Source organism: Choloepus didactylus, chromosome 5 (genome assembly GCF_015220235.1).
Source record: "Choloepus didactylus isolate mChoDid1 chromosome 5, mChoDid1.pri, whole genome shotgun sequence".
Taxonomy (NCBI): Eukaryota; Metazoa; Chordata; class Mammalia; order Pilosa; family Megalonychidae; genus Choloepus; species Choloepus didactylus.
This window is the reverse complement of record NC_051311.1, coordinates 39,573,417-39,700,966: the sequence shown is the minus strand read 5'-3', so window position 1 is coordinate 39,700,966 and position 127,550 is coordinate 39,573,417. Positions and strand designations below refer to the sequence as shown.

Below are 127,550 nucleotides of genomic sequence, written 5' to 3'. Positions count from 1 at the left end.
AATACACTAAAAACTATAAAAGGATATCTATATAATGCATAAGAATAACCTCCAGAATGACCTCTTGACTCCATTTGAAATCTCTTAGCCACTGAAACTTTGTTTCATTTATCTTCCTTCTTTTGGTCAAGAAGGCTTTCTTGATCTCATGATGCTCAGTTCAGGCTCATCACTGGGAGTCATGTCCAGCATTATCAGGGAGATTTACACCCCTGGGAGTCATATTCCATGTAGGGGATAGAGCAGTGAGTTTACCTGCTGAGTTGGCTTATAGAGAGAGGCCACATCTGAGCAACAAAAGTTGTCTGGGCATGACTCTTAGGCACAATTATAAGTAGGCTTAGCCTCTCCTTTGCAGTAACAAGCTTCATGAGGGCAATCCCCAAGATGGAGGGCTTGGCCTTCTAAATTGTTAGTCCCCAATGCTTATGAGAATATCAGGAATTCACAAGGTAGGGAAGTTTAATATGAAATGATTGTTTTTGACAATTTTTTCTAGCTTTATTTGTGAACTTCCTCACTCCATCATGGTGAAAGTAAATCTTATTTTTAAGATTCTCACTCCAACCAAAGGAATTTAATCAAAATGAATTTAGAGAGGCCTTGTAAACTTTTTAAAATTCCCTGTTTCCATTCAAAGCCATCAAATGTCAGAGTTTCACATATCACCTGTGTTTATTAATTACTTTTAGTAACTGATACGTTTTTTTAAAATATTCCTTATATATTTTTTCACATTTATTTGAAAGCAAATACTTAGTTATCTTATTCCAGCTAGTTTTGAACTTATTTCTCAATGTAAGTATATAATATTTTAATAAAATATGTTGGAATAAGGACATAACCTTTTAGTTGAAAAATATAATACCCTGTAATACACATGAAAATTTGGATAATTGATATATTTGAAATTAGGATTTTATCTCTATACCAATTCTCTCCCTTCCCTATTCTTTCAGTCAGGAATATATTTTCCTTCCTTTTACAACAGAACCATGTAAGTGCTATGTTGCTTTCTAAACTAAGTCTGTCTTGCATCAGCATGGTAACAGAGCGGATGTTGCAAAGCTGCCAGAGGAGGAGTGGGTGGGAGGGTGCTTCTTTCTTATGTAAAATCAGCTGGGAGAGCTCAATGTGAATCTCCTACAGTTTTAGAAGCAGGTGTGTGACTCATCCCAGGATACCTGGAGCCTGAGAGGAGGACTGGTAAGCTGCTTTGGCTGAGAAAGGGAAAAGAATGGCTGCTATGCTGGGACCAGTCTGCATTGAGCATTTGTTTTGTATGGAGTGCTTGAATCTTTACAGAGGACCAGATGTTGATTGAGCATCAAGCAGAGAGAGTGAACCACCGGGGAGGGGGGGTTATTTTTAGATTCCATACAGAAGAGCCTCCTAGAGGTGTGAACAGACCACAGAAAAGGATACTTCAAAGTGGATTTCTCAATTCCTTAGTTAAGAAGAAAGACCATCAGAATGGAGAGCCTTTACTCCAGTCAAGGGAACTGCAGGTGGAATAGCTGTGGGCATAGAAGAACCCTGAAAGAGTGAGCTTTAAAATACCTGCTAGGTCCAGATTGTTCAGTACAGTAGTGTCAACCAGGTAAGTATTCAAGCACTCCCTACAGTTCTGATCCTGGCATGGTGAAAATCCATGATTAGCCAGCCGTTGGAGGAGGGGTGAAATTAGAGGCTGGGAAGCCAAAAAGGGCCTTGCCCACCTCCTTCCCTTACCATAAGTGTCTGGCCTGCATCATGCCCTAGCTGATTTAACTCGGACTTTTGGTGTTTTTATAATCATATGGACTGGACAGTCTGTTTCAGTGCTTTGTGAGTTAAACCTACTCCAGGACTTACTCTTTCAGAGTCATATTTTTCACTCTGGGCAGAACAACATTATCTTCTGATAAAGGGATAGTGGGAGATGAAGGTGTGTTCCAATTATATTAATAAGTTTTTGTTTGAATACTTTTTTGGTGATATAATGTCATTGATTATTTTCAAAATCTAAAATATTTGTGTAATATCCATCATAATCTTTATATATATTTATGTGAATATATGTTACCTTAATTTTATAAAACTTATATTGACTTGACATTTTTGTTTTTTATATGAATTTGTACCATATAGCTAGTCTTTCCCATTAAAATTCCTATGCAATTTTGTCATGATAATCTAGTTATGTTCTTTTTTCAATAATCATCAAAATACTGTTAATACTGAAAAAGTTAATTTCAAGGACTTAACATTTTTGCATATTAATCAGCTTATTATACTTTTATTACATGACTCAAAGAATGGTTGCTTTATAGTTTAGGTCAGTATTAGGAAAAGCCAGTATTTTGTTTCCAGTTGATTTAATGTTTATTAGGAACTTTTTACTTTGCCAAATAAACCCAGTTTCTGTCTTCACTCCATTCATTTATACATACACATGCATGCAGAGTTTTATGTTAAGTACAGAGAAGAGTTATAGGATTCTAAGAGTGGCATAACGACAGACATACTGGAATTAGAATCAGAGGACTTGGTTTCAAAAAACATTTCTCATTGGCTGTTTTACAGTATGTATTCCTATGTTATCTTTAATTATAAAGACATGTTGATATTATTTTTCATCAACAAAAATGAATTTTTTCTTTAATTTCCTCTAAATCATCAATGTTAGTATACAAGAGCTGGAAGTTACCAAAGAGATAGCCTAATTCAATAGTCTTATTAATCTGGGTCTATAAAATTGTATGAAAAAAATATGTCTTCACTTTCATTAACTATCAGCATTTCAAAACATCAAGTATGAATTGGAGGCAGCAAATCACAGTAATATTAGTGTGATGGTTAGGTGCATGTGTCAGCTTGGCCAGGTGATGGTACCCAGGTGTCTGGTCAGGCGAGCACTGGCCTAACCATTACTGCAAGGACATCTGTGGCTGCTTAATAAACCAGAAGGCTGGTTTATTAAATCATCAGTTAACTTATTGCAGCTGTGACTGATGATGTCAATGAAGGGTGTGTCTTCCACAATGAGAGAATGCAGTCAGCTGGATTTAATCCAATCAGTTGAAGACTTTTAAGCAAGACAGATAGAGGAACTTCACTTCTTTGGCTGACCAGCACAGCATTTCCTGAGGAGTTCGTGGAAGTTACCAGTTCATTGCCTGAGGAGTTTGTCGAACACGTTCATCAGAGTTGCCAGTTTGCTGCCTGAGGAGTTCATCAAACATCTTCATTGGAGTTGTCAGTCTGCTGTCTGCCCTACAGAATTTGGACTCATGCATACCCATAGTTGCATGAGACACTTTTATAAATCTTATATTTATAGATATCTCTTGTTGATTCTATTTCCCTACAGAACCCTAACTAATACAATCAGCATTACCTGTGACAGCATCTCATTGGGGTGAGTCCAGATTCTTGATAAAAAGTAGGTAGAAAGGAAATTTGAGGATGAATAATTAATTTGCAATTATGATGTTAATATATAAATATATCAGACTAATATTAGTAAGTTTGTTGAGAAAGGAAGAGTTTGCCAGAACAGTTTGTACAGCAAAAAATGAATAACACTGAGGAACACAGATGGTGGTGTAAATAGCAGTACAAAGAAAAAGAAAAAGGAATGAAGTTGGAATAAAAACAAATAAATTTGGATTTTATTTTCCTCCTTCCATGTATCCATTCTTTTAATTACTATATGAGCAGAGGTGTGTTTAGTCTTTTCAGAGTAATAACTCCAAATAACACAAGGTTAAGACAATTTATCGAGAGGATTTTGTTTTTCACTATAATATAAATTTCTCTGTGGTCATTAATAATTGTTAATAAAGTTGGATATATTTTACCCTTGATCTCAAAGTGCCATCATTTTAGCCTATGTGTTTAGGCACTTTCTTGCCTGCTGTGACACATTTTCCAGATTTTTTATCTTGAGATCAGTAAAATGGGTCTCCCTGGGAGTGGAATCAGCTGGGAGGCAATTTCTGGTGGTCTAATCAAAGCATGGTTCAATATTTTTAGACATTTGGAAATCTTCCACTAACTAGTCATTTGATGATTGGTAAGTTATGTATCTTCTCTGGGTTTCAATTTCTAAGTTATGGAAATTTAATACATGTTTTAAAAATTGCTTTGGAAAGGTACATGTCCTTATTTTAACCCTACATGGATCTGAATCTACAACATACTTTTGGCAAACCAGAGGCCACTGAAAAACAAACTACTGGGGTGTACAAGTGCATTTAATATGTGACCAAAGTAATTGCCTCCAAATCTCTGCTGCTTTTGCATTTCACATAAAGCTGGACAGCTGTACATCTGAATGCAAATTAAGGGAGGACTAACACGATGGCAGCCGAGCTTGCTGCATGCCTCAAGAAAGCCTTTACTCCCTGACCCTATGCCTTGAGGCTCCAGATTTGATGCCTGGACCTTGGGTGCTCTTTAGCTATGCTCTGGCAGCTCATCCAGAATGATCAGGAACAGTCTTTGAAGATGGATTCACAGCACGAGATTCTCTGGTGGAGGGAACTACGTTTGTCTGTGATGATAACTCAGGCTGCCTGACAAGAGTTCTGGTGCAGCCTCCACCACCTTGCAGTGTGGGTCTGGGCAAAGCCCTTTAAATTTATCCTCAGTTTTCAATTCTGTAAAATGAGAATTTTGGATTTTGTTATCTTCAAATTCTCTAGGTTTTCTCATATTCTCAGTTTTCAGAAATCAACTTGGGCATCTTAATTAAAGGAGATGATAGGTGGAAAGAGAATCATAAAAAATGAAGTAATCTCAGTATATTTTTGCTTGAATTCAAAGTCAGCACTCTCTTCCTTTAGAAAGCACTTTAAAAAACATTACAAGCATAATAACTGATTGTAAAAATTTAAACAGAAGCATATAAAAAGCAAATAACTGACTTTCAATCTCAAATTAACCAATGTCAAGTGTTCCCACGTCATACCTTCGTCCATGATCATAAAAACAGTTATATACACATACATTCATTTTGGAGCATGAATCTGTCCTGGTACGCAATAGATGAGTGTCTGGTTGTCTTCAGTAAGTCACAGGTTACAATGTGCCCTTTTCCTGTGAAGCCCATTCTTCCCAGCTGTTCAAACACATTTTTCTGAATTTCCCACTAGGAAATCTATTTTGGATTTCCCTCCTCTGATAAACACATAACATCAAGTTGGTACTGCCTAGATGAGGCAATTTAGAATATATGTTTTATATTTTGACTTTAGATGTAGTTCAGGCATAAACTCTAGGCCACGTAATAAAATTAAGTAAACATTTTACTTTAAGCATTAACCATAAAACAGTCATGAAAAGAAATCATGCTTCATTTTCCTTCTAACAGAATTTGCTCTAAAATGTAATTCATTAAAATATGGACAATTATTAAAACCCATTCACTAGAGTTTAGTTATTCTTAGTCCTGGAAGGACCTTATGAAATGGTCTGTCCTATAAAGTTGGGCTTCCACAGAGGTTCTTCAGACAGTGCTGTAATATATTATTTAATCACTCTTAAAAGTAGTTGATTCTTACCTTTTGAAAATTACTCCTCTCTTTGGAAGAGATATAAGTTTTTGGATACACCTTACAGTTCCCCTATACATCAAGAGGAAGATACCTTCTCTGAAGACAGGCTGCTGGCATCCAGGGTTCCTCTGTCAGATGAAGGCACACGGCCAGCGTCTGTTGGTCCTTTGCTCTCGGGTTTCACTGCCTTCAGCTTCTCGTTCCAGTGGCCTGAGCCACTGGGCTTCTATGGGTCCTCTCAGCTTCTCCGGGACTTTTCTCTCTAATTTCTCTCTCATTTTTTTTCTATCTTTTACCCCCTCAAAAAGGACTCCATTAAAAGGATTAAGACCCACCTTGAATAGGGTGGGCCACATCTCAACTGAAATAATTTAATCAGAAGGTCCCACTCAAAATGGGTCTGCACCCACAGAAATTGATTAAAAGAACACTGGCCTTTTCTGAGGTACATAACAGCTTCACACCAGCACACACACACCCATATTTTGCTCTACATAAGCTTTTTATTGGACTTCAAATACCTCTTCTTAGCTGGCAAAATATCAATTCATAATTCAAGAAACAAAAAATTTAACATGTGGTAGGAAATAAGACCCTGAATCATACAGGAAGAGTTTTCAAAGGTTGTTTCTTCACTATGGGACTCTTCCAGTCCCAGACTTAGAGCTTGATTATTCAGAATTGTATAACAACCTAAATGTTAATATTTAGAGGGTATCCTAAGACTAAGTCACCCCCAATCCTTTACCTTTTCTATCCTTACCATGCTTAAAATATCCACCATTAGAATCACTTATCAGGGTCTAAAACCATAGAGAAACTGCACACATAAATAAAAGCAAAAGACTAACATACATAAACAACAAATTTGCTTGGAGTAAGATAAGGCATGAAAAGAAATTTTCAAAATTACATTTAGAATTTTAGAGAGGTCTAGAAGATGTATCCACAATAATTTAACAACAGTCATAACATGCAAATAAAGTAAATCAGTGACTCTTAAGTTTGTGTGATAAAAAACAAAATCCAACTATGGGCTATTTACAAGAACTATCCTTAAAATGATCAAGAAGTTTAAAATGATGAATAAAAAATACAGAACACAGTTGCCAGCAATATAATTATAGCAGATAAGTACATACATACAAAACTCTAGATCAATTTCAGTCATGTAAATAGATACAAAATCCTACCTAAAAATTAGCAAATTGACTACCGGAGTTCTAAAAAAAAACATGTCATAGACAAGTAGAATTTTATTTCAGAATACAAAGATTTTTCATTATTAAGAAAGCTAGTAGTGAAATTGATTCATTAAGTCAGTCACCTCAATTACAAAGTATTTGGTAAATTTTAAATTATTGCTGTTTTTTTTTTCCAACTTAAAGGGCAGAGTTTATTTTCAGAAAGAACTCTTTTACCAGCTTGGGTCTGGGATCTAATGGGCTCTTTTTTATTTTTTTTCTTTATTAGAGAAGATGTGAGTTTATAGAACAGTCACGCATAAAATACAGGATTCCCATACATCACCCCACCACCAACACCTTGCACTGGTGTGGAACATTTGTGACAATTGATAGCATATTTTATATTATTCTAGTAATTAAAGCCCATGGGAAAACTTAAGGTTCACTGTGTATGTAGATTCATGGATTTTTAAAAAATTTTTAATTCTATTACCACATATACAATGTAACATTTCTTTCAATTATATTCAGTTATATATTTCAGTGCTGTTAAGTGCATTCACAATGTTGTGCTAACATTACCATCATCCATTACCAAATCATTTTCATCATTCCTAATAGGAACCCAATGCATTTTAAGCCTTAACTTCCCATCCCCTATCCCCATCCCATCCCCTGGTAATAAAGTTTTCCCTGTTTGCAGATGACATGATCCTATACATACAAAAATACCCCAAAAAAAGCCACAGCAAAGCTATTAGAGTTAATAAATTTAGCAAAGTGACATGGTACAAGCTCAACACACAAAAATCAGTCTATCTATACACTAGTAATGAACAATCTAAATAAGAATCAAGAAAAATATTCCATTTACAATAGCAACTAAATGAATCAAATATCTAGGAATAAATTTATCTGAGAATGTAAAGACTTGTACACAGGAAACTACAAAACATTGCAGAAGAAATTAGAGAAAACCTAAATAAATTGAAGGACATTCCATGTTTATGGATTGAAAGACTAAAAATACTTAACATGTCATTTCCACCCAAAGTGATATACACATTCAATGTAATCCTAATCAAAATTCCAATATCCCTCCTTGCAGAAATGAAAAAGCTAGTTATCAAATTTATATGGCATGGTAAGAGGCCCTGAACAGCCAAAACCACCGTGAAAAAGAACGAAATTGGATGAGTCACACTCCCCTATTTTAAAACTTATTCATAGCTATGGTAATAAAAACAGTGTGTAACTCACACAAGGACAGACATATAGACAATGGAATAGATTTGAGAGTTCAGAAACACACACTCATATCTATGACCAATTGATTTTTGACATGGGTCCTGAGTCCACCTAATACAGAAAGAAATTTCTTTAACAAATGGTGCTGAGGAAACTGGATGTCCACAATAAACAAATATCAACTCATAATAGATCAAAGACCTAAATGTAAGAACTGAAACTGTAAAATTCCTAGAAGAAAGCATAGCAGAATATCCTCAGGACCTTGTATCAGGCAAAGGATTCTTAGACTTTACACCAAAAACACAAGAAACAAACAAACAAAAAACGAGACGTCATAAAAATTAACAAATTTTGTGCATCAAAGGGCATTATAAAACTGAAAACACAACCTACAGATTGGGAGAAAACATTTGGAAGCTACATATCTAGTGTTTACTATCTGTAATAAATAAAGACCTCCTACAACAACAACAAAAAGTCTAACAACCAAGTAAAAAACAGAGAAAGGATTTGAATAGACATTTCTCCAAAGCAATTATACAAATACCCAAGAAGCACATGAAAAGATGCTCGATATGATTAGCCATTAGGGAAATGCAAGTCAAAACCACAATGAGATACCATTTCACACCCACCAGAAAAACAGAAATAGAAAATAACAAGTGTTGGAGAGGATGTGGAGAAACAGGAACCCTTGTGCATTGTTGGTGCAAATGTAAAATGGTGCAGCCACAGTAAAAAACTGTGGCAGCTCCTTAGAAAGTTAAACATGGAATTACCATACGACCCAGCAATCCCACTTCTAGGTACATACCCAAAAGAATTGAAGTCGGGGACTCGAATATACATTTGCACACCAATGTTCAAAGCAGCATTATTCATAATTGCCTAAAATGGAAGCAATGCATGTGTCCATCAGAACAGATAAACAAAATGTAGTACACACACACAAAAGGGAGATCATAAATATTTGTCCTTTTGTGTCTGCCTTATTTCACTCACCATGATGTCTTCAAGTTTCATCTATATTGTAGCATTTATCAGAATGTCATTCTGTTTTATGGCTGTATAACATTCACTTGTTTATCTATACCTGTATTAAACTGACAATTGGTTAAAGAACCAACTATAGCTAAGCATTCTGCAAATAACACAGGTTTTAAATCAATAAATGGAGTAGAAACAAAAAGCAGAGCTGAAAAGAGACAGGGATTTATTTGGCTCCTTGGATTTATACAGCACTAAGGAACACACATGTATTTTATCCCTACTCCGCAGAGGAAAATGATACTGTTTAGGGAACACATTTCTAAGCTTGGCATTAAGCCCAAAGAAGAGTCCTCTCCCCACCTAGAACTGGGCAGTCAGTGCCTCTCGCTTAGGCTTTTCTCTCCTTTGGATTCTACAGCCTCGCAGGTCCCTGGCGCTCCTATTAGATGCTGTCAGGCCTTTTCAGTCCCTTTTATAGGCCCTTCTTCTTTGCTATCCTTTCTTGTTGACAAACTCTGAGGATATGTCCTTGGTTCTTTTAGCTTCTTTCTGCATTTCTCTATCATCTGTAGGGTGATGACTTCTTAGTCCCTCTGGCCCTTTTCTACTCTTTCCACCTCTAACTGCTTCTCTGTTTTCCTAGCACGTGTAGGTTTATCCGTCTGTAATATGCTGCTCCCTAATTTGTCGCTCCAATGTCTGCCTTCTCCTCCCCTGTGATGAGTTCCAGGAAGCTTACCTTGAACACCTTTGCATTTCTGGGACTAACTGAAATGCTGTACGGAGAGGCACCTAATGCATCTTCAACAAATGAAAGAATACTAGGGATTCAGTAGGTTAATTATCCTCGTTCCCTCACCGTCAGGCAGAGCCCTGGAAGAGATGGACCTGATTTTAGGTGGAGAGCTAAATAACACTACAGAAAACAGGGAGTATTAAGTGACTTTTTCATCGCTGGAAATATTGTAGAGGGTAAAACAGTAAAGCAGACATTCTTTAACAGCCTGACGAAGGTCCACCAGATTGCACCCGCCCGGACTTTGCGCAGGCGCACTGGGCATCCGCGGGAATCTCGCGTGCAGGGATGCCCGCCGCGGAGGCGAGCATGCGCTTTTTTGTTTCCCGGCGTTGCTTGGCTACGGCTATTATGGGCCTAGAGTTTCCGGAATCGCGAAGTTCCCTGTTGGGATATCTGAGGATAGTGGGTGTGGACCCGTCTAGCGCTGGTTCTTGGCTCGCGGGATGGCGAAAAGCCGAGGGACAGGTTAGATGTCTCTGGAAGCCATGCCTCAGCTATGAAGAGACTTTTCTGCTTCGGGAGGAGGAGGAGCGATCCGTCGCCGAGCGCCGGCAGCCCGCGCGGGGACGGCGCGGGTCGCAGTACCTCCTTAGGGACCGAGACCTGGGCAAGATCCACAGGGCCGCCAGCCGCGGCAAAGTGGCCAAAGTACAGCACATCCTGTTGCTGGGGAAAAACGGGGTGAATGATAAAGACAAGGTGATGAGGGCCGCGCGGCGGGCGAGTATGGGACGGTGGCAGGGGGCGGGGGGAGCCGGGGTGCAGCCTGGACTCTTCTGTCCCGCGATGGCCGGTCCCCTGAGAGGTTGTCTCCTGAGGAGCTGTCCCCCGAGAGGCCATCTCCTGTCACCCGAGGGGCGTCCCCTGACAGTTTATCTTCCCAGGGGCTACCCCCAAGAGGCCATCAAACCTAGAGGCTGAGCTCCTTCCCTCTGAAGACCCAACATGCCTGGAACTGGGGAACTTCACTTGGGGTCTGGCCCCGGCATAATCAGTGGCTCTCAATATACTCACCGAGTGGTCGTGCTTTCATCACTAATCATATTAGATCATTTTCATTGCTCCAAAAAGAAAAAAACCCATATCCTTTATACCTCCCTATTATTGACAATTAGTGTGTGTTGTAGTTTTGTTACAGCTGATGGGAGTTAATAAAATATTACTGGTAACTATTCTCCATAGCTTGCATTAGGTGCATTGTTTTCTGATATACTGCCCTATTATCAACACCTTGTAGTAGTAACATATATATTTGTTCTAGTTCATGGAAGAATACCTTAAATTTGTGCTATTAACCACCTTCATCATCCACAACAGATGTTCACTATGTTAAACACTTCCATGTTTTATACTCTAGCTTGCTTTCTAGTGATATACACGACCCTAAACATCTTTCAACCACAGTCACATATATGATTCAGCACTGTTAATTATACTCACAATAATGTGCTACCATCACCTCTATCCATTCCCAAACATTTTCAATCAACCTTATTAAAAATTCTGCACAAATTAAGCAACAACTCCCCATTCTCTACCCTCACTGTTGCCTTATAACCTGTATTCTAGATATTAACACCATGAATTTGCTCATTATATTTAGGTCATATTAGTGAAATCATACAATATTTATCCTTTTGTGTCTGGCTTATTTTGCACAGCACAGTATCCTCAGGGGTCATCCATGTTATCATATGTGTCAGGACTTCATTCCTTCTTACTGCTGAATTGTATTTCATCGTAGATATATACCACCCTTTGTTTATCCATGCATCAGTTGATGGACACTTGAATTGTTTCCATCTTTTGGCAATTGTGAATAATGCACTATGAACATCATTATGCAAATGTCTGTCTGTGTCCCTGCTTTCAGTTCTTCTGAGTATATATCTAGTAGTGGGATTGGAGGATCATATGGTAGTTCTATACTTAGCTTGCTGAGGAACCACTAAAGTGACTTCCACAGTGGGTTTACCATTTTACATTCCAACCAGCAGTGAATAAATGTTCCTTTTTCTCTATATCCTCTCCATCATTTGTAGTTTTCTTTTTGTTTAATAGCAGACATTCTAGTAGATTTGAAGTGGTATCTCATTGTGGTTTTCATTTGCATTTTCCTCATAGCCAGTGATGTTTAGCATTTTTTTATGTGCTGTTTAGCCATTTTCTCTTTGGAAAAATGTCCATTCAAGTCTTTTGCCCATTTTTAAATTGGGTCGTTTGTCTTTTTATTGTTGACTTGTACAATATCTTCATATATTCTGGATATTAAACGCTTATCAGATGTGTGGTTTCCAAATATTTTCTCCCACTGAGTAGGCTGCCTTTTCACATTTTTATCACAGTCTTTTGAAGCACAAAAATCTTCCATTTTGATGTGGTCCCATTTATCTTATTTCTTCTTTCATTGCTTGTGCTTTGGGTGTAAAATCTAAGAAACCACCACTTACCACAAGATTTTGAAGATGTTTTCCTACATTTTCTTATAGAAGTTTTATGATCCTGACTCTCATATTTAGGATGCTGATCCATTTTCAGTTAACTTTTGTATAAGGTGTGAGAATGGGGTGTTCTTTTTGTTGGTGCATTTGTTAAAGAGACTGTTCTGTCCCAGTTGAGGAGACTTGGCAGTCTTGTCAAAAATCAATTGGCCATAAATGTGTGGGTCCAATTCTGAACTCTCAATTTGATTCCATTGATATTAATATGTCTGTCTTTTTGCCAGTACCATGCTGTTTTGACCATTGTAGCTTTGTAATATGCCTTAAAGTCAGGAAGAGTGATTCTTCCAACTCCATTTTTCTTTTTCAAGATGTTTTTGGCTACTCCTGGCCCTTTACCCTTACAAATAAATTTGATAATTGACCTATCCATTTCTTCAAAGTAGGCTGTTGTAGTTTTGATTGGGATTGTGTTGACTCTTTAAATCAATTTGGGTGGAAGTGACATCTTAATGATACTTAGTTTTCCAATCCATGAATGTGGAATGTCCTTCCATTTATTTAGGACTTTGATTTCTTTTAGCCATAGTTGTAATTTTTTGAATACAGGTCATTTACATCCTTATTTGAATTTATTCCTAGATATTTGAGTCTTTTAGTTACTGTTTTAAATACTGTTTTTTTTTTTAATAAATGCATCTCCTCCTCAGAGTACTCATTACTAGTGTAAAGAAACACTACAGATTTTTGTGTGTTGATCTTGTATCCTGCTGGTTTGCTTGTTTATTAGCTCTAGTAGCTTTGTTGTGCATTTTTGGGGGACTTCCTAAATATAGGATTATGTTATCTGCAAATAGAGAAAGTGTTACTTTTTCCTTTCCAATTTGGATGCCTTTTGTTTCTTCTATTAAGAACTAAACTTTATTTAAATGCCAACCAAATGGCTAAAACTTCAGTAATCCTGTTGTATGTACCACATTTCTCTTCATGTAAGACACTGAGAATTGTGTGATGTCCCATTGAAGATGCCCCATTGTTTTATGTATCAATAAAATTTTTGAAAATGTGGCTAACTATGGTTGTGAGACATTGTTCTAGTTTGCTAATGCTGCTGGAATGCAAAACACCAGAAATGGTTTGCCTTTTATAAAAGGGGGTTTATTTGGTTACACAGTTACCATCTTGAGGCCATAAAGTATCCAAGGTAACACATCAACAATCAGGTACCTTCACTGGAGGATGGCCAATGTTGTCCAGAAAACCTGTGTTAGCTGGGAAGGCATGTGCCTGGTGTCTGCTCCCGAGTTCTGGTTTCAAAATGGCTTTCTCCCAGGACGTTCCTCTCTAGGCTGCAGTTCCTCAAAAATGTCACCCTTAGTTGCACTTGGGATATTTGTCCCCTCTCAGCTTCTCCAGAGCAAGAGTCTGCTTTCAATGGCCATTTTCAAACTGTCTCTCGTCTGCAGCTCCTGTGCTTTCTTCAAAGTGTCCGTCTTGGCTGTGGCTCCTCTTCAAAATGTCACTCACAGCTGCACTGAGTTCCTTCTGTTTGCCAGCTCATTTATATAGCTCCATTGATCAAGCCCCACCCTGAATGGGTGGGGCCACGCCTCCATGGAAATATCTCATCAGAGTTATCACCTACAGTTGGGTGGGGCACATCTTCATGGAAACATCAAAGAATTCCAATCTAATCAGTACTGATAACATCTGCCCACACAAGATTACATCAAAGATAATGGCATTTGGGGGACACAGTATATTCAAACTGGCACATTCCACCCCTGGACCCCAAAAGACATTATCTTTCCATATACAAAATACATTCATCCCACAACAATATCACAGAAACTTAAATCACTTCAGTAACAATGGTTAAGTACAAGATTCCATCAAAATCAATTATAGGTGTGGTCAGTCCTAGGGCATAATTCCCCTTTAGCTGTGGATCTGTGAACTGAGAACAAGTTATGTGCTTCCAATATACAGAGGAGGGACATTCATGGGATAAACATTCCTATTGCCATAAGGAGAAAGAGTAAGGAAAACAGGGTTAACAGGACCAAAACAGTTCCTAAAACCCACAGGACAAACTCCATTAGATTTCAAAGTCCGAGAGTCATTAACAGAATGAGGTTGCATCCTTGGGGCTTGAGAGAGTGGGAGTCTAACCCTTCCTAAGGGCCTTTTCAGCAGCCCTTTCCTCTCCAAACACTTAGGTGAGTGCTCCAACATATCCACACATCGGGGAGACCACCTTCTCAGCCCCATGCTCCTCAAACATTGGGGCAGCTCCTGGATTCCCTTCCATCTCCAGGGCACACGCTCAACCCCTTCAGAACAGTGTGGTGGCAGCCAGGCTCTCCCCAGTTTCCTGGGAATGTGCTACACCCTCTTTGGGACCTGGGGTGGCAAAACTCTTCCAGAGCATCAAAGTGGAATGCCCACCCTCGACCTCCAGGGCAAACTCACCCTTTCCATGCGTGTGGGCCACTCTGCTCTCCCAGCCCAAGGCTCTTGACTCCAGACCTCAACCTCCATGACTCTGTCTTTGAAGAAATTTTTCCTTCAGTTTGTTCCTTGTCATTCTTCTCCAGTCCAGACTGGCAATGTCTCTGTCTATAAAGATCTCGCAAAAATTCTGTTGGCTTTGCATTAAGCACACAGGGGTCAAAGCCGTCAGACAATAGGACTTTCCACAAATCCTTTCTGCTTAACTCCTTTTCCAATCTTGGCTTGTACTGAAATGGTGGCTGGGTTCTGTGTTTGGTTACATCCTCATGTTGGTCTGTAGCTCCTGGGGATCCACGCCCTGGAAGCCTGGAATTTTCCAAACCATCAGCTTCTGGTTTCTTTGAACCCAAAAGTTCAGTTCTAAGTTTATCTCTTTCTGCTCGCATTTTACTATAAGCTGGAAGGAGAAGCCAGGGTACATCCTCCACACGTAGTCTGGAGATCTCCTCAGTTAAGTATTCCAGGTTGTCGCTTTCAAATTCTTCCTTCCGTCTGACACCAGGACTCAATTTTGCCAAATTCTCTGCCACTTTAAAACAAGGATCACCTTTCTTCCAGTTTGCGACAACACATTCATCATTTCTGTTCAAGGCCTCATCAGAAGTACCTTTAGAGTTCATATTTCCACAAACAGTCTCTTCAAAGCAGTTTAGGCCTTTTCTATCAAGTTCCTCACAATTCTTCCAGAATCTTCCCCTTATCCAGTTAAAAAGCTGTTCCAACATGTTTGGTATTTGCAAACTCAGCAGCAAGAGCACCCCACTTCTCTGGTACCAAAATCTGTTCTAGTTTGCTAATGCTGCTGGAATGCAAAACACCAGAAATGGTTTGCCTTTTATAAAAGGGGGTTTATTTGGTTACACAGTTGCAGTCTTGAGGCCATAAAGTGTCCAAGGTAACACATCAGCAATCGGGTACCTTCACTGGAGGATGGCCAATGTTGTTCAGAAAACCTCTGTTAGCTGGGAAGGCACATGGCTGGCATCTGCTCCCGAGTTCTGGTTTCAAAATGGCTTTCTCCCAGGACGTTCCTCTCTAGGCTGCAGTTCCTCAAAAATGTCACTCACAGCTGCACTGAGTTCCTTCATTTATATGGCTCCACTGATCAAGGCCCACCCTGAATGGGTGGGGCCACACCTCCATGGAAATATCTCATCAGAGTTATCACCTACATTTGGGTGGGGCACATCTCCATGGAAACACTCAAAGAATTCCAATCTAATCAGCACTGATAACATCTGCCCACACAAGATTACATCAAAGATAATGGCGTTTGGGGGACACAGTATATTCAAACTGGCACAGACATCAATTTTAAGTTGCATTCCAATATCAGAGATATTAAAATGTGAGGAAATGAGCATCTTTGAATCATGGAAATTCAGTTTTTCTCTAATGCTTAAGACATATCTTCAAAATAAGTATAATGGTATCATTTTACTTAGTTGAAATGTTGTCATTTTAGTAGTAATAATAATTTTAGCTAACATTTATTGAGCTGTTTTTTCTGCCAGGACCTGTTTGGACTTTGTATGGATTATGATTTAAGCATCACAGTGGTGTCCTATGAGGATAGCTACTGTTTTTCTCCCCATTTTACTGATAAGGAAATGGAGACACAGAAAAGCTGATAGCTAAAAGTCACAGAGTTAAAATAGAATTCAAATCCAAGTTGAGCTGAATCTAAAGGCCATGCTCTTTCATTGATGTAGTAAGTAATATGTGTTAATAAATATTAAACTTCAAAGAAAATAAGTCTTTGAAGGCCTAGGAGTAACATGGTCTTTAATGTTTAATTACACTAATAATTGTACATCTTGAGATAGTGACTATAAGTTCCTAAAAAGTCCTCTCACATTTATAGGACTGCTCTGCATCTGGCCTGTGCCAATGGCCATGCAGAAGTGGTAACTCTCCTGGCAGAGCGAAAGTGCCACCTGAACCTCTGTGATGGTGAAAATAGGACAACTCTGATGAAGGTATGTATTGGCCAACTGTTTCAGCATGAGATGGATTTGACTTAAATACTTAAGATAAAAACAAATTCATATAACTAATTGGTGAAATATTTGGACTGTTTACTCTTAATTCCTAGAATTTGAGGTCTATTTCTCCTTCTAATACTGACAGGCCATCCAATGCCAGGAAGAGGAATGTGCAACCATCCTGCTACACCATGGTGCTGACCCAGATATTGCAGACGCCAGTGGCAACACCGCTCTCCACTATGCTGTCTGTGGTCAGCACATACTGATAGCAGCCAAACTGTTTCCCACAAGGCAAACATTGAGGCAAGAAACAAGGTATAGATCTGCCAGCTTCATTTACAAAATATTTGAAATAAATTTCTTTTAATAATGACGTAAATAGGGTCTATTTAACATATTTGGTTTGGAAACAGGTTTTATTAAAATAAACTAGGCAAAAGCTTTTACAATAGAATTGTTGCTGCTGTTGAGAGTCCCTGCTTTATAATCAATGTTTATATAAAAGTGATTTATCTCTCAGTGACCAAGTCTTAAAAGAGAAAAAAAAGAAAAGGGAGAGAACAAGCAGAAATATTCAGGTCAATTTGGAAATTTAGTAATTGAGGGAAAATTTCAAGAGATTTTTTTTCAGTTTATTTGTTTAGGCAACATGCTCTTCAATTCTGTGGACGATAATTCTTAGTTTGGGAAAGGGTGAGTTGTAAACTTGTCTGGAGGTCAATTTTAGGAGGTCTATGAGGAAATCAAATTGAGTGAAATGGGCAATGATTCAGAAAAACAATTAACTGGCATCCTATTCTGGCAGAAATAGCCACTTAGATAAGAGTCTAAACTCGGCTCTCAATCTATAACATCTTGGTGGGAACATGGGAGGAAAGGATTTTATGCACAATGAAATTAAGATGCAGTTTGAGTTTACTAGACTCTGTTCCACCACTACCCAGGAAAATCCAATCCAGTTTTCAGTATGTATCGTATTTCTTACTCTTTCCTTTTTCGGCCAAATCTCCAAATGATAATGGGCATTGGCCATAAGAGTGTGAGATGAAACTGAAGTGATCTTTTTTTTTTCCACGTAATATGTTATTGTGAACATTCAAATTTTTCCACCACAGTATCATTAAGGGCTGTGTTATGTTCACTTGTGTTGATATAGTACATAGAAATGGCTATAAAGATTTGGAAAGGATATCTGCCAAATGTGGCTCTCAGGCTGGGATGGATTTGAATCCTGATCCTGAGGACTGTTTGGCAATGTAGCAACTGCCTGACTAACTTCCAGAGAGTTGGCTGATGGTTAAAGTTGGCCAGAAATTAAGTTTGTGTGATAATGATCATTCTTGTCCCCCGGCCACCATTTTCCTGAGGATGATTTGAATGAAGCTCGTTTGCTGTTGGGCAAGGAGGATGGCTTAGCTTTAGCATCCCTATAAGGAAAGTAATTAGCCTCCCCTTCAGGTGTTCCAGAAGCATCTTTGCCACTCAGGTCAGGGTGGCCCCTGCGATGCACTTGCTTCTCCTCATAAAGGCAAATGCAAGCATGCCAAATTGCTTTGCTTTGGCTTTACTTTAGTCCATAATGAATCCATAAATGCTACAAAAGGAAAGCTTATAAACATATGCCACCCAGAACTCAGAAAATGTCCTGGCTACTTAATCCTTTTCCTACTTCAGGGAAAGAAAGCCTGTTTACACTTGAGATGAGAACAAAGGGATCAGAAAAATGGAAATTGGGTGCCATGCTAGAATCCACCAGTTGTGTTTTCTCATTTCTTTAGAGCAATGCGTGGATTTTTCAATAGAGCTGTGTCAGTGGGGTAATATGCTGATCTTTCTTGAGTTCTTAGATTCACTCCTAATTATGTGACTATGTCTAAAAGCCTTTTTTAAAAAATTCTATTTTATTGAGATATGTTCACATACCATTCAATCATCCGAAGTGTACAATCAGTTGTTCACAGTATCATCACAGTGCATTCATCACCCCAATCTATTTTTTTTTTTTAATCATCATTTTATTGAGATATATTCACATACCACGCAGTCATACAAAACAAATTGTACTTTCGATTGTTTACAGTACCATTACATAGTTGTACATTCATCACCTAAATCAATCCCTGACACCTTCATTAGCACACACACAAAAATAACAAGAATAATAATTAGAGTGAAAAAGAGCAATTGAAGTAAAAAAGAACACTAGGTACCTTTGTCTGTTTGTTTGCTTCCCCTACTTTTCTACACATCCATCCATAAACTAGACAAAGTGGAGTTTGGTCCTTATGGCATTCCCAATCCCACTGTCACCCCTCATAAGCTACATTTTTATACAACTGTCTTCGAGATTCATGGGTTCTGGGTTGTAGTTTAATAGTTTCAGGTATCCACCACCAGCTACCCCAATTCTTTAGAACCTAAAAAAGGTTGTCTAAAGTGTGTGTAAGAGTGCCCACCAGAGTGATCTCTCGGCTCGTTTTGGAATCTCTCTGCCACTGAAGCTTATTTCATTTCCTTTCACATCCCCCTTTTGGTCAAGAAGATGTTCTCCATCCCACGATGCCGGGTCTACATTCCTCCCCGGGAGTCATATTCCACGTTGCCAGGGAGATTCACTTCCCTGGGTGTCTGATCCCACGTAGGGGGGAGGGCAGTGATTTCACCTTTCAAGTTGGCTTAGCCAGAGAGAGAGGGCCACATCTGAGCAACAAAGAGGCATTCAGGAGGAGACTCTTAGGCACAAATACAGGGAGGCCTAGCCTCTCCTTTGCAGCAACCGTCTTCCCAAGGGTAAAACTTATGGTAGAGGGCTCAACCCATCAAACCACCAGTCCCCTATGTCTGTGGTCATGTTAGCAACCATGGAGGTGGGGTAGGCGAATACCCCTGCATTCTCCACAGGCTCCTCAAGGGGGCACTACATCGTTTTTTTTTTTTTTTTTTTTTTTACTTGTTTGTATTTTTTCTTTTTTTTTTTTTTTTTAACTTTCCCTTCTTTTTTCAAATCAACTGTATGAAAAAAAAAGTTAAAAAGAAAACAAACATACAATAAAAGAACATTTCAAAGAGACCATAGCAAGGGAGTAAGAAAAAGACAACTAACCTAAGATAACTGCTTAACTTCCAACATGTTCCTACTTTACCCCAAGAAAGTTACATACTATAGCAACATTTCAGTGAACTTGTTCCTACTACATCCATCAGAAATTAACAGACCATAGTCATTTCTGGGCATCCCCAGAACGTTAAATAGCTTATCTGTTCTTCTTGGATTATTGTTCCCCCTTCCTTAATTGCTCTCTACTGCTAGTTCCCCTACATTCTACATTATAAACCATTTGTTTTACATTTTTCAAAGTTCACATTAGTGGTAGCATATAATATTTCTCTTTTTGTGCCTGGCTTATTTCGCTCAGCATTATGTCTTCAAGGTTCATCCATGTTGTCATATGTTTCACCAGATCATTCCTTCTTACTGCCGCGTAGTATTCCATCGTGTGTATATACCACATTTTATTTATCCACTCATCTGTTGATGGACATTTGGGTTGTTTCCATCTCTTGGCAATTGTGAATAATGCTGCTATGAACATTGGCGTGCAGATATCTGTTCGTGTCACTGCTTTCCGATCTTCCGGGTATATCCCGAGAAGTGCAATCGCTGGATCGAATGGTAGCTCTATCTCTAGTTTTCTAAGGAACTGCCAGACTGACTTCCAGAGTGGCTGAACCATTATACAGTCCCACCAACAATGAATAAGAGTTCCAATTTCTCCACATCCCCTCCAGCATTTGTAGTTTCCTGTTTGTTTAATGGCAGCCATTCTAACCGGTGTTAGATGGTATCTCATTGTGGTCTTAATTTGCATCTCTCTAATAGCTAGTGAAGCTGAACATTTTTTCATGTGTTTCTTGGCCATTTGTATTTCCTCTTCAGAGAACTGTCTTTTCATATCTTTTGCCCATTTTATAATTGGGCTGACTGTACTATTGTCATTGAGTTGTAGGATTTCTTTGTATATGCAAGATATCAGTCTTTTGTCAGATACATGGTTTCCAAAAATTTTTTCCCATTGAGTTGGCTGCCTCTTTACCTTTTTGAGAAATTCCTTTGAGGTGCAGAAACTTCTAAGCTTGAGGAGTTCCCATTTATCTATTTTCTCTTTTGTTGCTTGTGCTTTGGGTGTAAAGTCTAGGAAGTGGCCTCCTAATACAAGGTCTTGAAGATGTTTTCCTACATTATCTTCTAGGAGTTTAATGGTACTTTCTTTTATATTGAGATCTTTGGTCCATTTTGAGTTAATTTTTGTGTAGGGGGTGAGGTAGGGGTCCTCTTTCATTCTTTTGGATATGGATATCCAACTCTCCCAGCCCCATTTGTTGAAAAGACCATTATGGCTCAGTTCGGTGACTTTGGGGGCCTTATCAAAGATCAGTCGGCCATAGATCTGAGGGTCTATCTCTGAATTCTCAATTCGATTCCATTGATCTATATGTCTATCTTTGTGCCAGTACCATGCTGTTTTGGAAACTGTGGCTTTATAATAAGCTTCAAAGTCAGGGAGTGTAAGTCCTCCCACTTCGTTTTTCTTTTTTAGAGTGTCTTTAGCAATTCGAGGCGTCTTCCCTTTCCAAATAAATTTGATAACTAGCTTTTCCAAGTCTGCAAAGTAGGTTGTTGGAATTTTGATTGGGATTGCATTGAATCTGTAGATGAGTTTGGGTAGAATTGACATCTTAATGACATTTAGCCTTCCTATCCATGAACATGGAATATTTTTCCATCTTTTAAGGTCCCCTTCTATTTCTTTTAGTAGAGTTATGTAGTTTTCTTTGTATAGGTCTTTTACATCTTTGGTTAAGTTTATTCCTAGGTACTTGATTTTTTTAGTTGCTATTGAAAATGGTATCTTTTTCTTGAGTGTCTCTTCAGTTTGTTCATTTCTAGCATATAGAAACATTACTGACTTATGTGCATTAATCTTGTATCCCGCTACTTTGCTAAATTTGTTTATTAGCTCTAGTAGGTGTATCGTTGATTTCTCAGGGTTTTCTAGATATAAGATCATATCATCTGCAAACAATGACAGTTTTACTTCTTCTTTTCCAATTTGGATGCCTTTTATTTCTTTGTCTTGCCGGATTGCCCTGGCTAGCACTTCCAGCACAATGTTGAATAACAGTGGTGACAGGGGGCATCCTTGTCTTGTTCCTGATCTTAGAGGGAAGGCTTTCAGTCTCTCACCATTGAGTACTATGCTGGCTGTGGGTTTTTCATATATGCTCTTTATCATGTTGAGGAAGTTTCCTTCAATTCCTACCTTTTGAAGTGTTTTTATCAAAAACGGATGTTGGATTTTGTCAAATGCTTTTTCAGCATCTATTGAGATGATCAATTGATTTTTCCCTTTCGAGTTTTTAATGTGTTGTAATACATTGATTGTTTTTCTTATGTTGAACCATCCTTGCATGCCTGGAATGAACCCCACTTGGTCATGGTGTATGATTTTTTTAATGTGTCTTTGGATTCGATTTGCAAGTATTTTGTTGAGGATTTTTGCATCTATATTCATTAGGGAGATTGGCCGGTAGTTTTCCTTTTTTGTAGCATCTTTGCCTGGTTTTGGTATTAGATTGATGTTAGCTTCATAAAATGAATTAGGTAGTGTTCCATTTTTTTCAATGTTTTGAAAGAGTTTGAGTAAGATTGGTGTCAGTTCTTTCTGGAAAGTTTGGTAGAATTCCCCTGTGCAGCCATCTGGCCCTGGGCATTTATTTGTGGGAAGATTTTTGATGACTGATTGGATCTCTTTGCTTGTGATGGGTTGGTTGAGGTCTTCTATTTCTTCTCTGGTCAGTCTAGGTTGTTCATATGTTTCCAGGAAATTGTCCATTTCTTCTACATTATCCAGTTTGTTGCCATACAGTTGTTCATAATATCCTCTTATAATTTTTTTAATTTCTTCAGGATCTGCAGTTATGTCACCTTTTTCATTCATTATTTTGTTTATATGGGTCTTCTCTCTTTTTGATTTTGTCAGTCTAGCTAGGGGCTTGTCAATCTTGTTGATCTTCTCAAAGAACCAACTTTTGGTGATATTTATCCTTTCTATTGTTTTTTTGTTCTCTATGTCATTTATTTCTGCTTTAATCCTTGTTATTTCTTTTCTTCTACTTGGTTTAGGATTGGTTTGCTGTTCATTTTCTAGCTTCTTCAGTTGATCCATTAGTTCTTTGATTTTGGCTCTTTCTTCCTTTTTAATATATGCGTTTAGTGCTATAAATTTCCCCCTTAGCACTGCTTTTGCTGCATCCCATAGGTTTTGGTATGTTGTGTTCTCATTTTCATTCGTCTCTATATATTTAGCAATTTCTCTTGCTATTTCTTCTTTAACCCACTGATTGTTTAGGAGTGTGTTGTTTAACCTCCAGGTATTTGTGAATTTTCTAAGTCTCTGATGGTTATTGACTTCTAATTGTATTCCATTGTGGTCAGAGAATGTGCTTTGAATAATTTCAATCTTTTTAAATTTATTGAGGCTTGTTTTATGTCCCAGCATATGATCTATTCTGGAGAAAGTTCCGTGAGCACTAGAAAAGTATGTGTATCCTGGTGATTTGGGATGTAATGTCCTGTAGATGTCTGTTAAATCTAATTCATTTATCAGATTGTTTAGGTTTTCAATTTCCTTATTGGTCTTCTGTCTGGTTGATCTATCTATAGGAGAGAGTGATGTGTTGAAGTCTCCCACAATTATTGTGGAAACATCAATTGCTTCCTTTAGTTTTGCCAATGTTTCTCTCATGTATTTTGTGGGACCTTGATTGGGTGCATAGACATTTACGATTGTTATTTCTTCTTGCTGAATTGCCCCTTTTATTAGTATGTAGTGGCCTTCTTTGTCTCTCAAAACATCCCTGCATTTGAAGTCTATTTATCTGAGATTAATATTGCTACACCTGCTTTCTTTTGGCTGTAGCTTGCATGAAATATTTTTTTCCATCCTTTCACTTTCAGTTTCTTTGTGTCCCTGTGTCTAAGATGAGTCTCTTGTATGCAACATATTGATGGTTCATTTTTTTTGATCCATTCTGCGAATCTGTATCTTTTAATTGGGGAGTTTAATCCATTTACATTCAACGTTAAAACCGTGAAGGCATTTCTTGAATCGGCCATCTTATCCTTTGGATTATGTTTGCCATATTTTTCCCTCTCTCTATTAATATCCTTTATTGTACCCATACCGAATCTCTTTAGTACTGAACCTTTCTCCAAGTCTCTCTGTCCTGTCTTTGTTTCTCTGTCTGTAGGGCTCCCTTTAGTATCTCCAGTAGGGCAGGTCTCTTGTTAGCAAATTCTCTCAGCATTTGTTTGTCTGTGAAAAATTTAAGCTCTCCCTCAAATTTGAAGGAGAGCTTTGCTGGATAAAGTATTCTTGGCTGGAAATTCCTCTCACTCAGAATTTTAAATATATCGTGCCACTGCCTTCTCGCCTCCATGGTGGCTGCTGAGTAGTCACTACTTAGTCTTATGCTGTTTCCTTTGTATGTGGTGAATTGCTTTTCTCTTGCTGCTTTCAGAACTTGCTCCTTCTCTTCTATGTTTGACAGTGTGATCAGTATATGTCTCGGAGTGGGTTTTTTTGGATTTATTCTATTTGGAGTTCGCTGAGCATTTATGATTTGTGTATTTATGTTGTTTAGAAGATTTGGGAAGTTTTCCCCAACAATTTCTTTGAATACTCTTCCTAGACCTTTACCCTTTTCTTCCCCTTCTGGGACACCAATGAGTCTTATATTCGGACGTTTCATATTATCTATCATATCCCTGAGGTCCATTTCGAGTTTTTCAATTTTTTTCCCCATTCTTTCTTTTATGTTTTCATTTTCCATTCTGTCATCTTCCAGGTCACTGATTCGTTGTTCAACTTCCTCTAGTCTTGTACTATGAGTGTCCAGAATCTTTTTAATTTGGTCAACAGTTTCTTTAATTTCCATAAGATCATCCATTTTTTTATTTAGTCTTGCAATGTCTTCTTTATGCTCTTCTAGGGTCTTCTTGATTTCCTTCATATCCCGTACTAGGGTCTCATTGTTCATCTTTAGTTCTTTGAGTAGCTGCTCTAGGTGTGTCTCTTCTGGTCTTTTGATTTGGGTGCTTGGGCTTGGGTTATCCATATCGTCTGGTTTTTTCATATGCTTTATAATTTTCTGTTGTTTTTGGCCTCGTGGCATTTGCTGACCTTGATAGGGTTCTTTTAGGGTTTGTAGACCAGTTGAAGTCCTTATCTCTAATTTATCAGATCTACAGCTTCGTGGAGTACACTTTCTCTAACTAACCAGCAGGTGGCGTCCACGAGCCACCTGTTCTCCACAAGCCAGATCTCCCCTGCTTAGCCTTTTTGGTGAGTGGGGGAGTGAGTCTTGTGGGGCCCAATTGGTGTCCCAAGCTTGCGTGTGTAGTTGGTGTTGCCTGCCCTGTATGTGGGGCGTGTTTCTGGGCAGTCGGGGAGGGGGGGTGGCCCTAACAATCAAATCTCCCTGATGATCCTAGAGTTTTAAAGCTACTGCAATAGTCTAATCCTTCAGTTCAGTCCTGCCACAGTTTGTCTCTGCCACTGACCCACAAGTCTTTGGTATTGGCGTATGGCTCCTGAGACTTGCAAGTGGGCCCCTCTTCCAGGCTGTGCACCCCGGGTCCTCTGTTGAGGGATGACTGTGCTATGTCGCAGGTGAGTACCATCCCCCCAGGGCAGTTCTGGGCTGCTGGGCTGTGTTGGGAGGCTCCCAGTCTGCTCAAATGATGGCTGAATGGGGCTCTGTTAATTCACACTGCTCCCCCTTCCCAGCTCTGGGACATTCAGCTGAGGTTGCAGGGAAGGCTAATGTCCACGCCCAGTTTTGTGGTGTGTGCCTGTTATTTGAAGCACTTCCGTCACACTGGGTTGTCTGGGGCAGCTCTGGGCTATGGGGCTGGCGATGGGCAGGAGTGTTTCCTGTCCACCAGGATGGTGGCTGTGAGCGGACACCCCCCTTTTCTTGGGAAGTTGTGTTGTTTGGTGAATTTTCTCAGCCACTGGATTATTGCCTTTTGTCTCAGAGCTCTCTTAGTTCTGCTCTTGACTTGACGTGCCCAAATTTCAATTCTTTGAAGCTTTCTGTATTGAGCTTCTTAGAGTAATTGTTTTAGAAAAAGCAAAAAGGATTTAAAAAAAAAAAAAAAAAAAAAAAAAAAAAAACAAAAAAAAACGGCCCTCCTCAGAGATCTAATGGGTTATTGAAATGCTAATAGACAAAGCAACCAGGGCCATTAAGGAAAAGTGCCCAGGGCAGAGAGATCAGCCTTGCTTCGGGATTTGCATATGCGCCTCAAGGCCTGATCTCCGCCCTTCCCCTTTCTGTGTTCACCAGAACTCCAAAAATCCTCTGCTTTTATTTTGGAGTTTTTCGTGTTGTTTTTTTTCTATGCCTGTCTCCTCTCTGCTGGGCTGGCTGCTCTCAGAGTCTCTGGTGTCTGGCCTCAGTCTATCTATGGTTGGAGTTTGAATCAGTAGAATGAGTTTCCGGTAAGAGCAGCCACTGCAATTCTCCCTTCTCCTTCCTGGAGCTGACAGCCCCTCCTCCCCCGGGACTGAGCCTGGAAGGGAGGGGCGCGGGTCCCCTGGCCGCAAAAACTTACAGATTTCGCTGATCTCAGCAGTTCCACGTTTTCATGAGTGTTGTATGAAGTATGCCCAAAGACAGATTGCTCTGTGGTGTCCAGTCCACGCAGTTCCTGGCTTTTTACCTACTTTCCTGGAGGAGTAACTAAAACATACAGCTCACCAGTCTGCCATCTTGCCCCGCCTCACCCCAATCTATTTTTGAACATTTTCCTTGTACCAGAAAAAGTGAAAATAGAATAAAAAATAAAAGTAAAAAAGAACACCCAAATCATTCCCCCTCCCACCCTATTTTTCATTTGTTTTTTTTGCCCCATTTTACTACTCATCCATCCATACACTGGATAAAGGGAGTGCAATCCACAAGGCTTTCATAATCACACTGTCACCCTTGTAAGCTGCATTGCTGTACAATCGTCTTCAAAAGTCAAGGCTACTGGGTTGCAGTTTGATAGTTTTAGGTATTTATTTCTAGCTATTCCAATGCATTAAAACCTGAAAAGCTTTATCTATGTAGTGCATAAGAATGCCCACCAGTGACCTCTCAACTCCATTTGGAATCTCTGAGCCACTGAAACTTTTTTTGTTTCATTTTGCATCCCCTTTTTGGTCAAGAAGATGTTCTCAATCCCACGATGTCAGGTCCAGATTCATGCCCCAGAGTCATATCCCATGTTGCCAGGGTGGTTTACACCCCTGGGAGTCAGTGTAGGGGGGAGGACAGTGAGTTCACCCACTGATTTTGTTTAGCCTGAGAGAGAGGCCACTTCTAAGCAACAAAGAGGTGCTCAGGGAGACTCAGGCACCATTATAAGCAGGTTTAGTATCTCCTTTGCAGTAAGGAGCTTCATAAGGGCAAGTCCAGTGATAGAGGGCTTGGCACATCAAACCGCCAGTCCTCAATGTCTGTGAGAACATCAGCAATAATCCAGGGGAAGAAGCCCAACACCTCTGCATTTTCTCCCAGCTCCTCAGGGGGGCCTGCATATATATTTTTATTCTCTGTCCAAATTACTTTGGGATGTGTTGTATTTCACACTAACCTATGAAAACTTACCGGGTCCATGTGACACCTGAAACTCAGAGCTAGAACTTGGCAGATATGAATGTCACTATTAGAATATATAGCAACTGTTAAAAAAGCTGAAAAAGAGTCCACACTTCAACTAGAGATATGAATGAAGCAGATGTGGTTAGAACTGCAGCAGATCGGGCCAGAGGGTAAACGACAATACTGACTGCATTTTAAACCTCAAATTCCATTTGAGATCAAGGGAAGAGAAGTTTAGAAGTTGTAAGATCTGTATTTCCTAAACAATTTAACTGGTACAGTTTGTTTAAATACCACAATTACAAGGAACTTTTGATAGGAAGGGAAGTGATCTTTTTTAAGATTCTAAGTTCACTTGAGAAATAGGTAATTTGGTAAATTATAAACTGTTATTACTAATTTTCAGGATGACCTCACACCACTTCTGCTTGCCATAAGAGAAAAGAAAGAGCAAATGGTAGAATTTTTAATAAAGAAGCAAATATACATGTGGTTGATAAGGCAAAAAGGTACAGTAGTTTTCTTTTTTTAAACCTCAGTGGTGTTCTAGAGTGGTAACAACCACTTGTGTCAGAGAGACTAATTAATAAGAAAAGGATTAACTTATGATTATTTTTATATGGTAAAAAATATCCACACAAATCATCAGATAAGAGCAAATAGTTTTTCTGATAGGGCAACACGAAAACCAGGATATAGCAGGATTCATATTCTTTTATGATATTGGTTGATGTTTGTGATTTTTAATCTGATTTTTTGTCATATGATCTCATGTTAATGATTTTGTAAAGTGCAGAATCTAGTTTTTATTTTACTTTATGATGCAATACTGAATTTTTTAAATATTTTTTATCATATATACAGAAAGGTGATAACTTTCAAAATACAATTTAGCAATTAGGTATAGAGCAAATTTCAAAGAATGTTATTTATTACTATTCCACAATTTCAGTTATTTTCTTATTGTGAAAAACAATATATATACAGAAATGTGATGACTTTCAAAGTATAATTTAACAAATTGCTATAGAGCAATGTTCGAAGCATCTTATATGCTACAGTTCCACCATGTCATTTATTTCCTTCTAGCTATTCTAGTACCCTAGAAACAAACAAACAAAAAAAACTGTATAAATATTCAGTGTTTGTAATCCTTTGTTAAATCCTATCTTGTCAGTTGCTACCCCTCTTTCTTGTTTGATCACTGTCTCAATCTTCAGTGATATCTGGGCAGTCACCAGTCTAACTTGTTTATATTAAAAAGCAGTGTAGACATTATGGGGAAGGGGCATGCATCTGGTTGATGTTTTTGGGGAGGCTGTTGCCTCTTGGTTTTTGGACTTATTTGGCATAGGAATACTCTGGGGATTATTTAAGTTTCTGAAAAGTAAACTTATTGAAACTTTTTATAGTCTCAGATAGGGACCTAGGTATTCATTAGTATTTTCGGTACTACTATTGGTTAGGGCTTGGCATACTGTGGGCATTTGGAATATCTACCTGAAACTTGCATAAGAGTGACCTCCAGGATAGCCTCTTGACTCTATTTTAAATCTCTTAGCGACTGAAACCTTATTTTTTTCCTGTTTTACCCGCTTTTCAAAAAAGCATTCTCAAATCCTCGATGCCAGGGCCTGGTTCATTCCTAGGACTTATGTCCCATTTTGCCAGAGAGATTCACTCCCCCAGGAGTCATGTTCTAGAAAGGGAGTAGGTTAATGAATTTATTCGCAGAATTGGGCTTAGAGAGAGAAAGGCCACATCTGAACAGCAAAGAGGTTCTCTGGACATGACTCCTAGGTGTTATTATAGGTGGGCTTAGCTTCCTCTTTACAGCCAGTAGTTTCACTGAGTAAGCCTCAAGATCAAGAGCTTGACTTATTAAGCATGGGGTTCCTAATTTCATGTAACATATATTCTGTCCAAGATAAGCAATCAGTGTCCTACATTATCTTTACTTAGTTGTACACTCATCACTGTCAAATTTTAAAGAATTATCATAACCCAAATTATCCCAAAGCGCTCATCAGTCCCTAGTTATTTAACCCTGGTATCAGTGTGGTACTGGTAAGGTATTCCTATTAAATACAGTCTATAATATTCATATGTAGTCAATAATATACAATATGTAGTTTTTCCCATATACTATTCTGTTGTTGATTCTTTGTACCAGTGTCATGCCTTAGAAGTAGATCATGCAAGCACTTGTGGGATACATATCTTTAAACAAACCCTTTCAATCATGTTTGCCTTCAATGTGGCACTGAATACTTACAGTCTCAATAATGAACAGTCATCACCCCTGTCCATTCCCATACATTTAAGTTCACTGTCATTAAAAATGTCTGTACGTACTAGGTTATCATTCCCCCTTCACTAGTTTCTGTCTATCTCTAGGTGCCCTATATTCTACATTATAAGGCACTGATTTTACATTGTTCAGGGAGTTCATAGTAGTGGTAACATACAATATCTCTCCTTTTCTGTCTGACTTATTTTACTCAGCATTATGTCTTCAAGGTTCATCCATGTTTTCACATGTTTCAGGAACTTGTTCCTTCTTACTGCTGTATAGTATTCCATCATATGTATATACCACATTTTATTTATTCACTTGTCTGTTGAAGGACACTTGGGTTGTTTCCACCTTGGGTAATTGTGAACAGTGCCGCTACGAGCATAGGTGTACAGATATCTTTTCATGTCACTGCTTTCAGATCTTCTGGGTATATACTGAGAAGTGAAATTGCTGAATTGTAAGGTAACTCGATATCTAGTTTTCTGAGGAACTCTGCCAAACTGTCTTTCACATCAGCTGTACCATGATACATTCCCACCAGCAATGAATAAGAATTCCAATTTCTTCACCTCCTCTCCAGCATTTTTAGTTTCCTGGTTCTTTAATGGCAGCCATTCTTATTGGTATGAAATGGTATCTCGTAGTTTTAATTTACATTTCCCTAGAAGCTGGTGAATATGAACATTTTTTTCATGTGTTTTTTAGCTACTTGTATTTCCTCTTCAGAGAAATGTCTTTTCATATCTTTTGCCCATTTTATAATTGGGCTGTTTATACTATTGTCATTGAGTTGTAGGATTTCTTTATATATGCTGGGTATCGGTCTCTTATCAGATATATGGTTTCCAAGTATTTTCTCCCATTGCATTGGCTGCCTCTTTAATGTTTTGACAAATTCCTTTGAGGTACAGAAGCTTTTGATTCTGAGGAGTTCCCATTTATCTATTTTTTCTTTTGTTGCTTATACTTTGGGTATAAGATCTAAGAAGTGACCTCCCAATACTAGGTCTTGAAGATAGTTCCCTACATTATCTCTGAAGAATTTTGTGGTACAGTCTGTTATACTAAGATCTTTATTCCACTTTGAGTTAATTTTTGAATAGGGTGTGAGGCATGGGTCCTCTTTCATTCTTTTGGATATGGCTATCCAGTTCTCCCAGCTGATTTGTTGAAAAGACTGTTCTATATAAGTTCAGTGGATTTTGGTGCTGTAACCAAAAATCAGTCAACCATAGATCTGGGGGTCTATTTCTGAACTCTTGATTTCATTCCATTGAATAATATGTTGATCTTTCTGCCAATACCATGCTGTTTTGACCCTTGTGGCTTTATAATAGTCTTTAAAGTCTGGAAGTGTAAATCCTCCTATTTCATTCTTCTTTTTTAGAATGTTTTTAGCAATTTGAGGCCACTTTCCCTTCCAAATAAATTTGAATACTAGGTTTTCCAAGTCTGCAAATAGGTTTTTGAAATTTTGGTTGGAATTGCTTTGAATCTGGAGATCAGTTTGGGTAGAATTGACATCTTGATGTTTATTTAGTCTTTCTATCCATGAACATGGAAATTTTCCACCTATTTAGGTCCTTTTTTATTTCTTTTAGTAAAGTTATGTAATCTTCTGCATAGAGGTCTTTTACAACCTTGGTTAACTTTATTCCTAGGTACTTGATTTTTTAAATTGCTATTATGAGTTGAATTTTTCTTTAGTGTCTCTTCACTAGGTTATTTCTAGTATATAGGAACCTTACTGACTTATGCACAATAATCTTCTATTGTGCCAATTTGCTGAATTTGTTGAAGCTCAACCACCTTCGTCCTCAATTTCTCAGGATTTTCCAAGTATACGATCATATCATTTACCAATAATGACAGTTTAACTCCTTCCTTTCCAATTTGGATGCCTTTTATTTCTTTGTCTTGCCAGGTTGCTCTGGCTAGAACTTCTAGCACAATATTGAATAATAGTTGTGACAGTAGCCATCCTTGTCTCATTCCTGATCTTAGGGGAAAAGCTTTCTGTCTCTCATCATTGAGTACTGTGCTAGCTGTGGTTTTCTCATATATGCCCTTTATCGTATTGAGGAAGTTTCCTTCAATTCCTATCTTTTGAAGTGATTTCATCAAAAAAGGATGCTGAATATTGTCAAATGCTGTCCGGCGCTTTCTCCGCCTCGCCTCGAGTCCTCGGTCAGCCGGCGATGGGGACCAGAGAGACAGGGGGAGAGAGGGTGCGGACAATGTCTTACCCGACGCACTCGTGATCACTCTGGACTCGCAGCAGTGAAGCATGTAGGCTTTTAATGGAACTAGGCAATCATCCTCTTTACAGGTTCCGCCCGGGGCAAGACGCCTCGGGGGAGAACAACCTCGATGCGGCCGTCAGGCGCGGCTCCTTGTGGGCTGTCTCCCCGAGCTCTGCCCGGGAACTTTCTTATAAACCTTACGTATATCCAATGGGCAAACGCCACGCATACAAGCATGATTGGTGAATACAGAGGGTTGTCACATACATCACAAAGCGGAAGCAGGATGTGGGCGCCATCTTTGCACCACTCGATGGGCGGGGGGAACTCAAGGGCAGGCTGCAGCTTGTCTACTAGGCCTAATCCGGAATGTGGCTGCTCACAAAATGCTTTTTCAGCATCTATTGAGATGATCATTTGATTTTTCCCTTTCAATTTGTTAATGTATTTATTATTAACATAATAATTATTATGTATTATTACATAATATTGCAGAAGGAAAATAAGGGGACTAGAGGTCAGAACAATTGCATGTGAATGCATAAGAAGAAGGAATGGTGAAAAAAATCAAACAATTTAAATGCATCTCATGGAAATGATAGACCACATGAAGTGCTCAAATATAAGAATTATCATGTCCCAGAAAGAGAAGAGAAGAGTAAACAGATAGGAAGAGTAATTGATGACATGGCTGAGGAAAACTTCCCAACCCTTCTAAATGACATCAATATGCACATTCAGGATACCCAATGAACTCCTAATAGAGTAAATCCAAATAAACACACTCCAAGACATATACTAATTGTCCGGCGCCGCCCCGCTCGACCCCTGTTCCCCGGCCGGCGAGGGGAGAAACAAGGGATGAGAGAGAGAGAGATGCAGACCACGCAAACTGACCTGGCTGGAAGTCACGACTCGAGCCACACGGCGGTTGCGAGAGCAAGTCTTTTACTGAAGCTAGATAAGCATTCTCTGTTACAGGTTTCCACGCGGGGCAGAGTGCCTCGCGGGAGAGCAGCCTCGATGTGGCCGTCAGGTACGGCTCCTAGTGGGCTGTCTCCCCGAGGTTCGCTTGGGCAAACTCTTAAGTACTCTACTCATAACCAATGATCTAGCGCCGCGCATATGCACTCAATTGGCAGATAGGAATAGTGAGTGTGCACGTCATAAGCGGAAGCAGGATATGGGCGCCATCTTGGCTCATTCGATGGGCGGGGGGACTTTGGAGCAGGTTTACAGCGCATGCGCTATGCCCGTCCCGGGAGACGGCTCTCCACAACTAATAAGGTTGTCAGATGAAGAGAAGGGGAAAGTCCTGAATGCAGCAAGAGAAAAGTGATTCACCACTTACAAGGGAAATCTCGTAAGTACTGACTATTCAGCTGGCACTACAGAGGTGAGAAAGCAGTGGTACGACATATTTAAGATGCTGAAAGACAACAATTTCCAGGCAAGAATTCTTTATCTAGCAAAGCTCTCCTTCAGAATTGAGAGAGAGTTTAACATTTTCACAGACAAACCAATGCTGAGAGAATTTGTTAACAAGAGACTTGCCCTGCAAAAAATATTAAGGTGAGTCCTCCTGGCTGAGAAAAAGAAAGGAGAGAGAGGTCTGGAGAAGGGCACAGAACTGGAGAGTATTAGTAAGGGTAACTGAAAGGAAAAAAAAAGAAGCGGAAAAATATATCTGACAACCAAAAACCAAAGGATAAGATGGTTGATTCAAGAACTGCCTTCACAGTAATAACACTGAATGTGAATGGTTTAAATTCCCCAATTAAAGGATACCAATTGGAAGAATGGATTAAAAAGTATGATCCATTTATATGCTGTTTACAAGAGACCCATCTTAGACCCAGCAATACAAAGAGATTGAAAGTGAAAGGATGGAAAAAATATTCATGCAAGTAGGAGACAAAAGAGAGCAGGGATAGTAGTAGTAATATCAGAAAGGATAGACTTTAAATGCAAAGATGTCATAAATGACAAAGAAGGACACTATATATTAATAAAAGGGGCAATTCACCAAGAAGAAATAGCAATCATAAATGTTTATCCACCCAGTCAAGGTGTTCCCAAAGTATATAAGACAAACATTGCCAAAACTGAAGGGAGCAGTAGATGTTTCTACAATAATTGTGGGAGACTTCAATACACCACTCTCTTGTATGAATAGACTAACCAAAGAGCCAATAAGAAAATTGAGAATCCAAACAATGTGATAAATGAATTAGACTTAACTGACATTTTTAGAGTGTTACATCCCAAAGTACCAGGTTATACATTCTTCTCTAGTGCTCATGGAACATTCTACAGGATAGATCATATGCTGGGGTACAACAAACCTCAATAAACTTAAAAAGATTGAAATTATCCAAAGCACATTCTGTGACTATGATAGAATGGAACTAGAAATCAATAACCATGCAGGGGTACAACAAAAGAGAGTACTGAATTTCTGAAGCTTCACATAGTATTAACCTCTGCTTCTTATATTCTTATTCTTAAAAGATGCTGTATAAAACATAAATAGTTGAAAGTCATTTTTTCTTTTGTTTGACTGTGCTTTAACTTGCTTACTTTGAATAATACTGACATTTAGATTATTGCTACTTGAGTATGACTCTTTCCAGATATTATGGCCTCATGAATTTTTTTTTTTTGATTTCTAGTATCTTAAAGATGTTTTTATTTTTAATTGGTATGGGCAGAGAGCAGGAAAATAGCTTTAATTAAATAATCTTCCTTCAGTGAAACAAGTTGTATGTGGGTGTGCTGGTTTGAATATGTTGTGTCCCCCAAACACCATTATCTTTGATGTAATCTTGTGTAGGCAGATGTTATCAGTGTTGATTAGATTGTAATTCTTTGAGTGTTTCTTTGGAATGTGCCCCACGCAGTGGTGGGTGATGACTCTGATTGGATAGTTTCCATGGCGGTATTGCTCCGTCCATTTGGGGTGGGTCTAAGTTGATCAGTGGAGCCATTTAAATGAGCTGACATAACAGAAGGAACTCAGTGCAGCTGTGAGTGATGTTTTGAAGAGGAGCTACAGCCAAGAGGGACACTTTGAAGAAAGCACAGGAGCTGCAGATGAGAGACAGTTTGAAGACAGCCGTTGAAACAGACTCTTGCTCCAGAGAAGCTGAGGGAGGATAAATATCCCAAGTGCAACTAAGAGTGACATTTTTGAGGAACTGCGGCCTAGATAGAAACGTCCCGGGAGAAAGCCATTTTGAAACCAGAACTTTGAAGCAGACACCAGCCACATGCCTTCCCAGCTAACAGAGGTTTTCTGGACACCAGTGGCCATCCTCCAGTGAAGGTACCCGATTGTTGATGTGTTACCTTGGACATTTTATGGCCTTAAGACTGCAACTGTGTAACCAAATAAACCCCCTTTTATAAAAGCCAATCCATTTCTGGTGTTTTGCATTCTGGCAGTATTAGCAAACTAGAACAGTGGGTGATAAAGAGAAAAGAAATGGGCATTAGATGCACTGAAGACTGAGTTTAATTCCTGGTTTTCCTACTTGTTAGGGTTGTGACCTTGGGAACATTACTTACCATCACCAAATATGTTTCCTTATATGAAGGGGAGGATACTAATACATGCTTTAGTTGTGGTTGTAAGTTAGAATACACACACACACACACACACACACACACACATACACACATTTATATATATGGCATTTACTTCAATGCCTACCACATGCTCATCAGCATGATTAATGTTACTACTATGACTGTTATTATTACCATTATTATTAATATTATTTTAAGCCTGTATAGCTTTCACTTATCTCACCCCTAGTTGAATTTGAATTACAATATGTTAACTGTATCAGAATAAGGAAGAAATGAAGAATTCTTCCTTTTAATCTTCACCTACTTCAGATAAGTGACCTCAATATATTTTCTTGTCCATCAAGGGACTTTAAATTATCTACTACTAACACCACAGTAGGACAAGAGAATTCCTTTTGCTTTTCCCTTCCTCATAGCCTTGGAGGTAATTTACGATGATAGCTACATGAGCAACCAAGGCGTTTATGTCTGTTACTGTCGGTAACTAGTCACTGCTCTACAGACAGGGAAGATGTTAAGATTTAAAGTATATATTAAATTAGCTTTTTAAGTAGTTTAATTAAAGTTCTTGGGGGTGAAGTTATCTTTCTGTTATTTTAGAACAGCTCTCATGTTTGCTGTGAATTTTGAATCAACAAATATAGTCAGTCTTCTTCTTCAGAAAGGTATTGATGTCTCTTTTTGAGATTCCCATGGATGGGCTGCAGAAGAATATGCTCTTCTTAGTGGCTTTAATATGTAAGTGTTTACATTATATATTAGTTATCACTAATCGGTGAGGCTTAAGATAATCGTAACTGTTACCAATAAAACTGGTGAGGCAGATTTTATAGTTTGGTCGAGGATGTCTTAGAGTGGCTGTGAGTTAGTTCATGTCAGCATCCAGAAACTACATTAAAGGGAAAGTGCATTCTAAGGCTAGACAAGTTAGAAGGAGCAGTGAATGCTACATTCTTGATGGGAAGAGGGAAGGCTCAGGATTTTTAAGACCTTTGCTCTTAGTGCTCCTAACCTTTTCAGTTTCATTCCAAATATAACATTTATGCATGGGGTACAAATAGGGTCACATCTTAGATTTTTCTACTTAATTATTTGAGTTTTGAAATGTCCAGGTTTGCAGAAAATCCCCTATTTCCCCTTGGGACTATCTCCTATTCCCACCCCATTGAATTTTCCAGGAACCCAGTGGGATTTACTAAGTCCAAAAAAGACAATCTTCTTTCACAAGTTAGGTGGAGGAAAAAAAGGGCTTTCTAGTGTTTCCATTGCTTCTGTTGCTGCAGTGTTGCTTTTAAAGTCTGGTCCTACAGTCAGGTCATAATTGACCTTTCCTAGAAGGATACCTTTGCTGATCCAGACCCCTCCCAGGCTTCGGTGGTGACCTACACTTAGTCTTCAGAGTTACAGCTTTTTTTCAGTTCACATGTGTTGATATGCTCAGCCATTGTTTTCCAAGCACCAGCACCCTGCCCTGGCTGCTGGACCTTCCAGCTTTAGCTGTACACTTAGTAAGCAAACTGATATTCCCCTTCCTCTCCCCTCAGTGTATTGTGTGGAGCCCAGATCATCATGGTGAATTACCCTTTGAGGCCCTAGTTTGCCTTTTCTGCCAGCAGATATTAGTGGGAACACTTCTGATTGCCAGAGAGGTTCACATAATCCTGCAGGAAGAGATCAGAGTTTTCTTTCATCTTTGCTACTAAATCTGCACCCCAAGGCTCCTTTAGTCCGGTGGAGCACCTTTACTTAGGCTGTCAAAAGTTCCATATCATCCTTTCCCAGAGTAGTAATGGGTTCCAACTTCCCTTAGATTCCATAATTACGGTCAGCCCCTCAAATGATCTGTTTCCCATAATAATGAAAATCTCTCAAGGACTTGCATCTTCACCTCAACTTTTCAAAGCTGGCATAATTTTCAAATTCAGCCTTACAAGGTGGTCACTTGGCCAAATTCTCTGACTCTGTGGTAGGTTAGTTGGGCTTAGGAGAGCTAAGCCTCCTTCATTACACATCAGTATCCATGTATTAAAGAATGGTTACATATTCCAAGACAATTGGAGATGAACATGGAAATTAAGCATTGTTGTGACAAAGATCAGCATTTGGTTTGTTTAAGAATGAATAGGAGTCCAAGCCAGGTCTTGACATCTATTAGATTTCTGACCTTGGTGTGACTTAACTACAGTAGTAGGGGCCAATTATGTTAACTAATTTAATGAGGTAGTATATTTATAATATAAGTACATTTAGTTACAAGTCATATAGTAGAGAAGATACTTTGAAATTACAAACCACAAAGAATATAGCAGCTAATATCCAAAATTAAGTCTTAATAACATTTTCTGAAAATGTCATTATTTGTATGTTTAAACTTATGAGAAATCCACACTGGGTTTTAGTTGACATTCCAAAATATTTTCAGCAATAAAGTTCAAGACAAAGTATTCCATTCCTTCACTATTTCTGTGTGCAGTGTTTTGTGTATTAGCCCATTAAATCCTCATAATACTTGGTGAAGCAGCACAGTAAGATCCCTGTTTTGTAGAGGAAGACATTGAGCCTCAGAGCCAGGACTTGTCTAAGAACAAATAGTTTGTGTTGCAGAGCTAGGACTGCTGCTGAGTGTTGGAACATTCCACTGTGTCCCACAAACTGCTAATTTACTGCCCGCATTTCAGGACCACTTCACTTTATTTTTATTTTTTACTTCTTCAATTAAATGCTTAATGAAAAGTTTGCAGAGCTTGAATTTTGAAGTATATGGTATAATTAAAGTTCTGAATTCTTAGCTCTGACATTATCTGAATCTTTTGAGAATCATTTAATGTATATGATAAATGTTCTTTATATCATCATTAAAGTAGTAATATTATCCAATTTTTAAATACACAGCATTCACCAATTGATTTCTGAGCATAAAGAAGAAAAGCTACCTATGGATTCCTCTCAAAATAATAATTCAGGTAAGACTTCTGACAGTGGAATTACTCTCCATGTTTCTACTATAGAAAAAGAAAATCCAAACAAGAAAGTTTTGATACAATGAAAGAGCAATTTTAAAAATCAATGTGTAGGGCTCGAAGGTGGTGGCATTAAGAGGAGTAGAAGCTAGTTAGCCCCCTGGAATAACTAATAAACAACCAGGAACTAGTGAATAATCTGGAATAACTGCAAGGGGACAAATGTGATGGTCCTCTCATCATACACCAGCCTGAATTGGGAGGAATGCCTGAGATCGCAGCATAAAATTTGTAAGTAAAAACTGTGGATACAAGCCAGGGACCCCTCCCCCCATGGCCCCACCTGCAAAGCTTCATGGTGCCAGAAAGCAGCTCTCTCTGAGCTAGTGAATACAACTCAGCTGAGCTCCAACTGTGGTTTTAATTAGCAAACATAGACTGCTCAATAAAAGATATGAATTCTGAACAAGCAGGTACAGAGGCTTTTGGTGACAACAGACCTTGGAGAGCTGGAAGGTGGCTGTGGACTGCCCCTGAAGAGGGTTTCTGTCCGTGTTTCAGCTCAGTGAAGAAAGTCTCAGCCATTTTCAGTTCCCAGCACTCTGACCTAGACAAGGGAGGACATAGCACAGGCAGAGGGAGTCTATTCAAATGCTAATATCCTCTCCATAGGGGGTCTATCTTCCCTAAGGGAAAAGGGTTGAGGCCCAGCTATACTACCCACCATCCATTCAGAAGCAGACCCCAGAGCCTGGGGGAAAACAGCCATGAGCTGCACCTCCTTACACCAGTCTGGAGTTACAGGCTGACAGGCACCACCTGCTGGTCAGAAAAGCATGGGGACTTGAGGCCTCACAGGGGGTTCCAATTCTCTAAGACACATCCTCAGGGAAATCAGATAGTGAATGTTTCTCTTCCTTCTGGGACCTGAGCCCATTTGGGTCTGGGAAAATCTGATTGTGGTAACCAAGGAAACCATGCCTAGACAACAGGAAATTGCAACCTACACTAAGAAAAATGAAGTTATGGCCCAGTCAAAGGAACAAACTGACACTTCAACTGAGACACAGGAATTGAAACAACTAACACTAAATTAATTTAAAAAGTTTAGGGAAGATATGGCAAAAGAGATGAACCATATAATGAAAACACTGGGCGTACATGAGGTAGAAATGGAGAGCTTGAAAACCCAATTGGCAGAATCTATGGAAATGAAAGGCACAACACAAAAGATGAAAGACACAATGGAAACATACAACAGCAGATCTCAAGAGGCAGAAGAAAACACTCAGGAACTGGAGAACAAGGCAACTGAAAGCCTACACACAAAAGAACAGACAGAGAAAAGAATGGAAAAATATGAGCAATGTTTGCAGGAACTTAAGGACAAAACATAAAGCAGTAATGTATGTGTCACTGGTGTTCCAGAAGGAGAAGAGAAGCAATAATAGAGGAACTAATCAATGAAAATTTCCCATCTCTTATGAAAGACATAAAATTATGGATCGAAGAAACGCACATACCCGCAACAGAATAGCCCTGAATAGTCCTATACCAAGGCACTTAATCATCAGATCATCAAACATCAAATATAAAGAGAGAATCCTAAAAGCAGCAAGAGAAAAGTGATCCATCACATACAAAGGAAGCTTGATGAAGCTATTTGCAAATTTCTCAATACAAATCATGGAGGCAAGAAGGAAGTGGGGTGATATATTTAAGATACTGAAAGATGAAAACCACCAACCAAGAATCCTATATCTGACAAAACTGTGCTCCACATATGAGGGAGAGCTTAAAATATTCTCTGACAAACAGACAATGACAGAGTTTGTGAACAAGATATCTGTTTTACAGGAAACACTAAAGGAAGCACTGCAGACAGAAAGGGAAAGACGAGTGAGAGGTTTGGCATTTTTGGCAGATAACAGCACAGCAATTAAGTACTCTGAACAAAGATGACTGTGAGCATTGTTGAAAGAGGAAGGTTAGGGCCATGTGGAACACTGGAACAAAGGACAAAAGATAAAGACTGGGACTGTATAACTCAGGGAAACCTAGGGTGGTCAACGATTGTAATAAAACGTACAAATATGTTTTTACATGAAGTAGAACAAATGAATGTCAACATTGCAAGATGTTAAAAATAGGGTGGGATTGGGGGGAAAATACAATCAATGCAAACTAGAGACTATTAAAAAATCAATGTGTAATTTCATGTGTTTTTTTCTTGCTTAACTGTCTAGAGTTCAGAGTTTTTTAAGAAGTTATTTGTAGGCAATTTATATTCTGTAGCAGTATATTATCTGTAAAGAAATTTACTTATTTAATCATGGCCCCTGAAATCCCATATATCTCTCTTTAAATAAGAGAAAAGAATTTTAAGTTAGAATGTTGTGTTTCCTCTATAATCACAACACAACAAATTGGATGCATTATAAAAATGGGTATTTTATTTTATTTTCACAAAAAATGGATTACATTTAATAAATGAATATTCCTTATTGCATAGTGATTTGTGTCACTAAAAAAAATAACTGTCTTTAAAATAGGAACTCAGCACTACCTTTCTGGTAAAATGACCTATCAGTAAGAACTGAAAAACTTACTGTGTGCTAACACCAGTACATTTTTTTTAAAGATACCTACTGGTACTACAGAAGTCAGAAGAGCAAGTCCTTTTTGAGACACAGCTTATTTTACATTTTGTCATAGCAACAAGACCTCATTATTATTGGCTTCATTGTTCATGTAAATTAAAACACAGTGAGATATATTGACCTCATTAGAACAAGACACTTTCTCCTAACTTTTGGATAATTGTCATGATTTAGTAATTTTGTAAATTTGTTAGAAAAAGTTGTTTTATTGCCTTTAACCAAAAGATTAGCATAATGAATATCCAATATCCCAACTGTGGATTCTACAAATTATAATAAAATGACAAAAGTGTTTCTCAATAACAGAACGCTATGGTGAAAACTGCGCCTGATGTGGCACCTAGTGTAGTGTGTAACCTGAACTGCATGAAGACCCCTTTAATTTAGTGGACAGTTGACAAAGAACTTCTGTAATTCGGGTTTTGCAAGTTGCAGTAGACACAAAGATGAAATAGAGAATTTTGATCTTCAAGGTGCTCATAATAGAATAGAACTGTTCTGTGGTTTTTTAACAGAATTAAAAAAAACACTTTCATTCATTTATTCACTTTCATTCATTTATTCACTTACATATCTATGACATGTCTTTTAGGTACTATGCATTACTCTAATGTTGAAGAGTAGAAACATTTTAAAAACACAGGCCCTGTCCTAGAACTGCTTGTTATTTTTGCAATGTACTATACTTTATTCAGTGCTTACCATGTGCTCCCTTCAGAAGCATAGAATTATCATTATTATTTATTAGAATGTTTGATGTTTCATATGTGCCAGACACTTAAGTCTATGGTGAGGAATTAGAACTTTAAAAAAGTGGGTAGGATTTAAGATTAGCAGAGTGAGTAGAAATTTGCCAGGTAAGAGGCAGGAGGATGAGGTTTTACAGAAGAAAACAACTATGTAGATTACATGTTTGGCAGAAGGAGCAGTGAGAACAAAGGCTAAGATGCATGAGAGAACTTTGTAGGATTTATGAGCAGTTCAGTTTTGTTGGTGCATAAAATGTGATGTGGGAATGGTTGGGAATGAGTGTATACATCACTATGGCAAGCTTATAAAAGAATACCGTCAAATACCGTCAAATGGTGTAGACTTACCCTGTAAACCATAGGTAGTTAGCCAGAATGCTATTGGCTGCAAATAAGAGATGACCTAACTGTGTCTAAACCAACACCAGGGGTGTTTTGGTGGCTCAGTGATGTCATCAAGAACCCAGGGTTTTTCCCCCTTTCAGCTGTGCTTTTGTCAGTGTTTTGTTTTTGTCTCCTTTAATGTTGGCTGCTTAGCAACAGCTCCAAGCGTCATGTTGTCACTTGACAATATCAAAGGCTACAAAGGCTGCTTTTCTTCATGTTTCTTTTAAATAGGGAGAAAACCCACAGCTTGTAGTGGGCTTTGCCTAATATTTTCTTGGCTGGATTGCATCACTTGCCCATCCTTAAGCCAGTCAGTGGTAAAGGAAATGTGATCATTGTGATTACTTTTTGGAGCTGGGGATGGGCCACCTTCTTTGGGCAATTGGGATGATAGATATCCAAACAGAATTATAGGTCTCTAGCAAGAAAGAAGAGTAAGGAAGGAATATTGAGTAGGGAACCAGCAGTGTTTGCTGCAGGGATTCACTGAAGCATTTTGATCAAGGGACTAAAAGGATTGGATTTGTGTGCCATAGCACTCTGGTTATGGTATAAAGCAGGGATCAGCTAGCTCTTCTTGTAAAGGAAAGACAGTAAATGTTTTAAGCTTTGTGGGCTTTAAAGTGCTTGTCCCATCCACTCAACTCTGCTGTTGTCATGCAGAGTTAGTCAGAGACGATACTCAAATGCATGGGCATGGCTGTGTTCCAATAAAATTTCATTTACAAAATCACATGGCAGGCTGGATATGACCTGCAGTGCTAGTTTGCTGACCACTATATAGAGGTTAGATGGAAGGAAACCAAGTCCAGAGCCTGATAGAAAAAGGAGGCTTTGCAGTCTCCAAGGCATAGCTTCCTCATCACCAGTCCTTGGACCTGTAACAGTCCATTTCGAACTGTTCATCCATTCTTCTGAAATTGGTAAGTTAGGAAGATAAATTTTTTCAATGTAAAATACTGATCCTTTTCTTAGCATTATGTCTTTTTCATTGTTTGCTTAAAAATATTTTCATTAAGTAAATCACAATAGTGGTTAGTGTTTCTTTTTCCTGTGAAAGTCATCAGTTAAGGATCCATGTTTAACTGTGGAAGTGGCAGTGGAAATATAAAGCAGAGACAGAGGAACAAGGTGCAGTCACTGTGATGTATTGCTTATTGAATAGAAATCTAAGGTGGTTTATAGGTTTCCAGTTTGTGCATGAGCGTTTAAATTGGACATAAGGACAAGTAGGAATTAGTTGGCTGAATAGGGAACAGCAAGATCACAGGGAAGACAAGCTTTTTTCTAGATGTGTTGAGAAATATCTAGAAGTGTTCTTTTTTCTAGAAGTGTTGATGGAATATCTAGGTAGAGATTTTGAGTAGGTAATTGTATAATAGAAGTTTATATCTGGAGGCAGAGCCCTTAGGTTGAAGATACAGATTTGGAATAATCCGATTATAATTATTAGGCAGAGTCATAGGCCTGAATGAGGTCATCCGTGATGGGGAACATGGAGAATGAGAAGAACAGTGACAAAACCCTGGGGAATATCAACATTTAAGAGGTAGACAGAGGAAAAGGACTTAATAAAAAAAATTGAGGACTGGCCAAAGAGAAGTAGGAGGGAATCAGAGGAAATGATGTTGCAAAATTTAAAAAAAATGTATTTCCAAGAGGAAGTATCAACTGTGTCAAGTAACATTACTGAAAAGTAAGTTGCATTTTTCTTTTAAAAGTTCTTTGTTGATAACCTTTTGAAAAGAACAATTTGAGAGTCATTGTAAGTTCTCTCATTTATGTGATTGGTCCCTCTGATGCCCAAATATGGAAAAATAAATCACATCACATCTAACTAGGTCTTGCCTAACTTTTTTGTAAATCAACACATAGGTATTTGGACATAAATTCATGTGGCAGTATTAGGTAATTATAATCTGTCCTTTTTATGTGATTAATCTTAACGTACAATTTTGGGATAAATAGGCCCATGCACATTAATCTCTGATTTAAAATTAGAAGAAAAATGGTCTTTTATTTTAATTATAGGGATGTTGCAATATTGATTTATATTATGCTGAATTCTTATTTATAAAACATGATAAGCTAGTCAGTCATTTTTATCAGTTTTGATCTTGCCTAAGTATGCAATTACAATTACTTGCTTTATGTATTTTCATACACTTAAATTTTGTCAGTAATGTACATAATTAAAGATAATGCCTTGATCTTTAATTGTCTTTAATTTTCAAGGTAACTAAGTCTTGCTAATTTATTATTACATTATATGGTAATAGCAAGTTCTGTGGCTACCTTTTTGAAATTTAAAAAATTATGAACGTTCCAAGATAATTAAATGTCATCATTTAAGATGTTCTTTGTCCTCTCTTTTCCATTTTTTTTTTTTTCCCATTACATTGGATCTGATGACATATGCCTTACAATTGGGAAAAGCATGATTTCTGTGGACATTTGCCACATAATGGGGAGGGTTGAGAAAAATGCTATGGTGCAATACTACACAGCACTCAGTGTTTGGACCATCCTGCTCTATGAGGTGGGTCCAGATAGACGTCCTGGCACTGCAAGGAGGCAGTCTCAAGAGGCTGTACTTTATCAAATGGAATCACAGAGTCTTGTGTTCTCATCTGGCAATTGGAAATAAGGCCAGGGCATGACTGCTGTGGGTGTTGCATCAATAGGCTCCTCAGTGATCCTCTCCCTGTGGGGGATGAGTCTGCAAACAGCCTGTGCTCTCCAACATGGCTTGTGTTCTACAGCTGCCTTCATAGTCATGGAGATTGTCATTAGAAAATCCCACTGTTTTGCTTGACACACAATGAAAAAGAATGATTTTCTTCTTTCAAGGAGAGGGACAATTGATGGCACATCCTGGTTGCTTGAGTGAGTTGATAGGAGTTGGGTTTTCTTTGGCATTTCTGGTAATAGCCCCTGGCAACTTGCCACAACCTCTTCTTAACCCTCTCTCTGTGCTAATGAGGTATGGTTCAGGGTGGATCTTAGGAGACCTTTAAAGGAGGGTTCTCTCCAGTACTTCTTATTGTGGGAGGCAAAATACCAGCTGAATTTAATCCTTGTTGCTTCACATAGAGAGGAAATGGCAAGAACTAAATGAACTCTTCAGTGTCTTCCAGAAGAAGGTTAGAGAGAGTAAGTGCATTGATCTCCCCTGAGCTCTAGGTCACTGGAAACTGGAAAGTCTTTGCTGCAAGTACAGTGCTCATCGGCCTCACTCCCTTATGGTGTGTTATTTCACCCTGAGTGGAACAGACTCAACTGAAGAGCTTCAGTCCTGTGTTGTTTCACAAAAATATACATTTGCTCTCTTCTAAGTGCCCTTAATGGCAGAAGTCCAGAAAAATCATGCTATTTAAATTTGACACTGTCAGCTTATACTGATTCTGCTAATGATACCATTTTCTGTCAGTCTGATAGGGTTAGGTTAGAATCATGGTAATTGTAAACAATTTACTCGTAGGTGTGAGATGTTGATAAATTACAGTCTTCTTTCCTTGCATTTAATAAATGCAAAGGAGGGAAAGTAGTAGATCTTAAAGCATCTTTGACTACCAAGAGTATAATTAATATTCACTCTAATGTCATCTTCAGGTGTAGTCTCCAAGGCCTGCTTTGTAACAAACAATCAGGGTCTCATGCTTTTAATATTCACTGTATTTCTATTGTTGATTTAAACTGTAATTTTTCTTTAGGAGAGGAAGAGAGTTCTACAGAAGACCCTCTAAGCAGGTGGGATTTTACTGATTTTTAAATTATGTATTAGCCCAGGGGATACAGAGAAAAGAAACTAACATTTGCTGAGTATTTTATTCTGGGATAGACAACATATTATGTGCTTAACATTTGTTATCTCAAATCATCATCACAACAGCTCTGCCAGGTAGCTGTGCTGTTATTATCTTGTTTTTACTGATTGAACGACTGTGGTCCAGAGAGGTTGGTGAATTGACTCAAAATCCCACAGTTAACAAGTGGCTGAACCATGATTTACTGTCAGCCTCCCTGGCCCCCAGTCCATTCTCTGGTGTCTCAGCATAGATTCACACTTGTCAATCATGGGAATCATGATACAGGGACAGATAAGATTGGCTCCAAAAGTCACATATAGTTATGCATAAACTGTAAGTTAGAGACTTCCTAAGAAACTTCTTTAGTTCTAGAGTTGGACCCAGTATACTTGACATTTGGAGTGGTAACCAGGACATTGTTTTGATTTCAAAGGGTTTTAGGTCAGGTCTCAGTTAGCTATGGTCACAGGATGATGGGTTTTATATAAGCAAGACCTTCTTAAGCAATCTTCTTAGGTGAACTGGTATCTGCTCCCCTAGAGATCAATTACTTTACTGTATGATGGAAAGTAACTACATATAGACCATTTTGTGTTACTATAATTCATTCTCTACTTAGGGTCTTACTGACTTCACAGTGTGGTTTTGCCTTCAGGCTAGTTCCCTGACCTAGTTCTGTGAAGTTTATTCTTTTTCCTCGAGTCTGTTTCTTTCATGAATTTAAAAATAATCTTTTCTTGATTTTTTTCCATTCTTTTTTGGCTTTCTTGGTGTTTCTTTGTTCTATTATTTTTTTTCCATTACTGCCATCTAGGTAGTTCCATTTTTCCATAGACAGAATCATAAAAGTGTAGAATTTCAGGGTATTAAGGAATGATAGAGATTAATTAATATTAACTCCCTCTAGTACTTCAACCTCCATTCATAGTTCTTACCAAGTGGTTGTTCATATTGAGAACGTGAAACACAGAGCTTAAGGTGACTTATCTGGATCCTACATATAGTAAGTGTCAGAAATCAGATGTGAATTCAGGTTTCTTTAATTTGACCTCAATGGTCTTTCTTCTTCAGCATCCTGTAGGTGAGCATTTTGGTTTGCTAAAGCTGCTAGAAATGCAGTATACCAGAAATGGATTGGCTTTTACAGTGGGAGTTCATTGGTTAAAAAGTTTACAGTTCTAAGGCCATGAAAATGTCCAAATAAGGCATCAAGAGGTAAATACCTTCTCTAAGGAAAGGCTGATGGTGTCCGGAACACCTCTGTCAGCTGGGAGGGCACATGGCTGGTATCTGCTTGTCATTTACTCCTGGGTTGGTTTGCCTTCAGCTTCTGATTCCAGTGGCTTTCTCCTGAAGGGTCTGCGTATTCTCACTTAGCTTCTCTGGGTCACATGGGGTTTCATCTCTTACCTTAGCATCTTCAAACGTCTGGGTCTCTCTTGGTTCTCTGAGCTCTCTTCAAAATGTCTCTACCTTTTATCCTCTCATAGAGGACTCCAGTAAATGAAGTATGACCCACCTTGAATGGGTGGGTCACATCTCCATGGAAATAATGTAATCAGAAGATCCCACACACAGTAGGTTTGCACCCACAAGAGTGGATTAAAAGATCATAGTCTCTTCATGGGGTACATAACAGATTTAAACCAGCACAGTGAGTGTGTTAATAATAGAAAGGTGGGGGTGGGTTTCATTACAATGGAGGAGGATAAGCATGGAATTAGCAGGGGAGGCAAGTTTGAAAGGAACAACACTGGGTCGGATAGGAATAAGGGTTTTAGAAAAGAGATATCAGAATATCAGGGTTTATGACACATTTGATAAAAGGTAAATTATAGGGATGAAGGACATAGGATGTTGGAAGTTTTCTAGAAAGGTGTGGGGGTTTCCAGGGGATACTGAACAGGTTGCTCTTTTTAAATTTGTTTTTTTATTTGGAGGAACTAACAAACTTCAAGGTTAGTTCTTTTGCAAAATGTTAAAATAACTTGAGCATCTGGGAAGAGTCTCTTCAGAGCAGATAGGATGTGGTATCATCTACCTCCACCCCAGTTTACAGAAGGTGGCTCAGACCCCCCCTAGCATACAAGGGACTGGAGGTTGCTGGACTATCCAGGTCTGTGGCCCAGTGTGGTTGTCCCTTAACTGTCACCCCTTTGCCCTGTTCACTGATGTCCTTCCCTTGTACATGTAGGGAAGGGTGGGGCACCGGTGGTTGTTAGATTAGTCTGAGCTTCACTTGAGTAGTTGGTAATATGCCTGTGTTGGGGGTCAGTTACTGAGACTCCATTTACTGTGTTTCCCAACAGCAGGGAAATAGAGAGCATCTACCCTTGGCCATTTGAGTCCATCCTTTTTCCAGAAATCTGTCTTCATAGACTGAAGATTTAAATATTGGGACTGCCCCTGAGCCCTGCAGAAGGAGGGATCCAGGAATGAATGAAGGTCCATAGGAAGGAAGATACCTTGACGGCACCTAGGGAGAGAGAGTTACAACTACCAGGAGCCTGTTTTACAGCAGTCTCTCTCCTGGGGTATCTTAGTGCCTGGTCAGGTTTTTATGGTCTTGCTAGTTTATGTGGGCCTGAAAATACAGGACCTGTATAGGAAAAAAATTGGATTTTGTAATGTTTACTGTTTTAATCTCTCTGGGAATAATTGTCCCACTAACAACATATAAATTTGTGCTTTGGCTTTTGTACGTTTTGTTTTCAAACATTTCAGGGACTCCCTGTGCTGTCTTAGAGTAAAGGGAGGGAAGGGGAGCAGTGCTTTCACCCTCTTGAGATGCTGCTAAAGAACCATGACTACATTTTTGACAGAGATTGCTCTTTAACTATGGAGAAGGGACAGTGTATCCTTCTACCTTGTTTGAGGTTATCAGATTAGTTCCACTTCAGGTAAAAAAAGTTACATCTGTTGTGAGTTTCAGTTCAACCTCCAGGACTTTGGCGATGCAAAGTATTCTCAGGCTTTGCCAGTATCCTGGCTGGCTGGCACTTGTTATGGGGACTAAGAGTGAGTCTTTTTTTTTTTTTTTTTTTTTTTTAATCATCATTTTATTGAGATATATTCACATACCACGCAGTCATACAAAACAAATTGTACTTTCGATTGTTTACAGTACCATTACATAGTTGTACATTCATCACCTAAATCAATCCCTGACACCTTCATTAGCACACACACAAAAATAACAAGAATAATAATTAGAGTGAAAAAAAGCAATTGAAGTAAAAAAGAACACTGGGTACCTTTGTCTGTTTGTTTCCTTCCCCTACTTTTCTACACATCCATCCATAAACTAGACAAAGTGGAGTTTGGTCCTTATGGCATTCCCAATCCCACTGTCACCCCTCATAAGCTACATTTTTATACAACTGTCTTCGAGATTCATGGGTTCTGGGTTGTAGTTTAATAGTTTCAGGTATCCACCACCAGCTACCCCAATTCTTTAGAACCTAAAAAAGGTTGTCTAAAGTGTGCGTAAGAGTGCCCACCAGAGTGATCTCTCGGCTCGTTTTGGAATCTCTCTGCCACTGAAGCTTATTTCATTTCCTTTCACATCCCCCTTTTGGTCAAGAAGATGTTCTCCATCCCACGATGCCGGGTCTGCATTCCTCCCCGGGAGTCATATTCCACGTTGCCAGGGAGATTCACTTCCCTGGGTGTCTGATCCCACGTAGGGGGGAGGGCAGTGATTTCACCTTTCAAGTTGGCTTAGCCAGAGAGTGAGGGCCACATCTGAGCAACAAAGAGGCATTCAGGAGGAGACTCTTAGGCACAAATACAGGGAGGCCTAGCCTCTCCTTTGCAGCAACCGTCTTCCCAAGGGTAAAACTTATGGTAGAGGGCTCAACCCATCAAACCACCAGTCCCCTATGTCTGTGGTCATGTTAGCAACCATGGAGGTGGGGTAGGCGAATACCCCTGCATTCTCCACAGGCTCCTCAAGGGGGCACTACATCTTTTTTTTTTTTTTTTAACTTTCCCTTCTTTTTTAAATCAACTGTATGAAAAAAAAAGTTAAAAAGAAAACAAACATACAATAAAAGAACATTTCAAAGAGACCATAACAAGGGAGTAAGAAAAAGACAACTAACCTAAGATAACTGCTTAACTTCCAACATGTTCCTACTTTACCCCAAGAAAGTTACATAATATAGCAACATTTCAGTGAACTTGTTCCTACTACATCCATCAGAAATTAACAGACCATAGTCATTTCTGGGCATCCCCAGAACGTTAAATAGCTTATCTGTTCTTCTTGGATTATTGTTTCCCCTTCCTTAATTGCTCTCTACTGCTAGTTCCCCTACATTCTACATTATAAACCATTTGTTTTACATTTTTCAAAGTTCACATTAGTGGTAGCATATAATATTTCTCTTTTTGTGCCTGGCTTATTTCGCTCAGCATTATGTCTTCAAGGTTCATCCATGTTGTCATATGTTTCACCAGATCGTTCCTTCTTACTGCCGCGTAGTATTCCATCGTGTGTATATACCACATTTTATTTATCCACTCATCTGTTGAAGGACATTTGGGTTGTTTCCATCTCTTGGCAATTGTGAATAATGCTGCTATGAACATTGGCGTGCAGATATCTGTTCGTGTCACTGCTTTCCGATCTTCCGGGTATATACCGAGAAGTGCAATCGCTGGATCGAATGGTGGCTCTATATCTAGTTTTCTAAGGAACCGCCAGACTGACTTCCAGAGTGGCTGAACCATTATACAGTCCCACCAACAATGAATAAGAGTCCCAGTTTCTCCACATCCCCTCCAGCATTTGTAGTTTCCTGTTTGTTTAATGGCAGCCATTCTAACTGGTGTTAGATGGTATCTCATTGTGGTCTTAATTTGCATCTCTCTAATAGCTAGTGAAGCTGAACATTTTTTCATGTGTTTCTTGGCCATTTGTATTTCCTCTTCAGAGAACTGTCTTTTCATATCTTTTGCCCATTTTATAATTGGGCTGTCTGTACTATTGTCATTGAGTTGTAGGATTTCTTTGTATATGCAAGATATCAGTCTTTTGTCAGATACATGGTTTCCAAAAATTTTTTCCCATTGAGTTGGCTGCCTCTTTACCTTTTTGAGAAATTCCTTTGAGGTGCAGAAACTTCTAAGCTTGAGGAGTTCCCATTTATCTATTTTCTCTTTTGTTGCTTGTGCTTTGGGTGTAAAGTCTAGGAAGTGGCCTCCTAATACAAGGTCTTGAAGATGTTTTCCTACATTATCTTCTAGGAGTTTTATGGTACTTTCTTTTATATTGAGATCTTTGGTCCATTTTGAGTTAATTTTTGTGTAGGGGGTGAGGTAGGGGTCCTCTTTCATTCTTTTGGATATGGATATCCAACTCTCCCAGCCCCATTTGTTGAAAAGACCATTATGGCTCAGTTCGGTGACTTTGGGGGCCTTATCAAAGATCAGTCGGCCATAGATCTGAGGGTCTATCTCTGAATTCTCAATTCGATTCCATTGATCTATATGTCTATCTTTGTGCCAGTACCATGCTGTTTTGGCAACTGTGGCTTTATAATAAGCTTCAAAGTCAGGGAGTGTGAGTCCTCCCACTTCGTTTTTCTTTTTTAGAGTGTCTTTAGCAATTCGAGGCGTCTTCCCTTTCCAAATAAATTTGATAACTAGCTTTTCCAAGTCTGCAAAGTAGGTTGTTGGAATTTTGATTGGGATTGCATTGAATCTGTAGATGAGTTTGGGTAGAATTGACATCTTAATGACATTTAGCCTTCCTATCCATGAACATGGAATATTTTTCCATCTTTTAAGGTCCCCTTCTATTTCTTTTAGTAGAGTTATGTAGTTTTCTTTGTATAGGTCTTTTACATCTTTGGTTAAGTTTATTCCTAGGTACTTGATTTTTTTAGTTGCTATTGAAAATGGTATCTTTTTCTTGAGTGTCTCATCAGTTTGTTCATTTCTAGCATATAGAAACATTACTGACTTATGTGCATTAATCTTGTATCCCGCTACTTTGCTAAATTTGTTTATTAGCTCTAGTAGGTGTATCGTTGATTTCTCAGGGTTTTCTAGATATAAGATCATATCATCTGCAAACAATGACAGTTTTACTTCTTCTTTTCCAATTTGGATGCCTTTTATTTCTTTGTCTTGCCGGATTGCCCTGGCTAGCACTTCCAGCACAATGTTGAATAACAGTGGTGACAGCGGGCATCCTTGTCTTGTTCCTGATCTTAGAGGGAAGGCTTTCAGTCTCTCACCATTGAGTACTATGCTGGCTGTGGGTTTTTCATATATGCTCTTTATCATGTTGAGGAAGTTTCCTTCAATTCCTACCTTTTGAAGTGTTTTTATCAAAAAGGGATGTTGGATTTTGTCAAATGCTTTTTCAGCATCTATTGAGATGATCAATTGATTTTTCCCTTTCGAGTTTTTAATGTGTTGTAATACATTGATTGTTTTTCTTATGTTGAACCATCCTTGCATGCCTGGAATGAACCCCACTTGGTCATGGTGTATGATTTTCTTAATGTGTCTTTGGATTCGATTTGCAAGTATTTTGTTGAGGATTTTTGCATCTATATTCATTAGGGAGATTGGCCGGTAGTTTTCCTTTTTTGTAGCATCTTTGCCTGGTTTTGGTATTAGATTGATGTTAGCTTCATAAAATGAGTTAGGTAGTGTTCCATTTTCTTCAATGTTTTGAAAGAGTTTGAGTAAGATTGGTGTCAGTTCTTTCTGGAAAGTTTGGTAGAATTCCCCTGTGAAGCCATCTGGCCCTGGGCATTTATTTGTGGGAAGATTTTTGATGACTGATTGGATCTCTTTGCTTGTGATGGGTTGGTTGAGGTCTTCTATTTCTTCTCTGGTCAGTCTAGGTTGTTCATATGTTTCCAGGAAATTGTCCATTTCTTCTACATTATCCAGTTTGTTGCCATACAGTTGTTCATAATATCCTCTTATAGTTTTTTTAATTTCTTCAGGATCTGCAGTTATGTCACCTTTTTCATTCATTATTTTGTTTATATGGGTCTTCTCTCTTTTTGATTTTGTCAGTCTAGCTAGGGGCTTGTCAATCTTGTTGATCTTCTCAAAGAACCAACTTTTGGTGATATTTATCCTCTCTATTGTTTTTTTGTTCTCTATGTCATTTATTTCTGCTTTAATCCTTGTTATTTCTTTTCTTCTACTTGTTTTAGGATTGGTTTGCTGTTCATTTTCTAGCTTCTTCAGTTGATCCATTAGTTCTTTGATTTTGGCTCTTTCTTCCTTTTTAATATATGCGTTTAGTGCTATAAATTTCCCCCTTAGCACTGCTTTTGCTGCATCCCATAGGTTTTGGTATGTTGTGTTCTCATTTTCATTCGTCTCTATATATTTAGCAATTTCTCTTGCTATTTCTTCTTTAACCCACTGATTGTTTAGGAGTGTGTTGTTTAACCTCCAGGTATTTGTGAATTTTCTAAGTCTCTGATGGTTATTGACTTCTAATTGTATTCCATTGTGGTCAGAGAATGTGCTTTGAATAATTTCAATCTTTCTAAATTTATTGAGGCTTGTTTTATGTCCCAGCATATGATCTATTCTGGAGAAAGTTCCGTGAGCACTAGAAAAGTATGTGTATCCTGGTGATTTGGGATGTAATGTCCTGTAGATGTCTGTTAAATCTAATTCATTTATCAGATTGTTTAGGTTTTCAATTTCCTTATTGGTCTTCTGTCTGGTTGATCTATCTATAGGAGAGAGTGATGTGTTGAAGTCTCCCACAATTATTGTGGAAACATCAATTGCTTCCTTTAGTTTTGCCAGTGTTTCTCTCATGTATTTTGTGGCACCTTGATTGGGTGCATAGACATTTACGATTGTTATTTCTTCTTGCTGAATTGCCCCTTTTATTAGTATGTAGTGGCCTTCTTTGTCTCTCAAAACATCCCTGCATTTGAAGTCTATTTTATCTGAGATTAATATTGCTACACCTGCTTTCTTTTGGCTGTAGCTTGCATGAAATATTTTTTTCCATCCTTTCACTTTCAGTTTCTTTGTGTCCCTGTGTCTAAGATGAGTCTCTTGTATGCAACATATTGATGGTTCATTTTTTTTGATCCATTCTGTGAATCTGTATCTTTTAATTGGGGAGTTTAATCCATTTACATTCAACGTTAAAACCGTGAAGGCATTTCTTGAATCGGCCATCTTATCCTTTGGATTATGTTTGCCATATTTTTCCCTCTCTCTATTAATATCCTTTATTGTACCCATACCGAATCTCTTTAGTACTGAACCTTTCTCCAAGTCTCTCTGTCCTTTCTTTGTTTCTCTGTCTGTAGGGCTCCCTTGAGTATCTCCAGTAGGGCAGGTCTCTTGTTAGCAAATTCTCTCAGCATTTCTTTGTCTGTGAAAAATTTAAGCTCTCCCTCAAATTTGAAGGAGAGCTTTGCTGGATAAAGTATTCTTGGCTGGAAATTCCTCTCACTCAGAATTTTAAATATAACGTGCCATTGCCTTCTTGCCTCCATGGTGGCTGCTGAGTAGTCACTACTTAGTCTTATGCTGTTTCCTTTGTATGTGGTGAATTGCTTTTCTCTTGCTGCTTTCAGAACTTGCTCCTTCTCTTCTATGTTTGACAGTGTGATCAGTATATGTCTCGGAGTGGGTTTTTTTGGATTTATTCTATTTGGAGTTCGCTGAGCATTTATGATTTGTGTATTTATGTTGTTTAGAAGATTTGGGAAGTTTTCCCCAACAATTTCTTTGAATACTCTTCCTAGACCTTTACCCTTTTCTTCCCCTTCTGGGACACCAATGAGTCTTATATTCGGACGTTTCATATTATCTATCATATCCCTGAGGTCCATTTCGAGTTTTTCAATTTTTTTTCCCCATTCTTTCTTTTATGCTTTCATTTTCCATTCTGTCATCTTCCAGGTCACTGATTCGTTGTTCAACTTCCTCTAGTCTTGTACTATGAGTGTCCAGAATCTTTTTAATTTGGTCAACAGTTTCTTTAATTTCCATAAGATCATCCATTTTTTTATTTAGTCTTGCAATGTCTTCTTTATGCTCTTCTAGGGTCTTCTTGATTTCCTTCATATCCCGTACTATGGTCTCATTGTTCATCTTTAGTTCTTTGAGTAGCTGCTCTAGGTGCTGTGTCTCTTCTGGTCTTTTGATTTGGGTGCTTGGGCTTGGGTTATCCATATCGTCTGGTTTTTTCATATGCTTTATAATTTTCTGTTGTTTTTGGCCTCGTGGCATTTGCTGAACTTGATAGGGTTCTTTTAGGGTTTGTAGACCTATTGAAGTCCTTATCTCTAATTTATCAGATCTACAGGTTCGTGGAGTACACTTTCTCTAACTAACCAGCAGGTGGCGTCCACGAGCCACCTGTTCTCCACAGGCCAGATCTCCCCTGCTTAGCCTTTTTGGTGAGTGGGGGAGTGAGTCTTGTGGGGCCCAATTGGTGTACCAAGCTTGCGTGTGTAGTTGGTGTTGCCTGCCCTGTATGTGGGGCGTGTTTCTGGGCAGTCGGGGAGGGGGGGGTGGCCCTAACAATCAAATCTCCCTGATGATCCTAGAGTTTTAAAGCTGCTGCAATAGTCTAATCCTTCAGTTCAGTCCTGCCACAGTTTGTCTCTGCCACTGACCCACAAGTCTTTGGTATTGGCGTATGGCTCCTGAGACTTGCAAGTGGGCCCCTCTTCCAGGCCGTGCACCCCGGGTCCTCTGTTGAGGGATTACTGTGCTATGTCACAGGTGAGTGCCGTCCCCCCAGGGCAGTTCTGGACTGCTGGGCTGTGTAGGGAGGCTCCCAGTCTGCTCAAATGATGGCTGAATGGGGCTTTGTTAATTCACACTGCTCCACCTTCCCAGCTCTGGGACATTCAGCTGAGGTTGCAGGGAAGGCTAATGTCCACGCCCAGTTTTGTGGTGTGTGCCTGTTATTTGAAGCACTTCCGTCACACTGGGTTGTCTGGGGCAGCTCTGGGCTATGGGGCTGGCGATGGGCAGGAGTGTTTCCTGTCCACCAGGATGGTGGCTGTGAGCGGACACCCCCCTTTTCTTGGGAAGTTGTGTTGTTTAGTGAATTTTCTCAGCCACTGGATTATTGCCTTTTGTCTCAGAGCTCTCTTAGTTCTGCTCTTGACTTGACGTGCCCAAATTGCAATTCTTTGAAGCTTTCTGTATTGAGCTTCTTAGAGTAATTGTTTTAGAAAAAGCAAAAAGGATTTAAAAAAAAAAAAAAAAAAACGGCCCTCCTCAGAGATCTAATGGGTTATTGAAATGCTAATAGACAAAGCAACCAGGGCCATTAAGGAAAGGTGCACAGGGCAGAGAGATCAGCTTTGCTTCGGGATTTGCATATGCGCCTCAAGGCCTGAGCTCCGCCCTTCCCCTTTCTGTGTTCACCAGAACTCCAAAAATCCTCTGCTTTCATTTTGGAGTTTTTCGTGTTGTTTTTTTTCTATGCCTGTCTCCTCTCTGCTGGGCTGGCTGCTCTCAGAGTCTCTGGTGTCTGGTCTCAGTCTATCTATGGTTGGAGTTTGAATCAGTAGAATGAGTTTTCGATAAGAGCAGCCACTGCAGTTCTCCCTTCTCCTTCCCGGAGCTGACAGCCCCTCCTCCCCCGGGACTGAGCCTGGCAGGGAGGGGCGCAGGTCCCCTGGCCGCAAAAACTTACAGATTTCGCTGATCTCAGCAGTTCCACGTTTTCATGAGTGTTGTATGAAGTATGCCCAAAGACAGATTGCTCTGTGGTGTCCAGTCCACGCAGTTCCTGGCTTTTTACCTACTTTCCTGGAGGAGTAACTAAAACTTACAGCTCACCAGTCTGCCATCTTGCCCCGCCTCCAAGAGTGAGTCTTCATGGAGTATTTCATAGTTTGGAGAAGTGGAATGAGCATTAAATAACTTAATGCTTTTTAATAGGCCAAATTTTAATTACGTCAAGAAACATTGTTTAATATTTAGATAGCCAACTTTTCCCAGGTTTTTCGAAAAGAAATGAACTTACTTGTATTGTTGTATATTTTTGTTCTAAAGGCTATCTAACTCACCTGGTGGTGATGATTCGTGGCCTACATCAGATGATGAAGAGTTAGATTTTGATACCAAGGTGAAGTGCTCACTCATGAAATTAATTTTCCTGCTCTGATTTTAGTTTTATATAGTATTTACTCTTAATATTTAGCAGTGGTCTGTGTATCACTTTTTTATATTTATAATGGAGGGTTGGTCAATGAAAACCATTTTATAGAAACATGAGTATTTGAATTTTATTTCATTTTATTTTTTTGTTTGGTAAAAACTAATGATTGGGGAGTGGAAGCTGAAAAAAAGAACAGGCGGGAAAATGCATTGTGACAATAAAATTATTTTGAGAAAAGCTTTCCCATAATGGTAGAAATATGAAACATAGTTTGGATAAGGATTCATACTGTGACTTTTAAGTCATACTAATAAGACTTTTATAATTTTCATGGCTAAATGAAATTTTCATTGGATCCACTTATTTTAATAATCGTGGGCTCTCTCTGGTGCCTTACGGTTCCAAAACTATATAGCATATACCACATAGTTTTTTTTTTTTTTTCCTTTGCATCTATTTTTATATCCTGTGGTTTTTAGGAGAGAAATTTTCTCTGTTTCCATCCTTGGTTCTTCGTTCACATTAAAACAATATTGGAAATAGTGGGAATTTAGAAATTTAAATTCTCTTTTCCAAAATCTCTATTATGAAGAGATACCACTGGGTTTTCTAAATCAGTTCTATGAAGAGTATACCTGAAACTCTTCCTCTAATTGCAGAATACATGTTTTCCCTAGAATATAGCCAGCTCTAGAAGCAGAGACTCTCGATGACCATATGTTAAAATTTCTAATTTCAGAATTTTTTTTTTGTATTTCATGTATTATGATGCTTTTAAAATATCCATTCAAATCCCTTGTATAACATTCAAAAAATCCAATTTTTAGAAGTTTTTGTTTGGTAGTCATTTAAGAAGTATTTTAAGGCCCCTTTATCTTTATAGGCTACTGGGAAATATGATATATTTTTGCCCATACCTGGAGAACCATTTTAATATTTTTGAATCTGACTGAATGAACAGACATGGATTTCTCAATACAGAGCATATATAAAAGTAATATGCATTATGTATCTATTTGAAATTCCAAAACTATGGCTTAATTTATTATTCCCTTTAATATTTAGAATGTATAAGTTCATCTGAGTTATATTGAGGAAATATGTTATAAATAAGAAAGAAGTTTATAGTATGTTTTCTGGTGTCCTCCAGTAGTGAGCGTAGATTAGGGTGTACATAAAAATTTATCAACCTCTTCAGCCCCATACCATGTTCTCTTACATGTAGGCTTTGAAGCCAAACATTATTCTTTAGAAATTTGTTTTACCTATTCTTTCTCTAAGTAGTAAGTTGATGTGTTAAGAACATTTCCTTTTCCCTTTTTCTCTCTCTAGTAATAATTTAGAGCTTTTGTATAGTGGTATAAGACTGTGTTCAACTAATTGAATGACTTATACAGACAATCATAGAGTAATACAAATCATTTTTTTAGGGAGATACTATGACCAAAAGTCTTTGTAATTATCTGTGAGATACAAAACACACACACATTTCTCCACATACCTTTTTGTAATTCTCTTTTTTCTTGTTGTGTCTTGGCTAAGCTTCTATTTGATTGACTGGTCATGTCTCATTCCCCCGAAGCCTGTTTTTTCTTTGCTTTCCTTTTTATTTACCCCAAGCTTAATTTTTCCTTCACAGTAAACATTTCTTCATTGTCTGTTTTCTTGGTCCTTTTTCTGTATGCATTGTAGTGTATTTATTTGCAGCTTTCTACTTCATAGCTGTGTGTGTGTGTCTCTGTGTGTGTGCTCACTTTCATTCATCAGTCATTGCCCCACAAGGATTTTTCTCTTTTTTCCTTCTCTTTCTTGGAAGGGAATGAATTTATTCAATCATTTGTCTTTAGCTTTTTGACAAAAGAAGCAAGTTATACTGTTGTCAATTCTAACCCATCTAAGTAAGCTACTACTAAGAACTATCACATTTTCCTCCCACATGAGATAAATTGAGTGACCATATAAATCATGCAAACATGATGCTAAACCCACTTGAAACTATAACAAATATTTTAATTTCTCAATGCTAGTATTTTTCAATAATACTCCAAACTACCCAGGGATAACTTTTTGTTCTAGATTATTTTGGTTAAGAATATACTGTAATGGATAGCGTATTTTTTTTTGTATCATATCAGTTACAGGTAACTGGAGTAACATTTTGGGGATTACCTATGTAATTTCTCATATTCCTTACCCCAGGTTTCTTAGTAAATGGCAGAACTGGGATTTGAATCCACATCTGAATGACAGTGACCCCAAAGCTGTGCTCTTTGTATTAGAGCATAAAGTAATAGTTAATATTATAATTATATTTATTTTATAAATTAATAGTTAATAGTATAATTGTACATACTTGTCAAATTTTTTATTTATTATTCTTAAATTTATTATTTTTTCCCAGAATCTCCCAAAACCAAGCCTAACAAAACTAATGACTGCTTTTCAGGAATCCAGGAAAAATAGTAAGCTATTTAAAGAATGCCCAATCTTGTTTTATTCACTGATTTGAAATTACAGATATTTTCATGTACTCTTTACTTTGTTTTTACTGCAGTAGAAGAAAATCATAGCATTGTGAGACCAAAAAATAAAACCTTGTTAGAGGACAATAGTTCTGATAGTGAACATAAAGATGTGGTTGAAACCCTCCCAGAGTTGCCAGTCCAAGTCCAGGGCATCTCTCCTGCTGCCTTTCCATCACCTGACCCTCTTCTAAAACCTCCCCTCGAGTCTTCAGCAGTCCATGGTGCTACCAAGGTAAAAGTGCATTTGGTTTTTTTTTTTTAATTTTTCCATTTTTTTTTTTTACATTCTATACCCCCTATTCTCTTAATTGTGTATCACCTTCAAGATGACAAAGATTCTAGAAAAAACTAGAGCTCCCCAAGATCATAATAGAAAACAGATATAAGAGCTAGCAGGATAGATGAACAGGGTTGAGATTTATGAAGAGTTGCTGGGACTGTACAATTCTTTGGTATGATATTATGGAAGGAAAGAATTAGAAAGCCACTAAAAAGAACTGCTAGACAGATATGAAGATGGGAATGGGGATGAGGGAGAAGAATTCATTCACAAAGGGTAAGAGGAATATAGAGGGTGAAGAGAGTCAATTTGAGAGAAATTATTATGAAAACACAAAAAGAAATAATGGGGTTAAATGAGAGCAGGAACACTATTATAGAACATGATAGAAATTTTTCAAATGCAGATTAAGAAAAGGAAGCCAGGTAATGAAAGAAAATACTCAGACTTCTGAATGACTTATTGCTGATTTTCTTTGAAGAACTGAAAGAAAATTTAATCCCCACTTCTTTTAGTAATTTCTTTTATTTTATTTAGGAAACCCTGTTTTTGTAGGGTCATCTGTTCGTAGTGAAATCTGTTTTTAAAAAGCGTTATCAGATTTACTATGAATTATGATAATTGGCCCTATTATTTCTTGTGATATCTAACTTAATTGTCCTACTCTTTGTTATACTCCATAGCTGTTTTAGATTTCTTAAGAAAAAAGAGAGCAATAAGTAAATAAACATTTAATCTTTTCACTCATTACTGTTTAAAAATAAGATTTAAATTTCTGATTCTATAAATGAGGCTCTAAATCTGCCTCCATTTAATGAGAAAATAAATTTTAAGCTGAAACACTCTAAAAAGAAAAGATGTAGACTCTCTTTTCTGTAGAGATTCTGATTTATATTTACCTAAGAACTATCTGTATATAATGGACACATGCATGCACATATCAAATGGATGAAATCACAATTTATGATTTTTTATTCTAAAACAAATTATTTGTTACCCATAAGGAAGAAAAGGCTTCCAACAGAGCATACACAATTATCTCTGGCAGATGATTTTTTTACCTTTTAAAATAACTCCAGCAGTGAGTACATTTCTTTATTTTCAGGAAATGTTATTAACTTCAGTATTCATAGTTAAACCTTGCACATAAATCTTATCTAAAACTCAGGAATCTGTTCACTTGATTTTTTTTAGTTCCTTCTTGGTAATCATAGGCCTATTTTAAGATTTTAATATCTTCCATTTGGATAATCAGACTCATTTTTTAATGCTATGTCCTTTCTCCAGGCTTTAACAACCATCCTGTGTGGTATATGATAAAAAATTCTTGCATGCTTTTCATAGGGAAATAAACCTTCTGAATTTGAAATGGGATTTTACATCTTATATCATAATGGTACTTAAAATGCCATATAATTCTATAATGATTTAATCATTTATCTTATGTAGTTTAAAACTTCTCTTTTAAGATTAATTTTTTAAAATGAGCCTTTTTGTAAGATTCTGAATTGGTGTTTTAGAATTAACTCTTTTCATTAAATGTAAAAATGTGTATTACCATAATATCTCAGAAATAAATATTTGCATATATTAATAAAAGAATATTTTTAATCTTTGAACCAGATGTTGAAAATGTGATTGGAAAATTGAATTCTGTGGTTTTATTTCCTGCTCTTGTTTTCATTTTCAAGATTTCAGAGTTCAGTGTAGGTCTGCATTATTTAATAACGCCAGTTCAGCATATTTTACAAATATTTATCTTTTTTTACCATATGCTTTTTCTGAGTAAGGTCATCTACTACTCCAAATGTATCCAAATCTTTCTTCTTGGTCCTCTGGATGTCTCCAGTTTGCTACATCCCAAAGTCAAGACCTTGTCACTGACCCTTCCTGACTCTCTATAATGAACTCTGTCATCCATTTTCCCCATTTTAGTGAAAAGCACTATTGGAAACAAGTAAATGGGAAACATCCTGGACTCCAGCCCCCCCAGTCAAGGCATCCACTCAGTCACCAAGTTGAGGATTTTCTACCTTCTTATCAGCTTTTCATATGTCCTTTCACTTCTCTCCCTACTGCACTACCCTAATACATCCATCCAGTCATGGAGTTGAGGATTCTCTACCATCTTACCAGCTTTTCCTGTGTTCTTTCACTTCTCTCCCTACTCTCAGTACCCTAATTCACTTTCTCACCTGTAATTTTGAAATACTATTTCTGGTCTTGCTCCCCTTTTCTTCATCTTTACATTGCTCTCAGTGTGACCTTCCTAAAATATGTTTGTGATGGTATAGCTCCTCTGCTTACAAGCTTACAATGGATTCCCATTACCTAAGGGGGAAAGTTCACATTCTACCATGACACCTCTGTGATCTGGCCCTAATTCTCCAGTTTTATCCCTCCATCCCATTCCTAATAACTGTGTTCCATTTTAACCACACTACTTTTGTACTCTCTTTTAACAGTTTGTTTTATGCCACATCCTTTTGCTCTAGCCATCCCATCTACAATGCTCTCTATACCCTCCTCTGCACCTTTCTGTCTTTCAATATATAGCCCTATCTTGGCAGCGTTTTTGGAGCTCCCCAGATAGAATAGGCTATTCCCTCTTAAGTGCCCTTACTGTTCTTTACCCACTTCAGTTATATAAGTGGTGCATGACAACTTTTCTGTCCTTATTTGTTTTTATGTATCTCTACCCCTTCTAGAACATAGAACAGAAATGCTCACTTATTTATATTTATAGCTACTCCCAGGATAGTACCTACAATTTTGATAGACACATTAAATGTTTGCTTCCTTATTGCTGATGTACTGAATGAATGAGTGAGCAAATGAATATGTTTTCTGCAGTTGGTATTTTTTTTTTCCTTTCAATGATAGGAAGGAACAACAAAGCCAGCAATTGTAAAAAAGGAAACTGGCACTGGTATTACTGAAAGTGCTCTAAGAGAACTAACGAATAATGAAAATATGGCTCTTGTTGTTGGAGTACACAAAAATGATAGAAGTGGTAAGTATGAAATTTTTCTTTGCTTAAATATGATTATAAACAACCTAATTGAAAATATGTTAATCTAAATATGATATTGTTTGTTTTAACTATTTTTCTTTTGCTGTCTTTATAAGTATTCAAATTACTACTAACTTCTTTGTGAAACTACTTCAACCTTCTGAAGTTCTTTTCTGCTTTAACTTTTGTTTCCTTGAAATATTCATGAATGCAGATAGACATACATGTATTTAATATTCACAGTAATGAATGTTCTCATGAATGTTTCTGTGACTACATTTTATAGATATGATGTCAGCTTTAGGATTGGGTGAAGATGAAGATATAGAATCACCTTGGGATTCTGAGGCACAGTCTATTATTTTTTAAAGGATAAGCATTGAGTGATGTTAACGAGTAAAAGAGGATACTTTGACTTTACCTTCTCATCTCTGTACATGCCCACAGGGAATTCTTTTTTTATATTTTTCGACCTATAATTATTCAAGTAATTATCTACTAAGTACAAAACTCCTGCATGGTATAATTCAGTAATTTGCAGGATGCACTTAATGAAGCCAGTGTATGTAAGCAAACAGCAGGGCTTGGAAGTCATAAGCATTTGGGTTCTGAAGTTAAGTTTTTGTAGAGATATTTCCAGTTGACCAAGAAGGCATCATAACTTGCTCCAAGGTGCCATTTCCCCATGGAATCTTTGAACAACTTGCAAAGTCAGGCAGAGCCATCTTCCTGAAAAGTCTGGAAATAGTTAAAGGGTTGAATAATTGGTCAAGTGCTGAATGCAAAACAAAGGGCAAGAAAAAACCAATAGGAGAAGTCTGTGGTGCACTTGCTGGCCTACCTCTACCCCCTCCCCAGTGCTGGGTGGGGGGTGCTCCCATTGTGAGAACCTGGCCCTTTTCTGAAGAAAGCAGAACAACCCCTATGTGTTTACTGGGGTGCCTGTGTGCGGGTGCCAACCTACTGCATGAAAGCCTGAAAGACTGAACCAGGGCACTGGACTTCAGCTCACCCTCCCAGAATTTGCCTCATGGGAAGAGGCAGCTTGCAGAAAGCTAAAGCAGTGTGAGAAACAAGTCAATTAAGCAACGTAGAAGAAGTTAAGCAGCATAAGAAATAATGTGTCCTGAGGCAAAGGATTACAGGTTTTAAGACATACCATAGAGCAACCTGGAGGGGGACTGAGTCTGTTTCCTAGGGAGTAGAGGGGACATTCTCATTTCTGTAAAAGGGGGAATTCCTAAGGCCATGAGTAGGCAAGACAGAAACTTAGAAAAGACAGAGAACATGTCCTTTAGTTTTGCCTTGGGCTGATCTTTTTGATAGGAGAGCTGAATTCTGAAGCACAGTGTCAGCCAGTGCAGAGCCAAACTGCAAAGACTGTCAAAGGTGTTTTTCTTTTTTTTTTTTTTTTTTTTTTTTTTTGCTTTGTGTGTTTGTTTTGTTAGTGTCTAGCATTGGAGGAAATTTCTTCATATCGCTAGCTGGATACAAACTTAAGAAACCACTTAGGGACCAAATCCTAGAGTTAACAATTAAAAATACTAAAAATGGAGAGTGTGCAACTAAAGATTATAAGACAGTCAAAGGCCATCAAATTAGACCAGAATTTGGATATACTGGAAAAAGACTTTAAAAAATCTTTGATATGCTCAAGGAGATGTAGGAAAATACAGAGAAAGAACTAAAGGATATCAGGAAAATGATAGATGAACAATATGAGAATCTCAATGAAGACAGAAATTTGCAAAGGAATGAAATGGAAGTACTGGAGTTGAAGACCACAATAACTGAAAGGAAAAATTCCTTAGAGGGTTTCAACAGCAGATTGGAACTGGCAGAAGAAGGAATCAGTGAACCTAAAAATAAGACAATTGAAATGAATCTGACTGAGGAGCAGAACGAAAAAAAGAATTTTAGAAAGTGAAATAGCTAAGAGACCTGTGGGACACCATCAAGCATACCAATATAGGATAAACTCAAAGAGAACCATGTCCAGATTCAGGGTAGTCAACATGTTGAATGCCAAGGACAAGGAAAAACTTCGGAAAGCTGCAAGACAAAGGCAACATGTTTCGTACAAGAGAGCCCCAATAAGATTAAGTGCTGGTTTCTCATCACAATCCCTGGGGGCAAGAAGGCAGTGGGGTGAAATATTAAATGTACTGAAAGAAAACAGTTGCCAACCAAGAAATTTATACCTGTAGCGACTGTCTTTCAAAAGTACAAATGATTTCACTAATATGAAATTATTAGAATAAGCCTATGTATAGAGTCAGAAACTAGGATGCAGGTTACCAGGTTCTGGGGTAAAGGTAGGGAATAGGGAGTTAATGATCAATTGGCACTGAGTTTCTGTTTAGGTGTTGGTACTACATGGTGGTGATGGTAGCACAACATTGTGAATGTAATTAACACCACTCAATTATATTTGACCATGGTTAAAGGGAAATTTTAGACATTAAAAATACTACTAGAATAAAACTTAAAAGAATAAAACCATAGGAGTCTACAACACAAACAGTGAACCCTGATGTGAAAGATGGATTATAGTTCATAGTGTAAATATAATACTATTGTTTCATCAGTTGTAACACTGGACCACACTAATTCTCAGTGTTAATAATCAGGGAACACTGTATGTGTGAGGGGGACTATATGGGAACTTTATATTTTCTGCATGGCTTTTTGGAAAGTTACAACTTCTCTAATAAAAATAAGTTTAAAAATCTTGAGAATTATTCTGGGTCAACATATGGCTAAAGGTATGATTCCAAGTATAAAAGGCCTAATGAGGTTCACAGAGAAAAATTTTGCACTATAGTGGATTTTAACAACTTGCAACTTGAAAAAAGTTAATGCCTGGGGCTTGAAAGTATTATTATATTTGGATGGTCATGTATATTTGCAAGATATATTTCAGGTGAAGGATAAACATGGGGGATGGTAAAAATATGTGAGTTACAATAAAGACAGTTGCGTTGAGTGGTGTCTTAATAAGTAACAACTATTTTGGATTGTTAAAATATAATGCATGAAACCATTTCTGGTAGCCATGCTTGTAGTAATGTAAGAATAAAGTTAACAGCAAGCTGTACTAAGGTGACTGTTGCAGAAGAAGGTAGGAAGGGCCTGGCAGCTTCTGCAATGAGGTACAAGCACTGTATTCGAAGTTTAAAGTCAGGTTTTTGTACCTGGTTTTGTCACTTACTAGCCATGGGATCTTGGAAAAAAATCTTTAACCCATTTGAATCTCAGTTACCTCATTCATAAAAAACCTACCTCTTGGGTATGTGTGATTTGGTAGCAAATGTGAAAACTATAATGGGTGTTATACAAATGTAAGATAAAATGATCACCGTGGTATTTAGTGATTTCCTAAATATTGATTGACACTTCTTTAAAGCTGAAGGAAAATAAAATGGCAGAAGTGTCAATAAAAGAACTGGGTAGTTAGAATGGATGTGTGGATTTATAATTTGGGGGTTGTTAGGTTTTAGTAGACTACTACTGGAAATCTCTTATAGTTATATAGTGATTTTGCACCTGAGGCCTTCATGATGAGATTTTAGACATTTTGACCTTCACTGCATTTCTGTTGAATTCCAACTATGTGCCAAGCAGTTAGACACCGTATATAAAATGAGGGCTTATGTGTAGTGGTAGGGACAGAAAAACCAGTCACTGTAAGTGCTTCATATGAAGGAAACTGAGAACGTTAGCTTAGAGATTCTTGGATGAGTTTCTAGTTGGGCTGGGTTGGGGTATTGGGTTTAGGTAGTCAGAGAAGTTCTCTCTGAGCATGACCTTTGAGCTGCAAACTGAAAGATGACAAGGAGCCAGTCATTTGAAAGTAGGAGAAGAACATTCTGGACAGAGAGAACAGTGAACCATAACTGTGTGTGTATCTTATTCATCCTTTTAATCTAACATGTTGCAATGAGCAGCAAGTAAGAAGGGGGATAGCTGTTATCATAATCATTCTTTTTCTTACTATATGTAGAAAAGAAAATCTTCATAATAAGTGCTTGGCATATTTTAGATTCTTAATAAATGTTTTTATTCTTCCCTTGTTATTAAAGCTTGCTATACTTTCTTGAAATAACTGTAAATGTGCAAAGAGTTGTATACTATGTCTCATTTTTGTTTGCTATTACTTAAAGAAAACCTAAAGAAAAATTTTTCTTACAACTTTGCCATTTTATTCAATTATTTTTCCTATAGTAAATATGAAAAAAAATTGGTCCTGAAGCATTAGCTCTCATTTGTTAGAGAAAATAATTAAGTTCCTCCAAGTCCTTGTTTACCTGCACAAAACAACCTCTAAGGATGTTTGGTTTATACCCAGTATGATGTACTCCCAAGTTCCTAGTGCCAAGCATCTTATTTTACTGCTGCCTTATAACAAATGTACTATTGAAGAGTTTGTTTAAATACATTATTTTTAAAATGTCCTGTTATTTTTGGTGGGAAATGCAAATTAGAGTTAGGTGTTTTGAAGTTAGTTTCTTTTTGGAATGTAAATCATTGTTTTGTGTGTGAATGTGTTTGCTCTGGCCTTCCTTGTTCAGTTTACAGAGTCCACAGCCAAGTGCAGATGAGACTTGGACACGGACTAGAGACTCTGTATGAGGTTCTCCATGTAAATGCTTTTATTTTTAATACATGCTCTTATTTTTAAGTCTCATTGCTTTTGAACTAGGAAATTCAGTAATTTTCTCAGAAAGTGATTAGGAAATCTTTGTGCAATTCATTATTTTAACAGAGCATCTCTGAGAGTGTTCCAGAGAAGTCTTTTGCTTATTTATCTGAAGTCACAGATCAGAAAGGAAAAAATATATTAAATGGACAGATAGCAGGTAAAACTGCATTTTATAAAAATTTGTTTGACAGTGTTTATTTGACAAATGAGCACTGGTGTTTTCTAACAGAAATCACCTATTAAATTCATAGTGTGGAAAAAGAGAAGTAAAATGGAGAAAAGTTGTATGTGATTAGAGAAGATGCCAGCAACAGATTAAAAATTATGAGTGTTACCAAAGGAGTGAAATTAGGGACAGTCAGAAAATAAGGTAGAGGAAAGGCATAAAGAGAAGAATGACTGAGAAAGGCAGAGAGTACAGGGAGTACAATGAAGAAAAAAGAATGAGGTGTGCATAGTGGAATGTGTCAAAGTGAATGTTTAGAAAAAGGAACAGACTGTTAGAAACACAGGAAGAATATAAAGTGAGATGCCTATAGCAAGCGTGTCAGAGCAGTAGAGTGCTAATTTCCCACTCTGACTCTCTTCCCCATTGTTTGGAAGGCATTAAAGAAGGAGGCTCCTGAATAATGCATACAAGGAGACACTAGATGCCATCAGAGTCAAGAAATATATCATAAAGATTCATTCATGAATTCATCCACCCAACATAAATGAAAAGAACCAAAAACAAAAATTGAAAAATACGTAGAAACATATAAAGTCACACTGTCCTCTGTTCTCAACTTCATGATAGTACTTTTTTTAACAACATTTAAAATTTCAACCATGTTGTTCGTGGTTTTGAAATTTACATTACCTTTACACCTCTAGCAGGGTACACTTATTTCCTATATATCTGAAATGTTTCTATCCTTTAATCTGAAATCCTATAGTTTGTCTCAAATTTTATTCATCTTCTAAGACCCAGCCTGTTATGTGAAGTCTTCCTGGATAAGTATGAGAATTTCTTAAAGAAGTGTATGTTCAGCTAAAGATTAACCTTATTTTACATTTTCAATTGGTTAAATGTTTTTTTATTATTATAAAGATTATGTCTTTCGTCTAACTCTTCTAAGTCATTCATTTTAACTAAATATGTAGATTTGTCAACAGAACTAGACTTAAAACTGAAATCAGAGGAAGAACAAGAAAGGCTTGATGGAAGTGAAAACAACCAACAACAGGTGTGTAAAAGTTTAAATTTCAGGTATAATTTGGTTTTGGTGCTTTAATAACTAGCATAGCCCAAAGGAAATTACATTTGGACTAGACTATAAAAGATCTATAGATTATAATGTAATATTTAATTTTTAAAACACTTGAATACCTGTAAAATTTAAAATATTCCTAGAATCTTTAGCAACTTATAGCCAAACTTTATCTTTGGAAGAAAAAGAGAACCACACCTTCCAGAATGAGGCTCTTGGTGTGAGAGTACAAATAATGACTCTCCAATTTCTTCCCCTTAATGTCTTCCACGTATTTTATTTTAGGGTAGAAAATGAGTAAATATTATTAAAAATTTTTAACCTTCCCCCCCATTAGTGGACATTAGAATGAATTAGATCTGGACAGAAGAAGATAATCTATCTAGGTACATAATGGTATCATAGTATATAATTTGAATTAAAATTTAGGAATTTGCTTTTCTTCCTGATTGACGTTAATGGCCATGGTTCCTAATCATTTCCAGTTTACTAACTCTCCAGTTACTAACCTGTAAAAACAATCCTTAATTTCACTGTAGGGGCTCTGTATGTCAGGCATGGTCAGGTTAAATGGTTTTCAAGTGAGGAAACCTTTGTCGTATTAGAAATGTTCTCCTAACTCAACTCTGCTAGATTTAATATATAATGAATTAAGCTTAGTCCAAAAAAACAGTGACAAAATTGGGTTTGCATCTTCATGTTTTTCTCATGTTTTAGGCTAAGACAAGTTACTTGTTACTTGTAGTTATGATTCATTTTTTTAGAAATAGCTAAACATAGATTAAGAGTAAAATTTTAATTATTTTCTAATTTTTCTTTGTCCATACTTGATGACTGTGATGGTTGGGTTCATGTGTCAACTTGGCTAGGTGACCCAGCTGTCTGGTCAAGCAGGCACTGGCCTGACGATTGCTGTGAGTATATTTGAGGCTGGTTAATAAACCAACGGGCTGGTTTGTTGGATCTTCAGTCAATTGACTGCAGCTGACTGATGACTCATCAAGGGGCGTGCCTTCCACAATGAGAGAATGCAATTGGCTGGATTTGGTCCAGGTGATCAGTTGAAGGCTTATAAGTGGGAGGGTTAGAGAACCTTCACTTCTTCTTCGGCTGCCCAGTGAAGTATTTCTTGGGGAGCTCGTCAAAGTTGCCGGTTCATTTCCTGAGGAGTTCATTGAGCACGTTCGTCGAAAATCCCAGTTCATTTCCTGAGGAGTTCGTCGAAGTTGTTGGTTCATTTCCTGAGGAGTTCATCGGACATCTTCCTTGGAGTTGACAGTTTGTTACATCTGTCATTGATTCTGTCCCCCTAGAGAACCCTAACTAATACAATGACTAACAGATAAAATAATTTTTAAAATGCACCCAACAGAAAAGACAGCTGAAAATCAAACTGAGCTAATTAATCTTCCATTTTCAATGCAAAGTCCAGGTGATAAAGGCAGAAAGGACATATTTTGTGCTTTTGTCTTTTTATTTTTCTGTCTCTGCTAGTCAATTGGGGATAAAAATTTTAGTGACAGGTGTATGTAAATAAGAGCATAGAATTAAGAAAAGCCTTTATGGGATTTTCAGAAATTCTGGTTCTTTTGCTTACGCAGAAGTGAAGAGTTTACAAAACTTCAGTGAAATGTAATGAATAAAATTAAAGTAGGCAACAAAATTTTATTTATTAACATCACAGAATGAAACTTGAGTCAAATGATAAGATTAATGAAAACAAGAGTTCTTTTTATTGAATGAAGTAATGACAATTCTCCTGAGTATCAAATTTTTGTTAAAGGTTGAAGAAAGGAAGAAGTCCAAAAGAAATGACATGGAAGTATCAGAAAACTTGTATGCTGCTTCTGCTGAGGTTAATGATGGTGGATTAATTCAACAAAGAATGAGTGAACAACCTGATAATCAGCAATTTCCTCTTAAGGATAATGATTCTAATAGGTAAACTGAATTTTTGACAGTTGGCATTATTGTTTTGCTATAAAATGAATTCTCATTTGGGCTAATAATCAAGATTAATAAATTTTATAGTTTTATGAGGGATATTCAACTTTGGGAATCAGAAAAATGCAAATTAACACAGAAATGAGATACCATTTTTTGCAATCATATCGAGAAATAGTATATTCAAAAATAACCAAGGTTGGAGAATTTGAGGAAAAAGACATTCTCATACCCTGTTGGTAGATAAAATTGGTAAATTCTTTTGGAAGGGTAAGTTTACAGTATGTATCAGAAATGTCATTCCTGTAATCCAACAACTGTACTTCTGGTACTTGATCCTGCAGAAAAACATGCGCTTGTCCAAACACGCAGACAGACACACATGTTAAGTCTATTACATGTTTTAGAGTAATATATATATATGTTGTATGTGTTAAAGATCTATCATATCCATTTATGTACCTTGGGGATATTTATATAAATATGTTACATATATACATTCATTGAGGTGAAGGATAATTATGATATCATTGTCATATCAAAAAGCTGGAGACAGTGTTAACTACCCATCAATAAGGAAATAACTTGTCATATCCATAAAATAATGTAATGCCTTAGAAACTTTTAGTCTTTTAAAAATGTGGTAGCTCTATGGTATATTGATTTTTTTCCCCAATTAAAATATATTTAAGCATTTGGTTTTGTAGATGTCTTGAGCAAACATTTGTTAGAACATTTGAAATATCTCCTCAGTTTCAAAAGGAAGCAGCGCATTACACTGGTCCTACCTTGAAGCAACAAAATTGCTAGTTAGATTTTTGTTTTTGTTTCCCGTGCCTTGGCACTCTATGGTTGAACCCTCAAATTAATCTAAATATCGCTGAGGGATCGCAAATGGCAACTCATTCCATCTTCCATGTAACACTCAGTATATTGCATAAAAATCCTAGTAGAGTCAATATTTAAATATGACTGATGATTTTGCATATTTGACTTGTGTAAAATTTCCTATAATTAGATGATTGTCATCAAGCAGGACATACTGCCCTTGAAACTTTTAGTCTTTCTGTGGTCTTATAAATAGAAGCAAAATGATAACCAGGTTATATTATCATTATATATCTAGGACATTTTCAAGGGTGCCTTTTAGCACTAGAATTTTATGAATGTATTATTTAGTGCCCTGGTCTGGCATTTATTTTCAGCCATTTAGTGCCACATATACTCAAGTAAGAAAAAAACTTAAAATTGCTATTAAAGTAGTATGTAAACATTATGCAAGGGTCTAAAAGTACAGGTAAACAAAAGGAAGAAAATTTGGTCATCTGTTGTCGTGTTAAGATGTCTTTGAAAGAACTGTCTGTACTTGCTAACTCAATAATTTCCCTTCCATTCAGTTTTTTTTTAATTTTATTGAGATTGTTCACATATCATAGAATTATCCAAAGATCCAAAGTGTATGATCATTTGGCCCCAGTACCCTCATACAGCTGTACATCCATCACCACAATTGATGTTTGTTCAATTTTTAGAACACTTTCATTACTCCAGACAAGAAATAAAGACAAAGAAGAGAGAAAAAAAAAGAAAACGAAACTCAAATCCTCCCATATCCCTAACCACTCCCCTCTATTGTTGACTCATAGTATTTTTAGTACAGTTGTTACTGTTTATCAAAAAATGTTAAAATACTACTAACTGTAATATATAGTTTACAATAGGTATATATTTTCTCTCTATATGCCCCTTTATTATTAACTTCTAGTTGTAGTGTTGTACATTTGTTCTAGTTCATGAGAGAGATTTCTAATAATTGTACAGTTAATCTCAGACATTGCCCACCACAGGATTCAGTTTTATAGATTCTCATCTTTTGACCTCCAACTTTCCTTCTGGTGATATACAACTCTGAGCTTCCCCTTTCTACCACATTTACCCACAATTCAACACTGTCAGTTATTCTGCCTACGTGCTACCGTCACCTCTGTTCATTTCCAAACATTTAAGTTCATCATAGTTGAACATTCTGCTCATGCTAAGCAACTGCTCCCCATTCTTCAGCCTCATTCTATATCTTGGTAGCTTATATTTCATGTCTGCAAGTTTACGTATTATAATTTATCCCTATCTGTGAGACCCTGCAATATTTGTCCTTATGTGTCTGGCTTATTTCACTCAGTATATTGCCCTCAAGTTTTCATCATCAACCCATTTTTTTTTAAGATGGTTTTGTTCACATGCCATACATTCCATCCTAAGTAAACAATCGATGGTTCCCTGTATAGTCACATATTTATGTGTTCACTACCCTCACCACTATCTATATAAGGACATCTATATTTCTTCCACAAAGGAGGAGGAAGAGTCAAAGTAGGTAGAGAGACAAAAGAAAAAGAAAAAGAAAAAAACAATAAAAAAAAAAAAAAAAACACAGAGAAAACCAAACATGACAGCTAGGAAGCAGGAAAAAAAAAAGATAACCTTAAATCAAAGTAGAATAGAGTCAGACACCACCACCAGTGCCAAGTGTCTCACATCCCTCCCCTGTGCTCCCCTCTTATCTGCATTTACCTTGGTATATTGCCTTTGTTCCATTAAAGGAAGCATAATACAATGAGTCTGTTAATTATAGTCTCTAGTTTACATTGATTGGATTTTTCCCCCAATGCCTCCCTATTTTTAACACCTTGCAAGGTTGACATTCGTTTGTTCTCCCTCCTGAAAAAACATATTTATACATTTTACCACAATTGTTGAACGCTCTAGGTTTCACTGAATTATATAGTCCCAGTCTTTATCTTTCCTCTTTTCTTCTGGTGTCCCACATGCTCCTAACCTTCCTCTTTGAACCATATTCATAGTTATCTTTGCTGAGTGTACTTACATTGCTGTGCTACAAGTACCCAAAATTGTGTTCCAGGCCTCTCACTTTTGTCTTCTCCTATCAGTCTGTAGTGCTCCCTTTAGTATTTCCTGTAGGGCAGGTGTCTTGTTCACAAAGTCTCTCATTGTCTCTTTGTCAGAGAATATTTTGAACTCTTCCTCATATTTGAAGGACAGGTTTTCTTGATACAGGATTCCTGGTTAGCGGTTTTTCTTTTTCAATATCTTAAATATATCATCCCACTTCCTTCTTGTCTCCATGGTTTCTGCTGAGAAATCCGTACATAGTCTTATTAAGCTTCCCTTTGTATGTGATGGATCACTTTTCTCTTGTTGCTTTCGGGATTCTCTTTCTCTTTGATGTTTGATAATCTGATTATTAAGTATCTTGGCATAGGCCCATTCAGATCTATTCTGTTTGGAGTACGCTGTGCTTCTTGGATCTGTAATTTTACATCTTTCATAACAGATAGGAAATTTTCATTGACTATTTCCTCTATTATTGCTTCTGTCCCTTTTCCCTTCTCTTCTCCTTCTGGGACACCATTGATACATACATTCTTGTATTTCACTTCATCCTTAAGTTCCTGGAGATGTTGCTCGTATTTTTCCATTCTTATCTCTATCTATTCTTTTGTGTGTAGGCTTTCAGGTGTTTTGTTCTCCAGTTCCTGAGTGTTTCCTTCTGCCTCTTGAGATCTGCTATTGTATGTTTCCATTGTGTCTTTCATCTCTTGTGTTGTGCCTTTCATTTCCATAGATTCTGCCAATTGTTTTTTTGAACTTTCGATTTCTGCCTCATGTATGCCCAAGTGTTTTCTTTATGGCCTTTATCTCTTTTGCCATATCTTCTCTAAACTTTTTGAATTGATTTAGCATTAGTTGTTTAAATTCCTGTGTCTCAGTTGAAGTATAAGTTTGTTCCTTCAACTGGTCCATAACTTCATTTTTCTTAGTGTAGGTTGTAGTTTTCTGTTGTCTAGGTATCTGACCTCCCAGGCCACCCCAATCAGGTTTTCCCAGATGAGAACAGGCTCAGGTCACAGAAGGAGGAAATATTCAGTATCCAGTTTCCCTGATGTGTGTCTTAGAGGATTGACACACCCTGTGCTTTTCTGCCCAGCAGGTGGCACCTGTCAGCCTGTCACTCCAGGCTGGTATAAGCAGGTGTGGCCGGTGGCTCTCCTCTCCAGGCTCTGGGGTCTGGTTCTGAATGTAAGGCAAGTAGTAGAGCTGGGCCCCACACTTTCTTCTTGCGAAGCTATGCGCCCTACAGAGAGGTCATCTGCATATAGATTCTTTGTTTCTCTGACTCTGCTATCTCCACCCTTGTCTGGGTCAGAGTGCTGTGAGTTTAAAATGGCTGAGGCTTTCTCTACAGCAGAGCACTGTGAGCTGAAAACGGCTGAGGCTTTTTCCACTGAGCGTCCTGGGTTGAGAGAAAAAGGGACAGAAAGCCCCCGGATTCACAATCAGCCAGAGATAGCACCCAATCTTTTGTCTCCCCGTCTTAAGACAGATACGTTCCCTGACTCTCCCAAGGTCAGTCATCACCAAAAGCCTCAGTGTGCTTGTTGGGTATTTGCTGTCTGTATTGAGCAGTTAACATTAAAACCCAAGTTGGAGCTGGGCTGAGTGAGGTAAATTTGCTTCTTCAGAGAGTGCTGCTCTGTAGCACCGTGAGGCTTCCACAAAGGAGAGGATCTCCACTCAGATCTGCAGATTTTACTTACAGATTTTATGCTGCGATCTCAGGCATTCCTCCCAATTCAGGTTGGTGTATGATGAGTGGATAGTCACATTTCTCTCCCCACAGTTATTCCAGGTTATTTACGAATTTTTCTGTTGTTTATGAATTGTTCCAGGGGGACTAACGAGCTTCAGCAACTCTCTATGCCACCACCTTAGCACCTCCCCCATTCAGTTTTTTTTTTTAATTAGAGAAGTTGTCAGTCTACAGAACAATCGTGCATAAATACAGGATTCCCATATAGCATGCACTTTTAACACCCTGCATTGGTGTGGTACACCCATTACAAATGATGAAAGCACATTTTTATAATTGCATTATAAAATGCATGGTTTACCTTTGCTAGTGTTGTGCAGTTCCATGGATTTTTTTAAAAAATTTACTCTATTATCATACATAAAACCTGACATTTCCCCCTTTAACCACAGTTGGACATAACGTTTCTGTGCTGTCAGTTATGTTCACAGTGGATTGGTTTTCACTGTGGGGTTTATTAGTTAACAAATGTTCAGTTCCAAGGCCATGAAAATGTCCAAATTAAGGCATCAAGAAGTAGATACCTTCTCTGAGGAAAGGCCAGTGGCATCTGGAGCACGTCTGTCAGCTGGGAAGGTACGTGGTTGGCCTCTCCTGGTCCTTTGCTCCCAGGTTGGGTTGCTTTCAGCTTCTCATTCCAGTGGCTTTCTGCTTAAGTGTCTGTGGGTTCTCACTTAGCTTCTCTGGGACACACTCTGGGTTTCATCACTTAGCTTAGCATCTTCAAATGTCTGGGTCTGTGTTGGTTCTCTGAGCTCTCTTCAAAAGGTCTCTGCCTTTCATCCTCTCATAGAAGACTCCAGTAAACTATTGAAGACCAAACTTGAATAGAAGGGTTCACAACTCCATGGAAATAATCTAATCAAAAGGTCCTGCCCACAGTTACATTGTCACATCACCATGGAAATATGCTAATCAGAAGATCCCACCCACCATAGGTCTGCACCCACAAGAGTGGGTTAAAACAACATAGTCTTTTTATGGGGCACATAACAGATTCAAACCAGCACAGTGAGTATGTTAATAATAGAAAGGTGGGGAGTGGGTTTAGTTACCACAACAGACAAGGATAAGCATGGAATTAGCAGGGGAGGCAAGTTTGAAAGGAACAACACTGGGTTGGATACAAATAAGGGTTTTAGAAAAGAGATATCAGAATATCAGAGTTTATGGCTGATGTGATAAAAGATAAACTATAAGGATGAAAGACATAGGATGTTGGAAGTTTTTAAGAAAGGCCTGGGGGTTTCAAGGGGATTCTGAGGAGATGCCGCTTTTTTTAAAATTTGTTTTTGCGTTTAGAGGAACTAACAAACTTCAAGGTTACTTCTATTGCAAGAGGTTAAAATAACTTGAGCCTCTGGGAAGAGTCTCTTCAGAGCAGATAGGAATGTGGTATCATCTACCTCCACCCCAATTTACAGAGGGTGGCTCAGACCCCCTAGCATACAAGGGGGCTGGAGGTTGCTGGACTATCCAGGTCTGTGGCCCAGCATGGTTGTCCTTTAACCATCACTCCTTTGCCCTGTTCACTGATGTCCTTCCATTGTACATGTAGGGGAAGGGTGGGGTGGCAGAGGTTGTCAGTCAGGTCAGTCAGTGAGCTTCACTTTGGTAGTTGGTAATATGCCTGTGTTTGTGGGAAACTGAGTCTTCCATGTTGCCTGAGGCATATCTAGGGTGGTGGCTTAGAACGCTGAGCCGCAGGCCTGCATAGAATGCCATGCAGGCCCGCCCTGTAAAGATGTGTGTCTTGTGACTCTGATGATGACGATATACACCTGACATAAGTCTTGTGACTATGATGTAAACATCTGATGTAGACAAAGGTCTGGTGGGCTCTCCCGAGCCCGAGGACCTCAAGCATGTGCACCTGAGGCTCTGTAATAAATAGCTGGAGCAACTCGGCATTGTCGTCCATTCACCCTAGAGGCAAGTGGGCCCCCTGCTCCCTTAAGTCCTAGCTTTGTGTCCATGTCTCATTCCTGCGTTGCCCTGTCAGCAATATGTGTTTGGAGTCAGTAACTGAGAGTCCATTTAGTTTGTTTCCCAGCAGCAGGGAAATAGAGAACATCTACCCTTGGCCATTTGAGCCCATCCTTGTTCCAGAAATCTGTCTTCATAGACTGAAGACGTAATTTTGGACTGTCCCTGAGCCCTGCAGAAGGAGGGATCCAGGAGTGAGAGTGCATAGGAAGGAAGACCCCTAGACAGCACCTAGGGAGAGAGAGGAACAACTACCAGGAACCTGTTTTGCAGCAGCCTCTCTCCTGGGGTATCTGAGTGCCTGGTTGGGTTTTTATGGTCTTGCTAGTTTATGTGGGCCTGAATAAGGCAGGACCTGTACAGGAAAAAAATTAGATTTTGTAATGTTTACTGTTTTAATCTCTGGAAATAATGGTCCCATTAAGAACATATAAATTTGTTCTTTGGCTTTTGACCATTTTGTTCGTAAACGTTTCAAGGACTCCCTGTGCCATGTTGGAGTAAAGGGAGGTAAGGGGAGCAGTCCTTTCACCTTCTTGAGAAGGTGCTGAAGAACCAAGACTACATTATTAACAGAGATTAGACTTTAAACCAGGGGCAGACCATGGAGAAGGGGCATTGTATCTTTCTACCTTGTTATAGGTTATCAGGTTTGGTCTACTTCAGGTAACAAAACTTACATCCATTAAGAGTTTCAGTTCAGTGCCCCAGGACTTTGGTGATGAGAAGCATTCTCAGGCTTTGCCAGTATCCTGGCTGGCACTTTTTGTTATGGGGCTAACAGTGAGTCTTCATTGAGTATTTCATAGTTTAGGACAGAAGTGGAATCAGAATTAAATAACCTAATGCTTCCTAATAAAGTAAATTTTAATTATGCCAAGAAACATTTTTTAATATATACATAGCCAGCTTTTCACCAGATTTTTAAAAAAGAAATGAATTTATTCATATTGTTGTATATTTTTGTTCTAAAGGCTTTCCAACAAACCAATCATTGATGATTCATCGCCTACATCAGACAATGAAGACTTAGATTTTGATAGTAAGGTAAAGTGCTCTCTCATGAAATTAATTTTCCTGCTCTGAATTTAGTTTTATATAGTATTTACTCTTAATATTTAGCAGTGGTCTGCCTGTTATTGTTTTATGTTTATAATGGAGATTCGGTCAAAGAAAACCGTTTTATTCAAACATGAGTATTTGAATTTTATGTTATTTTATTTTATTTTTGTTTTGGTAAAAACTGAAGACTGGGGAGTGGAGGCTGAAAAAAAAGGATGGGCAGGAAAATACATAGTGACAATAAAATTGTGAGCAAAGCTTTCCCACAATGGAGGAAATAGGAAACATGGTTAAGGATAAGGAGTCTTACTGTGGCTTTTAAGTCATACTAATATGTCTTTTATAATTCTCATGGCTAAATGAAAATTTTAATGGATCCAATCACTTATTTTCATAATCCTGGGATGTCTCTGTTGCCTTACAGTTCCAAAACTATACAGCATACACCATATAGTTTTTGTGGTTTTTTTCTTGGCCTCTTTTTAGTTTTGTATCCTGTAGTTTTTAGGAGAGAACTTTTTCTCTATTTCCGTCCTTGGTTCTTTATTTACATTAAAACAATGTCAGAAATAGTGGGAATTTAGAAACTTAAATTCTCCCAAAATCTCTATTATGAAGATTCCACTGTGTTTTCTAAATCATTCTCTGAAGAGTATATTTGAAACTCTTCATATAATTGCAGAATACATGTTTTGTCTAGAAGAATAACCAGCTCTAGAAGCAGAGGCTCTTGATGGCCATATGTTAAAATTTCTAATTTCAGAAATGTTTTTGTATTATGATTTTTAATAAGATCCATTCAGATCCCTTGTATAACCTTCCAAAAATCCAAATTTCAGAAATAATTTATTTGAAGGCCTCTGCATCTTTATAAGCTACTGGAAGAGAGGAAATATTTTTGCATATATCCTGGAGCACCTAGAATGAGGTCTTGCTTGTAAGACGCATTTTGATATTTTGGAATCTGACTGAACAGGCATGGATTTCTCTATAACAGAATATTAGAAGTAATATAATCATTATATATCTATTTCAATTTCTGAAACTATGGCTTAAATTTAATATCACCTTTTAATATTTAGTTTGTGTAAGTTCATTTAGTTTCTATTGAGGGAATATGTCATAAATAAGAAAGAAGTTCCTGGTATATTTTCAGGTGTCCTCCAATAATGAGCTTAGATTAGGGTATAGATAAAAACTTATCGACCTTTTTAGGCCCAACCCATGTTTTCTTATATCTCTGTTTTCACGCCAAACATTACTCCTTAGAAGTTCTGATTCCCTATTCTTTAAGTAGTGAGTTGATGTGTTAGGAATGTTTCCTTTTAGATTTTTCTTTCTTTCTAGGGATCATTTAGAACTTGCATGTAGGGGTAGAAGACTGTCTTCAACTATTTGAATGACTTATTTTATAATGATAAAATTAAAACTCTGTTACATAGCATTTATAAACAAGCAACCATAGAGTAAGATGAAACAGTTTTTTTAGGGACTTTCCTGTGAACAAAAGTCTTTGTAATTATCTGTGAGATACATACATACACACACACACACTCATTTCTCCACATACCTTTTTGTAATTCTTTTTTTTCTTATTGTATCTTGGCTAAGCTTGTATTTGATTGGTCATATTTCATGCCCCCCCACCCTGTTTTTTCTTTTCTTTTTTATTTACCCCAAGCCTAATTTTTCCTTCACAGTAAACATTTCTTCATTGTCTGTTTTCTTGGTCATTTGCCTGTATCCATTGTAGCATATTTATTTGCAGCTTTATATGTAATAGCTGTGTATGTGTATCTGTGTGTGTGTGCTCACTTGCATTCATCAGTCATGGCCCCACAAGGATACTTTTTTCCCCCCTTCTTGAAGAGGATGAATTTGTACAATCATTTTTCTTTAGCTTTTTGACAAAAGAAGCAACCTATACTGTTTGCAATTCTAACCCATCTAGGTAAGATACTACCAAGAACTGAACTATCACGTTTTCCCCCCACATGAGAAAAATCATGTGTTCCAGTTTGCTAATGCTGTTATTTGCAAAATACCAGAAACGGATTGGCTTTTATAAAGGGGGTTCATTTGGTTACAAATTTATAGTCCTAAGGCAATAAAAGTGTCCAAACAAAGGCATCAGCAATAGGATAGCCTCGCTGAAGGATGGCCAGTGATGTCTGGAAAACGTCTATTAGATCCAAAGGCACATAGCTGGCATCTGCTTGCTCCAGGATTCTGGTTTCAAAGTGGCTTTCTCCCAGGACATTTTTCTCTAGGCTTCTGGGGGTGTTCTTTTAGTTTGTCCCAGGCAAACTCTGGGCTAGCAGGAGTCTGCATTCAACAGCCAACTCCAAAAGAGTCCCTGCTGGCTGCAGCCCTGAGCTCCTTCTGTCCGAGCTCTTACAGGGCTCAGGTAAACTAATCAAGACCCCTGCTGTATGGGCAGGGCCACACCTCCATGGACATAATCAAATCAAAGTTATTACTCACAGATGGGTGGGTGACATCTCCATGGCAACCACCTAATCCAAAGATTCCAACCATGGCTGTTATCATAATCATTCTTTTTCTTATGATATGTAGAAAAGAAAATGTTCATAATAAGTGCTTGGCAGATTTTAGATGCTTAATAAATGTTCTTCTTCCCTTGTTATTAAAGCTTACTATACTTTGTTGAAATAATTCTTAATGTGCAAAGAGTTGCATGCTATATTTCACTTTTGTTAGCTATTACTTAAAACCTAAAGAAAAGTTTTTCTTACAACTTTGTCATTCTATTCAATTATTTTTCCTGTATTAAAAATAAAAAAAAAAAAAAAACATTTGCCATGCAGCATTAGCTCTCATTTGTTATAGAAAATAATTAGGTTCCTCCAAGTCCTTGTTTATCTACACAAAGCAACTTCTAAGGATGTTTATACTCAGTATCATGTACTCCAAAGTTCCGTATGCCAAGCATCTTATTTTACTGCTGCATTAGAACAAATGTAATATTAAAGAATTTGTTTATATATGCTATTTTTAAAATCTCTTATTTTTGGTGGGAAGTGCAAATTAGAGTTAGGTGTTTTGAAGTTACTTTCTTGTTAGAATGTAAATCAGTGTTTTATGTGTGAATATGTTTGCTCTGGCCTTCCTTTCTCAGTTTACAGAGTCCACAGCCAAGTGCAGATGTCACTTGGACATGGACTAGAGGCTCTATATGAGGTTCTCCATGTAAATGCTTTCATTTTTAATACATGCTCTTATTTTTAAGTCTAATTGCTTTTAAAATAGGAAATTCAGTAATTTTCTCAGAAAGTGCTTAGGAAATCTTTGTGCAATTCATTATTTTAACAGAGCATTTCTGAAAGTGTTCCAGAGAAGTCTTTTGCTTCCTTATGTGAAGCCACAGATCAGAAAGGAAAAAATATATTAAATGGACAAATGGAAGGTAAAATTGCATTTTGTAAAAATTTGTTTGACAATGTTTATTTGACACATGAGCACTGGTGTTTTCTAGTAGAAAATTAATCTATTAAATTCATAGTGTGGGAAAAGAGAAGTAAAATGGAGAAAAGTTGTATATGATTAGAGAAGATGCCAGCAACGGATTAAAAATTATGAGTATTACCAAAGGAATGAAATTAAGGACATTCAGGAAGTAAGGAAGAGGAAAGGCATAGAGAATGAATGAGAAAGGCAGAGAGTACAGGGGTTACTATGAAGGAAAAACAATGAGGTGTGCAGAGTGGAATGTGGTCAAATAAAATGAATCTTTAGTAAAAGGAACAGATTGTTAGAAATGCAGGAAGAATATAAAGTGAGATTCCTATATCAAGCGTGTCAGAGCAGTAGAGTGCTAATTTCCCACTCTGACTCTCTTCCCCATTGTTTGGAAGGCATTAATGAAGGAGGCTCCTGAATAATGCATATGAAGAGACTCTAGATGCCATCAGGTCCAAGGAATACAAACATAAAGATTCATTCACAAATTCATCCACCCAACATGAATGAGCAAAACAACAAGAAACCAAAATTGAGAAATATGTAGAAACATGTAACAGCACACTGTCCACTATTCTCAATTTCCTGATAGTACATTTTTTAACAACATTCAGAACTTCAACTACATTGTTTGTGGTTTCCAAAATTACATTACTCCTATACCTCTGGCAATGTACACCTGTTTCTTATATATCTGAAATGTTTGTATCCTTGTATCTGAAATCCTATACTGTTTATTCTGTCCCAAATTTGGTTCCTCTTTTAAGACCCAGCCTGTTATGTGAAGTCTTCCTGGGTAATTATGAATAGTTCTTAAAGAAGTGAATATTCAGCTAAAAATTAGCCTTATTTTACATTTTCAATTGGTTAAATATTATTTTGTTTATTATTATAAAGATCATGTCTTTTATCTGACTGTTCTAAGTCTTTCATTTTAAATAATATGTAGATGTGTCAGGAGAACTAGACTTAAAAATGAAATCAGAGGAAGAACAAGAGAGGCTTGATGGAAGTGAAAACAACCAATCACAGGTATGTGAAAGTTTAAATTTCTGGTATAATTTTGTTTTGGTGCTTTAATAACTAGTGTAGCCCAAATGAAATTACATGTGGACTTGAATGTAAAATATCTGTAGATTGTAATATATTTAATTTTTAAAATATTTTAACTACATAAAATTTAAAATACTCCTAGAATCTTTAGCAACTTATAGCCAAACTTTATCTTTGGAAGAAAAAGAGAACCACACCTTCCAGAATGAGGCTCTTGGTGTGAGAGTACAAATAATGACTCTACAATTTCTTCCCCTTAGCATCTTCCACATATTTTATTTTAGGGTAGAACATTGGTAAATATTATTAAAAATTTTTAAAACCCCTCCCCCCATTAGTGGACATTAGAATGTATTAGATCTGGACAGAAGGAGATTATCTAGGTACATAATGGTATCATAGTATATAATTTGAATTAAAATTTAGGAATTTGCTTTACTTCCTGACTGATGTTAAGGGCCATGGCTCCTAATCATTTAAAGTTTACCTACTCTCCAATTGCTAATGTGTAAAAACAATCCTTAATTGCACTGTAGAGGCTCTCTATGTCAGGCATGGTCAGGTGAAATGTTTTTAAAGTGATGAAACCTTTGTCATATTAAAAATGATATCCTAACTCAACTCTGCTGGATTTAATATATAATGAATGAAGCTTAGTCCAAAGAAACAGTGACAAAATTGGGTTTGCATCTTCATGTTTTTCTAGTTAGCATGAAGTAACAAGTAACAAGACAAGACTTGTTAACAAGTAACAAGACAAGGAACTTGTAACAAGTAATAAGACAAGTTACTTGATACTTAACAAGCACCAATACAAGTTACTTGTTACTTCTTAGTTACACTTCAGTTATTTGTGAACAGCTAAACATAGATTTAAATTTTAATTATTTTCTAATTTTTCTTTGTCAGTACTTGATGACTTAAGGATAAAGTTATTGTTGAAACATGCACCCCGACAGAAAACACATCTGAAAATCAAACCAAGCCAATTAATCTTCCACTTTTGCATCTGCAAAAAATGTCTCAAGAACCTGAAATGAATGAGGAATGTGATAGAAAGGATATATCTGTCTATTCAGGGCTTCCTTTTCTTCAAAAGCATGAGGAAATGTTGATGAAACAAGGCAAGTTAGAATTGAAAAATAATTTAAAACATCGCAAATGAGTTAAAGCAGAAGTTTGCTGAAATTAGTGAAAAATTTAAAATTACTGCTTATCCTGAGGAAGAGCCACTACTTGACAACTCTAAAGGAGCAAACTTAAAGGAACTATCCTCTAATTTGACAAATAATATACTTGATGGTGAGGAGAATGATGCATCTGGAGTATCTGTATCTGTTGTATTCCAGGCAGTTCCTCAACAAAGAGAACCAAGTCTCAAAAATGTCTTTCCATCTCGTTTATACTCTGGGTCCCAGGAATATACTTGCCTGTTACCTTCTAAACTTGACTTAAATCATAAATTAGACTATGAAAATGATTATAAACCTGACGCTGAATGTGTTTTTCACAAAAATAAGGAGGGTTTTTATAATGATGCAGAAATTAAAACGATGAGGAACCCAGATGCACTTAAAGTTGAAATGAAAGAAGACTGAGGGTTTGATGTGTGAAAGACAAAGAATCCAAACCAAAATACCATGGATTGGAAATTAGACATTGGACATCCCTGGCAGTCTAGCGATTCCCAAAGCCTTGTTGATTTGTGGCTTACCCAGTGCAGTGAAATGAGGCATATGATTCAAACAAAAAAGCCCACTCTGTTTGCTGTTAAAAACACTTATGAGAAAACAAAACCAAAGCAAGACTTGTTCCAGAAGCCATTACATGATAACTACAGTGCTGATAACTGTAAAGCAAGAGATGGGTGGTGTCATTTACAGGAACAAATGAAATTTGATGTGTCTAACCTAACATATAACACTGAGATTCTTTCTCAACAACTTTCTAAAGCTGAAAGTAAATTCAATAGTGTAAAAATTGAGCTCCATCACACAAGAGGTGCTCTGAGAGAAAAGAATTTGATTTTAGAACGTGTACAAAGAGACCTACGCCAAACACAGTGCCAGATGAAGGAGGTTGAACACATGTATCAAAGTGAACAAGGTAAAGTGAGTAAATACATTGGAAAATTGGAATCCTTAGAGGATAGGTTATCCCAGCTGCAAAGTGAAAATGTTATTTCAACAACAACAAAGCTGACAGTAAAGAAAAGACAGTAATTGACATCCAAGACCAATTTCAGGATATCACAAAAAATCTTAAAGCTGAAAGTGAAAAACAAAGCCTTCTGGAAGAAGGAAATAAGGAATTAATCAATGAATGTAACCATTTAAAAGAACGAATATATCAGTATGAAAATGAGAAAGTAGAGAAGTAAGTATCAAGAAATATAAACATTTTTTAACTTCCTGAAAGAAAAATCAAAGAAATATTTGGTTGTGTCTAAAATGTTGAGTCTAGTTGAATATGCAAATATATAGAGTATTTATGTGTTTGCTACATCAGCACAGAAACATACCTTGTATGCAGCAAACAAAAATTAAACTTGAGAAGTGCTTTACTTTGAGTAAAGACATTTTGTCACATATGAAATTGTAAAAGTTTAAGTTATAAATTCTTAATAGATGTATACTAGTGTTATTAAGTCTTGTGCTGCAGAAATAATCATTTCAGTGTCTTTGTCACCATTTTTTAAGACCATCTAAGATTGTGATGAAGCAGATAAAATGGAAATGTTCATACCTAAAATGAGTGTTTTGACATTCAGATTCAATTAATTGGGTTACATTTGTTGACAGTCAATTCCTGTTTTCCCAGGTAAACTGAAGTGTAGATGCTGTATCTCATCATAATTTTCCTACAATAGCTTTTATACATTTTTAATTCATGTAATTTTTTTCATGTCAGTTTGAATTAAATCCGAAATCTTTCAGTCCCAAATTATGTGTTCTCATGACCTCTCAACTTGTTCAAGGTACCTGCTTTTCATTTCATTATAAATTGGGATAAATGTGGTGAATTTTAGCAATACCATATTTGATTTAATATACCCACAGCTATTTGTAATTTATTTGAATATTTTTACAAATAACTTGCTTATAATTACTTTTCCTTTAAAGGCTCAATCATGTTCATTTGGTCATAAGTTTGCCCAACATAGAGATAACTGTAACTGTCTGTGATTTGTCATGTTGGCATTGGAGTCCTCTTTTCAGACACATGTTGGGTGTCAGGATTCCTGGTGTAGCAGGAATGGAGTGGGTAGGGGGAGAATCTCAGTAGTTGAGGTCAGGGAGGGAGGTGGAGGCCAGGTTACCCAGTAAGGCCTGGAGGGCCTTGTAAAGGCTTTGCTCTTATTCTGAGATAGGAATCTATTGGAAGTATTTGAATGGAGGATTGAATATGGGAGGGAGTCTAAAGTTCATTTGAACCGCTAATAAAAAGAGGGAATAAGTGTAGAATTTCCCACCCCCAGCCCTACCCACATATCCATTTCTTTTTGAGATCAGTAGGTTTGTTAAATTTTGCACATTCATCAGGTGAAGTGGGAGGGAGAAGAGCAGACAGTGGGGCTGAATCAGTTGTCTCATAAACATCATACTGATTAGAGAGAGGGATAACACTTTCCTCATCCTTCACCAAATTCGGCAATAGCCAGGAATGTATACATATGAGGAAAAGAAGGTAAATTGATGTACGTGGTGATATTTTTCAAAGACTAACTCTTAGAATTATATATTATGAACATAGTTTAATAATGAAGTGATTTGTAAAACCAGTAACAGAAATATCTTATCAGGTAGTTGTGAGACAACTTCAACAAGAACTGGCTGATAACCTAAAAAAAACAACCCATGTCAGAAGCTTCACTGGAGGTGAAATCACATTATCACATTAATTTAGATGAGACACAGGATGTAAAGAAGAAATTAAGTCAAATCATATGTAAGGTATGTATTAAATTTAACATGTCAACAGTTAATCTATAGCTGATTAAAAATATAAAGTGCTTTGGGATACTAATTTCATTGGCAGTTTTCTTTTGTATTTTCATTATGATTAATTTATTTCAATTTTATTATCTTTGTAATGCACTTATTTCTACAACTCTGATTTCCATTTTATTTGTATTATGTTATAATATTTATCCCTACAAAAGTTGAGAATTATGTGGCAATCCTCACAGAAGTTGACTTTTTTTCCTTCTAAACAATATTTTTTAGTCATATCTCATTTGCTAAGATAAGGAAAGACAGATTAAATCAGCAGATAGTATTCAGTGGAATGTTCAAGAAGTTACACAATATATATTTATTTATTGGATTTCAGCATAATTTGCTCCAGGAAGGCCATTAAACTGTTCTGCAAAAATGCACATTTTAGGTTGTTTTACAAATCAGTTGAAAAGTTAGACACTTTGTTTTCCTTTCATTTTGGATATATTGTAAAGAATATAAATATTCATGTGTATAATATATATACTCAAAATATAGAATTAAGAGTGTTATCTAGATCTCAATCATGATTGGATTCCTTTAAACAACTTCATTGAGCTATAATTCACATACCATACAATTCAGTAGCTTTTATTTACAGAGTTCTGCAACCATCACCACAGGCAATTTTAGAACATTTTCATCACCTCACAGAAAATCCACATCTTTTAGCCATCATGCCTTGGCTCCACTCCTACCTTCTTTCCCCCCATCCCTCCTCCCCCCAGTCCTAGGCAAACTCTAACTTATTTTCTATCTCAATGAATTTGCCTATTCTGTGCATTTCATATAAATGGAATCATATAATATGTGGTCTTTTGTCTGGCTTCTTTTGCTTAGCATAAGTTTTTGAGTTTCGTCTGTGTTGTAACGTGTCTCAATATTTCATTCCTTTTTAATTGCCAAATGATCGTCCATTGTATGGATACATCAGTGGAACTGATGTTGTTTATCCATTTATCTGATGGACATTTAGACCATTTCCACTTTCTGGCCATTACAAATAATGCTGCCAGGAGCATTCATGTAGAGGTTTTTGCGTGGACACATGTTGTCATCTCCCTGCCGTTGGGTTTTATCACCTGCGTGAACCGGGCTGATTCACCGTCTCGGTGCCTTTGCTCTGGCCTTTCTGTCTGTTCAGTTTCTGTTCCTCCAGCCAAATCCCACATCGATTCAGACCCGGCTCACAGTCCCCTTCTCCAGGAAGCTCCTCCGACTGTCCTCTCGCTGACCTCACTTCTCCTCAGCACTTGTCATCTACTCTGTGCAGAACTTTTTTTAATTTTTAATTTTGCAATAATTTCAAACTTACAGGACAGTTTCAAAAATAAAACAAACTACTCAGAGAACTCCAACATTACCCTCCCCGAGATTCCCAGACCACCATTTTTTTCCTTCTACTTTAGTTAAGTTTTATTTCATAATTCCGAGACAAATTTTAAAGATAGGTTTCATATGAGGTAATTTGTAAAAGTGCTTCCAAGTCTATTAAGGATTCTAAATATTCTAAAACTCTGTGGGATTGCTGTTTGAATCAGTTGAAGAAAGTAGTATATGAATACTGTATGATACATATGAATTTTAATTACAGAAATGATCACAAATCTTTATCTTTTGCTAAATTCACAGAACAAAATTGTTTCCATGAGATACATTAAAATATAGAAACAGATGTTGCAGTGATTACTTCCTACTGTCAATAAATGAAGTAGCCTAGTTATCATATATTAACATTTTAAACTAGAAACCAATTAGGGTTAAGAATGTTTATTCTTGTAGGAAATTACACTTGAATTGAAAATTAAAAAGTTTTTTTCTGTACTAATTAGTCAGTGAGAGTATTATCACAGTGCTTTGGTAGTCAAGAGTTACAGTTTGTTGAAATGTTTTAAATTAAATTCCCTCTACCTGTTTACAATTTTTTTTTCTTTTTTTCTTTTACTGTGATTTTTTCTTATTAAATTCAGTTTTGTTGAGATATATTCACATACCATACAGTCATCCATGATGTACAGTCAGCTGTTCACAGTATCATCATATAATTGTGCCTTCATCACCCCAGACTATTTTTGAATATTTTCCTTACCCCAGAAAGAATAAAATAAAAATAAAAAATTAAAGTAAAAAAAAAACACCTAAATCATCCCCCACATCCCAACCTATTTTTCATTTAGTTTTTGTCCCCATTTTTGTACTCATCCATCCATACACTGGATAAAGGGAGTGCGATCCACAAGATTTTCACAATCACACTGTCACCCCTTGTAAACTGCATTGTTATAAAATCACCTTCAAGAGTCAAGACTACTGGGTTGGACTTTGATAGTTTCAGGTATTTACTTCTGGGTATTCCAATACATTAAAATCTAAAAAGGGTTATCTCTATAGTGCATAAGAATGTCCATCAGAGTGACCTCTCAACCTCCATTTGGAATCTCTCAGCCACTGAGACTTTATTTCGTTTCATTTCACATCCCCCTTTTGGTGAAGAAGATGGTCTCTATCCCCCTATGCTGGGTCCTGATTCATCCCCAGGAATCATATCCAGCATTGCCAGGGAGATTTACATCCCTGGGAGTCCTGTCCCATGTATAGGGGAGGGCAGTGAGTTCACCTGCCAAGTTGGCTTAGCTAGAGAGAAGGGGCCACATCTGAGCAACAAAGAGGCACACGGGGAGACTGTTAGGCACAATGATAAGGTGGTTTAGCCTCTCCTTTTGAGCTTCATAAGGGAAGCCCCAAGATAGAGGGCTCAGCATACCAAACTGTCAGTCCTCAGTGTTTCTGAGAATGAACATCAGCAACAATCCAGTATCACGTACTGCTTTTCATTGTCCTTATCTCTTAGTCTCTCTTTTTTTAATTGCAGCAACATATATACAACACAGATCTTCCCTCCCAATTGCTCCGAAGCATACCATTTGGTGGGATTAATCACATTCTCAGAGTTGTACTACTCTCACCACCATCCTTACTAGAACTTTCCCTTCACCCCAAACAAACCCTATGTTAATTTTGCATTTTCTCACCACTGCTCCTGGCCCCCACCTCTCATAATCTGTGCTCTACTTTCTGTCTCTATGAGTTTGCATGTTCTCTGTTATTTTCTTTGTGGTTACTATGGATCTTAAATTTAGCATCCTAAATATATAAAAATCTTGTTTACTTTGATATCAACTTAACAATTTCAATAGCATAACATAATCTGTATTCTTATACACCCTCTTTCCCCCACCTTCAGGTAGTTTTTGTCACAAATTGTATATTTATACATTTGAGTCCAAAACCATTGATTTGTCATTATATTTTATGTATTTGCCTTTTAGGTTTCTGTAGGGTGTCTTTGAGATATTGGTATCATAAACATTTTTTTTTCTTTTTTTTCTTTTTTTTTTTGGTATCATAAACTTTTTATTCTCTTTATTCTAAGCAATAATTTAACCAATTAAACATAAAACTGGAAACGTTTAATCCAATAGAAGAGAATTGTTCAACCAAATGCATATCTTTTTTTTTTGTCACTATGAAAAAAATTCCAAATTTGACTTCCTTCATTATGTAGTCAGAACTGGGATTTACTTTATAACACTGTAGCAACTGTAAGCTCTGGGAACTGGCTTTTCTTACATGACATAGTATATAACCTCAATCTGCCCAGCTGAGTATTTGCTAAAGCAGCCCAACATTTACAGTTGCTGGTACTGAATTGATTGGAAACCTTGATTTAGCAATTCTAGTCACTTGCTTGAGCCTGCCACTAAAGGTCATGTCGGTTATACACTAACTGCTCAACTCCAGGAGGTGCTATTTGCATTGTAACCCATGACCATTGCCGACTTCATTAGTATAGAGAGAATATAACTTACAAATTATTATAAGAGGAAGAAGGTACTGTTGGCTAGTGGGATTTGTGAAAATTTTATGAAGCACTGGGGCCTTTTTCTGGGCCTCATTCTCCCCATTTGATGCCACTTTTCAATGGTATAATGAAAAGTGATTAATTGTAACATGTATAGGAGAATGCTTCCATTGGCAGACCACCTGCCTAATATACCAAATGTTATTAGAACAGAAAATATATTAACCATAACAGTACTACTAGCAAATACTGATATACAGCTTACTCTCCATCAGGCACTCTTCTAAGTACTTTACATATATTCCCTAATTTAATCTTCCCAGCATCCCAATGAGGTAGATACTATTCTTACCTCCATTTTACAGATGAAGAAACTGAGATACTCGGATTTTAAGTAATTTGCTGAAGATCACATAGCTGGTAACTAGTGGAGCTTGGATTCAGACCCAGGCAATCTGGGTTGTGTTTACACCCTAGCAGTCTGACTTCTGCCTCTCAAACTATTCTGTGAAACATCTGGTTGTTACCTAAAGTAGCATGTTATCTTTTATAATCACTGCCATGGTCTTTCACATATGTGAATATTTAAAATTATAAGTGATATGGTGGTACTTGAAATAAAAAACCCAAATGCTTAATAATGTAACTTACTATCTTTCCCCATTCTACTACTCTGTGAATTTGAGTATATAGCTGATGAAATGTATCTTAAGAACAGAATAATATTGCCTTTTAGTACTGGAGCTAGGATTGTGAAACTTTCCTGTAAAGGGCCAGATAGTAAATATTTTCAGCTTTGTGGGTCATAAGGTCTCAGTCTCAACTATAGTATTTATCTCTGTCATTGCATGAAAGTACCCAGAAATAATATTCAAATTAACAGGCACAGCTGTGGTCCAATAAAAATTTTAGTTACCAAAACAGGTGGTAGCTGGATTTGTGCTAGAATTTCAGTAAATTATTTTCTTTTATTTTTTGTTTCAGTTGCAAGAAGCACAGGCTTGGCATACAAAGACAGTACGAAGTGCTGAGAGGACCCAAGATCACATGCAAAAATATGATTTGAAGCAGCACAGAAAATAACTTGATACAATAAGCATAATAGTATCAGAATTATATTGATTATAATAATAAACATGTCTGTATGAAACCAAGGAAAAATTTCAGATTTGAACTCTTTTGAAATGCATAATTTTTGTACATTGTCCCTATTATGCAAATCCCATGTAGAAATATGGCATAATTGCTAGACCATCTACTATTCAAATTTTTAAGAATTTATGTAATTTAACTTTTAGGTGTTTCTTCAGAAATTATGTAGTATTTTTTAATGTGTATAAGAATGATTATCTTAAAATATATATTTTAGCTTTGAAATTGAAAACACAAAGTTAAAAGTTACAATCAAAAAGCAAACAGGGTTATTGAGAGAGGAGAGGCAGAAGATGGTGGCATAGAGAGGAGTGGAAGTTAGTCCCCCCAGAGCAACTGTAAACAACCAGGATCAAAGTTACTAGTAAAAGATCTGGAATAACTGCTAGGAGATGACTGTGACTGTCCACACAATGTGCAACAATCTGGATTGGGAGAAATGCCTGAGATCACAGCATAAAATCTGTAAGTAAAAACTGCAGACCTGAGCCAAGAGCACCTCCCTCACAGCAGCCTGAACTTCAAAGACTCGCTGTGATAGAGAGCAGCACTCCCTGAACAAGTGAACATACCTTAGCCGAGCTCCAACTAGGGTTTTAATGTTAACTGCCCAATACAAACTATGAATCCCCAACAAGCAGACAGAGGCTTTTGGTGATGACTGACCTTGGAGAGCCAGAGGATGTATCTGTGTCGGAATGGGGAGCTGAAAATTTTGGGTGCTATCTCTGGCTAACAGGTGAATCTGGGGGCCATAGACTGACCCCGAAAGAGGGCTGTCCCTTTCTCTCTCTTTCTCAACCTGGGCAGCTCAGTGGAGAAAGCCTCAGCCATTTTCATCTCACAGTGCTCTGCAGTAGAGAAAGTCTCAGCCATTTGAAACTCGCAGCACTCTGACCCAGACAAGGGTGGAGATAGCAGAGTCAGAGAAACAAAGAATCTATTTATATGTGTGCCGGTTTGAATGTATTATGTCCCCCAAAATGCCATTATCTTTGATGTAATCTTGTGTGGGCAGACAGATCAGTGTTGATTAGATTATAATTCTTTGAGTGTTTCCATGGAGATGTGCCCCACCCAACTGTGGGTGATGACTCTGATTGGATAATTTCCATGGAGGTGTTACCCTGCCCATTCAGGGTGGGTCTAAATTAAATCACTGGAGCCACATAAATGAGCTGACAAATAGAAGGAACTCAGTGCAGCTGAGAGCGACAATTTGAAGAGGAGCTACAGCCAAGAGGGACACTTTGAAGAATGCACGGAAGCTGAAAGAGTAGCTGCAGATGAGAGATAGTTTGAAGACTGCTGTTGAAAGCAGACTCTTGCTCCAGAGAAGCTAAGAGAGGACAAATGCCCCAAGAGCAACTGAGAGTGACACTTTGAAGAGGAGCTGTGGCTTAGAGAGGAATGTCCTGGGAGAAAGCCATTTTAAAACCAGACTTGGAGCAGATGCAAACCACATGCCTTCCCAACTAACAGAGTTTTCTGGATGCCATTGGCCATGTTCCAGTGAAGGTACCCAATTGTTGATGTTACCTTGGACACTTCATGGCCTTAAGACTGTAACTGTGTAACCAAATAAACCCCCTTTTATAAAAGCCAATCCATTTCTGCTGTTTTGAGAAAAGGCAGCATTAGTAAACTAGAGCAATATGCAAATGATCTTTATCTAGGGGGCATGTCTTCCCTAAGAGGAAGAAGGTGGTGCAAAGCTCTACTACCCGCCTTCCATTCAGAACCAGACCCCAGAGCCTGAGGGAAAATGACCATGGGCCACACCTCCTTACACCCCTCTAGAGTGACAGGCTGACAGGTGACCCCTGCTGGGCAGAAAAGCACAGTGTGTTTCAATCCTCTAAGACACAGCATTAGGAAAACCAGATGCTGAATATTTCTTCCTTCTGGGACCTGAGCCTGTTCTGGTCTAGGAAAACTTGATTGAGGTAAACAAGGAAACCAGTTGCCTAGACAATAGAAAACTACAACCTACACTAAGAAAAAGTTATGGCCCAAAGGAACAAAGTTACACTTCACCTGAGATACAGGAATTTAAACAACTAATGCTAAATCAATTAAAAATGTTTAGGGAAGATATGGCAAAAGAGATAAAGGCTATAAAGAAAACGTTGGCCATACAATAAGGCAGAAATCTAAAGTTCAAAGAAACAACTGGTAGAATCTATGAAAATGAAAGGCACAAAACAAGAGATGAAAGACAATGGAGACATACAACAGCAGATCTGAAGAGGCAGAAGAAAACACTCAGGAACTGGAGAACAAGAAACCTGAAAGCCTACACACAAAAGAACAGATAGAGAAAAGAATGGAAAATATGAGCAACATCTCTGGGAATTGAATGACAAAACAAAATGCAGGAATGTAGGTGTCATGGGTGTCCCAGAGGGAGAAGAGAAGGGAAGAAGGGCAGAAGTAATAATAGAGGAAATAATCAGTGAAAATTTCCCATCTCTTATGAAAGACATAAAATTATGGATCCAAGAAGCACAGTGTATCCCAAACAGAATGGACCTGAATAGGCCTATGCCAATATACTTCATAATCGTATTATCAAATGTCAAAGACAGAGAGAATCCTGAGAGCAGCAAAAGTGATCCATCACATAAAACAGAAGCTTAATAAGACTATTTGCAGATTTCTCAGCAGAAACCATGGAGGCTAGAAGGAAGTAGTATATTTAAGATACCTAAAGAGAAATACCACCAACCAAGAATCCTATATCTGGCAAAACTGTCCTTCAAATATGAGAGTTTCAAAATATTCTCTGACAAACACACAGTGACAGAGTTTGTGAACCAGATACCTGCTCTGCAGGAAATACTAAAGGGAGCACTACAGACAGATAGGAAAAGACAGGAGTGAGAGGTTTGGAACACAATTTTGGGGGATGTTAGCACAGCAATGTAAGTACACTGAACAAAGATAACTATGAATATGGTTGAAAGAGGAAGGTTAGGAGTATGTGGGACACCAGAAGAAAAAGAGAAAAGATAAAGACTGGGATTGTATAATTCAGTGAAACCTAGAGTATTCAACAATTGTGATAAAATGTAGAAATATGTTTTTCCTTGAGGGAGAACAAATGAATGTCAACCTTGCAAGGTGTTAAAAATAGGGACATATTGGGGGGAAATACAATCAACATAAACTAGAGACTATAACAGAAACATTGTATTATGCTTCCTTTAATGTAACAAAGGAATATACCAAGGCTAAGTGCATGTAAGAGGGGGGCATAAGGGAGGGGTATGGTACTCTTGGCATTGGTGATGTTGTCTGACTTTATTTTATTTTAGTTTAAGGTTATCTTTCCTTTTGCTGCTTCCTTGCTGTCATATTTGTTCTCTTTTTTCTTTTTCTTTTGCCTTACTACCTTCTTTGATTATTCCTCCTGCTTTGTGGAAGAAATGGAGATGTCCTTATATAGATAGTGATGAGGGTGGTGAACACATAAATATGTGTCTATACAGGGTACCATTGATTGTCTACTTAGGATGGAAAAATATGGGGCATGAACAAAACTGTCTTTAAAAAAATGGGTTGATGAAGAAACCTTGAGGGCAATATATTGAGTGAAATAAGCCAGACACATAAGGACAAATATTGCAGGGTCTCACTGATATGAACTAATTATAATATGTAAACTCACAGAGATGAGATATAAGTTATCAGGATATAGAATGAGGCTAAAGAATGGGGAGCAGTTGCTTATTAGCAGAATGTTCAACTACGGTGAAGTTAAACATTTGGAAATGGACAGAGGTGAGGGTAGGATGTTGTGAGAATAACTAACAGTGCTGAATGCTGTGTGAATGTGGTGGAAAGGGTAAGCTCAGAGTCATGTGTGTCACCAGAAGGAAAGTTGGAAGTTAAAAGATGGGAATGTGTAAAACAGTGAATCTTGTCGTGGGCAATGTCCATGATTAATTGTACAAGTATTAGAAATCTCTCTCATGAACTAGAACAAATGTATGACACTATAACTGGAAGTTAATAATAGAGGGGCATATAGAAAAAAATATACATATATACTTGTTGCAAACTATATACTACAGTAGTATTTTAACATTCTTTCATCAACAGTAATAAATGTACTATACCAAAACTATGAATCAATAATGGAGGGGGTGTTTAGGGGTATGGGAGGATTTGAGTTTTCTTTTTTTGTCTATTTCCTTTCTGGAGCAATGAACATTTAGAAAATGTTCTAAAAATTGAAAAAACATTAATTTTGGTGATGGATGCACAGCTGTATGATGGTACCATGGGCAACTGATTGTACACTTTGGACCTTTGGATAGTTGTATGGTATGTGAGCAATCGCAATTAAAAAAAAATTGCATGCCAAGGAAAGACTGTTAGGAATCATTAAGATAACATTAGCTTTGGGATGTTCCAGTTCACACTGGAAGTCTGTGCTGTTTCCATATAATACTTTGCTACTTCTTTATGGGCTTCACTAAGTTAACCATAAATGCCACCTTTATCATTTTAGACAAAGGTTGCTATTTGGCTCTTAAAACGGATATTCTTCTAAACTTCTATGTCTTAAGTGATAACTTGGAGATGTTTAATGCTTATCATTTGTTTAACTATTAAGGTTAGTTATTTCAAAATTTGTGTCTTATAGTCCAGTATCTGAAGTATGGTGGGGGTCTTTGTTGGTTGAATATTGTTTCTGTTGGTTCTCTCTGTTGGTGCATTGTTAACTTTTTATTTGGTTAGCTCTGACTGTGTGCTACTTATTGTCCTTGAAAATTATCTGTGTTGATACTCAAATCCTGGAATGATAGTGCCTTCCTTTAGAAAGGATTTGCCTTTACTTCTGCAATGTGCCTTAAACCAATTCCAAAGCTTGAGGTTCTATGGACAACACTCCCTCCCCAACTGCATACCACCACCAAAGAAGAAAAGCAAAAAACAAACCAACCACTCTCCTCACCCCTGGCCCAGGCTGCAAATCAGAGGGAGAACTGATCTTTGTTTTTTTCTCCCCCTTTCCCTTTTTCTTCTGCTTAACTCAGTGCCTAGGATACTTTCTCTTAGTACTCTGGGGTGGTTGGAGTGGGGTGCAGAAGGAGGCTTTGCTTTGATTAACCTTTCCTTTGAGGATGTAGCCCTTTGATGTTCCAGTCTGATATGGGCAGCGATCTTCCCTATGACTTTATACCTTGATTGGGCCCAGGTGGACTTAGGTCCTCCTTATTATACAAGCCTTCAGAACCAAAGCTCAGGTTTGTTAAGGGTCAACAAGTGCCCTCAGAGACAAGGCACCTTTGATGTGCTTGTATTCCCCTCATCTCTCTGGGTTTTGACTTTCCCCTGGAATTTTGATTGGCAACTCCCCAGGTTTTGTTGCCTTTATGGTGATAGTATATTTTCACTCAGCACTTTTAACTATATTCAGGGAAGCACTCATCCTAATCTAGGAAATAGATGTCCTGGATTTATTTCATTCTATTGCCTTTAAGAACTTTCTTATCCTAAGTGTTGTTGCCACTTATTTTATTTTTATACTATGTTCTGGTTTGCTAATGCTGCTGTTATGCAAAACACCAGAAATGGATTGGCTTTTATAAAGGGGGTTTATTTGGTTACAAATTTACAGTCTGAAGGCCATGACAATGTCCAAATTAAGGCATCAACCATGAGTGTACCTTCACCCAAGGAAGGCCAATGGCATCTGGAAAACCTCTGTTAGCTGGAAAGGCACGTGGCTGGTGTCTGCTGATCCCAGATTGTGTTCCAGCTCCCTCTCAGCTCCTGTGCATTCTTCAAAATGTTGCTCTTGGGGTGTTTGTCCTCTCTTAGCTTCTCCAGAGGAAACTCTGGGCTAGCATCTCCAAAGTTTCAGCAAAAGTCTGTTTTCAGCAGCTGTCTCCAAAATGTCTCCTCACCTGCTCTCCAAAATGTCATTCTCAGCTGCTCTGAGGTCCTTCTGTTTGTGAGCTCTTTTATAGGACTCCAGTGATTAAATCAAGACCCCACCCTCAATGGGTGGGGTCTATATCTTCATGGAAATAATCCAATCAAATGTCTCATTCACAGTTGATTGCATCACTTCTCCATGGAAACAATTAAAAGATTCCAAATTATTCAACACATCTGTGCCAACAAGATTACACTAAAGAACATAGCATTTGGGGGGACATAATACATCCAAACTGATGCATACTACATGGAATCTAGTTTGTGAGTAAGTAGTTGAACCATGTCTAGGAAAAAAAGTCTTCCCCATGATAGTATTGAACTTGACCTGAATCCTGTGTTCCTGGAAATCACCTACAGTTTAAGAAGTCTCTCAACATTTTTGGCTTCTTACAGCAAAAAACACACCCTTTCCCATATGACTTAAGTAAGACTCATTAATATAAGAGAGAGACTTATATAAGAATTGTTTTCTCATGGTTCTATAAGACTCACAGATGGCCTGTTCCTTGTGACAAGATCAGACACAGGCCTTTCCTCCTGGAATCTACTGACAAGGCCAGGTCCAGACTCCAACTCCCTACTCTTTCTTTTGGAGTATTTGCTGAACTCTTGTCCCCCTAAAATCGGCTGGAAACAAAGGTAAACATTTCCTGCTCAGCTGACTGAGACATCTCCTGAATTTAAAAGAATCCCAATTGTACTTCACCTCCCCTATAACTCGTCTGTTCCATTATAAACCTATGGCACAATCACCCTGCCGAGACACTCTGATCTTGGGATCTGGGTACTCTCCTTATCACAGTAGCCAGAATAAAGCCAACTTCCTTCCTTGTTTAGTTTATGTCATTGACACCCACCACTAAAGCTGTTGATTAGAGGCACACGTTCTTTAGTATCAGGATTTTCTAGCAGTATTTCAGATAAAATCTTTGCATTGTTGACTGTGTAGAAACAAATATTGAGATCATAGCCTAAATTAAAAAAATGTAGATGTCAACAGGTATCATGCTCCCCAAATGTGGAAAACATGGGGAAATTTTTATATGTAAACAACATGGAGTTGCATTTTCAATAATATAGTTTTCTGTCAATTTCCAGTTTGAAAGTAGTAGAATGTAAAGGTATGAAACTTTTGATTGCTTTATAAAAAAAATGGTAAAATATTTGTTTCCAGACTTTTTGGATACGCTGTATGTCCTGTACTATATCCTTACCTGAATATGCCTTTCACCTTTTCTCTTAACTGAAATTGGACTTGAGCCTTAAAGACCCCATTTCCTCCTGGAGCCCTAACACATGGGGGCTGTTTTCCCACAGCCAGAGGCAATTCAGGGCCCAGAGGGAGTGTCTGCATTGTCCTTGTCTTCTTCCTTCATTTCATCCTCATCCTACTAGATTCCAAGGTCTAAGATTTTGTGTCTCTTGCTTACACCCTCTATTCCCTTTTCTTTCTGTCCTTTCAGTGTGTTTACCTGGCATAACCCCAGTTATCTATGAGACCAATAACCTGTCTTCCCCTTGCCTTTGCCAGGTGCCCAGGTGCAGCCAAGGAGCAGCACCCAGCACTTCTACTGCCTTTTGCCTTTCTTTAATTTGCATCCCCTTTCTTTCCTGTGGTAATTTCAAATCTCTCCTCTCTGTAAGACTCTCCACCCCCCATTTCTTCACACTCCCTTACATCAGATGATCAAATTTCCTACAACAAATTTCTTGACACACTCACCTGTTTTCCTTATTGCCTCAGGATGCCTTCTCCCACTGCTGCCTGCTCTAGGTCACACCAGTGACACATCAGCCTTCCGTGTTGCTAAATCAAAGTGATGCTTTATAGCCCACATCTGACTTCATTTCTCATTCTTCTCGGCAGTCAATGCAATTGACTGCCTTCTCAAGATGCTCTCTCCTTTTGTCGTCTACTGGGCTTTTAATATTCATCTTTATGACTTTTATCCTGAGTGCTCATACAAGGTGTTCTGATCAGAGACAGATTACTTACTAAATATGGCACAGTAAATGAGGGATGTGCCAGCCCCCCTTGTCCTGTCTAACCCCTGGACAAAGAGATGAGAGCCTGGTCAGTTGTCCTATATGAGCAGGTGAGGGATGAGGAAAAGGAGTCTTTTTGCTGCTTACAAAGGGGCAGGAGGAAGCTTGTCCTGCTCCCCTCTCCCTGCTCCTGCCAATTCAGTCCCAATGGTTCAGCTCCGTTTAATCCTCGCTCCCAGAGGTGCAGCCTGCTGGCCCACAGCCGCCAGTTATCTGCCTCCTGCCACATGCTGGGTGGGAAGCGCTAAGAAGAGGATGGTCTGCTCCACAGTCCAACTGGAATTCAAAGCTATAAGTAACCGATACCTCATGAAATACGAAAAATCATGCCCATCATAATATTAAGGCCATTTTCTTACATACATTCTGTGACTAAGCATGTAGTCAATCTGCATGTGCTTAATAATTAGATCACCTCTAATTGGAGCATCTGGAGCCATTGTGCTCTTTATCCTAAAACCTGCCCATCTTTTAATACTCTAAAACTATCAGAATTACTGAAGTTCATGGAGACAGAATTTGGGGCTGATGGGCCACCTGCTCTCCTGCACACTGGCAAAGAACTCACTGCCTTTTCCTGGTAACATTCCTCTCCCACCCAGCCCTTTCCTCCAGAAGGGCAGGGTGCAAGCAAAGTGAAAGTCTTCTCATAGAAGAACATTTACTTACAACCTGAACAGAGGTCTGTGCACAGCCTGTAAGGCCCCTTTCAGCCAGCTGAGCTGGGCTTATTGTCAGGAGAAAGACACCTCAGGCCCAGAAACTGTCAGGGTGAAATCTTGAGTTTTCAGGAAGTGTCCTGATCATGCCCCTTTTGTCCCAATCATGATCTAATGAGAAGCCTGGAGGGTGATGGGCCCTCTCTGGGGCAGCTGCCTGTAATAATCCAACTCCCTTACTTAGGGGAGTGTCCCAGGAAAAAGGTGAGGGACCAAGTCTGGGGAGCAGCTCCTGGCTGAGTAACTTCCATCATAAAAGGCACAGATGCTCAGCCCACAGGGCACAGAAGGCCACATGGGGGCACTTTCCCCCAGGGGTGGTTAGTCCCATATGGCTCCCGGCTCTCTCTGGGGGAATCACGTTCCAGGCGTGTGGCTGCCTCCTGCAGACCCCACCAGTCGTGACCCAGTCAGGCCCTACAGCAATCATGTGCTCCCTCATCCCATCCTGTGCCACTCAGCAGGGCATCTGCACCTGTGCCCCATGCTGTAGAGCTGCAAAGCCCCCGCAGGCTGTGCCCCGAGCCAGGCCCAGGTGACTCAGGGGTCCCCCAAGTGCCCACAGCGTTGCCTTCCTGGGGTTGGCAGCAAGGGCCACCTGCTTCCCTGGCAGAGCCGAGACTGCTGGGCTGGCAGGCTGCCTTCCGTGCCCACAACAATGCCCCCAAAAGCCGGTGCCCCTGTTTTACACAAAAGCTGTTAAGCACATTTGAAAACTCTTCAAAAGGCCTCTGGCAGCCACACCCCAAATTCCTAAAGTGTCCCTCAATCTGGAGTCTGTGTTCCCTTAAGCAAAAATCCTAGAAGACACGTAGGAGGGTCTTGTCTGCTTTAGACCCTCACATGGCGCTGGGGGCAGCTCATTGTGGCTTTATTTACAGTCCTCCAGCCCGAGTGGCATTGAGAGTCTCTGCCTGGCTTCACTTGTCTTTTGCTTTTCACCTTTGGGGAACTCTCTTCTTATTGTTTTTCATCTGGGTTGTCTGTTTTCTTATTGAGTTTTGAGAATTTGTTTGTCTTAGTTTGCCAGGCTGCTAGGATGGACACCACTCATGGCTGGCTTGACAGGAATTCATTAATTTCTTGTCTTCCAGCCTCAGAGACTGGAAGGCATCAGCCAAGCCCTGCCTTTTCCTGGGCTGCAGCCTCTGGTGCCAGCCAGCTGCCATCCTGGGGGACTCTTGTCTGGCATCCCTGCTTCCCATCACCTGGCCATGTCCTCGGTTTCCTCCTGTGGCTTTCTCTGACAGCATCTGAGCCTCTTCTACTTAAAAAGGATTCACATTGAGGCTGACCCTGATTCAGTTGGGCCACATCTAAATAGGATCTTAGAAGATCCTATTCAGGGGGTTCCAGAAGATGGCAGATTAGGAGAGACAAGGCAAAAAAACTCCATGAAAAATACTAGATAAAAGACAGAAAGTGACCCAGAACATCAGTTCCAGCAATACACCAGCTGGACAAGGTCTGCTAGAGCTGCAGGGACTGTGCACTTGGTGAAACCTGGAGTCTACATTCTGAAAGGAGTGAGCTAGCCTGCTGGAGAACCAGTGGCCATGTTGCAGTCTGGGGAAACCGGGGGTTGGCATTTGGAGTTGGATTAGTTTTAAAAACCCAAAAGCAGCTGCAGATCTGGCAGTGAGAGCCACACAATGAAGCATGGCAGGAGCTGCTTCCCCACAACTTGTGGGCATGCCTCAGTATCTGGCATGGACAATGGCCTTTTGCACACCTGCAGCTAACTGTCTTGGAGCTAGGATGGCAGAGGTCAGTGAAAAGAGGGAAAATAACCATGCCCCATATGGCCATCTTCCCCAAGGTCTGGGAATGCTCCTGCCCAATGCTGGGCACCACAGTCCAGAGCTGTGCCACACAACCCTGCATGGTGGGAAGTATTTCCAGCAACACACACACATGCCTCAATAGCTGATGTGGATGATAGCCTTTTGCACACCTGTAGCTAATTGTCCCTGAGCTAGAAAGGCTGAGGTGTGTGAAAAGGGGGAAATTAACAATCCCCATACAGCCATCCTTTCAGTAGGCTGGGAATACCCCTACACAGCCCTACAACCCAGAACTTCCCTTGGGGGACTGTGCTCACTTGTGACATAGCACAGTCTTCCCTCAACAGAGGCTCTATGAGGGCATGGCTTGGAAGAGGGACCCACTGGGAAGTCCTAGGGACCATACACCAATACTCAGTGGCAGAGACAAACTGTGACAAGTGTGAACTGAAGGTTTAGACTCTTCCAACAGCTTAAAATCTCAAGGAACACCTGGGAGATTTGATTCTTAAAGTCACCCTTCCTTCCTAACTGCTCAGACACACCCCCTGCATTCAGGGTGGGTGACACCAATTATACCTGGAAACTTAGTGCACCAATTGGATCCCCACAAGATTCAGTCCCCCACTCACCACAAAGACAAAGTTGGGGAGAACTTGCTTGAGGGGAATAGGTGGCTCATGGATGTTACCTGCAGGTTAAAGTGTACTCCACCAAGCCGTAGATTGACAAATTAGAGATAATTGTTCTAAAAAGCCTATATATCCTAAAAGAACCCTATCAAGTTAAGCAAATGCCAATAGGCCAAAAAACTACAGAAAATTTTAAAGCATATGAAGAAACCAGATGCTATGGATAACCCAAATCCAAACACCCAAATCAAATGATCAGAGGAGACACAGTACTTGGAGTAATTAATCAAAGAACTAAAGAGCATGGCACAGGATATAAAGGACATGAAGAAGACCCTAGAAGAGCATAAAGAAGAAATTGCAAGAGTAAATGAAAAAATAGATGATCTTATGGAAATAAAAGAAACTGTTGACCAAATTAAAAAGATTCTGGATGCTCACAGTGCTAGATTAGAGGAAGCTTAACAGCAAATCAGTGACCTCAAAGAGGACAGAATGGAAAGAGAAAGAGCAAAATAAAGAATGGGGAAAAATAAAAAAAAAAATTGAAATGGACCTCAGGGATACGATGGACAATATAAAATGTCCAAATATGAGTCACTGGTATTCCAGAAGGGCGAGAGAAGGCTAAAGGTCTAGGAAGAGTATTCAAAGAAATTGTAGGGGAAAACTTCTCAAACCTCCTAAACAACATAAATACACAAATTATAAATACCCAGTGAATGCCAAACAGAATAAATCCAAATAAACCCACTCTGAGACATTCTGATCAGATTGTCAAATGCTGAAGAGAAGGAGCAAGTTCTGAAGCAGCAAGAGAAAAGCAATTCACCATTTACAAAGGAAACAGCATAAGACTAAGTAGTGACTACTCAGCGGCCACCATGGAAGTGAAAAGGCAGTGGCATGACATATTTAAAATTCTGAAAGAGAAAAACTGCCAACCAAGGATTCTTTATCCAGCAAAGCTCTCCTTCAAATTTCAGGGAGAGCTTAAAATTTTCACTGACAAACAAATGCTGAGAGAATTTGCTAACAAGAAACCTGCCATACTTGAGATACCAAAGGGAGCCCTAGCAATGGAGAAACAAAGAAAGGAGTGGCAGATATGGAGAAAGGTCCAGTACTAAAGAGATTCAGTATGGGCATGTTGAAGGACATTAAGAGAGACAGGGAAAAAATATCTGACAAACATATACCAAAGGATAGTATGGCTGATTCAAGAAATACCTTCACAGTAACAACATTGAATTTAAACAGATTAAACTCCCAAATTAAAATATATAGATTGGCAGGATGGATCAAAAATTATGAACCATCAATATGTTGCATACAAGAGACTCATCTTACACATAAGGACACAAAGAAATTGAAAGTGAAAGGATGGGAAAAAAATATTTCATGCAAGCTACAGCCAAGAGAAAGCAGGATTAGCAATATTAACTTTAGACAAAATAGACTTTAAATGCAAGGATGTTAAGAGAGCAAAGAAGGCCACTACATACTAATAAAAGGGACAATTCAACAAGAAGAAATAACAATCATAAAGGTTTCTGCACCCAATCAAGGTACCCCTATATATATATGAGACAAACATTGGCAAAACTAAAGGAAGCAATTGATGTTTCCACAATAATTGTGGGAGACTTCAACACCTCACTCTCTCCTATAGATAGATCAACCAGACAGAAGACCAATAAGGAAACTGAAGACCTAAACAATCTGATAAATGAATTTGAGTTAACAGATATATATATATAGAACATTACATCCCAAATCACCAGGATACATATTCTTCTCTAGTGCTCATGGAACTTTCTCCAGAATAGATCATATGCTGCAGCATAAAACAAGCCTCAATAAATTTAAAAAAAATTGGAAGTACTCAAAGCACATTCTCTGATCACAATGGAATAAAATTAGAAGTCAATAACCATCAGAGACTTAGGACATTCAAAAATACCTGGAGGTTAAACAACACACTCCTAAACAATCAGTAGGTTAAAGAAGAAATAGCAAGAGAAATTGCTAAATATATGGAGATGAATGAAAATGAGAACACAACATATCAAAACCTATGGGATGCAGCAAAAGTGGTACTGAGGGGGAAATTTGTAGCACAAAATGCATACATTAAAAAGGAAGAAAGCTAAGATCAAAGAACTAATGGAGAAACTGAAGAAGCTAGAAAATGAACAGCAAATTAATCCAAAACCAAATAGAAGAAAAGAAATAACAAGGATTAAAGCAGAAATAAATGACATAGAGAACAAAAAAACAAGAGAGAGAATAAATAACACCAAAAGTTGGTTCTTTGAGAAGATCAACAAGATTGACAAGCCCCTAGCTAGACTGACAAAATCAAAAAGAGAGAAGACCCAAATAAACAAAATAATGAATGAGAGAGGTGACATTACTGTGGATCTCAAAGACATTTAAAAAATTATAAGAGGATACTATGAACAACTGTATGCCAACAAGCTAGATAATGTAGATGAAATGGATAACTTCCTGGAAACATATGAGCAACCTAGACTGACCAGAGAAGAAATAGAAGACCTCAACCAACCAATCACAAGCAAAGAGATCCAATCGGTCTCAAAAGCTTCCCACAAATAAATGCCCAGGGCCAGTTGGCTTCACAGGGGCATTCTACAAAACTTTCCAAAAAGAACTGACACCAATCTTACTTAAACTCTTTCAAAACATTGAAGAAAAAGGAACACTACCTAAACATTTTACGAAGGTAACATCAATCTAATACCAAAAACTAGGCAAAGATGCTACAAGAAGGGAAAACTACAGGCCAATCATCCTAATCAACATAGATGCAAAATTTCTCAACAAAATACTTGCAAATCGAATCCAAAGACACATTAAAAAAAATCATGCACCATGACCAAGTGGGGTTCACTCCAGGCATGCAAGGATGGTTCAAAATGAGAAAATCAATCAGTGTATTGCAACACAACAAATCAAAAGGGAAAAATCAAATGATCATCTCAATAGATGCTGAAAAAGCATTTGACAAAATCCAACATCCCTTCTTGATAAAAACACTTCAAAAGGTAGGAATTGAAGGAAACTTCCCCAATAGGATAAAGAGCATATATGAAAAACCCACAGCCAGCACAGTACTCAATGGCCAGAGACTGAAAACCTTCCCTCTAAGATCAGGAACAAGACAAGGATGCCCACTCTCACCTCTATTGTTCAACACTGTGCTAGAAATTCTAGCTAAAGCAATCTGGCAGGACAAAGAAATAAAAGGCATCCAGATTGGGAAGGAAGAAGTAAAACTGTCATTATTCACAGAAGATATGAGCTTATATCTGGAAAACTCTGAGAAGTCATTGACACAGCTACTTGAGCTAATAAACAAATTCAGCAAAGTGGTGGGATACAAGATTAATGCACAGAGGCAACAATCTCTTTAAGATCAACTATCAGATGTGGCCCCATTCCCCATACTGTTGACACCCGCTTTAATATAAGCAAGTTATGGTGCTCACTGCCTAGACACCCCTGAAGATGGAGAAAGAGTTTAAGTGAAAGGAAGGGGTAGCAACAAACAAGATAAGATTTAACAAACTTTATATAATTATATACATATTTTTGGATTCTGTGGTGTTGGAATGGCCAGAAGGAGGTAAATGACATGGTGGAACTGAAGCCTATAGCATCCCTTGGGGTTTGTTCTACACCTGTTTGTTGAATTGTGCCTTGAAGATCTTCACCTTTCTGTATATACCTTGTATTGCATAATGGGGAAGGCACTGAGACTGTGGAACTGTAACCCATAACAATTTTTGAAATTACCTATATAACTGCTTGTTGAGCTGTACATTGAGAGTTCACACCTTTCTATATGTATGTTATATTTTATAATAATGAAAATGACTGAAGTTGTAGAACTGTGACACATGACATTCTTTGAAATTTCCTCTTTAGCAATCTGTGAAATCATACTTTGAAAGTTATCACTGTACTGTATATATGTTAAGGTTCACAATAAAAAAAAAGTGGGGGCCAAGACCAAAAAAAAAATGAAATGAAAGAATTTTATCATCATGTGTCTACATAAATTTACAAAGAGACTGAATTTTCTCACTAGAAATTATCATTTGAGGAACTGAGCATGAGACCCCAAAAATACAAAAAAAAAAAAAAGTAACAATTTTATGAAAAGTTTTGTAGATAAGTCTTTTAGTTAAGACTAAGCATCTGAAAAAAGAGATCCTCCTCAGAGCTGAACAATTTCTCTTGAGTCAAACTTCAAAAATAAGTCTACACATTCAGAATTTGAAATATTTTTTCATTTTGAACACAGTTGATGGAAGAAGAGTTTTAACCAGAAAACATCTGGTCATGAGAATAAAAACTGTCACCTCAAATTTAGGACGTTAACTTCAGTAGCAGTGGTAACAAGCAGCTGCCAGAACTGGTTTTAAATCCTTTTAATCAATTCAGTGACCTCTGGCTTCACTCACCTACCAATCAATGTCAGCCACTTGCTTCTGAAAGACAGCCAACCAGGGACAAACTCACTCCAACAGACATGCCTTGGAGTCCACCAACCAAGAGTCTCACATGCAGGACCACACTGCTACAGGTGACATTGACCTGCTCAGACGTGTGAAAAGTGCCAATCCTTTATTCTCCCGAAACCCCACATGAGATCAGCAGCTGGTTCTGTTAGAAGAGACTCCAGGCAAGCAGAGCTCTCTCTTAATTACCAAGAAGAGCATTAAATTCCAATTTGTCCTTTTATTTCAGATATTGAGGACTAATTATCCTTTAGGAAGAGTTTTTTAAAGTTCTATAATAATTTACCACTCTTATTTTATGTTTCTTCATAAAATACAAATGAAGTTTGCCATTCCTCTGATCCACTTTACCATAAGTAAAACTATGATAAATACTAGTAAAAGAATAAATAATGAGTAACACAATATTGGCCTTTTCTCTCCAAATGGAAAAACAACGGAGAGAATGTCACATATTACAAGGAGCAAAAAGAATTCTTATTAAAGTATATAATGGCCAGTTAAAACAGTCAGACTTGAACAATATCAAACTTGTTTTTTGTTTAAGTGAGAATTAATCTAACATTCAAAAAAATTCACACAGGTGAACACTGTAAATTCTATTCACTCATTCAGTAAATATTGAATGTGTAGGCCCTTGTCTAAAAACCGAGGCTATGGCAGTGAACAGACAGAAATTATATCCATGAGAGTGAGGTAAACACACAGTAACAATAAGCAAGATAAATAAGCAAAATACATAGCATGTCAGAGAAGAAAGCCTTAAACAGAGAAGGGAATATCTGATGCATTGTAGGGGGACTGGTGGTTGAAATATTAGTCAAGATGACCAGAGAAGAACTAAGAAAGTAGCTTTTAAGTAAAGAAAGGAATGGAGGGAGCAAGCAATGAGGATATCTGGGAGAAAGGCATCCCCAAAAAAGGCAATACCAAGCACAGAGGTCCAGAGGCAGGAATATGCCTGGAGTGTTTAAGGAATAGTGAGAAGTTAAACATGGCTGAGAAGAGTGAAACGGAGAAAAAAAAATAGAAGATTAAGTCAAAGAGATAACAAGGGCCAGATTATATAAGGCCTTGTAAGTGTGAGTAAGGGATTCAGCATGTATCCTGGGTGAAATGGAAATCAATTTCAAAGTTTTTCACAGAGGGATAACATAGTTTAACCAATGTATTGAGAATTGATGGAAATAGGGTTTTTTTTTAAAAAAAAGCAAGAAAACCAATTAGTCTATTACACAAATCAAAACAGCAGATGATGGTGACTTGATCCACATGGTACAATGGGCATGGAGAGATGTGACTGGCTTCTGCATGTATTCTGAAGGCAGACCTGACAAGATTTGCTGACAGATTAGAGTGGGGTGTAAACGAAGGACAGGAGACAAAGATGACACCAAGAATGTGGGCAGAGCAACAGGAGGGATGGAACTGCCATTGCTGATGTAAGAAAGACTACACGGGGTGGAGGCATGAGGGAAAATGTCAGGAGCTCAGTTTTAGACATGCCAAGTTTGACATATTCAAAAACAATCCAAAGAGAGATGTCAAGTAGGCAGTTTGACAGGTCTGGAGTTAAGGCACAGCAATCTGGGCCAGACAGGTAAATCTGAGAATAGTTGGCATATACAAGTTAGTAAATAAGTCATGAGGAAGAAGCTAGAGGACTAAGCCCTGCAAAACAGGAGGGAGCAGCAAAACAGACCAAGATGGAGTGACTAAAAGGAAGGAGGAAAACCACGTGAATAAGAGATATCATGGAAGCCAAGTGAAGAAAGTGTTTTCCAGGTGGAGAGAGCTTTCTGAAGAGTCAGATATTGCTGACAGATGAAGTAAAATTACATCTAAGAAATTATATATCGATTTTTAGAAAAGTGGAAATCCGTGGTGACCATAAGAAAAACAATTCTGATGGAGTGGTGAGAGTGAAAATCCTACTGTGGTGAGTTCAAGACTACTAAAATTCACCCTTGAAAATGTCCTAGATATATAATGATAATATAACCTAGTGTTGGTTGTGCTTTTAGAAAGACAAAAATTTTCAAAGGCAGTATTTCCTGCTTGATGGAAATCATCTAAGTATAGGAAATTTTATACAAGTCAAATACACAAAATCTTCAATCGTATTTAAAAATTGACTCTACAAGGATTTTTACCCAATGTACTGAATGTTATATGGAAGATGGAATGAGTTGCCATGTGCAATCCCTCAGCAATATTCATGTTAATTTGAGGGTTCAAACCTTAAGAGTGCCAATGCAGGGGAAAACAGAAAACAAAAATCTAACTAGCAGTTCTGTTGTTTCAAGGAAGGACCAGTGTAGCGTGCTTCTTCCTTTTGAAACTGAGAAAATATTACACATATTCTAACAAATGTTTGCTTAAGATGAGCCACAAAACCAAATGCATAACTATATTTTAACTGTGGAAAAAATCAATACACTATAGATCTACTGCATTTTTAAAAGACTAAAAGTTTCAAGGGCAGTACATTATTTTATAGATATGACAGTTTCCTTATTGATGGGTAGTTACACTATCTCCAGCTTTTTGATATGACAATGATATCATAATTATCCTTCACCTAAATGGATGTATATATGTAACATTTATATAAATATCCACAAGATACATAAATGGATATGATAGATCCTTAACACATACAACACATATTATATATTACTCTATAACATATAATAGACTTAATGTGTGTGTGTGCATTAGTGTGTTTGCACAAGTGCATGCTTTTCTCTAGGATCAAATCCCAGAAGTAAAGTTGTTGGATTACAGGGATGACGTTTCTGATACATACTGTAAACTTACCATTCCAAAAGAATTTACCAATTTTATCTACCCACCGGGTATGAGAAGGTCCTTTTCCTCACATTCTCCAACCTTGGTTATTTTTTAATATACTATTTCTCGATATGATTGCAAAAAAACAGTATCTCATTTTTGTGTTAATTTGCATTTTTCTGACTCCCAAAGTTGAATATCCCTCGTAAAACTATAAAATTTATTAATCTTGATTATTAGCCCAAATGAAAATTAGTTTTATAGCAAAACAATAATACCAACTGTTAAGAATTCAGGTTTACCTATTAGAATCATTATTCTTAAGATGAAATTGCTGACTATCAGGTTGTTCACTCATTCTTTGTTGAATTAATCCACCATCATTATCCTCAGCAGAAGCAGCATACAAGTTTTCTGATACTTCCATGTCACTTCTTTTGGGCTTCTTTGTTTCTTCTTCAACCTTTAACAAAAATTTGATACTCAGGAGAACTGTCATTACTTCATTCAGTAAAAGGAACTCTTTTGTTTCCATTAACCTTATCATTTGACTCAAGTTTCATTGTTGTGATGTTAATCAAAATTTTGTTGCCTACTTTAATTTTATTCATTACATGTCATCAAAGTTTTGTAAACTCTTCTTCATTTCTGTGTAAGTGAAAGAAGCAGAATTTCCCAAAATCCCAAAAAGGCTTTTCTTAATTCTGTGCTGTTATTTACGTACACCTGTCCCTAACATTTTTATCCCCATTTGACTAACAGAGACAGAAAAATAAAAAGACCAAAGCATAAAAATCTGCCCTTTTCTGCCTTTATCACCTGGACTTTATCCTGAACAGCCAGATCTAGAGGAAATGACACTGTAGGCTTCAGCCAGTGAAAGGAGCTTTCCCCTTTCCATACTAAGCTCTTCTTTCTCCCACTGTCATTTACAATCCTTTCATTTGGATAGCAGAGATATCAAAAAAGTGAAGTTGCTCACTGAAATATGTGAAGCAAAGTTTCCCACAGAACAAGAAGCAGAGCAAAGCTGGTGAACTGTTAAGGGTGGGATTCTGAAAAATGAGCAATGTCCCCAAGTTTTAAATTCAGTAACCACAAAGCTTTACGGGTGAAGGGTATATAAGTATTTATCAACGTTATCCTCATTATCCATTGATAATAGGAGTAAAACCCAGAAAGGTTAAATGATTCACCCAAAGCTCCTAAAGCATCACTACCTAGCATTTTATATGTCACCAAAACAGATGATACAATTCTATAATGCTGAGTCATGTAATGTCATCAGATAAATCACCGATAAATTCTCATTAATCAGATAAATTAAAAGTCAGACTTTGGCAAAGTAATTCAAATTAATGTCTCCTAAAGAAGGACATTAGACAACTTCTTTTCCTTTCAAAGGAGAATACATCTACATTTTTGCCTAGTTTTAAAACTCAATGTACCTCAGAACTCAGCTTTCTAATTTTAAGTAATAAGATATCTTGCTAAGACTTTATGCTACCTTTATGATAAAATAATACACGTCAAAATCTCTTCTGGACTTTATTAAACAACTTAATGTAAAGACTTGACTCAGAAACATTTGAAAGTAGTGTTAAAAAATATGTAGAAGCATATATATTTTTATGAAAAATATCTCAAAATGGTCATGTTGGAATTATAAATTCCAAGGGATGGAGTAAAGCATATAAAGGTGCACAAACAAATGCACAATAAACAGATCAGTTTAGCTGGAATATTTGTTACAATTCTCAAGTTTAGATAAATTTTTTTTTATTTATTTATTTTTTTTTATCATCATTTTATTGAGATATATTCACATACCACGCAGTCATACAAAACAAATTGTACTTTCGATTGTTTACAGTACCATTACATAGTTGTACATTCATCACCTAAATCAATCCCTGACACCTTCATTAGCACACACACAAAAATAACAAGAATAATAATTAGAGTGAAAAAGAGCAATTGAAATAAAAAAGAACACTGGGTACCTTTGTCTGTTTGTTTCCTTCCCCTACTTTTCTACACATCCATCCATAAACTAGACAAAGTGGAGTTTGGTCCTTATGGCTTTCCCAATCCCATTGTCACCCCTCATAAGCTACATTTTTATACAACTGTCTTCGAGATTCATGGGTTCTGGGTTGTAGTTTAATAGTTTCAGGTATCCACCACCAGCTACCCCAATTCTTTAGAACCTAAAAAAGGTTGTCTAAAGTGTGCGTAAGAGTGCCCACCAGAGTGATCTCTCGGCTCGTTTTGGAATCTCTCTGCCACTGAACCTTATTCCATTTCCTTTCACATCCCCCTTTTGGTCAAGAAGATGTTCTCCATCCCACGATGCCGGGTCTACATTCCTCCCCGGGAGTCATATTCCACGTTGCCAGGGAGATTCACTTCCCTGGGTGTCTGATCCCACGTAGGGGGGAGGGCAGTGATTTCACCTTTCAAGTTGGCTTAGCCAGAGAGAGAGGGCCACATCTGAGCAACAAAGAGGCATTCAGGAGGAGACTCTTAGACACAAATACAGGGAGGCCTAGCCTCTCCTTTGCAGCAACCGTCTTCCCAAGGGTAAAACCTATGGTAGAGGGCTCAACCCATCAAACCACCAGTCCTCTATGTCTGTGGTCATGTTAGCAACCATGGAGGTGGGGTAGGCGAATACCCCTGCATTCTCCACAGGCTCCTCAAGGGGGCACTACATCTTTTTTTTTTTTTTTCCTTGTTTGTCTTTTTTCTTTCTTTTTTTTTTTTTTTTTAACTTTCCCTTCTTTTTTAAATCAACTGTATGAAAAAAAAAAGTTAAAAAGAAAACAAACATACAATAAAAGAACATTTCAAAGAGACCATAACAAGGGAGTAAGAAAAAGACAACTAACCTAAGATAACTGCTTAACTTCCAACATGTTCCTACTTTACCCCAAGAAAGTTACATAATATAGCAACATTTCAGTGAACTTGTTCCTACTACATCCATCAGAAATTAACAGACCATAGTCATTTCTGGGCATCCCCAGAACGTTAAATAGCTTATCTGTTCTTCTTGGATTATTGTTCCCCCTTCCTTAATTGCTCTCTACTGCTAGTTCCCCTACATTCTACATTATAAACCATTTGTTTTACATTTTTCAAAGTTCACATTAGTGGTAGCATATAATATTTCTCTTTTTGTGCCTGGCTTATTTCGCTCAGCATTATGTCTTCAAGGTTCATCCATGTTGTCATATGTTTCACCAGATCGTTCCTTCTTACTGCCGCGTAGTATTCCATCGTGTGTATATACCACATTTTATTTATCCACTCATCTGTTGAAGGACATTTGGGTTGTTTCCATCTCTTGGCAATTGTGAATAATGCTGCTATGAACATTGGCGTGCAGATATCTGTTCGTGTCACTGCTTTCCGATCTTCCGGGTATATACCGAGAAGTGCAATCGCTGGATCGAATGGTAGCTCTATATCTAGTTTTCTAAGGAACCGCCAGACTGACTTCCAGAGTGGCTGAACCATTATACAGTCCCACCAACAATGAATAAGAGTTCCAGTTTCTCCACATCCCCTCCAGCATTTGTAGTTTCCTGTTTGTTTAATGGCAGCCATTCTAACCGGTGTTAGATGGTATCTCATTGTGGTCTTAATTTGCATCTCTCTAATAGCTAGTGAAGCTGAACATTTTTTCATGTGTTTCTTGGCCATTTGTATTTCCTCTTCAGAGAACTGTCTTTTCATATCTTTTGCCCATTTTATAATTGGGCTGTCTGTACTATTGTCATTGAGTTGTAGGATTTCTTTGTATATGCAAGATATCAGTCTTTTGTCAGATACATGGTTTCCAAAAATTTTTTTCCCATTGAGTTGGCTGCCTCTTTACCTTTTTGAGAAATTCCTTTGAGGTGCAGAAACTTCTAAGCTTGAGGAGTTCCCATTTATCTATTTTCTCTTTTGTTGCTTGTGCTTTGGGTGTAAAGTCTAGGAAGTGGCCTCCTAATACAAGGTCTTGAAGATGTTTTCCTACATTATCTTCTAGGAGTTTTATGGTACTTTCTTTTATATTGAGATCTTTGGTCCATTTTGAGTTAATTTTTGTGTAGGGGGTGAGGTAGGGGTCCTCTTTCATTCTTTTGGATATGGATATCCAACTCTCCCAGCCCCATTTGTTGAAAAGACCATTATGGCTCAGTTCGGTGACTTTGGGGGCCTTATCAAAGATCAGTCGGCCATAGATCTGAGGGTCTATCTCTGAATTCTCAATTCGATTCCATTGATCTATATGTCTATCTTTGTGCCAGTACCATGCTGTTTTGGCAACTGTGGCTTTATAATAAGCTTCAAAGTCAGGGAGTGTGAGTCCTCCCACTTCGTTTTTCTTTTTTAGAGTGTCTTTAGCAATTCGAGGCATCTTTCCTTTCCAAATAAATTTGATAACTAGCTTTTCCAAGTCTGCAAAGTAGGTTGTTGGAATTTTGATTGGGATTGCATTGAATCTGTAGATGAGTTTGGGTAGAATTGACATCTTAATGACATTTAGCCTTCCTATCCATGAACATGGAATATTTTTCCATCTTTTAAGGTCCCCTTCTATTTCTTTTAGTAGAGTTATGTAGTTTTCTTTGTATAGGTCTTTTACATCTTTGGTTAAGTTTATTCCTAGGTACTTGATTTTTTTAGTTGCTATTGAAAATGGTATCTTTTTCTTGAGTGTCTCTTCAGTTTGTTCATTTCTAGCATATAGAAACATTACTGACTTATGTGCATTAATCTTGTATCCCGCTACTTTGCTAAATTTGTTTATTAGCTCTAGTAGGTGTATCGTTGATTTCTCAGGGTTTTCTAGATATAAGATCATATCATCTGCAAACAATGACAGTTTTACTTCTTCTTTTCCAATTTGGATGCCTTTTATTTCTTTGTCTTGCCGGATTGCCCTGGCTAGCACTTCCAGCACAATGTTGAATAACAGTGGTGACAGCGGGCATCCTTGTCTTGTTCCTGATCTTAGAGGGAAGGCTTTCAGTCTCTCACCATTGAGTACTATGCTGGCTGTGGGTTTTTCATATATGCTCTTTATCATGTTGAGGAAGTTTCCTTCAATTCCTACCTTTTGAAGTGTTTTTATCAAAAAGGGATGTTGGATTTTGTCAAATGCTTTTTCAGCATCTATTGAGATGATCAATTGATTTTTCCCTTTCGAGTTTTTAATGTGTTGTAATACATTGATTGTTTTTCTTATGTTGAACCATCCTTGCATGCCTGGAATGAACCCCACTTGGTCATGGTGTATGATTTTTTTAATGTGTCTTTGGATTCGATTTGCAAGTATTTTGTTGAGGATTTTTGCATCTATATTCATTAGGGAGATTGGCCGGTAGTTTTCCTTTTTTGTAGCATCTTTGCCTGGTTTTGGTATTAGATTGATGTTAGCTTCATAAAATGAGTTAGGTAGTGTTCCATTTTCTTCAATGTTTTGAAAGAGTTTGAGTAAGATTGGTGTCAGTTCTTTCTGGAAAGTTTGGTAGAATTCCCCTGTGAAGCCATCTGGCCCTGGGCATTTATTTGTGGGAAGATTTTTGATGACTGATTGGATCTCTTTGCTTGTGATGGGTTGGTTGAGGTCTTCTATTTCTTCTCTGGTCAGTCTAGGTTGTTCATATGTTTCCAGGAAATTGTCCATTTCTTCTACATTATCCAGTTTGTTGCCATACAGTTGTTCATAATATCCTCTTATAGTTTTTTTAATTTCTTCAGGATCTGCAGTTATGTCACCTTTTTCATTCATTATTTTGTTTATATGGGTCTTCTCTCTTTTTGATTTTGTCAGTCTAGCTAGGGGCTTGTCAATCTTGTTGATCTTCTCAAAGAACCAACTTTTGGTGATATTTATCCTCTCTATTGTTTTTTTGTTCTCTATGTCATTTATTTCTGCTTTAATCCTTGTTATTTCTTTTCTTCTACTTGGTTTAGGATTGGTTTGCTGTTCATTTTCTAGCTTCTTCAGTTGATCCATTAGTTCTTTGATTTTGGCTCTTTCTTCCTTTTTAATATATGCGTTTAGTGCTATAAATTTCCCCCTTAGCACTGCTTTTGCTGCATCCCATAGGTTTTGGTATGTTGTGTTCTCATTTTCATTCGTCTCTATATATTTAGCAATTTCTCTTGCTATTTCTTCTTTAACCCACTGATTGTTTAGGAGTGTGTTGTTTAACCTCCAGGTATTTGTGAATTTTCTAAGTCTCTGATGGTTATTGACTTCTAATTGTATTCCATTGTGGTCAGAGAATGTGCTTTGAATAATTTCAATCTTTTTAAATTTATTGAGGCTTGTTTTATGTCCCAGCATATGATCTATTCTGGAGAAAGTTCCGTGAGCTCTAGAAAAGTATGTGTATCCTGGTGATTTGGGATGTAATGTCCTGTAGATGTCTGTTAAATCTAATTCATTTATCAGATTGTTTAGGTTTTCAGTTTCCTTATTGGTCTTCTGTCTGGTTGATCTATCTATAGGAGAGAGTGATGTGTTGAAGTCTCCCACAATTATTGTGGAAACATCAATTGCTTCCTTTAGTTTTGCCAGTGTTTCTCTCATGTATTTTGTGGCACCTTGATTGGGTGCATAGACATTTACGATTGTTATTTCTTCTTGCTGAATTGCCCCTTTTATTAGTATGTAGTGGCCTTCTTTGTCTCTCAAAACATCCCTGCATTTGAAGTCTATTTTATCTGAGATTAATATTGCTACACCTGCTTTCTTTTGGCTGTAGCTTGCATGAAATATTTTTTTCCATCCTTTCACTTTCAGTTTCTTTGTGTCCCTGTGTCTAAGATGAGTCTCTTGTATGCAACATATTGATGGTTCATTTTTTTTTGATCCATTCTGTGAATCTATATCTTTTAATTGGGGAGTTTAATCCATTTACATTCAACGTTAAAACCGTGAAGGCATTTCTTGAATCGGCCATCTTATCCTTTGGTTTATGTTTGTCATATTTTTCCCTCTCTCTATTAATATCCTTTATTGTACCCAAACCGAATCTCTTTAGTACTGAACCTTTCTCCAAGTCTCTCTGTCCTGTCTTTGTTTCTCTGTCTGTAGGGCTCCCTTTAGTATCTCCAGTAGGGCAGGTCTCTTGTTAGCAAATTCTCTCAGCATTTGTTTGTCTGTGAAAAATTTAAGCTCTCCCTCAAATTTGAAGGAGAGCTTTGCTGGATAAAGTATTCTTGGCTGGAAATTCCTCTCACTCAGAATTTTAAATATATTGTGCCACTGCCTTCTCGCCTCCATGGTGGCTGCTGAGTAGTCACTACTTAGTCTTATGCTGTTTCCTTTGTATGTGGTGAATTGCTTTTCTCTTGCTGCTTTCAGAACTTGCTCCTTCTCTTCTATGTTTGACAGTGTGATCAGTATATGTCTCGGAGTGGGTTTTTTTTGGATTTATTCTATTTGGAGTTCGCTGAGCATTTATGATTTGTGTATTTATGTTGTTTAGAAGATTTGGGAAGTTTTCCCCAACAATTTCTTTGAATACTCTTCCTAGACCTTTACCCTTTTCTTCCCCTTCTGGGACACCAATGAGTCTTATATTCGGACGTTTCATATTATCTATCATATCCCTGAGGTCCATTTCGAGTTTTTTCAATTTTTTTCCCCATTCTTTCTTTTATGCTTTCATTTTCCATTCTGTCATCTTCCAGGTCACTGATTCGTTGTTCAACTTCCTCTAGTCTTGTACTATGAGTGTCCAGAATCTTTTTAATTTGGTCAACAGTTTCTTTAATTTCCATAAGATCATCCATTTTTTTATTTAGTCTTGCAATGTCTTCTTTATGCTCTTCTAGCGTCTTCTTGATTTCCTTCATATCCCGTACTATGGTCTCATTGTTTATCTTTAGTTCTTTGAGTAGCTGCTCTAGGTGCTGTGACTCTTCTGGTCTTTTGATTTGGGTGCTTGGGCTTGGTTTATCCATATCGTCTGGTTTTTTCATATGCTTTATAATTTTCTGTTGTTTTTGGCCTCGTGGCATTTGCTGAACTTGATAGGGTTCTTTTAGGGTTTGTAGACCTATTGAAGTCCTTATCTCTAATTTATCAGATTTACAGGTTCGTGGAGTACACTTTCTCTAACTAACCAGCAGGTGGCGTCCACGAGCCACCTGTTCTCCACAAGCCAGTTCTCCCCTGCTTAGCCTTTTTGGTGAGTGCGGGAGTGAGTCTTGTGGGGTCCAATTGGTGTACCAAGCTTGCGTGTGTAGTTGGTGTTGCCTGCCCTGTATGTGAGGCGTGTTTCTGGGCAGTCGGGGAGGGGGGGTGGCCCTAACAATCAAATCTCCCTGATGATCCTAGAGTTTTAAAGCTACTGCAATAGTCTAATCCTTCAGTTCAGTCCTGCCACAGTTTGTCTCTGCCACTGACCCACAAGTCTTTGGTATTGGCGTATGGCTCCTGAGACTTGCAAGTGGGCCCCTCTTCCAGGCTATGCACCCCGGGTCCTCTGTTGAGGGATGACTGTGCTATGTCACAGGTGAGTGCCGTCCCCCCAGGGCAGTTCTGGGCTGCTGGGCTGTGTAGGGAGACTCCCAGTCTGCTGAAATGATGGCTGAATGGGGCTTTGTTAATTCACACTGCTCCACCTTCCCAGCTCTGGGACATTCAGCTGAGGTTGCAGGGAAGGCTAATGTCCACGCCCAGTTTTGTGGTGTGTGCCTGTTATTTGAAGCACTTCCGTCACACTGGGTTGTCTGGGGCAGCTCTGGGCTATGGGGCTGGCGATGGGCAGGAGTGTTTCCTGTCCACCAGGATGGTGGTTGTGAGCGGACACCCCCCTTTTCTTGGGAAGTTGTGTTGTTTAGTGAATTTTCTCAGCCACTGGATTATTGCCTTTTGTCTCAGAGCTCTCTTAGTTCTGCTCTTGACTTGACGTGCCCAAATTGCAATTCTTTGAAGCTTTCTGTATTGGGCTTCTTAGAGTAATTGTTTTAGAAAAAGAAAAAAGGATTTAAAAAAAAAAAAACAAAAAAAAAAAAAACGGCCCTCCTCAGAGATCTAATGGGTTATTGAAATGCTAATAGACAAAGCAGCCAGGGCCATTAAGGAAAGGTCCACAGGGCAAAGAGATCAGCTTTGCTTCGGGATTTGCATATGTGCCTCAAGGCCTGAGCTCCGCCCTTCCCCTTTCTGTGTTCACCAGAACTCCAAAAATCCTCTGCTTTTATTTTGGAGTTTTTCGAGTTGTTTTTTTTCTATGCCTGTCTCCTCTCTGCTGGGCTGGCTGCTCTCAGAGTCTCTGGTGTCTGGTCTCAGTCTATCTATGGTTGGAGTTTGAATCAGTAGAATGAGTTTCCGATAAGAGCAGCCACTGCAGTTCTCCCTTCTCCTTCCCGGAGCTGACAGCCCCTCCTCCCCCGGGACTGAGCCTGGCAGGGAGGGGCGCGGGTCCCCTGGCTGCAAAAACTTACAGATTTCGCTGATCTCAGCAGTTCCACGTTTTCATGAGTGTTGTATGAAGTATGCCCAAAGACAGATTGCTCTGTGGTGTCCAGTCCACGCAGTTCCTGGCTTTTTACCTACTTTCCTGGAGGAGTAACTAAAACTTACAGCTCACCAGTCTGCCATCTTGCCCCGCCTCCCTAGATAAATTTTTGTATCCCTTCCCTCAGTCATTGCTTTCTTCTTATTTTATTGTCTAAGGAAATGCATCTTACAGCCAATAGGAAAAAAAAAAAAAAAGAGCTTATTACTTTCTTTTTTCTTCAATTCTTATCCTGGTTCAGAAAGTCACATGGTATCTGGCTAAATTAGTTTCCCAGCTCATAGCTCATGTCTTAGCTCTGCATGAACCCAGATGTAGAATGCAGTGCCTTTTCTTTTTTGATTTCCCCAAAGAAGATACTTATATGTAGTAGATTTTGTATTTTGGAGGTTATAGAAAGGTTCTCATCTCAGCAATCTAAAATTAGACCTAAGATATTAGCCAACCCTATTCTTAACAGATCTTGATCCATTCTCACTATCAGTAATTTCTCAGAATTAGCCATCTCCCCTTCTCAATCTTATCTCTTCCCTGCCTCTCCTGTCTATTTCGCTCTCCTCTCTCATTCTGGGGTCCCCTCATCCCAGGATACCCAAGTAAATTCCAAAATCCTAATTTATGATGCAGAATAACTTAGTTTTACTTTGCTTACTCTTCTGCCTTCCAAGCCATGTTCTGAAATCTATTCTTTCCACATTTAAAATGAACCATAAAACCCTCTTGTTAAACAAAACACTGTTCTCTCCCCAAAAGGGATCCTACTACCATTCTGTCATCAATTAATCAGTGAAGTTTTGAATAGGTTTTACTTTAGTACACTGAAAATGTACAAAAGGATACACAGTAAAAAATCTTCTTGTCACCTACACATCCAGTTCTTTTCCTTGGAAGCTTCCAAATTATCTCCTCTCACGTACTCATGGACTCCTAAGAATATACAAAAAAATGTATATATTCTAATCCCCTCTCCATTTTTTTCCCAGAAATATTATCATACTATACACATTGTTCTTCATTTGCTTTAAAAAACAAACAAACAACAACAACATGAAATATCCAGGAGATCCTTCTGAGCAATACATTTAAAACATCCTTCTTTTTACAGTTGCATAGTTTTCCACAAATGTGTGAACCTTTTTATTTCACCAGGTTCCTACTGATTGCCCTCATCGTTTAAAGTATCTTTTCTTTCTCCACACTGCACCTATGATGACAACACAGAAATTCAGTCTTTTTGTGGTAGCTCCCACTGTAGCTGCCCAAAATTGCCCCTTCCATGCTCAGCCAAGGCCTGTCTCTTGACCATTTCCAAACAATACCCAGAACAATTCCCACCTTCAGGCCCTCATTCACAAGGCATCCTGAGCCGGAAAAGCTCCACCCAAGTCCTGGTCTCTCCAGACCCAGCTCGGGGCCCACCTCCTGGTTCCACCTATGAAAGACTGTCCCATCTCCGTGTTATGATCATCTCCTCCAGTTTCCCACAGGGTTTTTAGAAGTACCTTGTAATCTACGAGAGGTACAACACAGGATAAAAGGCAGTCCTTGCCCTCTGGACCATTCCCTTTGGGTCCACAAAGAACTATAATACTTTTATTAGTCAACATGCTTTTGGCTGCAATCAACAGAAACTGATTGTCCAGCCAAGGGAAATGGTGAACTTTCTGGAAAGAACCTGGGATCATTCTGAACAACCAGTCCTAGACAGAGACCACAATGTGTCTCTTGTCTCTGCCCCTTTCTGTGTGTTGGGATCCTTCTTTCAAACCAACTTTTTTGAAAAAATAGGAGATGAAACTGGTCTTTGACTCAAATCTTTATAGTATTACCAGAGAGAAAATTCTTCTTTTCCCTGAACTCAGAAGAATCCTGGTGAAGAGCTCTGATTTGCCCGGCTTTGGTCATGTGCCCACCCCTGAATCAATCCAGGAGGTTAGAGTGCCATGGTTGGAGTTGGATGCCTGCCCTTCAAACAGTCACTCTGACCAGGCTGGAGTTGTCATGTAATGAGACTGCAGCACCCATGCTAATCACAGGGCTAAAGCCAGGGAGGAGCAGTTTCTCAAAGGGAAGGAGGCAATGTGCCAGAAGAGGAGCAAAGAGCTAGGCTGACAACTTAATAGCTGTCCACCAGACATGTAGACAGCAGGGAGGCAGCTTGGGTCAAGCTCTGTTCACTCTGGTATTCTCACTGACCTGGAAGCCCAAAAGGGCATTCTGTCCAGGGGATTATTTTTATGAGGGAAGGAACACAAGTGACATGGTCCTTGCCATCTAGGGACTTACTAAGAGGAAGAGAACAGATACATGAAAAACTGGTGGAATAAAGTCATGGTCTATAAACTTTTTTGAGTAAAAAATGTTTGGGGAAGATTGACTTTGACATGACAACATGAGGAGCTGTGATGACCCACTCCCTGTTGAAATTTCAAATGATTTTATATATGTATATATATATATATATATGATTTTATATATAATTTATATTTTGTATGTATACAAAATATATATTAAATGATTTTATATATATATAAATGCTTATATATATAAAGCCTCTGGAAATGGTCCTAAGGACAAACAGCAGATGAGGAAACATCTATTCAAGAACATCTATTAAAACTCAATAAGAAAGGCAAGCGTCTTTGGTATTTGAACCAAGACAGCTCCCGCCTTGCCTCTCCCAGCTCAGCAAGGTGGAGACTCCATTCCAGACTGCTGCAGCCAAGAACACAGGGCTCCTTCTTCCGCCAGCTTCCGGGTGAAGGGCTTTCTTCCCAGGAGGGGCAGGAAGTCAGCTTTTCTTATTCAGCCCCCAGCTGCCTGTTGCCAAGGCTGAGTCCTGGGTGCGTGTGGTTGAAAGGTGGGAGCTCCCTTCGGCTGCCCAGCCCCCATACGTGGAATGGAGGCCCTACCTTGGGTGCAGTGCGCTGAGAAGACCGGGGCTCTGACCATCCTTACCCCGGGAAACTGAGAGCACTTCTGGCTGCTTCCCCTCCCCCACTGAGCACTCAGCTCCTAGAGCAGGGAGTCACCCAGAGAGAAGCTTGCCATGGTCTGCACCCCCAGTTCTAGATCCCAGCTCAGATTTTGTTTCCGGGGAGAAGCAGGCCTTAAAATTGATAGCAACTAATCTTTTCCCAAAGGAACTGACTTCATTTGCAACAGAACTTGGGAAAAAAAAAAGCAGTGGCAATGGTGGTGAGATTGGGAAGAGAACAAGATACAGGCTAAACTGTAGGCAGGCTAGTTTGTACAGAGAGACCTGAAGAATAAATCAGCTGGGAGGAGCCCTCCTGGGGTAAGAACAAATATTAAACCCTGACCTCAGAAACTATTCCTTCAAAGGACCCACAATATGATTGGATTAGTTTGCAGAACAGTTTATGCCCCAGGACATTGTTGAAAACAATTGAACAATCAGCTGGCAATTAATTGATGGGGTTTGGCAGCTGGGTACAGTCAGGAAAAAGAGAGGAAGAGAGTCCTATTCAAACCACTATCATCCCATGGTGACCAGGCATACCTGAGGCCCCCCCTCCCCAGGACAAACATTGCAGGATTACACTGTGGGGAGGGAAATGAACTTCACTAAAACATCCAGCCAGCCACTAAACAAATAAAAAAGCAAATATAACAAGCCTCTCCCAAGGTGAGTAGGACCCACAGTTGCCACAATATATTATCTAAAATGCCCAGTTTCTAATAAAAATATTGAGGCATGCAAAGAACAAAGAAACAAGAAAGTATAACTCCTACACCAGAAAAAGAAAGCAAGCAACAGAAACTGCCCGTGAGAGTGACCAGATGTCAGATTTACCAGAAAGACTTCAAAATGGCCACTATAAACATGTTCTCAGAACTAAAGGAAACCATAACCAAAGAAGGAAAGAGGCAAAAAGGCAGAGTAGGAAGTTTTACAAATCACTCCCTTCACTAGAAAAAATGAAGGAGTTGGAAAAAGAGATTGGAACAAACTAGGTGGAAACTCTAGAACCAGAACAAACTCTTAGAACAACTACAGGACTGCCAGAGGAAGCAAGAGGCTACCAAGATTTGATTTTTGTAAGTGAAAGCACAGCCCCTATTGTTCAACCCACAGCATTGGCCACAGAAGTGACTGCAGGGGCTGCAGCAGCAACAATGCAGTCCAGAGGCCTTCTCTAAAAATTGGGGTTGAGGGTCAAGGTCAGTCTGGGGGATCTCTGAGGGACCAGCGGGGAAGCTGATTTCAGCCCTCTCAACAGCAGTGCTTCCAGCCTCTCACCCTCCCACCACCATCCACCTGGAAGTGAAAGCTAGTGCACCTTCTTTGGCTGATTTTTTGTTGTTTTGTTGTTGTTGTTTTTTTTTTTTTTTGCTTCTCTGTATGGGAGTTTCTTGGTCTGGCAGATCAGTGAGGGCCCACCATAGACTCTGGCTTGATTTTAGCCCTCTCTTATCTCACACCAGCAGCTCCCAGGTCTTAAAGACCCAGTGCACTTTTTTGTTGGTTGGGTTTCTTCTTTCTCTTTCTTGTGTTGTTTAGTCTGGAAGATCCCTCAAGGTGCAGCACAGACTTTAGCTTTGGTTTCTCTCAGAAGCAGCACCTTCTGGCCTTAAACTAGCATCCACCTGGACAAAAAGAGCAAGTGCACCTCTTTCTCTTTTGCTTTTTTAAGTTGGTTTTCTCTCTCTCTCTTTCTCTCTCTCTTGTATTTCTGGGTCTGGTAGATCCCCAAGGTATAAGCAGGGACCTTGCCTGGGTTTAAGCAGCAGCTCTGGCTTTTCACCAGGACAAAACAAGAGACCTGGGGAGGAAGTATACATCATTTCTTCTTTTTTCTTTCTTTGTAGGGGGTTTTGTTTTTCTTTCTTTTTTTTTTTTTTCCTCTCTCTATTTCTTTCCAACCCTCCCTCCATTTTTCTTTCTTTCTTTTTTAATTCTTGTTCTTAGTCTGGTGAGCTGAAGACTGTGAAAACTAGATTTCCAGAGTGACCATAACAAAAAATTACATACAAAGAAACAGGGAAGTATGGTCTAGTCACAGGGGCAAAAAAAGGAATTTGACAAAAAATATTCTGGAGGAAGCACAGTCTCTGAAATTATGAATCGAAGATTTTAGAACAATTCTCATAAAAAAGTGTCAATGAACTAAAGGAAAACATCAATAAAAACCTAAAGGAAATAGGAAAACAATATATAAACAAAATGATAATTTCAACAATGAAATAGAAATTACAAAGAAGAACCAAATGGAAATTCTGGAATTCAAAACTACAGTAACTGAAGTGAAAAATTCAACAGATGAGGGAGAACCTTAGACGGTGGCTAGGTGAGACAGGGCAAAAAAACACCTCTGTGAAAAATACTGGATAAAAGCCAGAAAGTGACCCAGAACACCAGTTCCAGAGATGTACCAGCTGGACAAGCTCTGCTAAATCCACAGGGACCGTGCACTTGGTGAAAACGGGAGTCTGCATTCTGAAATGAGCGAGTAAGCCTGCTGAATATCTGGCAGCCACACTGCGGTGTGGGGAAACTGAGCATTGGCGTTTGGAGGCAGACTAGTTCTTTTAAAAAAAAAAAACCAAAAATGGCTGCAGATACAGCAGCAAGAACCACACAGTGAAGCGCAGCAGGAACAGGCTGTGCAAACACCTCAATATCTGGTGTGGAAGATAGCCTTTTGTATATCCACTGCTAATTGTCTTGGAATGAGAAAGATAGAGGTTAGCCAAAGGGGAAAAAACCATGCCCCTTGCAGCCATGTTGCCAGCAGGCTGGGAACGTTCCTGCCAGTGCAAGTACCACAGTCCAGAGATGCACCAAGGGACCCAGTGTGACAGAAAGTGTTTCCAGCAACATGAGCACATACCACAATATTGGACATGGACAGTAGCCTTTAGTGCACCCATTTCTAATTGTCCTGGAGCTGGGAAGGTGGAGCTGTGTGAAAAGGGGGAATTAACACATCACATTCAGCCATCCTTACAGCAGGCTGGGAATGCTCCTTCATGGCCCGGCAGCCCAGAACTTCCCTTGAGGGATGGCGTGCACTTGTGATGTAGCACAGCTGTCCCTCAGATGGCTGGGAAGGGCACGTCTGGGAAGAGGGACCCACTTAGAAATCCCAGGGACCATACGCCAATAACAAGGACTTGTGGGTCAGCGGCAGAGACAATCTGTGGTGAGACCAAACCGAAGGTTTAGACTCTTGGAACAGCCTTAAATCTCCAGGAACATGTGAGAGGTTTAATTATTAAAGCTGCCCTGCCTCTCTAACTGCTCAGGCACACGCCCCATATTCTGGATGGACAGCAACAATAACACACCCAAACTTGGTGCACTAATTGAACCCCACAAGAATCAGACCCCCACACACCACAAAGACAAAATTGGGGAGAACTGACTTGAGGGGAATAGGTGACTTGCGGATTCTATCTGCTGGGTAGTTAGAGAAAGTTTACGCCACCAAGCTGTAGATCTGACAAATCGGAGACCAGTGTTTCAGTAATACTTCACATCCTAAAAGAACCTTATCAAGTAAAGCAAATGCCAAGAGGCCAAAAACAACAGAAGATTTTAAAGCATATAATAAAACCAAATGACATGAATAACCCAAACCCAAACACCCAAATCAAAAGATCAGAGGAGACACAATGCTTGCAGTAATTAATCAAAGAACTAAAGACAGACAATGAGAGCATGGCACAGGATATAAAGGACATGAAGAAGAGCATGGCACAGGATATAAAGGACTTGAAGAAGACCCTAGAAGAGCATAAAGAAGAAACTGCAAGAGTAAATTAAAAAATAGATGATCTTATGGAAATAAAAGAAACTGTTGAACAAATTAAAAAGAGTCTGGATACTCATAGTACAAGACTAGAGGAAGCTGAATGACTCAGCAACCTTGAGAAGCACAGAACGGAAAATGAAAGAAGAAAAGAAAGAATGGAGGAAAAAATTTAAAAAATTCAAAATGGATCTCAGGGATACAATAGATAAAATAAAATGTTCAAATTTAAGACTCATTGGTGTCCCAGAAGGGGAAGAGAAGGGAAAAGGCCTAGAAAGAGCATTCAAAGAAATTGTTGGGGAAAACTTCCCAAACCTTCTACACAATATAAATACACAAAGCATAAATGCCCAGTGAACTCCAAGCAGAATAAATCCAAATAAATCCACTCCAAGACATATTCTGATCAGACTGTACAATACTGAAGAGAAGGAGCAAGCTCTGAAAGCAGCAAGAGAAAAGCAATTCACCACATACGATGGAAACAACGTAAGACTAAGTAGTGACTACTCAGTGGCCACCATGGAGGTGAGA

General features: G+C 38.2%; 2 protein-coding genes across 4 annotated transcripts; both read left to right on the top strand.

Annotated features, from left to right (window-relative positions):
* The first annotated feature begins 10,143 nt into the window (after positions 1-10,143).
* LOC119534916 (ankyrin repeat domain-containing protein 7-like) lies at positions 10,144-67,916 on the top strand. 3 transcript variants are annotated; one of them, XM_037837465.1, is made up of 6 exons: positions 45,102-45,198; positions 46,026-46,062; positions 59,654-59,714; positions 59,807-60,009; positions 62,941-63,070; positions 67,836-67,916. In XM_037837465.1, the coding sequence occupies exons 1-6, from the start codon at positions 45,134-45,136 to the stop codon at positions 67,844-67,846; spliced, it is 507 nt and encodes a 168-aa protein (XP_037693393.1). In that variant the 5' UTR covers positions 45,102-45,133; the 3' UTR covers positions 67,847-67,916. The 3 variants fall into 3 exon arrangements, with proteins under 3 accessions (XP_037693394.1, XP_037693395.1, XP_037693393.1); XM_037837466.1 differs by lacking the exons at positions 45,102-45,198; positions 46,026-46,062; positions 62,941-63,070; positions 67,836-67,916 and adding exons at positions 10,144-10,466; positions 16,587-16,701; positions 16,853-17,025 and having other exon boundaries at positions 59,807-59,820; XM_037837467.1 differs by lacking the exons at positions 45,102-45,198; positions 46,026-46,062; positions 59,654-59,714; positions 62,941-63,070; positions 67,836-67,916 and adding exons at positions 10,144-10,466; positions 16,587-16,701; positions 16,853-17,025 and having other exon boundaries at positions 59,807-59,899.
* Positions 67,917-68,934: 1,018 nt separating this feature from the next.
* Positions 68,935-84,677, top strand: LOC119534918 (ankyrin repeat domain-containing protein 26-like). Its single transcript, XM_037837468.1, has 6 exons — positions 68,935-68,998; positions 70,806-70,963; positions 78,596-78,668; positions 82,017-82,110; positions 83,113-83,195; positions 84,126-84,677. The coding sequence occupies exons 2-6, from the start codon at positions 70,839-70,841 to the stop codon at positions 84,138-84,140; spliced, it is 390 nt and encodes a 129-aa protein (XP_037693396.1). The 5' UTR covers positions 68,935-68,998; positions 70,806-70,838; the 3' UTR covers positions 84,141-84,677.
* The last annotated feature ends 42,873 nt before the right edge of the window (positions 84,678-127,550 follow it).

Bases quoted from the DNA above. Each gene is read 5' to 3' on its own strand.
- LOC119534916 (XM_037837465.1), top strand. From the start codon at position 45,134: ATGAAAAAGAATGATTTTCTTCTTTCAAGGAGAGGGACAATTGATGGC. The intron at 46,063-59,653 runs GTGGGATTTTAC...ATTTTTTCCCAG, and splicing joins ACAGAAGACCCTCTAAGCAG to AATCTCCCAAAACCAAGCCT. The intron at 59,715-59,806 runs GTAAGCTATTTA...TTTTTACTGCAG, and splicing joins TCAGGAATCCAGGAAAAATA to TAGAAGAAAATCATAGCATT.
- LOC119534918 (XM_037837468.1), top strand. From the start codon at position 70,839: ATGGAAGTATCAGAAAACTTGTATGCTGCTTCTGCTGAGGTTAATGAT. The intron at 70,964-78,595 runs GTAAACTGAATT...TTTGTTCTAAAG, and splicing joins AAGGATAATGATTCTAATAG to GCTTTCCAACAAACCAATCA. The intron at 82,111-83,112 runs GTAAAATTGCAT...AATAATATGTAG, and splicing joins ATTAAATGGACAAATGGAAG to ATGTGTCAGGAGAACTAGAC.